This window comes from Brachionichthys hirsutus, chromosome 6, assembly GCF_040956055.1.
Source record: "Brachionichthys hirsutus isolate HB-005 chromosome 6, CSIRO-AGI_Bhir_v1, whole genome shotgun sequence".
NCBI lineage: Eukaryota > Metazoa > Chordata > Actinopteri > Lophiiformes > Brachionichthyidae > Brachionichthys > Brachionichthys hirsutus.
Window position 1 is genome coordinate 15,985,937 of NC_090902.1, and position 107,500 is coordinate 16,093,436.

Sequence of the window (107,500 nt, forward strand, 5' to 3'; positions counted from 1 at the left end):
TCTACTCACTACTCTCAAGTCACTACTCACTCCTCTCTACTCACTACTCACTACTCTCTACTCACTACTCACTACTCTCTACTCTCTACTCACTACTCTCTACTCTCTACTCACTACTCACTACTCACTACTCTCTACTCACTACTCTCTACCCACTACCCACTACTCACTACTCTCTACTCTCTACTCTCTACTCTACTCACTACTCTCAAGTCACTACTCACTACTCTCTACTCACTACTCTCTACTCTCTACTCACTACTCTCTACTCTCTACTCTCTACTCACTACTCACTACTCTCTACTCACTACTCACTACTCTCTAGTCTCTACTCTACTCACTACTCTCAAGTCACTACTCACTACTCTCTACTCACTACTCACTACTCTCTACTCACTACTCACTACTCTCTACTCTCTACTCTCTACTCACTACTCTCTACTCTCTACTCACTACCCACTACTCACTACTCACTACTCTCTACTCACTACCCACTACTCACTACTCTCTACTCTCTACTCACTACTCTCTACTCACTACTCACTACTCTCTACTCACCTGCAGAAATGTGGATTTCTAAGAGCTCTGTGCGTACGTGTATGTGTGTGTGTGTGTGTGTGTGAGCGTTTGCGTGTGTGTGTGTGTGTGTGTGTGTGTGTGTGAGCGTGTGTGTGTGTGTGTGTGTGTGAGAGAGAGCGTGTGTGTGCGTGTGTGTGTGTGAGCGTGTGTGTGTGTGTGTGTGTGTGTGTGTGCGTGTAAAAGGCAGAGCACTCTTTCTTCTTTATATGGACTTGTTGAGCCCAGCGGAGGAAGAGGACGGTGATGAAGTCTCCCTTTCTCTCTCCTGCCTTTTAAGTGATTCTCTTCCAAGTGTGTCCAGAAAAGGCAATGCCTGTAGTCAGCTGGAGGGAGGGGGATGGGGGGGGGGGGTCGGGGGGGGGGGGGTGTTTATCTACAGCAGCTTTTTCCATGATCCCTAAACTATAAGGCCGGCTCACTCCTTATAAGGGCAGACTGGGGGTCTGGGAGCATTCCTGTGCTTCTCTTTGATGTGTGTCTGTTGATTTCCTCTCCTTAACAGATCAGGTAAACCACGTTAGTGTCCATGTCAGAGGACATTCAGGGACCGGACAGACAGTTTATTCTGGCAGTGAGTTCTGTTTAATGTCCTCTTTCATCAGGTGGTGCTGCTGAGACGGAGACGAGTCTGAAGACCGGCTCCAAACGGCTCCCCCAACAATCCCGGTCTCAGTGGAGTGGAAACGCTTTAATGTCCCTGCTCTGTCTCTGTCCCTGTCCCTCCTCTGTCCCTGTACCCAATCACATTCGAATCTTTAAGTCCAATTCAGCAGCTTAGTTGCACGTTGCAGTTTGAAATAATTTGTTTCCTGAAGCTGATACTTAAAAGTTGACATTTTGGACAGGGGACCCTTCGTGTCACACACAAGCAACATTTTCCAAACTTTAAGTTTTATTTTATTTTTGTAATTATGTAACACCTTTTTTTGCAGGAAGCAGGTGATGGAGGATGTTGAAAGGAAGTGAAGAATCGTGTGCTGGATCGGGTGGAGGAAGGTTCAGCGAGGATGGAGGGAAAGTTCTGGGGAGGTGCACCAAGAGGACTCGGTTCCTTTGGGAGCAGAACCAAGAGGACTCGGTTCCTTTGGGAGCAGATTCCTGCATTTATAATTAGCTGAAAGGTCTGCGTTCACACTGTGATTTCTTCACGGAATGAACTTTCTGAGCAGCGTCGCGTGGCTGAAAGGGCGCTCGTCGATTGGACACAGTAGAAGGGGAAGTCCCGCCCTCTCCCATGTTTTGTTTTTTAGTGCGCCGTTACGGCTGCTGCTCATTCAAGGAGGGAATCTCATTTAGTTCTGGCCTAAATCATAAATGTTACACAATGCTAGTCGTTTTTAACAAACACAAAGTCGCTGTGGATCCGTAACGTCTCCGAATCAGAACAACGGAATGAGAAGCTATCGCTGCTGAACAGCTGATTCTCCGCTTAAAGCGCCGTGGAGCTGCTGGACAAAAGATTAAAGTATTACAACGCACATCTTCATGACACGTACAATACAATACAGTACAATATACTGAAGCCCAGAGTGCCAACACTTACTTCTTTACTGCAGTCATTTGTAAATGACTTTTACAGTTTTGTGCAGTATTTAAACACGTTCACTGATCGTAATGGAGCACATCTATAAATCAGCGCTGTGTAGGACACGCTAAACTCAGGAACGCCTCCTTCATGACTTCCTTCATGTTTCTACGCAGTGAGAACCGTTAGAACTCCCCTCCGCTGCCTGGTTCGTAACGGTACAAAACGTCTGCTCAGATTAGCGTTTAGTTGTTTTTCGTGTTTTGTCTCTAAACGCCGCCGCACGCTCGTGTCTTACATCCACACGTTCACAGCAAATGGCGCATATGGCTCGGCCTCCTCCTGAAATAAATCCATGCCCAGCTATGTCGAAAAGAGCGACTGGATTACTCGCCATGCTAACACCGCTCCGCTGCTAAGCTAAACTCCCAGGAGCCTCGCTGCCGCGCTGAATCGGGGGCGTGCACGATCACATCCGCTCACTCACAGTGTAGGGAATTTCCATATTTAGATGGGATTCCACAACGTAATTACACGCCGACACCACTAGGGACGCACTACAGTTAGTTTGTTGTTGTAATGACTGATTTCAATTGATCGCATCACAACAGTGACATCACACAACACAGATAAACATGGGCGTAGATTGGCTGGGGCGGAACCCCCACCTTGAGGGGGCCGGACTCATGGACATAGAAAGACACGGACGCAGAGGGCGGCCCTTTGTTCGGACCTGAGACTCACACACGGAGCAGGATCGAACCTCAGCGCTGATATCTGAACCAACTTGTATTGATCTGCATTTATATAAATATCTTAATCATGACCCAAATCCTCTTTATTGACCACGCACCCACACGGAGAAGAAGAACCGGGGAGGGTTAAGGAAAACCCTAACAACAGCATGATACTTATGCTACGTATTAAATAGTTACTTCTACTACTACTGTACTTTCGGGACAAGCCAAAAGTACATCGCTAAAGAACATTGCTAAATTCCCGTGACTTGAAGCTGCGATTGGTGAGTATGCATTTTCTCTTTTAAACTTTGATGTCTTTAGAACAGGCTCTAATGAGAAGCTTGGAGCGCGTGTCCCCCGGCCCCCGGTACATCCCTACGGCCCATGGTGCAGTGCTGCATGCTGGCTTGGAGCGCGTGCCCCCGGCCCCCGGTACATCCCTACGGCCCATGGTGCAGTGCTGCATGCTGGCTTGGAGCGCGTGCCCCCGGCCCCCGGTCCATCCCTACGGCCCATGGTGCAGTGCTGCATGCTGGCTTGGAGCGCGTGCCCCCGGCCCCCGGTACATCCCTACGGCCCATGGTGCAGTGCTGCATGCTGGCTTGGAGCGCGTGCCCCCAGGCCCCCGGTCCATCTCTACGGCCCATGGTGCAGTGCTGCATGCTGGCTTGGAGCGCGTGTCCCCCGGCCCCCGGTACATCCCTACGGCCCATGGTGCAGTGCTGCATGCTGGCTTGGAGCGCGTGTCCCCCGGCCCCCGGTACATCCCTACGGCCCATGGTGCAGTGCTGCATGCTGGCTTGGAGCGCGTGTCCCCCGGCCCCCGGTACATCCCTACGGCCCATGGTGCAGTGCTGCATGCTGGCTTGGAGCGCGTGTCCCCCGGCCCCCGGTACATCCCTACGGCCCATGGTGCAGTGCTGCATCTCTGGTCAGTTGCTAGTCTGAGATGAAGCACTGTAGCTCGGGACAGAGGACACAAACTTCTGCTGTGCAACAGCATCGATTATATAAAACGTAAGATCCTGGAAGAGGAAAACCTGAACTTCCAGATCCCAAGTGTTTCCTCTGGAAGTCAACCCAAGTGTCTGTTCACAGGAAATAGCATTCTGGTAGCATCGCTTTCATGTTTAGTGTTGTCGCTCTGCAGACAGATAATATTTAATTCAGGAAATTACTTGTATGAATAATATTAACATAATTTCCCCATATATAATCACTCATATGATCTTCACATTCCAATTACCATGACTTTAGTGTTTTTAAAACATGGCAGAGCAGGTCCGTGGAACGGCCAGTCTGATCCAGAATGCATCGCCGTGTGAGAGAGAGAAAGAAAATGGGCGAATGAATGAATGAATGGCAGGATCCCACAAAAAGACGAATAACTCCACGATTCTTTTCTCCTCTCTCCTGGGGTCCAGTTTTCCCAGGAATCCCTTGACCTATCAGAAAAGGGGATTCCTGGAAATACTGTTCTCGGGGGTGGGGCTTATCAACTCATCCATTCATCACTCCATCCATGCGTTGCACTATAATGATGCACTCACTGCTAAAGATTCATTTTGAATGGATTGGCTGTTTATACATTGAAGTAATTCTTGTAATTGTTTGGCTCAAATGAAATGTGACGCTAATATGGACATCAGCGGTGAGGGACACAAGTCCAGGTTCTGCAGCACCACGGACAGAAGGACCTGCAGACAGAGACAGAAAGAGGGACAAACAGAGAGATTACTCACATATATTTATAACATGTATAATCAGATAAAGAGGGAGGAGCTCAGTGTGTCATGATGTTAAGCCACCAGTGCTGGTATGACAGCATATTGATTATTGTATCGATTAACTATAAGATTTGTTGTAAAGGAAAGTATTTAGTCTAGAGATGGTGTCTGTCTCATGAACCGAAACAGTTTGTATAACAAATAACACTTTGGGATATTACAGTCTTTCCTCTTCTGTCTTCTTACACATTGACATTAGACAGGCTTAGGTTTTTGCTCAGGTATACTGGAATGAAAGTTTTAGACAGATATGTAGTAATTGCAGGTAAGAAATCAAAAAGTCCAAAACTACAATGTAAAAACTACAATTAAAGCCGCACATTTACATTCCTAACAGGACATGAGTTATATTAGCATCATACGGGACATGAGTTATATTAGCATCATACGGGACATGAGTTATATTAGCATCATACGGGACATGAGTTATATTACCATCATACGGGACATGAGTTATATTACCATCATACAGGACAGGAGTTATATTAGCATCATACGGGACATGAGTTATATTAGCATCATACGGGACATGAGATATTACCATCATACAGGACAGGAGTACTGTTAGCATCATAGAGGACATGAGTTATATTAGCATCATACGGGACATGAGTTATATTAGCATCATACAGGACAGGAGTTATATTAGCATCATACAGGACAGGAGTTATATTAGCATCATACGGGACATGAGTTATATTAGCATCATACGGGACATGAGATATTACCATCATACAGGACAGGAGTACTGTTAGCATCATAGAGGACATGAGTTATATTAGCATCATACGGGACATGAGTTCTATTAGCATCATACGGGACATGAGTTCTATTAGCATCATACGGGACATGAGTTATATTAGCATCATACAGGACAGGAGTCATGTTAGCATCATATGGGACATGAGTTCTATTAGCATCATACGGGACATGAGTTCTATTAGCATCATACGGGACATGAGTTACGGTATATTAGCATCATACAGGACATGAGTTCTATTAGCATCATATGGGACATGAGTTATATTAGCATCATACAGGACAGGAGTTATATTAGCATCATACGGGACATGAGTTATATTACCATCATACGGGACATGAGTTATATTACCATCATACGGGACAGGAGTACTGTTAGCATCATACGGGACATGAGTTATATTACCATCATACAGGACAGGAGTTATATTAGCATCATAGAGGACAGGAGTACTGTTAGCATCATATGGGACATGAGTTATATTAGCATCATATGGGACATGAGATATTACCATCATACGGGACATGAGTTCTATTAGCATCATACGGGACATGAGTTATATTACCATCATACAGGACAGGAGTACTGTTAGCATCATAGAGGACATGAGTTATATTAGCATCATACGGGACATGAGTTCTATTAGCATCATACGGGACATGAGTTCTATTAGAATCATACGGGACATGAGTTATATTAGCATCATACAGGACAGGAGTCATGTTAGCATCATACGGGACATGAGTTACGGTATATTAGCATCATACAGGACATGAGTTACGGTATATTAGCATCATACGGGACATGAGTTCTATTAGCATTATATGGGACAGGAGTACTGTTAGCATCATATGGGACATGAGTTCTATTAGCATCATACGGGACATGAGTTATATTAGCATCATACGGGACATGAGTTCTATTAGCATCATACGGGACATGAGTTATATTAGCATCATACGGGACATGAGTTATATTAGCATCATACAGGACAGGAGTCATGTTAGCATCATATGGGACATGAGTTATATTACCATCATACGGGACATGAGTTCTATTAGCATCATACGGGACATGAGTTATATTAGCATCATACGGGACATGAGTTCTATTAGCATCATACGGGACATGAGTTATATTAGCATCATACGGGACATGAGTTATATTACCATCATAGAGGACATGAGTTATATTAGCATCATACAGGACAGGAGTCATGTTAGCATCATACGGGACATGAGTTACGGTATATTAGCATCATACAGGACATGAGTTATATTAGCATTATATGGGACAGGAGTTATATTAGCATCATACGGGACATGAGTTCTATTAGCATCATACGGGACATGAGTTCTATTAGCATCATACGGGACAGGAGTCATGTTAGCATCATATGGGACATGAGTTCTATTAGCATCATACGGGACATGAGTTATATTAGCATCATACGGGACATGAGTTCTATTAGCATCATACGGGACATGAGTTCTATTAGCATCATACGGGACAGGAGTCATGTTAGCATCATATGGGACATGAGTTCTATTAGCATCATACGGGACATGAGTTATATTAGCATCATACGGGACATGAGTTCTATTAGCAGCATACAGGACAGGAGTCATGTTAGCATCATACGGGACATGAGTTATATTAGCAGCATACAGGACAGGAGTCATGTTAGCATCATATGGGACATGAGTTCTATTAGCATCATACGGGACATGAGTTATATTAGCATCATACGGGACATGAGTTATATTAGCATCATACAGGACAGGAGTCATGTTAGCATCATATGGGACATGAGTTCTATTAGCATCATACGGGACATGAGTTATATTAGCATCACACAGGACAGGAGTCATGTTAGCATCATACGGGACATGAGTTACGGTATATTAGCATGATACAGGACATGAGTTACGGTATATTAGCATCATACGGGACATGAGTTCTATTAGCATCATACGGGACATGAGTTATATTAGCATCATACAGGACAGGAGTCATGTTAGCATCATATGGGACATGAGTTATATTAGCATCATACGGGACATGAGTTATATTAGCATCATACGGGACATGAGTTATATTACCATCATACGGGACAGGAGTACTGTTAGCATCATATGGGACATGAGTTCTATTAGCATCATACGGGACATGAGTTATATTAGCATCATACGGGACATGAGTTCTATTAGCATCATACGGGACATGAGTTATATTAGCATCATACGGGACATGAGTTATATTAGCATCATACGGGACATGAGTTCTATTAGCATCATACGGGACAGGAGTTCTATTAGCATCATACGGGACATGAGTTCTATTAGCATCATACGGGACATGAGTTATATTAGCATCATACAGGACAGGAGTCATGTTAGCATCATATGGGACATGAGTTATATTAGCATCATACGGGACATGAGTTATATTAGCATCATACGGGACATGAGTTATATTACCATCATACGGGACAGGAGTCATGTTAGCATCATATGGGACATGAGTTCTATTAGCATCATACGGGACATGAGTTATATTAGCATCATACGGGACATGAGTTCTATTAGCATCATACGGGACATGAGTTATATTAGCATCATACAGGACATGAGTTATATTAGCATCATACGGGACATGAGTTCTATTAGCATCATACGGGACATGAGTTCTATTAGCATCATACGGGACAGGAGTCATGTTAGCATCATATGGGACATGAGTTATATTAGCATCATACGGGACATGAGTTATATTAGCATCATACGGGACATGAGTTCTATTAGCATCATACGGGACATGAGTTACGGTATATTAGCATCATACGGGACATGAGTTCTATTAGCATCATACGGGACAGGAGTTCTATTAGCATCATACGGGACATGAGTTCTATTAGCATCATACGGGACAGGAGTCATGTTAGCATCATATGGGACATGAGTTCTATTAGCATCATAGAGGACTGGGGCTGTTCTTTTCAATAACAGTTCAGGGAATGGAAATATATAAATTATTCTAACAATAATAGATCAATGATGTGCATACTCAGTAGAAATTGCAGATGGTACCCCAACAATTAGCTAATGGTAAACAAATATATCAGTTTAGGCATGGGTGTGGCTACAGAGTTGCTCTTCCAATAGCCATGCTTTAAACTGTTTGGTAAAAGAGGTCAGAGTTCACGTATCGTGGTTGGGATAGAATTCTAAGTGTGAGAAGCACGAACAGAAAAAGTGGCTTGACCAAAGGCACTTTTTCTGAATGGAACTACAGTGATGATGATGATGATGAATATATTTATTAGATAGAATGTTAGCGTGAGGGCGGAGCTCAGTCACCTCTAGAGCCTGTTCCTGTTGATCTGTTTGAGTTTATTTTCACAGATTCTTGTCATGGAGGAGGTGCTCTGCAATGGAAGATTTTATAAATCAAGATCGCATCGATGTGTTTTACAGCGTTGTCCCAGCTTAATCATGTTTCTTTAATATCTGACACTGATGATACATATTTGGCTTTTTATCCAACACTTTTAGAGCTTGTTAATAAACAGCTTCAATCGGTTTTAGTGTCGTTTTACAGGCCGACGCCCAACTTGTTACACAGTAAGACGTGTGTGACATGATCAGTGACTCAAGGGTTAGATCGTTTCTGATAAACCTAAAGTTAAACTTTATATTCACTGTGTTTTTTATTTGTTGTTTAAAATGAAGTTGTGAGTCGAGAGTGATTCCTAAGTATTTAAATTCCTGTACCACCTCAATGTTTTTACCTTGCACAAAAAACGTGGGATCACTGTCAGTATTTGCTCTTTTTGAAAAGTACAGACACACAGTCTTTGATATGTTCGGGTAAAGTTGGGATTTCTCGAGCCAGTTATACACATTTGTCGTAGCATCTGTCGGTTGTTGTGCAGCGTGTTTTTGGGGGGAGGGGGCCGGGTTTTTCTTAGTGAAGCGGTCTACCTGACAGAATCAGGGCGTGTCCAGAGGCTCAATTTTTGCCAAACATTGTACTGACATGTTTTTTTTTTTCACACAGTATGTGGACTTTCCAGGGAACATGGTGTATCTGTAAATCTGACTTGTCAGCAAACTTTGCATTATGAACAAATGTTCTCACCTATTTAAATACAGGTAAGGTGGGCCAGTATGGGCTAGCTGACTCCTCCCCCTGGTGATCGACAGCCATCCCGAGCTCTCCGTTCTCTCCCCGTCCAGCCAGACTCCTGCTGGAGGACTCTTTGAAGGACTCTTTGAGTCACCTCAGCGGATTTCCTCTGGATGGAAACTCGTTCTATCGCATTTCTTTTGTTGCTGTTTAGTTACATCCCGAGATGTTAGAGACGCGTGTGGGAAAGCAGAACACGCTCGCCTGAACGCGAAAGATCAACGCAGAGCACAGCAGCTGGTGTTCTTCAGGCTGCGTGGAGAAATGTCTTGGGTCAAAGGTCAGGTAATAGGAAGAATAGCAGAGGTTTAAAGGGCTCTGATACGTTTTATGAAGGTTACTAAACGGTCGTGTTCATCGCAGCGCACCTGTAAGAGCCAATGTGCGCGCGCTGGGTGTGTGTGCGCGCGCTGGGTGTGTGCGCACGCTGGGTGTGTGCGCGCGCTGGGTGTGTGTGTGCACGCTGGGTGTGTGCGCGCGCTGGGGGTGTGCGCACGCTGGGTGTGTGCGCATCCACGCCACGGTGATTGGGGCGTGGCACAGCTGGAGTGGAGGCTTTATTTGTGTGCGCTCACCTGTGCGGTGTCAGAGTGTGTGTCTTGTTATGCTGGTGGGGTGAGCGTGAGGAGAAACTCTTTGTTGACCGCATGAACATGAACGCAGGATAGATGCGACGGAAACAACGGCAGATTGCACTGGCAATGAGGTATTTACTGTCAACCATTACAACAACCAAAGTAAGTCCTCAAACTGTTCTCTCTGCGAGCTGGAGCAGAATAAATCTGTCAAGGCCTGTGCAACGTACTGCGTGCGCGTCTTCAATGCTTTAACCCCTTCGACTTAGCCCACCGTGGCGTTTGGATTCATTTTATACACGCCACAACATTTTGTCAACAAAAACGTTTTGAAGCTGTTGATGGTGAAGCGCTGCGTGATCAAGAGGGCGGGGTTTAATGGTCCCGTGGATAAAAGGAATATAATTCAGAAAAATAAGGCGCTGTGCTTTTTGTGTGCACTGCAGATTTTGTAATTTATTGGTTATTTTGTGAATTAAATATGGATCCAGAACAGGACACCAGATCGGATGTAGATGAAGCTGATGAAAGGAGCAGCACCATAAGCAGCAGGTCTGCTGTGTCCAGCATCGCGTCGATCAGATTAATAGCAGAGGCTGAGACCGCCGCTCTGATGGCTCGCCAGAAGCTACTGAAAGAGAAGCATGCTATGCAGGAACAACAGGAGCAGTTAAAGAGGAGAATGGAGGCAATGGATTTGAACATGGAACTGGTTGCTGCTATAGCTAAAGTGAACGTGTTAAGGGCCTCAGAAGGTTCTCATGTTTCTGTTCAATCAGATGGGATGAACTCTTATCTGAATAAGAACACAGACATCAAGTTAAGTACGGATGCTGCAGCGTTGTGCCTGCATTCCCCACCCAGCCATCGGGGATGGAGGACACTGTGTCTTTAGGTTGTGCTGCTGTGAAACCTAAAACAAGTCACCAAACTGAGCCTCGTTCTGTTGTGTCTGGGGCCGGCCTGCAAGCGTTACCATCAGATGAGTTTCACCCTGTTGCTTCCATTCGGTGTGATCTAACCGCACCTACAACAGAGAACACTTTTGATCAGCGTTTGATTAGTGCTGGAGAAGCAGAATGAAATCACATCCTTAATGGTTCAGCAACAGTCACTTTTCCTTTTGCCTAACCTTGATCTACACGTTTTCGATGGAGATCCACTGCAGTATCAAACCTTCATAAGAGCCTTCGAGCACAACATTGAAGGCAGAACTCCGAGTCACAAGGACCGTTTGTACTACCTTGAGCAGTATACCAGAGGTCAGCCCCGGGATTTGGTCCGAAGCTGCCAGCACCTGCCACCTGCTTATGGATACAATAACGCGAAGGCTCTGTTACGAGAACGTTTTGGAGATCCATTTAAAGTAGCCTCAGCTTACATGGACAAGGTGCTCTCAAGGCCTCTTATAAAGGGTGAAGATCTCAAGGCATTACAAGCCTACAGTCTATTGCTGCGAGAGTGTTGTAACACTATGGGAGAATCTGTGGGTGACCTAAATGTGCCCACCAACATGCAAATTATTATGAAAAAGCTTCCCCATAAATTGCGAGACCAATGGAGAAGTGAGGCCTGTGACCTGCAGGGAAGGCTCCATCGTAGAGCAACCTTTCATGACATTGTGGAGTTTATTGAGAGGCAAGTTAAGATCGCAAGTGACCCTGTCTTTGGGGATATTCAAGATTCGCCTGTAACATCCCGGTCTGATACAAACCCTCGAGGTAGTAGTTTTGCCATCACTGTAGCACCTGTTGAAAGGAAAGTGGAGTCTGTAAACAGAAGAGAAAAGAACTTACCGGTACCTGAAAGGGCGTGCTTGTATTGTGGTGCTGGACATAGTTTGGATGTTTGCCTTCTGTTGGATAAAAGGACGCAAGAGGAAAAGATGTCTTTTTTGAAGGAAAGCAGGATGTGTTTTGGCTGTCTGTGCATTGGGCACATGAGCAGAGACTGCAGAAAACGTTTGATGTGTGGAATATGCAATCTGAAACACCCCACATTGTTGCATGTCCAGTCCAAATCAATGCAAACAAGTTCTACGCAGACTAATGGTGGCTACGAAGGGGCCAGAGCAGGTGCTGGGGTGTCTGTTCAGTCCAGTGGCTTAACTGGGGCCGGCAAACAGGACTGCGCGCTGTCTATCCTGCCTGTGCAGGTGAAGAGCAAGAGAGGACATGAGACTCTGGTCACTTATGCGTTCTTGGATCCGGGAAGCACTGCTTCGTTTTGCACTGAACGTCTCATGAACCGGCTTAACCTCACCGGAAGGAAGACAGAGACTCTCCTCAAAACAATGGGGCAAGAGGAAGTTGTGGACAGCGACATGTTGGTGGATTTGGAAGTAGCCGACCTGGAATCCAACCACTTTTGTGATTTGCCTGAGATCTTCACACAGAAGAGCGTGCCTGTCCACCGAGGAAATATTCCACAAGCAAAAGACCTCGAACGCTGGCCGCATCTGAAGCACATACAGATACCTGCAGAGGTCAATGCGGATGTGGATCTACTCATTGGCACCAACGTACCTCAGGCGCTTGAGCCCTGGGAGGTGGTCCGTGGAGTGAATGGAGGCCCTTATGCTACCAAGACTATCCTGGGATGGACGGTGAATGGGGCCCTCAGAGGGGATTATAAGAGCGACACAAATGGCACCGTGCTCAAAGGGACTTCGTTCCCGAGGACGGCATGATACTTGTGGATAAAATGGCACCCTCGTACCCATGGATTACAGGAAGAGTTCTGGATGCCGTATGGACATTTCTGTTGACTGGACTCTGACAGCCTTATTATGTGTCACTTTGTGCCCTTGGTATATGTTTTTTCTTTATCCTATAAGTTAATGGTGATGGGTAATTATTATCACTTAATAATTAGGGGCCGGAATGTAAGAGCCAATGTGTGCGCGTGCTGGGTGTGTGCGCGTGCTGGGTGTGTGCGCGTGCTGGGTGTGTGCGCGTGCTGGGTGTGTGTGCGCGCGCTGGGGCGTGCGCGTGCTGGGTGTGTGCGCGTGCTGGGTGTGTGCGCGTGCTGGGTGTGTGCGCGTGCTGGGTGTGTGCGTGCGCTGGGGTGTGCGCGTGCGCTGGGTGCGTGCGCGTGCTGGGTGTGTGCGCGTGCTGGGTGCGTGCGCGTGCTGGGTGTGTGCGCATCCACGCCACGATGATTGGGGCGTGGCACAGCTGGAGTGGAGGCTTTATTTGTGTGCGCTCACCTGCGCTGTGTCAGTGTGTGTGTCTTGTTATGCTGGTGGGGTGAGCGTGAGGAGAAACTTTTTGTTGACCGCATGATCATAAACGCAGGATAGATGCGACGGAAACAACGGCAGATTGCACTGGCAATGAGGTATTTACTGTCAACCACTACAACAGCCAAAGTAAGTCCTCAAACCGTTCTCTCTGCGAGCTGGAGCGGAACAAATCTGTCAAGGCCTGTGCAAAGTACTGCGTGCGCGTCTTCAATGCTTTAACCCCTTCGACTTAGCCCACCGTGGCGTTTGGATTCATTTTATATACGCCACAATAGCACCAGCAGCTCGATGCTAGTCTTGTCTGTCGATATTTACCAAAGTCGATTCGATATTTAGGATTCCTGTCCTCTTATTGTGGAGTAAGTTTTTATACATCGTACATTCTGAGGACAAACTGAGATGATCTACCACACAGATATTTCTAACATCGATTTATCGTTGCTCCTTTGGTCTTGTCTGACGCATGGCGTGCTGCAGCCGTCCTGCTCTGAGATCAGCGCTTCCTGCTCTGAGATCAGCGCTTCCTGCTCTGAGATCAGCGCTTCCTGCTCTGAGATCAGCGCTTCCTGCTCTGAGATCAGCGCTTCCTGCTCTGAGATCAGCGCTTCCTGCTCTGAGATCAGCGCTTCCTGCTATGAGATCAGCGCTTCCTGCTCTGAGATCAGCGCTTCCTGCTCTGAGATCAGCGCGTCCTGCTCTGAGATCAGCGCTTCCTGTGAGACAATGAACGTGGTGGATCTTTGTTTTCCGTTTTCAGCAAGCGCCCAGCAGAAACGTGTCCGATCGAATGATGAATGTAGAATCCTTCAAACAATAATCAGAGCTGTGCTGTGTGTGTGTTGCCTTTATCTCTGGGGGGGGGGGGTCAGTTTGTATGCCCGTTAGTTTCCCTCCTGCTCTCTCATTCCATCCTCAGCGGCCTCAGATTCCCCTGACCCCCCCCCCCCCCCCCCCACACACACACACACGTCCATTCCTTTTGGGGTTGTGTGTCAGTCGCCGAGCCGTGACCGGCGGTTACACGGTCACATCGTGGTTTTACATTCAGCATTTGGATCAATACTATTACTGGGAAGGAGGGGGGGCGTTTGGTCTGGGCCGGACTCTGCATGAACTCTCTCTATCTACGGGGGCAGCAGGGTAGGCCCAGGTACCCCCGCTCCCCCCCGAACCCGGTTCCTAACCCTACCGACTGGAGTGGGCGTGTCTCCGACCAGGTGACGTCGTATAGGCGGGGACCTGAGGCATGCTTTGCTTTATGTGGAGTGGGCGTGTCTCCGACCAGGAGCACACTGGACTCCCTGCCGGAGGGTTGGGGGTTCCAAACCAAGGTGTGCCGCATACAGACTTCGTACCTGAACTTGAGGTTTGTTCTTTGGTCCTCAGCAGCTGTATCGATCAGCTGATTGATTGGGCGACTCTGGATTTGGGCGTGTCGTTTATGGTGAGATGAAGCCTCATGAGGCATTGAACCACTCGAGCCAGGTTCATTTCTCGAGGCTTCATGTGATGACACCCCCTGCTGGACAAGTGTATAATGACAGGCAGCTGTATCTGAACCACATCATGAGGGATGCCTTGAATTGTTGTCTCTTGAGAATGACTGAATTACAAAAAGTGTTTGACAAAAGAATTCTGTACATAAATGATCACGTGTGTGTATGTGAAGGCCTCGTGAAGCGCGTCGACTTAACCACATAGGCCGAGTTTGGGGGGGGGGCATTGCCCCCCCCTAGCGTCTGAAAAATGGAACTGCATTCAGTTTTATAAAAGAAAAAAAGAAAAAAAAGAAAAGTGGTTCAGTCTGTAAAAAATGCCGACATATTCAATTAATGCTGCCAGAATATGAGTTTAAATAAATAAACATGTAACCTGTCATTATTTACTTAAATCTGATCATGGATCTGTTTCCCCTCACTTCATGACGTAAGGTAGAGAACCCGTTCCACCTGTTCTTATAGAGAATGCCCACATCACTGAAATTCCAGTCCACGTTTTCCCTGTGACCGCTAATTGTCGGTACCTGCAGCTCCATTTGAAGCACAGAGCATAATAGAAGAGGGCCGGTAGTAACATTTAAGCCCTGTGCCACGCCCACAGTCTCCCTGAATCAGGTGCAGAGACCTGCAGATCCTGGAGGCACCTGCAGAACCTGGAGGAACCTGCAGAACCTGGAGGAACCTGCAGGTTCACGCACTGAATAGAACTCAGACACAGTGAAAAGAGAGTTACTTTTCCTTGTGTGGGTAGGATGATAGCTTGAGTTCAGATTCTGCAGTAGATGCAGAGCTACTAAAAGGCATCCAGCATGCAGGCCTGAATGTGAGAACCTCTTGAGTGGATCACAATTGAATGAACTTCAACACTCCAGCCTGAAAACAGAGGAGGTTCTGGTGACCAGAAAACAGAGTCTGGATGTTCTCCCAAAGATATATTGTCTGTTCACAACCTCCTTGATTCAGACATGCTTCCCTCTCTGAAGGTTCTACCCAAGGTGCCCTAACAGTGCCTGTAAGCAGCTGCTCATAACTTGTAATTGTAGCCATTTTGTTTCTAGTTGTAACGCTGTAAACATCCTGTTACAACAACAAACAAAATCAAACAAACAAGCAAAATGGAGCGGGTCACAGTGTGGCGCAGTCACAGCTGATTTTGGTTTGGTCTCGTCCACTCCTCCAGCCCTTCTGGAGAAGTGTGGAACGTTTAATTTGTGAGATTTTAGGAATATTATTTAAATATTCCTTTGTCTTTCTGTACCTCGGGAAACTCCCAGACGGTCTCAGAAAGACAGATGAGTGTCTCCTGAAGATTCTCATGGCTGCAAGCAAGAAGGCAATAATAAAAATCTGGCTCCAGAAGAATCCTCCGACCGTCAAACTACTTCAAAATATTATCAACTCTGTACGTAGTACGGAGAAAATGACTTTTTCTCTCCGCCTGCAGAAGGAGAAGGGGGAGAAACTCTGGGACAACGGGACCGTCCTTAAAGACCTTTGTTGACTTTATTCTGAACTGTACCTGATGTTTCTCATCATTTCTACAAATTGTACCATAATACCGTAATGACCTTGCCCTCACTAGTTCTGTGTTTTTTGTTGTATTTATGTAATATAAAATAAGCAGCCAAACGCTCTGAAAGCCACAAGTCTGCTGTTGAACAGAACAGATCCTAGGTCAAGGTCAAGGTCATGGACATGATGAGGCGACTGTCTAAACTCGGATCGCCATTTCGTGGACGCAGGGAGGGACGGTCAGAATCACGAGGAAATGTTCTTGAGGTTTGTGACTTCTTCTCCAAGTACGACTCTGGTTTTAAAAACATGTAATCAAACTACTTTAATGCAACATAGTATGCCGAACACGTGATGGATTAGGAGGTGAACTCACGTCAGTCAAATTTCTTTTTGCCCCCCCCAGGACAAATGTCAAACTCCGCCCATGCGTAACCACCTAGCATAGGCTACAGTAATATCATTTCAGGAGTTTGTTTCATATTTTAATTAAAGTTTCAATATCCTTTAAATCTTGATACAGTCAATAAATGAGAACTTGTTATAATCAATGACTGAAGTCTTCACACGTTGGGCCCGACGCTCCACGTGAAGATCACAAGGAACGCGTTGTGACTGAGGTAGAGCTGCACACACAGGAAGCTAGAGCTGCACACACAGGAAGCTAGAGCTGCACACAGAGGAAGCTAGAGCTGCACACACAGGAAGCTAGAGCTGCACACAGGAAGCTAGAGCTGCACACACAGGAAGCTAGAGCTGCACACACAGGAAGCTAGAGCTGCACACAGGAAGCTAGAGCTGCACACAGAGGAAGCTAGAGCTGCACACACAGGAAGCTAGAGCTGCACACAGGAAGCTAGAGCTGCACACACAGGAAGCTAGAGCTGCACACAGAGGAAGCTAGAGCTGCACACACAGGAAGCTAGAGCTGCACACAGGAAGCTAGAGCTGCACACAGAGGAAGCTAGAGCTGCACACAGGAAGCTAGAGCTACACACAGGAAGCTAGAGCTGCACACAGGAAGCTAGAGCTGCACACAGGAAGCTAGAGCTACACACACAGGAAGCTAGAGCTGCACACACAGGAAGCTAGAGCTGCACACAGGAAGCTAGAGCTGCACACACAGGAAGCTAGAGCTGCACACAGGAAGCTAGAGCTGCACACACAGGAAGCTAGAGCTGCACACAGGAAGCTAGAGCTACACACACAGGAAGCTAGAGCTGCACACAGGAAGCTAGAGCTGCACACAGGAAGCTAGAGCTGCACACACAGGAAGCTAGAGCTGCACACACAGGAAGCTAGAGCTGCACACAGGAAGCTAGAGCTACACACACAGGAAGCTAGAGCTACACACACAGGAAGCTAGAGCTGCACACAGGAAGCTAGAACTGCACACACAGGAAGCTAGAGATGCACACAGGAAGCTAGAGCTGCACACACAGGAAGCTAGAGCTGCACACAGGAAGCTAGAGCTGCACACAGGAAGCTAGAGCTGCACACAGGAAGCTAGAGCTACACACACAGGAAGCTAGAGCTGCACACAGGAAGCTAGAGCTACACACACAGGAAGCTAGAGCTGCACACAGGAAGCTAGAGCTACACACACAGGAAGCTAGAGCTGCACACAGGAAGCTAGAGCTGCACACACAGGAAGCTAGAGCTGCACACAGGAAGCTAGAGCTGCACACAGGAAGCTAGAGCTGCACACAGGAAGCTAGAGCTGCACACAGGAAGCTAGAGCTGCACACAGAGCAGTCGCTTCTATTCAAAGTCCCATTCGATAATAATGATGAGAAATTAGGAGACGGTTTCCAGGCTGCAGCTTTTAAGAGCCGTTTAAGGGCCTATTTCTTTGTTGAGGTGTGAGGAGGTATCCAGAGGGTGCAGGAGACCAGCACCATGTCACTGACCATCTCCTCCTGCCTTGCTCAGAGGCACTCCAGCCCTCAGACGCTTCCAGTGCGCTGGGCATGGACGTTCGTGTGTCCGACTCTTATCCGCGCAGAATGAGAAATACTCGTTTGTTAGCGAACCCTGCTGTTCTCAAGGGGATCTTTACCAACTCAGCCAGAGTCCGGTGTTCAGGAAGGGGCGTGGCTCCTTTGGTCAAGGTGAAACAAGGTGTTCCATCGTGGCAAAATAAAATGGCATCGCTGCTGCATGAAACGATGATTCCGGCGTCCTCGTCCTCTCTGTCCATTCGGCGTCTCTGCCAGTGCCTCCGTGATGCGGTGCAGACCGAGGGGGACGGCGCCCCCTGCAGGCCATTTGGTGCTCCTTCTTTACTTTGCCTTCACAGCAACCGCTTCATAATTCACCAAATCTCAATCTGGGGTTAAAATGCAAAGTGATTCATTTGAAGAATCTTCTAAGGCAACATCAAAGCATTAAAGTGCAGCCAAAAGCCTCAGCCCGGACCCACAACGAGCTGCTCAGCACCAGGCTCTGGGTCAGATGAGCCGTCTATTGATCAATAGCAATACAGCTGATTATTGATACTGGACCATTTCCTCTGTTGAATGAATAACTTCCACATTACACTTCATCTGTGACAATAAGTATTACATGAAATTAAAATGTACCAATCCTCGGTACGTTCTTCTCGGTTGCTAAGTGACGTATTTATAGACAATTTGAGTCATATTATGGGATGGATTTGATTGCTTTTCTCCTCGTGTGTTTCCAGAGGCCATGCTCCATCAGTTGGGCCTATTTTAGGGGGCGTCGGTGTAAAGAGTCAGTCTGCTGCGTGATGCGACGCTGACCGGGCCTGTCCTCCATGCATGACGGCTCCCAACATGCTCATTTTGTCTTGCACTCATCTCTCTCTTGCATGGATGACCTCTGACCTTTAACGTTGTTCTTTTTACTCAACACAGTTAATGCAGTACTTGATGCCTTTACAGCTTGTGCTTCAGAAAGTCCCAAGCACTCACCAGCATGTCCAGAAATCTAGACATTGAGAATGATTTCTGAAATGACCATTCTCCCCATTTCATCGTGTGATTTTACTTTTACTTAAATTCCTTGAACATTTTAGACAAAACTGGAAAAGCACTCGGAGAGAGCGCAGACCTCCGCCAAGCAGCTCATTCCCCTCCTAATTGGGTTTACACCGTCCACATGGTGATCTGGATCATCAAAATGTTCTAAATGGTTCTTGGTATCTTGATACACCAACCATGAAAAGTAAAAGTGAATCAGAGTTTATGTGTACTTTTAACTGATATTTAAATTCAATCTTAGAATGTAATTGATTCTGGATTAGATTGAGAAGACATTTTGCATATCGGCCCTTTTTGATTTCTGGTGAGTGAATTGAATGCATCATTTACAAGATGTGATTTTTATAAGTACTGGTAAATGGGAAAATCCAGATTATTTGGTTTTTTAAATTACTTTTTTTGTATTCAGATATCCGGATCGGTTTCAAAATTTAATGGGATCTAAACGATACCATGACTCATGCTCAGATATATATATATATTTTTTATTCAATTCGAATGCAACAACAGTTTTTTAATACATACATATACATACAACATCCATAAAATAAAGAATAAAAATCCATCTTCAATATAATACACATTTGACTTAGTCGAAAAAGAATAGGAATTAAAGCTGCTCTAGCTTGAGGTTCCTCGAACCTCTAGCTAGAGCAGGTTTGGCCCCTCTGATCCGGAAGCCCTGTTTACTGTCTCACAAGATCCAATAGTCTTTTGGAGGCGGGGTCTGCAATCTCTGATTGTCGTTTTCTAGTTTATAATTTTTTTTCTTCAGTCTGTAAAAAATGCCGACATATTCAATTAATGCTGCCAGAATATGAGTTTAAATAAATAAACATGTAACCTGTCATTATTTACTTAAATCTGATCATGGATCTGTTTCCCCTCACTTCATGAGAACCCGTTCCACCTGTTCCTATAGAGAATGCCCACATCACTGAAACTCCAGTCCACGTTTTCCCTGTGACCGCTAATTGTCGGTTCCTGCAGCGTGTTTGAAGCACACAGAGCAGAATAGAAGAGCTTTAGGAGAAGAACGTGAACGGATGGATGAAGAATGGATAAAAGAAAGTTTATAAAGAAAGTAAGTTTATCACTGCTGGTAGTAACATTTAGTTATTGTGTGACACACTTAAGAGAAACGCACAGATGCATTAGCCATGGAGCTGCATGAGAACCACAGCCCTGTGCCACGCCCACAGTCTCCCTGAATCAGGTGCAGAACCTAGAGGAACCTGCAGAACCTGGAGGAACCTGCAGGTTTACGCACCGAATGGAACTCAGACTGCGTTGGTTGCACAGCGTCGGTTGCACAGCGTCGGTTGCACTGCGTCAGTTGAAGACGAGCTAAAAACAGACGTCGTTCTTTGATGCTTCCATCCATAAAGTAGCTTGTAATTTTAGCCATTGTGTTTCTTGTTAACGCTGTAAACATCCTGTTACTGTTTAAACCTGTTTGTTGTTGTCCTGTAGGGGTGACGGTGGCCCAGGTGGTTGGCGGTTCGAGTCCCGGCTCGGGCACATGTGTACGCTGTCGTTGTGTCCTTGGGCAAGGCACTTCACCCACATTGCCTGTGTGAATGTAGTGAGCGAGTGAATGTTGGTGGAGGTCAGGAGGACTGATGGCTCAGATTGGCACCTCACCAAGTATGGAGTGAATGAATAATACAATACAATGTAAAGCGTCTTTGAGTATCTAGAAAAGCGCGATATAAAATCATTGCAGTTTTACTATTGTTATTGTTATTTTTATTACTATTGTTATTGTTATTACTATTGTTATTTTTATTATTATTGTTATTACTATTGTTATTTTTATTTTTATTACTATTGTTATTTTTATTATTATTGTAACGAACTATTGTTATTTGTTCATGAAGAGGTCTCATGATTTCGAGACGAACAACACAAGCTGTGCTGCAGTGGGAATCAAAAAAAGAAGCGACGAGTCGGTGTGGTAGGAGGTTCTGGACAGGAGGGGGCGGTAAGGCCCTTTAAGCCGCCGATAAATCCCACGAAGAAGAAGAAGTAGAGGAAGAAGTAGAAGAAGAAGGAGAAGAAGGAGAAGAAGGAGAAGAAGAAGTAGTAGAAGAAGAAGGAGAAGAAGGAGAAGAAGAGGAGATTAAAACGCAACATCACAGCGGGTTCGACTCCAAGAACAACGAGCTGGTGAGCCGGAATAAACGCCTCGTTGAGGGTTAGTCGGTGTTTCGTGCTGCGTTGTCTCGTGTGCAGACTGCTATGCTAACTGTTAGCTAGACTGCTATGCTAACTGTTAGCTGGACTCCTATGCTAACTGTTAGCTAGACTGCTATGCTAACTGTTAGCTAGCTACAGTACGGCGCTTTAGTGCGGCAGCGGGCGAGTCATCAGCGTGAGTTAATGTGGCGTCACTTCTGAGAATGCGTGTAACGCTGACGTAACGCGGACGTAACGCTGACGTAACGCTGAGCCGACCTGTAAGATCCTGCAGGTTAGTGCTGGACGTGTCCCAGCCACAGTGGCGTGTCCTCACACTGACTCCGTTGGACGTGTCCTCACTCTGACTCCGTTGGACGTGTCCTGACTCTGACTCCGTTGGACGTGTCCTCACGCTGACTCCGTTGGACGTGTCCTGACTCTGACTCCGTCGGACGTGTCCTGACTCTGACTCCGTCGGACGTGTCCTGACTCTGACTCCGTCGGACGTGTCCTGACTCTGACTCCGTCGGACGTGACTCCGTCGGACGTGTCCTCACTCTGACTCCGTCGGACGTGTCCTCACTCTGACTCCGTCGGACGTGTCCTCACGCTGACTCCGTCGGACGTGTCCTCACGCTGACTCCGTCGGACGTGTCCTCACGCTGACTCCGTCGGGCGTGTCCTCACGCTGACTCCGTCGGACGTGTCCTCACGCTGACTCCGTCGAACGTGTCCTCACGCTGACTCCGTCGGACGTGTCCTCACGCTGACTCCGTTGGACGTGTCCTCACTCTGACTCCGTTGGACGTGTCCTCACTCTGACTCCGTTGGACGTGTCCTCACTCTGACTCCGTTGGACGTGTCCTCACTCTGACTCCGTTGGACGTGTCCTCACTCTGACTCCGGTGGACGTGTCCTCACTCTGACTCCGGTGGACGTGTCCTGACTCTGACTCCGGTGGACGTGTCCTGACTCTGACTCCGGTGGACGTGTCCTGACTCTGACTCCGGTGGACGTGTCCTGACTCTGACTCCGGTGGACGTGTCCTCACGCTGACTCCGTTGGACGTGTCCTCACGCTGACTCCGTTGGACGTGTCCTCACGCTGACTCCGTTGGACGTGTCCTCACTCTGACTCCGTTGGACGTGTCCTCACTCTGACTCCGTTGGACGTGTCCTCACTCTGACTCCGTTGGACGTGTCCTCACTCTGACTCCGGTGGACGTGTCCTCACTCTGACTCCGGTGGACGTGTCCTCACTCTGACTCCGGTGGACGTGTCCTCACTCTGACTCCGGTGGACGTGTCCTCACTCTGACTCCGGTGGACGTGTCCTCACTCTGACTCCGGTGGACGTGTCCTCACTCTGACTCCGGTGGACGTGTCCTCACTCTGACTCCGGTGGACGTGTCCTCACGCTGACTCCGGTGGACGTGTCCTCACGCTGACTCCGTTGGACGTGTCCTCACTCTGACTCCGTTGGACGTGTCCTCACTCTGACTCCGGTGGACGTGTCCTCACGCTGACTCCGTTGGACGTGTCCTCACGCTGACTCCGTTGGACGTGTCCTCACTCTGACTCCGTTGGACGTGTCCTCACTCTGACTCCGTTGGACGTGTCCTCACGCTGACTCCGTTGGACGTGTCCTCACGCTGACTCCGTTGGACGTGTCCTCACGCTGACTCCGTTGGACGTGTCCTGACTCTGACTCCGTTGGACGTGTCCTCACGCTGACTCCGTTGGACGTGTCCTCACTCTGACTCCGTTGGACGTGTCCTGACTCTGACTCCGTTGGACGTGTCCTCACGCTGACTCCGTTGGACGTGTCCTCACTCTGACTCCGTTGGACGTGTCCTCACGCTGACTCCGTTGGACGTGTCCTCACTCTGACTCCGTTGGACGTGTCCTCACTCTGACTCCGTTGGACGTGTCCTCACGCTGACTCCGTTGGACGTGTCCTCACGCTGACTCCGTTGGACGTGTCCTCACGCTGACTCCGTTGGACGTGTCCTGACTCTGACTCCGTTGGACGTGTCCTCACACTGACTCCGTCGGACGTGTCCTCACTCTGACTCCGTCGGACGTGTCCTCACTCTGACTCCGTCGGACGTGTCCTCACTCTGACTCCGTCGGACGTGTCCTCACTCTGACTCCGTCGGACGTGTCCTCACTCTGACTCCGTCGGACGTGTCCTCACTCTGACTCCGTCGGACGTGTCCTGACTCTGACTCCGTCGGACGTGTCCTGACTCTGACTCCGTCGGACGTGTCCTCACTCTGACTCCGTCGGACGTGTCCTCACTCTGACTCCGTCGGACGTGTCCTGACTCTGACTCCGTCGGACGTGTCCTCACTCTGACTCCGTTGGACGTGTCCTCACTCTGACTCCGTTGCTTCGCGATGCTTCTTGATATAATTACATTTTGTGGTTCGGGTAAAATCAAATCAAAGGTTTCCTTTGACTTGGTGATGAAAACAAGCCCCATCAAGTGAAAGCTTGCTCCAAATGTTGCCTTCATATTATTATTATTATTATTATTATTGTTTTCGGTTTGTTTCTTTTTCTATTTGACTTTGTTAATAGCATATTCGAAATAAAGCATTCATTCATATTTAAAATAAAACATCTTGCTCCTTTTTTCTCCAAAGCAAATTCCTTTTCCTTTAATCCTACTTCCACTTCTCTGAACCTTTCCTCCATTGTGATGTGCAATACAGAACTGAGGCTCCAGGAAGCAGGAAGCAGGAAGCAGGAAGCAGGAAGGAAGGTGATGGGTCCGAGGAGGAAGGCCTCTAAACCGCACCCTGCTGGGGGCAGCGGTGGCGGGGAGCCCATCTTGAGATGCAACGAACTCAAAGACTACATCAATGAGCTGTCCCATGAAGTACTTTGTCACATATTCAGGTACACAGAGAGCTAATGCAACATACTTTATCTGCGTTTACTAAAGGATTACAATACAACCCACAATAGGTGAGGTACACGGCACAAAGTTAGGGGTGCAGGCAGGTCGACTTCCACCCTGCGCCGACGGACCGGGACGCTAGCCAGGCGTGCCGGTTTCCTCCCCAGCATCCCGCGGCGTCACCCACGGTGTCCACCGAGAGGAAATGGTCTCTACCGAGTCCACAGCATACGGTAATTTAAAGTGGGCTGAACCCTCCGAACCAAACGTGGCCATAAGTCAACGACGACCTGTGTAGAAAACGTAAAGCGTTCACGCTACACTGATATAGTATCATGAAAGTAGAGCCCGGGGATTTCCTCATCTCGATTTATTGATAGAAAAGCCAACAAAAATGTCATGTAGCCTCGAGCATCAATTACAGTTTGGCAATGACGTCTCACGCGGTGGACAAGTGGACGTATCGTCCCCCGACACATTATCCCGCTCTTGTTGAACGGCAGCCGTCGGTTGTCGAGGTTAGAAGCTACAGTGTTACAGTTTTGAGGGAAAAAATGGCAGTTAATAACTACCGTATTTTCTGGACTATGCGTCGCTCCGGAGTCGGATTAGTAATGTTTCATGAAGAAGAAGAAAAGCGTAAATAAGTCGCACTTCTTAGGGAAATTTAGAAGAAAAACGAAACGCATTAAACAGTTACCAGTATTCAGCTACGCGTAGCATGCACAACAAGCAAAGGAAGCATGGTAGCACCCAATTGGCTTGTTTTGGATGCTATGTGTAGAATGCACACGTAGCTTGTGTGTGCTTGATGTCTATGCTACACGTAGCTCGTTGCGTGTGCTTGATGTCTATGCTACACGTAGCTTGTTGTGTGTGCTTGTTGTCTATGCTACACGTAGCTCGTTGCGTGTGCTTGATGTCTATGCTACACGTAGCTTGTTGCGTGTGCTTGATGTCTATGCTACACGTAGCTTGTTGCGTGTGCTTGTTGTGTGTGCTTGATGTCTATGCTACACGTAGCTTGTTGCGTGTGCTTGATGTCTATGCTACACGTAGCTTGTTGCGTGTGCTTGATGTCTATGTTACACGTAGCTTGTTGCGTGTGCTTGATGTCTATGCTACACGTAGCTTGTTGCGTGTGCTTGATGTCTATGCTACACGTAGCTTGTTGCGTGTGCTTGATATCTATGCCACACGTAGCTTGTTGCGTGTGCTTGATGTCTATGCCACACGTAGCTTGTTGCGTGTGCTTGATGTCTATGCTACACGTGGCTTGTTGCGTGTGCTTGATGTCTATGCTACACGTAGCTTAATGTCTATGCTAAACGTAGCTTGTTGCGTGTGCTTGATGTCTATGCTACACGTAGCTTGTTGTGTGTGCTTGATGGCTATGTTACACGTAGCTTGTTGCGTGTGCTTGATGTCTATGCTACACGTAGCTTGTTGCGTGTGCTTGATGTCTATGCTACACGTAGCTTGTTGCGTGTGCTTGATATCTATGCCACACGTAGCTTGTTGCGTGTGCTTGATGTCTATGCCACACGTAGCTTGTTGCGTGTGCTTGATGTCTATGCTACACGTGGCTTGTTGCGTGTGCTTGATGTCTATGCTACACGTAGCTTAATGTCTATGCTAAACGTAGCTTGTTGCGTGTGCTTGATGTCTATGCTACACGTAGCTTGTTGTGTGTGCTTGATGGCTATGCTACACGTAGCTTGTTGTGTGTGCTTGGATGTCTATGCTACACGTAGCTTGCTGTGTGTGCTTGATGTCTATGCTACACGTAGCTTGTTGTGTGTGTTTGATGTCTATGCTACACGTAGCTTGTTGTGTGTGCTTGATGGCTATGCTACACGTAGCTTGTTGTGTGTGCTTGGATGTCTATGCTACACGTAGCTTGCTGTGTGTGCTTGATGTCTATGCTACACGTAGCTTGTTGTGTGTGTTTGATGTCTATGCTACATGTAGCTTGTTGTGTGTGCTTGATGTCTATGCTACACGTAGCTTGTTGTGTGTGCTTGATGTCTATGCTACACGTAGCTTTTTGCGTGTGCTTGATGTCTATGCTACACGTAGCTTGTTGCGTGTGCTTGATGTCTATGCTACACGTAGCTTGTTGTCTATGCTACACGTAGCTTGTTGTCTATGCTACACGTAGCTCGTTGTCTCTGCTACACGTAGCTCGTTGTCTATGCTACACGTAGCTTGTTGTCTATGCTACACGTAGTTCGTTGCGTGTGCTTGATGTCTATGCTACACGTAGCTTGTTGCGTGTGCTTGATGTCTATGCTACACGTAGCTTGTTGCGTGTGCTTGATGTCTATGCTACACGTAGCTTGTTGCGTGTGCTTGATGTCTATGCTACACGTAGCTTGTTGCGTGTGCTTGATGTCGATGCTACACGTAGCTTGTTGTGTGTGCTTGATGTCTATGCTACACGTAGCTTGATGTCTGTGCTACACATAGCTTGTTGTGTGTGCTTGATGTCTATGCCCACACGTAGCTTGTTGTGTGTGCTTGATGTCTATGCTACACGTAGCTTGTTGCGTGTGCTTGATGTCTATGCCACACGTAGCTTGTTGCGTGTGCTTGATGTCTATGCCACACGTAGCTTGTTGCGTGTGCTTGATGTCTATGCCACACGTAGCTTGTTGCGTGTGCTTGATGTCTATGCTACACGTAGCTTGTTGCGTGTGCTTGATGTCTATGCTACACGTAGCTTGTTGCGTGTGCTTGATGTCTATGCCACACGTAGCTTGTTGCGTGTGCTTGATGTCTATGCCACACGTAGCTTGTTGTGTGTGCTTGATGTCTATGCTACACGTAGCTTGATGTCTATGCCTCACGTAGCTTGTTGCGTGTGCTTGATGTCTATGCTACACGTAGCTTGATGTCTATGCCACACGTAGCTTGTTGCGTGTGCTTGATGTCTATGCTACACGTAGCTTGTTGCGTGTGCTTGATGTCTATGCTACACGTAGCTTGCTGCGTGTGCTTGATGTCTATGCTACACGTAGCTTGCTGCGTGTGCTTGATGTCTGTGCTACACGTAGCTTGCTGCGTGTGCTTGATGTCTGTGCTACACGTAGCTTGCTGCGTGTGCTTGATGTCTGTGCTACACGTAGCTTGCTGCGTGTGCTTGATGTCTATGCTACACGTAGCTTGTTGTCTATGCTACACGTAGCTTGTTGCGTGTGCTTGATGTCTATGCTACACGTAGCTTGTTGCGTGTGCTTGATGTCTATGCTACACGTAGCTTGTTGCGTGTGCTTGATGTCTATGCTACACGTAGCTTGTTGTCTATGCTACACGTAGCTTGTTGCGTGTGCTTGATGTCTATGCTACACGTAGCTTGTTGTCTATGCTACACGTAGCATGCAGCACAAGCTGGATAGGTATACGGCCCGCATTAACAGTTATTCAGTGACACAACAGGATAAAGAGCATAACTTTGAGGCTGAATGGGCAGAATCAGCATAACAGCGGTGGCGTTAGCGTGGCTAGTAAACAAAGCTCCAGTCTTCTTTTCCACATGGATTTATTTCTGGAGGAGACCGGGCGAAGTGTGGAGTGTAGGACAACGAGTGTGCTCAACTGGATAAAACGGAGCGCTAGCAAAGAATGCTAATCACAGTTTCCTGTTAAAAACATTACTCCCGAAATAACCCAGTTTTTAAATTGATATTGGATTAAAAAAAGGCAGATAACGATATGTCAAAATTCCAGATATCAACGGCTGGGCTGGGATAATCGATCGACTTTTAGTGCCTACCATATCCCCTCGGTACAGGGTACAGGGTGCAGGGTACAGGGTGAAGAGTTGGCCCGGTTCTTCAGCTACGGAGGGAGTCCAGTTTGCGATGGAAGAAGCCCCCAACGCGTCGCTCCCACTCTGACAGGCTGCACCTGGGTCTGTTTCGCAGGTACCTCCCTATGAAGGACATCATGTGTCTGGAGTGCCTGTCGAGGAAGCTGAGGGAAGCGGTGAATCTGTACCTGAGAGTGCTCAAGGTGGTGGACCTGTGTGCTGGTCACTGGTGGGAGTACATGCCTGCAGGTAAGGTCTCAGTGAATGTATATAGAGATACGTGCTTAAATACTCTTTAAATAATTCTACAAACTTGTTTCCAAAAAAGTTGATGTTGTGTGAAATGTTAATAAAAACAATTCAATGTTTTAAAATCATTAATATCCCATGTGCGATGTTAAATAGCATAAATACTGGGATGAGTCGAGCTGCTTTTGCTGGTCTGAGGGTGCAGATAATATTTTCTATACTCAGGTCCTCTTGGTGCTAAATGAGTGTATATAAATACCTTACTGGATATTGTTGCGAATCATGTCAGTCAGCTTTTTTGTCATTTAATTTTCATGTGAAAGAGAGAATTTAAACGTTGGGGGTCCAGTAGGGGCGTCCCCAGCAGGTCTTTTTTGCCCCCGAGTCCGAGTCATTTGATTTTGAACCGATAGAGTCCCGATCTGATACTTTGTTAATAAAAAAAATAAAATAAAGACGAGTCAAAAACTTATTTTATCAACAATCTTATTTCAACATTTAACTGTTAAACAGAGTACTTCTGTGGCGTAGCTTGAACATTCAAGTAATAAATAAAATACTTTGTTCACTTTGAACTTGGACTAGTGCAACAGGAAATATTAAATACTCATATTTAGAATAAAATAAACATCACCTCAATCGCCAGGTTGTTCAGAATACAGCAGTCCCTCGATATGAACCTCGCTGCTTCGGAGTTTTTTAGTGTCATTTTGCATGTTTTTTTTTCTGCACTTGAACGTGCATTGAACGTGTTCTGCGTCCTGATTGGCTAAGGGACCGTACTGTGCCACTGTCAATCAATCTCCTTGTGTCTCCTGCACAGTACAGAATGCTCAACTAGCCAAATTGACATTTGCAGTGTGACTCTGAAGTAGAGTACTGTTCTGTATACTGTGTACAGTGTACAGTATTTGCGAGACCCACAATGCCGACGAAATGTTCTGCGCCGACAAAGGCTCCTGTGGTCGCATCCAAAAGGCATCGCACAAAAAGTTGTTCTTCTGGAGATGCTAAAGGAAGCTAAACGTTACGGCTGCAGGGCGCCATTACGGAATCAACGAGTCTTCGGTTCGTTACATAAAAAAGGAGGAAGATAACATCAGGACGACAGCAGCAATATGTTTAAACAAGGAAGCAGAAAGGGTTGTAACTTCCTGCAACGAGAACACCGTAAGGACGGAGTCTGTTTAGCTTTGTGGATCAGTGACTGCAGGAAAAAGAACGTTACGCTGGACCAACATCATCCGCACAAAAGCTCTAAAGCGGCACAGCGGAGCGGCACAGCGGAGCGGCACAGCGGAGCGGCACAGCGGAGCGGCGCAGGGACGGAGAGGAGGAACTGTGAAATACGAGTCGCTATTAATGACCTCGTAGGTTGATCATTAAAATTAAATTCCTTATTTCTAAAAGCTATCATATTTATTAACAGGAAAACGTTTACTGTACGTACTATATATGTTTATTCCTCAAACAAATGTTTTGATCTTTGGTTTGTTTCAGTATTATAGAGTGGATCTGTTCAGATGAATGCCGGACTGTTAAACGTGTATAACGTGTGTGGTGAGGGTTTTACGGCCTGAAGGTGTCCCCGAGACCTTGTCCACACGTAGTGGGGCATCTCAAAAAGCAAATATATTTGTCCTCGATTGGACCCATCATCCACACACTACGAGATTTCTGTTATTTGTTTTGGGGGAGACTTGGGGAAACTCCGGACGTCAGTAAACTGAGTTTTAGGCAGGCTGGTGGTAACAATTGTCCTGATTCCAAACTACTTTTAGGAGCAATCCTGGGGGGGGGGGTATTCTATGTGTGTACATGGCCGGAGTCTGCTGGTCTTGGAATAGAGACATCACAGCCTCCCCCCTTATGACAGAAGAATGAGCAGGTGCTGTCATTGTCCTGGGGGGGGCAGGGGGAGAGACACAGGCTAGGTTTTGGTGTAACTAACAACTTTGTCATCAGCTCGTCACTTTGCTGTGTGTGACTTTAACGTTGTCCTTGGTCAGGAAGGCCAATGCTCCGCTGGAACCACAGGGCAAACGTTTCGTCTTTCATGTTTGGGGGGGGGGGGGGGCGCTTGTTCTGTTCTTTTGGAATCTTAGGGCAGGGGTCGGCAACCCAAAATGTTGAAAGAGCCATATTGTACCAAAAAAACAAAAAACAAATATGTCTGGAGCCGCAAAAAAATAAAAGCCTTACCGTAATTCTCGATGTATAAGCCTCTACTTTTTTCTAAAATTTTGAACCTTGCGGTTTATGCAACGACGCCGCAAATTTACGTATATTTTCCCACTTTCGCGAGCTTCCTGTAATATTCTGAACACCGGACTTCCTGCCGCCAAAAAACAGAGCAAGTCGCAACATCCGGCGTGATTTGATCTTCCCATCATTCTTATTCCGGCAGTCGTTTTGTCACCTGCATCATGGGAAAGACACGGAGAAATGCGTACGATGCGGCCTTCAAATTGAAGGCGATCGATCTGGCGGTTGTTAAAGGAAATCGAGCGGCTGCACGGGAACTTGGCCTTAACGAGTCGTTGGTGAGACGTTGGAGACAGCAGCGTGAGGAACTGGCTCGGTGCAAAAAGACAACGAAAGCTTTCAGAGGGAAAAAAAGCACGTGGCCCGAACTTGAAAACGAGCTCGAAGACTGGGTCAACACACACAGAGCAGACGGCCGAGGTGTGTCGACGGTGCAGATCCGACTGAAAGCCAAGACAATTGCTGCCGCAATGAAGTTTGAGGATTTTGGAGGTGGACCATCGTGGTGTCTCAGATTTATGAGACGTAAAGGCCTGTCCATCAGGGCACGGACGAGTCTGTGTCAGCAGCTCCCTTCCGACTACGAGGAAAAGGTGTCGAATTTCCTCAAATTCACTGATGCGAAGATAGCGGAGCATTCCATCGGCCCGCAAAATATTATAAATATGGATGAGGTTCCGCTGACATTTGACCTGCCCCTCACTCGGACCGTCAGCAGGAAAGGTGAATCGTCGGTCACGCTCAAAACGACTGGGCATGAAAAGACGCACTTCACCTGCGTTCTGAGCTGCACGGCATCGGGAGAAAAGCTTCCACCGGTGTTGATTTTCAAACGCATCACGATGCCGAAAGAGGAATTCCCGAGAGGAATTGTTGTAAAAGTCAACAAGAAAGGATGGATGACGAGAATGAAGCCGATCCCCCCCGTCTTAGGGGAATAATTACTATTCTAAATTCTGATCAGCCCATCAGATAAATTTTGGCTATTAAAAGCCCACAAGTTTTAGTCAACACCCATCTCATTCTGTGTTTATATTATAACAATATATATATTGTTGCTTTAAGAGAGATTGTGTGTTTTGTTATGTTCCGATGTGTGCCTGAAGCCGTGGGCTTTCACACGATTGTATTATGTTTACATAATGATAATAAAGTATCTTGAATCTTTATGGTATCAATACGAATACAGGTGATTTGTTGGTGGAACAGATGCAGATAAAGGTCATTAATCGGCTTATTTCATGGCCGTTTTTTCTTCTTTAGCTTATTTTGCTGAAAGAAAAGCCATTTCTCTCCTATTTGAATGGGAAAGTGTTGCACTGAGGAGCTTCAGCTGGTTTAATGGCAAACCGTGGTTTTTGTTTGTCTAGGTTTTACAGACGGCAGCTTTCTGCTTCTTTTGAAGAAGATTCCGGATCTGGAGCAGCTCTACGGCCTCCACCCTCGGTATCTGGAGAGGAGACGGGTTCGCGGCTACGAGGCTTTCAGCATACCTGGTGTCCTCGAGGCGCTACAAGCGTGTCCCAATCTGCTGGTCAGTACGCAACGTGGGAATGACAATCTTTTACAGCGAGTAGCGTTTGTGCGGCACGTTCGGATATCCGCACTTAACACTTTCCCAAATCTGGAACATTCAGCTAGCGCACAGAGTTGAAGCTGTGTTGAACAGCAGCTCTCTATTCCTGGATTGTTCTTGTGTTCTGCATGATAGACGATCAATCTCATGATTAGAAACGTCTCTGGAGAATGCGACGCTGACAGTGAAGTACACGCATATCTGACTCTCTCTGGTGGGGATTATTTATAAAAGGTGGACGATGAGGTTGTATTTTCATTGCTAGCATTACAAAAATAAAATTGACGGAATATTCCACATCTGTGGAGTCGTAATGGGAAAGGCCTGAACCCCTTACGTTGGGAGGTGGACTAAGGAACGCTTCCTGCCTCGCGAGCAGACTGTAATTAGACTTATATAACATGTTCTGTATGTAACTGGGTATTTCAAGGATGGTAACTAAATGATAATGTCTAATGTTAAAAGTCTAGCAGCCAAGATGTGAACATGCTTCTAGACAGGATGTGGGCTTTGCAGGTACTCACGAGCCACACAAGAATGAATCATTGGTGACACTTTCTAGCATCTTTGAGATGGAACATGTCTTAATTGTATTTTTAAGTTGAAGGTTTTTATTCAAAACAGAAATTCGGGGTAGAACACCTAAAATTTAGAAAAGCACTCAGAGCACAGACCTTGGCTGAGCAGCTCATTCCCCTCCTAATTGGATCTATACCGTCCACATGGTGATCTGGATCAGCACCAAATGATGGGAGTACGATGTAACGCCGGACTCGCGTAGAAGTCAACAATTTAACAATAGCATTACCTAGCACAATAAGTTTTATATAAAAAAAAACCCCAGTCCTGTTGAGCTCCATATTTGGCTGTCCTTTTGTCCTTTTAGTCAAGTCAATAGTTCCTTTTAAGAAGATTTAATGTACCAGTCCTTCAAAGCACTTCCTCACATTAGACTTGAAGGTAAGAGCCACAGCTCTGGACTCATTTCGGCTGCTGATAGATGGCCTCCCAGGTACAGGCACCATGGAGGCAGATTTAAAGCATGTGGGGGACAGTGCATGGGAGGGGTTGAACATGTTCCTAAAACCTGAGCCAGCTAGTCAGCACCGTCTCTGAGTAATCGCCCAGGAATGCGTTGGGGCGTGGAGCACTCTTCTGGCATCTTCTGCGCTCGCAGTAAGTGAGGTAGTTCAGCTCCTTAGCGAGGGATTCGTTACTTTTGTTGGTGGTTGGATCCCTGCTGCCCCTGGAATCAGCAAGCTTTCTGGAGGTTTCATCCTGGTCCCCGGACATGAAGGCTGGATCGTGGTCTCTCACCGTCATCCATGGTTTACTGTTCTAATGACACCATCTGTTTGTCAACAGTGACATTATAAATGCAGTTCTTGATGTAAACGGGACAGTGGCTGTGCAGTCTGTTACATCCTGCTCTGCAAATAGTTACCAGTAACCCAAAACAGTCCTGCAGTTGAGTGCCTGCATCCTCTAGCTAAATCTTCATGTTTCTCACACTGGCTGTAGTTTTCCTGATGAGAGATCTTTATGCAGTGGTAAGAAAGAGGGATAGATGGCCGAGGAGACCGTAGCTCTCGATTCATCCATCCATCTTCGACCGCCTGTCTGGGGGCGGGTCTCAGCAGAGACAGATGAGGTGAGACAGGAAGCTCCTTGGAATATGATGTTTGCAGATGACATTGTGATCTGCAGTGGGAGCAGGAAGAGAAGAATTTGTGTGTGTGTGTGGGGGGGGGGGGCTGGGTGGTCGAAGGGGCAGTAATGCATGTTCAACTAAAAATAAAAAAAATCTGCGAATTTACCCAATTGAAAATGGAGAATAAACAAATGGCAGGTAAGTTGAATGAACATTTCGTCAGCAAAGATTTGGCTGATTCCATTCAACCTCCCACAAACATGCATAATGTAAACATCAATATTAATATAAACCAACACGCAATACTTATTAGAAAAACTGATGAAGAAGAAATAATTATGTATTGTTGCTCACAAATCCAAAAGTCCAAATAGTCAACAGGTTTGACATGTCTGTCGCCCGCTCTTTAGTCCCCTTTGTCGGTGTGTAGTCAGTGAAGAGAATGTTGGTAATGTTTAAACATTTATATAAACAACAATTCAGTTACAAGTTGGTGAGGAAAAATCTGAATTCCATCTAATATGGAAATTCCCTACATGTCTGATTAAAAAGGTACTTGACTGCATTGTGAAACCATTATACCGAATTTCGTGGCTGTCCGACAAAGTTGGCGTCGGACCCCTCCCCATCGCCATGGCAACAGCCTAAAAAATGCAGCCTGGGTGTCATTGCGTTTTCAACCGGCATGTGTGTGAGAATGTATGTGGCAAATTTGGGACGTTTCCATGCTAATATGTCTATAATAGCCGGCCCAATGCTGGGCTATTGTGGTGTTGCCGGTAGTTCTCGGTTAGACGCGCTCAGCGGCTACGTCGTGTTTCGTCTTTCCGTGTCCAAAAAGGGAGAGTCAAGAAGCGGTTTATGAAGGTAAAAATGGTCCTCATTTATTACAATATACAACAAAATTACTACCAATAAAACACGCGCACCTGGGCAAAACAATCCCGCCAAAGCGGTCAAACCCTGTATGCCCTTCCGGGTCAACACCTGTGCACCGCCTGATTGGCCCTGCCTTATATACAGCTTTCTGGCCGCAGCGCCACACAGTGCACAACACAGGAAACGCATTCCATCACGCATTTGGCTTCTACACACCGGCCCCTAATTGGCATGGTACCACACATGGCAATTCTCAAACATTTCATAAAATACCACAAACATCGTATCATCACAACAATAACGAGACCTCATACACCAGACACAGTTTGGAAATTGGTCTCTCCTCTGGCTGACATTGCTCCAGTGTCCAGCTCCTCATTCTCATCCCTAACAGGAAGCACTGGCAGCATGGTGCGACCTCTGCCGGCCCCTGCATGTCCATAAGTCGTATGAAAGACTGAGGTGGGTTCTGGTGATTCCAGTCCATCTTCTAAAGCAGTGGTCTGTCGATCTATGTGCAACAGTCGGATGATATTGATTACGGATCTCACATTGCAATCTTGCTTCACAGTTACGGCTGACATGGCCTCGATGAAGGCATCCAAAACACACCCCCCCTTTCCTCAATACGAACACTTTGTCTGCGTGTCTCTTCTCCTTAAACTGCTGACAGTTTTCCAGTGCGTGTTCCATAGAGCAGCAAACACAGCGTTCGTTCTCCTTGATTGGGCGTGACGGCTTAACTTCGTTGTGAGAGCCCATAGCGGTCACTGTGCTGGCGACCACATGCCCCTTCTCTCTGTGGCTGGGTTGTGACTTCGGCTGGTCTAATGATGTGTTAGCACTGTATTCTTGCAGATCTCCAAAAAAGGGATCTGAACGGATCCTCACATGACGCTCCATGAATCCCACCAGATCATTAAATCTAGCTCTGTGGCCAGTAGACTCCATGATGTCATGAGCCCTGCTCTGCCAGCGTTCTTTCATCCTACACGGGAGCTTTGCAAGGATTGCCCTCATATTCACAGGCATGTCCAGTTCCTGCACATATTCCAGCTCCTCCATGATGTTACAGCAGCCACGCAGAAATAGTGCGTAGCTCTGAAGCGCCCTGGTGTCGTCTGCTCTTATAGTCTGCCATGACAAAGCCTTGCTGATGTATGCAGTAGCTGTTTTGTAAGGATTTCCAAAGTGATCTTGCAGTAGAGCCTTGGCCACCACGTAGCCACGATCTGGGTCCATATGTTGACAGCTCCGCACCAGTTCGCGAGGCGGGCCTCTGGTGAATTGCTCCAAATAGTACAAACAGTCTGCTGCGGTTGCTTTACTTTCCACTCCTTGCTCAAATGTTTTTATAAAGGTCCTGTAATGCAAGGGATCGCCGTCAAAGATTGGAATGTCTCTTGGTGGGAGCGTCATTGATCGCTGCTGGTTCATTAAAGCTGCTATAATCTCAGTTTGTCTGCTCATGATCGTTAGAAGGTCTCCAGGTGTCTGCATAGCGGTGAGTGACTGACGCGTTTCATTTCGTGTAAATCGATCATTTGTTTCCATCCTGTTTCTATTGCATTGCAATCGGTGGTGCTGTTGCCTTGTGTTTGATGCGTTCCGTTGCTTTGGTCTCACATCTACTGGTTTGATTTCCAGTTTGTCATCACTTTGAGGTATGAACTCTTGAGCAGAGGGGTGTAACATCTGTTCATAGTTTGTTCCACCTCTGTTGCATATACCCTTCGTATTTGAGTACGCTTGTGACTGACACTTTTCTTCGGCATCATAAATTTCCAACCTTGCTTCAGATGCCGCCAGTTCAGCCTCCAAATCAAGCATCTCCTTTCTTCTTCTCAATTTTGCTTCCTCTTCTTCAATAGCATGTCGCTCCTTCAATATTTTAACTCGAGCTAGAACTGCAGCTCTATCTGCTGCTGCCTGTAATCTAGCAGATGAAGCACTAGACGTGTGGCTCCTTTGACTGCTTCTGCTAATTATATTTGACATGCTGTCTTCGGGAGAGTATGATAATATGTATTTTTAAATATAATGGGATAATATTGTGTCGTTTGTCATAGACTAACATGGGGAACTTTGGCCATTACCATAGTAACACCGTAAAAACAACAACATGGTTACTATTGTGTTTTTTGATCGGGACCACGAGTAAATCTTCTGGTAAGTTTCAATAATTTCTGGCAAACTATCTTTTAAATTCCCATTCAATTTTTGTTATCGTTCTCTAGGGGGCGCTGTAAGGCCGATTGTCAAAGTTTCACTTTTAAAGTGTCCAGGGCGGAAGGGTCAATAAGTGTTTAAAATCTGGTTTGGATTGAAGTGTGTGTGTGCGAACGGGAGCAATGTTTGGTGTATAAAAACACTCAAAATTCTACCTCAAGTTTGGAGCTTTGCCGCACGGAAACCGTGAAATGTATAAAAATAATTTGGATAACTTTTGATGCCCCAAGTCTCTAGATGGTGTACACTGAATTTCAGCTCATTTGGTGAAACCCCCGAGGAGACGTTCGTTCAAATGCACTGTCCGCGATAACGCTGACTCGGCAGTTTTTAAGTTTCAATCCAATATGGCCGCCTGCCTGGGGGCGTGGCCATAATCTTTTTTTTTTCCTGCCCTGACATGACGCATGTCTGTACCGAATTTCGTGGCTGTCCGATAAAGTTGGCATCAGACCCCTTCCCATAGGCGTAATGCATTTTGATTTTTGTAGGTGGCGCTGGCGCGCCACTTTTTCATGCCCTGTTGGCTCTTCTGCAGCAGCTTGCTGGTTATTCGCGTCTTCCATTTCTGGTGAAGACAGCTTCCAGTACTTTGCTTCGTCGTCTCAGCGCATGCGGCACAGGAGACACGTAAATTACTTTACTTCGGTACACCGTCTCTGTGCTCCGCTCATCCAGCACTAACCTGCGCAGGGAGGCTCCGCCTTTATTTATACAACACGGAACACAGCGTAACCTTCCGCCCGTCTCAGCCGTGGCAAGTAGTGCCAACCTAAACACACATTAATAGTGGCAAACATCGCTCTCAACATGCCCAATTTTGAAACGCATAAAATAATTACTTTTTCTGCGGTTCTGAGCTTGGTTCAAAATTTGGTGAGTTTCAAAAAAAGAAGAAAGAATTTTTGCAAAAACAATAGCTTTTTTTCTGAGTATGCGATTATTTCACAAAATACATTTTTGGAATGGTCTCGACGAGGGCTACGCGTCTGTGGGGGCTCGTCAACTCGTGTCTGTGTGTGTGTGTGTGTGTGCTGTTGAGTGTCGTGTGTGTGTGGGCGTGAGTGTGTTGGTCGTCGTCAACAGCATGGCAAAGTAGGCTAAAGGCTAACACTAGCTCTGGGGTGGGCAAACTTTTTGACTCGCGGGCCACAGTGGGTTCTAAAATGTGACGGAGGGGCGGGGCCAGGAACAGATGGAGGGAGTGTTTGTGTGAGCTAATATAAATGACACATGAAAGTTATTACATGAAAGGATTTGACCTTTTACAGGTAGCATTACAGGGAAAAGGTCAAATGAATGAGGTTTATAATACATTTTATTTAATGATATTATTTTGACAAGTTCGGCGGGCCGTATTGTAAAGCCTAACGGGCCGTATATGGCCCCCGGGCCTTAGTTTGCCCATGTCTGCACTAGCTCGAGGCTAGCATTAGCCTCCCACATCACTGAAAGCATTTGTTTAAAACCTTTAGTTTTAAACATAGATTTGTCACCCACAAATAACGCCACTTTTAACGTCAACTCAAACCTCTGTGGTGATAACTCTGTCGATTAAAACGTTGCTTTTAATCGACTAATTAGCTAATGATTAGCACCTGACTTCAAGCTTATCAGTGGGCTGTTTGTATTACACTGCATTGTTATTGATTGTTAGACCATAGTGTAAACGATAGCTATATTTAGTAAGTTCTATTGGTATTTTATTGTAATCAGAAAGAAAACTAAACTAGAAATGTAGTCGTAGTCATGAAATGATGCTGCTGCACGTTTGACCTGGAACAAAGTGACTAATTCAGCCATAACGCCACCACAACTACGCCACTAGTCTACGCCACTAGTCTACGCCACTAGTCTACGCCACTAGTCTACGCCACTAGTCTACGCCACTAGTCTACGCCACTAGTCTATGATCAAATGCATCCTCTGCCTGCTTGACGAGAACAGTGTCCATATATTTCAGTTGTGCTAATGATCAGTCGAGGTGAGTGAGGCGATACGGTTTTCTTCTGACTCCTGTAGCAGCATGCATGAGTGACCTGGGGGGGGGGGGGGCTGATACGGAAAGGTCAATTGGAGTCTTGGATATGTCAAAGATTAGCAACAAAACTGATTTGATTGCATCCGTAATGCTTTTATGTCGTGCCAGATAATCCCTCTGGATCTGTTTGGCCGAACACGCCTCGCTGACTCGCTGAATATGACATTGTTTAATGTCATATTTGAATAGTTTCCAAATGAAACACAGACTTTGATTCCACTGATAAGAACCACAAGACGACATGTACTTTAATTACTGTAATGTACTTGACCTTGTTACAGGGTGTTGAGACGTCCCATCTGGAGTTGGTGGAGGCCATATGGAGCTACATGCCTCAGGTTCACATACTCGGAAAGTTCCGCAACCGAAATGGGTCTTTTCCCATTCCTGCTGAGAACAAACTGACCATCCCGATAACTGCGAAGATCCAGACGCTGCACCTCGTGGGTAAGAAGGATAACTGCAACAAACCCAGTTTCCTGCTGTTGGATTACAGACGAGTCAGGGTTGGTGTGATGTCAAAATCAAACCTACCGTAATTCTCGATGTATAAGCCGCTACTTTTTTCTAAAATTTTGAACCTTGCGGTGGGAAAATATACGTAAATTTGCGCATTTAAGGTTGCGCTCCGCGTTCAGTGGGAGGCGTGGATGACAAGTGGGGAGAAATCCTTCACTAAAACGGGGCGCATGAGAAAAGCAACCGATGGCCAGGTCTGCCAGTGGGTCCTGAAGGCATGGAGCGGGATAACGAAATCCACAATCATTAACGGTTTTTGAAAGGCTGGACTGCTGCGCGATGGAGAGGGCAGCTCAGCGGGGAATTTGCCTCCAGATGAGAGTGAGGAGAGCGAGAATGAAGCCGATCCAAAGTCGGAGGAAGCAATTCTGGGGCTATTCAACTCCGACACCGAAGGAGAGGACTTCAATGGTTTCAGTGCGCAGGAGGAGGAAGATGGTGACCAATGACTTTTTTTGTAGGCTACTGTATACTGCTATTGTTTTTGATTTCGTTACCCTTGTTTCGTTGAAGCCTATTTATTTTCGTTACGAGCCGTGTTCCGTTAAATATCATTTGTCTCAATGCACTTGCGGCTTACGAATATGTGCGGCTTATTTTAGTACAAAATATATTATTTTTTTAATTCAGTGGGTGCGGCTTTTTCACAGGTGCGCATTATAGTTCAGCAATTACGGTATGCTTTAAATGTGATAAAACCACATGTTGTATTTTTATTTAATAGTTTACATTTCTTTTGGCGTCATAGTATCTTATGACATTTCTACCATTTTTTAACCACTTAAAGAATCACTCATTAAATTGTCAAATTGTGTAACGACACAAACATGACAAGTATTAAATAATTCACACTCGAAGAAGTTAAGAAATCTAACTGATGAAAATAATTGTTTGGTTATGAAATATATCTAAATATATTTAAAATATTGTATTTCTGAATTTGAATAACAAGTAGGGTGGTTACACATACAAGAAGTTTTATTTGGCAGACATGATTCCCCACGTTAATGATAATATTCAGAACTGCCCTGTTTCTGTTATTATTTGGTATTGAAAAATACTTGTTTAAGATAACGCCAATATTCTTGGTGGTCAGTTTTTATGGTTACGCCATTGAGACAATTTTACCCTTATTCTCTCAATATTATTAGAAAATCTTAAAAATGAGGCATTTCAAGATGAGATAAATTTACCATCAGACACCAAAGAAAAAGATACTTCAGAGTAAATTACCGTATTTTCACAACCATGAGACGCACCTAAAAGTCTTAAATTATCTATTGTACCGGTGTTGTACTTCACCATAGTATTATAGTCAGGAGCCTCGCGGAGTGATACGTACCGGTGCTGTCCTTCAACATAGTATTATAGTCAGGAGCCTCGCGGAGTGATACGTACCGGTGCTGTCCTTCAACATAGTATTATAGTCAGGAGCCTCGCAGAGTGATACGTACCGATGCTGTCCTTCAACATAGTATTATAGCCAGGAGCCTCGCAGAGTGATACGTACCGGTGCTGTCCTTCAACATAGTATTATAGTCAGGAGCCTCGCGGAGTGATACGTACCGGTGCTGTCCTTCAACATAGTATTATAGTCAGGAGCCTCGCGGAGTGATACGTACCGGTGCTGTCCTTCAACATAGTATTATAGTCAGGAGCCTCGCGGAGTGATACGTACCGGTGCTGTCCTTCACCATAGTATTATAGTCAGGAGCCTTGCGGAGTGATACGTACCGGTGCTGTCCTTCACCATAGTATTATAGTCAGGAGCCTCGCGGAGTGATACGTACCGGTGCTGTCCTTCAACATAGTATTATAGTCAGGAGTCTCGCGGAGTGATACGTACCGATGCTGTCCTTCAACATAGTATTATAGCCAGGAGCCTCGCAGAGTGATACGTACCGGTGCTGTCCTTCAACATAGTATTATAGTCAGGAGCCTCGCGGAGTGATACGTACCGGTGCTGTCCTTCAACATAGTATTATAGTCAGGAGCCTCGCGGAGTGATACGTACCGGTGCTGTCCTTCAACATAGTATTATAGTCAGGAGCCTCGCGGAGTGATACGTACCGGTGCTGTCCTTCACCATAGTATTATAGTCAGGAGCCTCGCGGAGTGATACGTACCGGTGCTGTCCTTCACCATAGTATTATAGTCAGGAGCCTCGCGGAGTGATACGTACCGGTGCTGTCCTTCAACATAGTATTATAGTCAGGAGCCTCGCAGAGTGATACGTACCGGTGCTGTCCTTCAACATAGTATTATAGTCAGGAGCCTCGCAGAGTGATACGTACCGGTGCTGTCCTTCAACATAGTATTATAGTCAGGAGCCTCGCAGAGTGATACGTACCGGTGCTGTCCTTCAACATAGTATTATAGTCAGGCGCCTCGCGGAGTGATACGTACCGATGCTGTCCTTCAACATATTATTATAGTCAGGAGCCTCGCGGAGTGATACGTACCGGTGCTGTCCTTCAACATAGTATTATAGTCAGGCGCCTCGCGGAGTGATGCGTACTGGTGCTGTCCTTCACCATAGTATTATAGTCAGGAGACCTGAAGAAGACCTGTGATCTGCGACTCCGTGCACGCCGATCTCACCGATACGGTCTAAACCGAAGTGAAGCTAGCTAACTAGCAAGCTGACTAGCTTATCATCGTCATCCCCGGTGGATTAACCAAAGAACTGCAACCGTTCAACGTTAAACTGCGAGCTGCGTGGGAGCGCTGGAGAACAGACGGAGAACACAGTTTCACTCAGAGTGGAAGGCAGCGCAGCGCCACCGTTAGTGAATGGAGGGTAGATGCTAGGGCTAACTGTCTGCTAGCATTGTTGTTCGAGCCTTCGCAGAAGCCGGCATCATTTCTGAGGCGCCGCACGGCACGGAAAGTGACTGACGATGAAGAAAGGGAAGCCGGCAAAAAAAGCTGTGTATCAAACTCAGTTTTGCTCCTGCTCTATTTTGCGCAGCTATCATGCCGGTGCCTTTTGAGCCAGCACGCCCTTTGTATGTTTAAAATACCGAAAAAGCAGCCGTTAATGAGACAGCGCCGAATCAGCAGGTGCGTCATAAAGTAGTGAGAATACGGTATACATTTTTGATTAAATGTTCTGATTTTTAAAGTTATTCAAACCTCGAGCGGCACATCTCTCGCCTTGCTTCCTCAACATTTGTAAAATTCAAACGATTAAGCTAATTAGAAACGTGAAAATGTATTTCTATGTTTAACATGTGTGTGGATGCTCGGGATGATCCGATCACGTGATCAGAAAACGGGCCCGATCACGTGCTTGCAGACTCGATCGGAATCGGACATTACCTCCCGATCAGGACTCTGATATATATTGGTAGTTCTTATCAGATCTGGAGTTCCACTTTGGAACAGAGTGAGCCCTCTCGACGCGCGCAGCTTCCTGTGACACGATTGGTTGAATGCCGCCAACGACACACTCTTCGTACTCAACTCTGTGTTTGTGCTTGAGATGGAACAACGTCGTTGTCGTGTTCCCACCTTTTGCCGTCGACGCTGCTTTGCAAACTTTGCATATTATGGTCTGTTGCGCTACATCTGCTCTATCGAAACCAAACCAAAGAGTACCACATACTGCTGCTCACAAATACTTACTTCTGTCCTTAGTCTAGCCTCAAACACCTTTTCCCATCACTTCATTATATCACTCATTAGCTTAAATACCCTGTGACTTTTTGTTTATTTTTTTTACTGCTTTACTTACCGTATATAGGATATTCTAAGTGATATTACTATTTGTATATATAAAAAAAGATAAGTCAAATATCAAAGAATGTGTCAAAGTTTTATTTGAAAAATAAACATTTGAAAGCACTCGTCTGGTGTTGACAACATTAACCTAATAAAATTGACTTGGTGTGTCACGTAAATAATTAATGAGTAGCAGTTACATGAACGAAACCATTAAAATCTGAAGGAAACTAAAAATCTGAACATATACACACATGCTGAATTTTGAATGACGTTTGGAGGAGTATGCCAAATAGTTGAGTACCACAGAATGTATTATAATGTATTATTTTATTTAAATGCCATACCTGTGTTTATGTATCTTTTTTTTAATTACAGGTGTGAATGTCCCGGAGATCCCCTGTGTGTCCACGTTGCGCCACCTTTACCTAAAGTGGGTGCATCTGACGAAACCACAGCCGTTTAAAGACTTTCTGTGTGTCAGCCTGAGAACCTTTGTCATGAGGAACTGTGCAGGACCAACCAACTCCCTCAAATATGTTCCCTTGGTTACTGGTTTAGCATCAGCCCGAAATCTCGAGCAGCTGGAGTTGGTGAGAGTCCCTTTTTTGGGAGGGTTGATTCAGCATGTTGTGGAGGACAGCTGGAGATCAGGTAAGGAGATCATGTTGCAGTTCAAATCTGACCTCATCCTAAACATGATGGTCAGCAGAACTAACTCACTGCATGTGTCACGTTTATTTTCCTGCCTAAAAAAAAAGTGAAATGTTTTTACCATAGGATTCACTAATGAACACTGTGGTTTGCAAATACAAAGTAATGTCTAAAAACACTTAAATCAACGCTAATAACAATGGAATTTAAAAAATTGCAATAGATACACACACAATGATATAATGAATGATTGTAAATGCGGTTTTTGAGTTTTACCTTTGACACGGACGATAGCGCTAACAGCGGTGTGCAGAGGGGAGGGGGGGGGTAGACGGTTTGTAGACACTATACCATAATTGTACCTTACACTTACGTAAGCCACGTACACTTACGTAAGCCACGTACACTTACGTAAACCACGTACACTTACGTAAGCCACGTACACTTACGTAAACCACGTACACTTACGTAAGCCACGTACACTTACGTAAGCCACGTACACTTGCGTAAACCACGTACACTTGCGTAAACCACGTACACTTACGTAAGCCACGTACACTTACGTAAGCCACGTACACTTACGTAAACCACGTACACTTACGTAAACCACGTACACTTGCGTAAACCACGTACACTTGCGTAAACCACGTACACTTACGTAAACCACGTACACTTGCGTAAACCACGTACACTTGCGTAAACCACGTACACTTGCGTAAACAGACATAATAGTTATGCCTTCGGAAGGCATTGTGCTATTGATAGCATCCTTCTGATTGAGGATTGCACCACGGTCACATTGATCGATAAGTTGAATCTCCGTCGTCATCGTCTTTTCTTCACTGCCATCCTCACCACCCATCACTTATAAGGAAAAGTCACAGATGCAGCCAGAATCACGCAAGTAATGGAAACGCAACACGGGAGACGTGCAGGAGACGAGAACGGAAGGTGTGTGTGTGTGTGTGTGTGTGTGTGTGTGTGTGTGTGTGTGTGTGCCACCTTGTCGGGGTGGGGGAGTTTGAGTGCTTGAATGATCCCGTGGACTATGTTGTCGGGGCCTTCATGCTCATGGTAGGATCTCCCATGGCAGAGTCCTGGGTCAGACTAAGAGCAGTTCAGAATCCCTTGTGAGAGAATCACAAACGAGGATGGGACATCGCCCAGTATGGCCTCACCAGGGCCCCACCAGGGCCCCACCAGGGCCCCACCCTGGAGCCAGGCTTTGGGTCAGGACACGTATGCAAGCACCTGATGGCTGGGCCTCTGCCCACGGTGCTTAGCAGGTCACAGCCCACAAGTTCTGGTCTGACCATCCGCCGAGGGAACCACATGGAGCGGGTGCAATGTGGGTTGGGTTGCAGTTGGCATCAAGGGGCTCAACGACCCAAGCCCTGGACACGGAGACGAGCTCTAGGGACATGGAATGCCACTTCACTGGTGGGGATGGAGCCCATAGCTTGTGAGGGAGGTTGGGAGTTAGTCTCCACCCACATCCTGGACTCTGGAACCCAACCCCTCGAGGGGCTGGACTCTGCATTCCTCTGGCGTTGCCCCCGTGAGAGGCGGCGGGCCGGTGGGGGCTTGCTTCTAGCCGGCATGTGCCGGCGTTTACTCCGGTGAAGGAGAGGGTTGCGTTCCTGTGCCTTTGGGTCAGGGACAGGTGCTTCACTTTGGTTTCGGCCTACTGGCTGCAAGGCAGTGCAGAACACCCTCCCTTCTTGGAGTCTTTGGGCGGGGTACTGGAGTGGGGACTCCATCGTTCTTCTGGCGGATTTCAACACTCACATGAGCATTGATGGTGAGACTTGGAGGGGTTTGGGATGAACGCCCCCCCCCCCCCCCCCCCCCCCCGATCCGACAGCAGGTCGACTCAAACCAAACCTCCTCGTGTCGCCTCGGCTCCACTCGTGTATTCGAACTCTTTGTACTTCTGATCTACAACCGAGGTCACACTGTAATGCATTTTATTTAAAGCCCTTTTCAATAAACGCAAGGACATTTTAAAGAGGCTTAAAATCAACTAAATCAAAATCAATTAAAATCAACACAATTAAATACTATACAATTTGAAAATAAAATCAATACAATAACACTGACAAGAATAAAACAATGAACATGATTGAAATGTACCGTATTTTCACGACCTTATGACGCACCTGCTGATTCGGCGCAGTCTCATTAACAGCTGCTTTTTCGGTATTTTAAACATACAAAGGGCGCGCGGATCAAAAGGCGCCGGCATGATAGCTGCGCAAAATAGAGCAGGAGCAAAACTGAGTTTGATACTCACATCTTTAATCGTCATCAATCAAACCCATCAAAGTCCTCATCCTCTGTTTCTGTATTGAACAGCTGCGTTGATCTCCGTCAAACATGCCGGGCTCCCGTTCTCCAGAAGTCACTTTCCGTGCCGTGCGGCGCCTCGGAAATGATGCCGGCTTTTGCGAACGCTCGAACAGCAATGCTAGCAGACAGTTAGCCCTAGCATCTACCCTCCATTCACTAACGGTGGCGCAACGAGCCCGGCGCTGCGCTGCCTTCCACTCCTGGTGAAACTGTGTCTCAGTCCGTCGTCCGTCGCTCCCACGCCGCTCGCAGCCTTACTTTGAACGGCCTGTTCACGCCGATGTCCAGCGATGTTCATCTCCTTCACTTGTTTTTCACATCAGCTGTGAGATGGACACGCATCGAGTCGTAGATCAAAAGCGATGGTGATGCGTGGAAAAAACCGCCCGGCCTCTTCACATACACCCCCCCCCCCCCCAGCCACTCTTTCATCATCTCCTCGTCCATCCAGCCTTTTTCATTTGCCCTGATGATGACTCCAGCGGGAAACTTCTCTTTAGGCAAAGTCTTCCTCTTGAAGATCACCATCGGCGTGGCAGCCGAGCACAACGGTAAACGAAGACTCGTGCCCCGTTGTGCGTATCGCTACCGTGCTGGTGCCCTTCTCATCGACAGTGTGACCCACCGGGGTGTCGAACGTTAGCGGCACCTCGTCCATGTTGGTGATGAGGCTGGGCTGGACGCGTTTGCTGCAGTAGGAGCCGAAGATCTCCAGCCTTTCATTATGATCCGCTGGAAGCTGCTGGGCAGCCGTCGTCCTTGTCCGGATGGAAAAATGGCACCGTTTAATGAAACGCAAGCACCAAGACGGACCGCCTTGGAAATGTTCAAAGTCCATCTCTTCTGTGAGCGTGACCGCTTTGAGTCGATGGTGACCGTGGAAACGCTTCTCGCGCTCGCTCTTTGCTCGTTGATCCACCGCTCGAGTCTTTCCTCCAACTCGGGTCATCTCGCCTTCTGCCCGCGGAAACTCAGCTGCGTCTCCTTCACCTGGCGGAGCTCGTCTCCTTCACCTGGCGGAGCGCGTCTCCTTCACCTGGCGGAGCTCGTCTCCTTCACCTGGCGGAGCTCGTTTTCCTGCTTCCTCCACTTGCGAACCATCGACTCGTTGATCTTGAATTCTCTCGTGGCTGCTCGATTCCCGCGTTCCTCCGCGTAGCTGGTGGCCTTCAGTTTAAACTGCGCTTCATAAGCGCGTCTCTTTGCCATTTTCAGGGTTGTTAAAACAACGATGTTCTGCATAATGCACATACCTGTTCTTTTTTATACCTGTTCATCCACGCCCACACTTCCCCCTTTAACGATCTCATGGTGTCCTCTCCTACGTCCGCCTTACAGCAACAAATAGGGCGCGCGGCACATTTTGAAAAGAATCTAAGACTTTTAGGCGTGTCCTATGGATGTGAAGATACGGTAATTGTAATTTGGAGATGGGGCAGGGAGTTTATTGAAATCATTGGGAAGCAGGTTTTTTGAGATGGGATGAGAAGTGAGGAACAACAGCTGTGGAAAGTGAGGGGTGAGTGAAGTCTAGCGCTCTAAAGTTATCTGGAGAAGCAGAGGGAAGGCAGGAGTTGGCGAGGGTTGAGGGGGGGTCGAACTGGGATGAGGAGGGCTTGGACTTCTGTGTGATGTAAAACGGGTGAGAATGCTGCAAACCACACTGTTTCTTGGTGTTTTGTTTAAAGAAATCATCTTTTGTCATAAATGATGTTTAAAAGTTCTGTCCCAAGATTGCTGCTCATGGCTGATGACTTGGCTTCTTTCTATCAGCAGAGGATTATTATCGGTTTCTGGCTGAAGTACCAAGTCAACCCCCCCGCTGAGTAAATGTTTGTTAGACTGTTCTCTAACCTGCTGTGTCACTCTAGGGGGGTTCCGGAATCTGCACACCATTGTGTTTGGAGCCTGTAAGAACGCTCTGGAAGTGGATTTGGGCTACCTCATCATCACTGCTGCTCGCAGGTGCTCAGCCAGTATTGCTATATCAATAGCAATACTTAAATACTCATTTAAGTTTTGCCTTCACACAATAGGCCTCCACAGTCTCAGTCACACTTGCTGAGAACTACCTCAGACATGACATTTCTTCAGATGTCATCTGAAATCAGACGTGAATAGATTCATTAAGAAAAGCCTTTCCTTTGAACAAACTCGAGATATTGTCTCTTGTATATTCTAAGAATCTTACGTGTGTCTGATGGACGTGAATCACGTAAAGCGTGTTTTTTCACTCTTCATAGCACAAACATTAGTGAACGGTCAAAAGTTTTGAATAATGACATTAAATATCTGTTGTTAAATAACATTTTAGTCCCTGGCCCATCTTTTTTGGTTCAAGATCCTTGTCCAAAGTATTTCCTCCTCACTTTCGCCATGGTTGACGATGGGAATGGAAGCCAAAAGAAGTGACCCTTAAACGGTGCTTCTTGTTCCCAAACATTCCAGATAGTGAGGAGCCGTTCATTTCATGCACAGGGAAGTGAATTAAACTCCAACCAGTCTGAAATGATGAATGTACAGCATGAATAATCCATCAGAACTCAATCCTGTGTTGCTCTATTTTATCACTATGCAACAAAAATAATCACACTCTTGCCATTAAGGGACTTTTAAAATGGCACAGAAATGTCAGACGTTAATATTTTGTTCCATAAATCTCTTGAAGTTCAGTCTCAATCATAACTAGAAAGACAATCAGAGACTGCAGACCCCGCCTCCAAAAGACTATTGGATCTAGTGAGTCAGTAAACAGGGCTTCCGGATCAGAGGGGCCAAACCTGCTCTAGCTTGCTGCTCCGGAACGTACTACAAGACTCCTTCTGGACTCTTCTTCCCATCATGCCATTTGTGTCCCTCCCTCTTAAAGTGGCAGTTTACAGCACAGGCACAATTCTAGGTGTAAAAATAATTCTAGAATCTGGATCCAGATCCGGATCAACGCCATTCTCGGGGAGGACCGAGCCACGGACAGAACCTTGCTTGTGTAAAAATGTCAAGTCGATTGGGTTACTAGTTTTTGAGTTATGCGCTCGGACAGACAAACAGACAAGCAAACAGACAAACGGACCCAATTGCAATACCCTCGCCTCCCCTTCGGCGAGGATAATTATCAAATATTCAATTAATGTAATAATTTTAACCAGTCGGGGGGGGGGGGGGGGGGCTTTGAAGATATACTTTCTGCACTCCAGCAGTTCTGTGGCCTCCCTCTGCTGGATGCCCCTCGGTCACTGTTCTGGAGGGTTCAGGGCCCTCACTGCTGCTGGCCCTGAACCCTCCAGAACAGTTCTGAGTGTGGTCCCCCTCTGCTGGAGGGTTCAGGGCCCTCACTGCTAGGCCCTGAACCCTCCAGAACAGTTCTGAGTGCGGTCCCTCTGCTGGAGGGTTCAGGGCCCTCACTGCTAGGCCCTGCCCTCCTCTTGCTTTGGACCTGGTGCCTCTGCCACTCCGGCAGCAGAGCTGGGTACACGATGGAGCCACTTCATTCTATTAAAAAAAAAATTGTAAACACATTTGGGGGGGGTGGGGGTTATAAATGAAAATTGTGATTTACGGTAATTAAAAACACTGGCATTTAAAGGGGTAAAATTGTGAAATTAATTGAATTATTTCGTGATTTATTAAAATAAAACATGGCATTTTTAAAGAGGACACCTTTGTCCCTTAATGTGTGATTATTTTTATTGCATATTGATAAAATAGAGCAATACAGGATTTAGTTCTGAAGTTCCCCTTTGCCAAGTATCATGGCAAAGGGCACAATTACATAATTTGGAAAGGAAAGTTTTGTAAGTTAATAGTTTTAAAGACCATATTTTAGAATCTCTAGATTTATTTTACGTTTATATAAGAGAAGTTATTCCTTCATTAGTCCACAATGGGGGAAATTCCAAGTTACAGCAGGACCAGGTAACCAAATACTGTGTACATCATCTGTATAGATTATCCACATCAATATAAAAATATAAAACTCGTAAATAAATGGAAATAACTATTGATATTTCCATATTTTGATATTCACGTGTATTATCTGTACACACGAATATCAACATGTAAAAGTATTTATTGCACTGATGACTTTGAGCAGTTTTCGTTGCTGCATTCAGCCTCCTCTTATTGTTACTGACCACAGAATTAATATCAGTTACCCCATGAATATTATCAAAGGGTAACTCATTCAGTCATTGGACGCACCCAAATTAAATGACCTTGAATACAGATATTGGGGTTGAAATCTGGATCCCTGCCCTAAGGTTGGTATTTGGGTTAATGATGGCCTCCATAATAAGATGTATCTAAAACATGACGTGCTTCTGACAGGCTTCATGAGCTGCGTATTCAGCCTTCACTGACTAAAGATGGAGTCTTCTCAGCGCTCAAAATGGCTGAACTCGAGTTTCCTCAGTTTGAGACGCTTCATCTGGGATACGTGGATGAGTTCCTTCTGCAATGTAAGTTCCTCCTTTCCATATTATCAAATCCAGAAAGGTTTGAGTTAAAAGCATCAGTAAAATCTATTTGTCGGATTCACAAATTATTATTCTTTTTAATAACATTTACATTTTACAACATTTAGTTGAGGCAGTAGATGTAGAATGTGATTATTTTTACTGTATTTAAGTTTAGATCACAGTACAAATACATAATGGAAATAATGATGGGAGATATCCTCCTGAGACCCAGCCAGTTAGCATGTCCTCTGTAGTGGACATTTGTCCATTACAGAGGACATGCTAACTGGCAGGCTGGGTCCTCTCGTCCTTCCCGGCAATAATAGAAACTCCACTACTTTTCCACTGGAGTCCTCTTGCTCTACCTCGTTTGCCAATCTCGTCCGGGCCTTGGGTTGAGTCTTTGCTCAATTTTTGCCAAACATTGTACTGACATGTTTTTTTTTTCACAGAGTATGTGGACTTTCCAAGAAACATGGTGTATCTGTAAATCTGACTTGTCAGCAAACTTTGCATTATGAACAAATGTTTTCACCTAAATGTGTATTTAAATACAGGTAAGATGGGCCATTCGGAGCTGGTGAAGTATGGGCTAGCTGACGTTATTGAAAACCCAGGTATCATCACTGATATTGGCATAAAGGTGGTGAATGAGGTCTTCACGAATATTAAATACCTCATCGTCTACAACTGTCCTCATCTGCATAACCCTCACCACTGGATCACAGGTAAGAGACACCCTGTCCTTTCCCACCCAGAGTCTGCTCTGATTCATTACTGGCACCCAAGAAATGTAGAGTCCTATAGTACGCTGTGTAGCCATGATGGTTTGCCCGTTTCTGTCCTCAGATCAATCCAGATGGAGCCGTCTCGTTGATCTTACTCTTGTTCGCTGTCATGCTATCAAACTGGAGCCCTTCTCCCAGTTCATAGAGTTACTGCCCAGTCTGGAATTCATCTGTTTGGACCAGATGTTTAGAGAACCACCTAAGGTAGGTATATTGTACAAGACACTACAAAAACCTGGGTGACGTGCCGAGCGGTTCATGGCTGGTGGGGCACTGACTTCATCACAATCACATTTACAAACTTATGAACCCTAGAGAGTAGCTTATTCACCATTTGATTGGCAGCAGTTAAAAAGTTATATTAAAAATCTCAGCATTGTTTACTCATACAAAACTGCACACAAAAAAGAACATTTCAGTTGTTCCCCAAAAAACCCCACGACGTTAGCGACATCAGCTGACCTATGGTTATTTCCTTCATATATCTATAGTTAGTAGCAATATACAGAGAAACAGTTAGAAGAGTGATTGTGCAGTCCATGGTGAGGCACACGACCTCATCTGCCTCGCCTGAGTGCATGTCACCGGCATTAATTAAACAGTATGACCTTTGCTATTGCCTTATTTATACATACGTTTAATGTTTTCTGTTGGGAATTTGGTTAAAAGAATGCATTGAGCTCAATAACTTACAAATGTATTTATTGCTCAGTAATGTGTTCCTTTTCAGCTAAGTGTGTGTGTGTGCGTGCGTGCGCGATGGCAGTGGTGATGGGGGCTTGGTGAGGTCTGCCGTCAGTACCAAGTTCCACAAAACACCGGAATTGATCGATGTTGTTCCTTCTCACGAGACCTGATTGCCGACCGGAATCTAGCGAGAAGGAATGATGAAAAATTGCTGCAGATTCTTGAGTTGAAACTGCGGAACTGGGGCTTTACCGTACATATTTTAATACACATAAGTCGCACCGGAGTAGAAGTCGCAGGACCAGCCAAACTATTACTGGTGTTTTACAGTGTAACTAAGCACCAAACGCAGCAGCACTCCTAATCTCGTTGTATATCCACTATGCAAAGACAATAAAGGCTTTCTATTCTATTCTATAAAAAAGTGTGATTTATAGTCCTGACAATAAGCTACAAGGAATAGATCTAAAGAAGGGAGAGGACTTCAGGTACCTCGGGTCAACAGAGCAGAGTGATGGAGAGAATGTGGAAAGGAGGTGAAGAATCGTGTGCAGGCAGGCTGGAACGGGGGGAGGAAAGTATCAGGTGTGCTCTGTGATAGGACGAAGGGACAGGTCTACAAGACAGTGGTGAGGACAGCCATGATGGACGGCTTAGAGACAGTGGTGAGGACAGCCATGATGGACGGCTTAGAGACAGTGTCTCTGAGGACAAGACAGGAGGCGGAGCTAGAAGTGGAGGAGATGAAGATGCTGAGGTTCTCCTTGGGAGTGACCAGGTTGGACAGGATTGGAAATGAGACAATAAAAGGGACAGTGAAGGGTAGACGTTTTGGAGACGAGGTCAGAGAGACCAGACTTTGATGGTTTGGACATGTCCAGAGGAGAGACAGGGACTATATCGGTAGAAGGATGCTGAGGATGGAACTGCCAGGGAACAGGACTAGAGGACGATCCAGGAGAAGAGACATGGACGTAGTGAGGGAGGACATGAGAGTGGCTGGTGTTGGGGAGGACGATGCAAAGGACAGGGTGAGGTGGAGAAGGTTGGGTTGCTGTGGCGATCCCTCGGGGGACAAGCTGAAAGTACAGTAGTAATAGTAGTAGTACAGTAGTAGTTGTACGACTAGTCCTAAAGTATCGGCCACCTCGACTGAATTTGTGTCATTGAAAACAGAAAGAAAAACATTTCCCAATTTAAAGAATACGCAACCAAGTATTGATCTGCATGGCGTGAATATGTGGCTGAAGTGCTGAGTTGCGTTATGATGTGTATCATCATTGTATGTGTGTCTCAGGGCTGTGCTCGGGTTGGCCTGAGTGCAGGAACTGGTATTGGTGTGTCCTCTGCACTGGTCAGCAACCAGAACTCCAGCAATGACAACAACAACAACCGTCACCAGAACAACGACGTTGACTTGCCTCCTGCTCCTCCGCCTGTCAACAACAACAACAACAACAACCAAAGGCAGCAGCAAAATGGTAACGCTGTGTCCGTCTGCATTCTTATTTCCTTAAAAAATGTCACGATTTATTTGTAAACTAACATTCAGATTTAATCCAAGTTTACCCAACAATCCTAATAATTGTTACATCTTAAATGTCTTAAAAAAGCTGCACATAAAAGCTTTTTGGGTTTATTCGCATTTACAAAGATAAATTGAACAACATAGAACATGTTGGAGAATATTTTGGTTGGGGACATGGGGACTTGCGTCTTTTGGGGTCAGCCTTTCCTGAAGGACAAAGACGACATGCCTGTCTCTCTGTTTGTTTCTCATATGTGACTCCCTCAGCATGAGGTGACCAGTTTCTGACACTAACACGATGTAGAGAAGGCATGTGCAAACTACGGCCCGGGGGCCATATACGGCCCTTTGGGCTCTGTAATCCGGCCCACCGAACTTGTCCGCATAATATCATTAAATTTCATTTTATTGTAATTAAGCCTACCTCATTCATTTGACCTTTTCCCTGTAATGCATCCTGTAAAAGGCCCAATCCTGTCATTAATGTCATTAATATTGGCTCACACAGATACTCCATCTCTTCCTGGCCCCGCCCCTCTGTCAAAGTTTTCCCACCCCTGTGTGTGTGTGAGACAGAAATACATCAGATATTAGAAACGCACATCAGAAGTGGTTTGATAGATTGCTTTCATATATTTCTGTGAAGGGAAGCAGCTGAAATGTTGTTTCTACAGCACTGATGCAGGATGAAGACGATGAGGAGGATGAGCAGTTGATATTGCACGAGGACAGTGTGGAGGCTGAGCCTCAGGTAGAGCTGAAGGAACCGGTGGAAGGAGCCCACATACCTGCTGGGACCAGCCGTCCTGCTGATGAGGAGCGAGCAGGTCTCAAGAGTTTCCATATTGACTGTGATTGTCCCCCTTTGACCTTCGGCCCACCTGTGTAATCACAGGTGTCTGTCTGTCCATCCGTCTGTTCGCAAGACAACTCAGAAAGGTCCGGACGGATCTTGATGAAATTTCCAATAAATGATCCAGAAGAGATCCGAGTTTATGGATTAGTTTGAAATAATCTGTAATATTGCAGTCAATGGCTATACTACATTAAATAAATAAAAAAGAGGAATATAATCTTACCAATAAACTTTATATTATGCACTTGTAATAGCTATTAAACAAGTATTACATCAATATATACTCACCATTATTTGTGGTCTCAATAATCGTCCTTCATGTTAACGTTGTTTTGTTTCATAAATTCCACATTCTTGTCTTTTACTTCGGGGTTCTTGTCTTGTAATCCAGGGTTCTTGTTTTTTAATCCCTGGTTCTTGTCTTTTACTTCAGGGTTCTTGTCTTGTAATCCAGGGTTCTTGTTTTTTAATCCCTGGTTCTTGTCTTGTAATCCAGGGTTCTTGTTTTTTAATCCCTGGTTCTTGTCTTGTAATCCAGGGTTCTTGTTTTTTAATCCCTGGTTCTTGTCTTGTAATCCAGGGTTCTTGTTTTTTAATCCCTGGTTCTTGTCTTGTAATCCCTGGTTCTTGTTTTTTACTTCGGGGTTCTTGTCTTGTAATCCAGGTTTCTTGTTTTTTAATCCCTGGTTCTTGTCTTTTACTCCAGGGTTCTTGTTTTTTAATCCCTGGTTTTTTTCTTTTACTTCGGGGTTCTTGTCTTGTAATCCAGGGTTCTTGTTTTTTAATCCCTGGTTCTTGTCTTGTAATCCAGGGTTCTTGTTTTTTAATCCCTGGTTCTTGTCTTTTACTTTGGGGTTCTTGTCTTGTAATCCAGGGTTCTTGTTTTTTAATCCCTGGTTCTTGTCTTGTAATCCAGGGTTCTTGTTTTTTAATCCCTGGTTCTTGTCTTTTACTCCAGGGTTCTTGTTTTTTAATCCCTGGTTCTTTTCTTTTAATTCGGGGTTCTTGTCTTGTAATCCAGGGTTCTTGTTTTTTAATCCCTGGTTCTTGTCTTTTACTTTGGGGTTCTTGTCTTGTAATCCAGGGTTCTTGTTTTTTAATCCCTGGTTCTTGTCTTGTAATCCAGGGTTCTTGTTTTTTAATCCCTGGTTCTTGTCTTTTACTTCGGGGTTCTTGTCTTGTAATCCAGGGTTCTTGTTTTTTAATCCAGGGTTCTTGTCTTTTACTTTGGGGTTCTTGTCTTGTAATCCAGGGTTCTTGTTTTTTAATCCCTGGTTCTTGTCTTTTACTTTGGGGTTCTTGCCTTGTAATCCAGGGTTCTTGTTTTTTAATCCCTGGTTCTTGTCTTGTAATCCAGGGTTCTTGTTTTTTAATCCCTGGTTCTTGTCTTGTAATCCAGGGTTCTTGTTTTTTAATCCCTGGTTCTTGTCTTGTAATCCAGGGTTCTTGTTTTTTAATCCCTGGTTTATTTATTTATTTATTTATTTCTGGTTTATTTGAATATGGACAAATACAAATCATAGACACATGTAGCACAAGTATCTGATGTTTGCATTATAGCGCTTATAGCTGAAGCTAATTTGCAGCACCTGTCCATAGATGGGCTTTTAACACAGATATTCATAAAAACATGGAAAGGAAGGAAAATTGTTTTAAAAAGTCATCTATGCATGTTTTTATCACAGAACTAAAACAATTAAGAATAAAACAAGACAGTAATAAAAAAGAAATGTTAGAGATAAAACTATGTACACATTTAAACATGGGTACAGTGCTGCTGCTTGCACATCCAAGATTTCATTTCTTTTTTGAAGGAGACCAATTGTGTCATAGATTTTAGGTGGACAGGGAGCAGATTCCACAGACTAGCACCTTTCACAGAGAGAGCGGATTGTGCGAAAGATGTTTTTCGGGGGGGCACCTTACAGTCCCCACCTGAGGCTGCCCGGGTGGACCTGCCAGAGCTCTGCAGTCTGATGACAAACCTGCTCAGTGGTTCTGGTGCAAAGCCATTCACACATTTAAAAAACTGTTTAAGAACACTTAAATTAATAACATTTAAGAAGGATAAAAACTTGTGTTTTGATAAAATATGGCAATGGTGAAATCTAATGGGCTTTTGGTCAAACACCTTCAGGGCCCCGTGGTAAAGGCTCTCTATTGGCCTGAGCGTGGTCTGACTCGTTTGTGACCAAACAGTGGCTCCATAAGACAGACGAGAGAGGATTATAGAGTTTAAAAACACCATTGCACAGCCGGGAGTCAAGCATTGTCTAATTAATTTAAAACAATTGGTGTTGGATCGGATGGATTTACATAACCTTTTAATGTGGCTTTTGAAATTTAAGTGCGAGTCTAAAATTATTCCTAGATATTCCACCTCTGATACCTGTTCAATTAACTCGTCGTTTATTTTGATCTGCAAGGGGGTGACTGGGGCTTTTTTAATGGAGAAATGGATGCATTTGGTTTTCTTTGTATTTAGAGTTAAGCAGGATTCTTTTAGCCATGTGGAGATCTTATTTAAACTATGTGTCAACTTTTCATTTATTGCAGTACAGTCTTTACCAGAAATGTGGACAACCGTGTCATCAGCATACATCTGTATGTTCTTGTCTTTTACTTCGGGGTTCTTGTCTTGTAATCCAGGGTTCTTGTTTTTTAATCCCTGGTTCTTGTCTTTTACTTCAGGGTTCTTGGTCTCTCTCTGTGCCGAAGCCGCTTTTAACCCATTGTGGCCTCGTTGTCGAAGCTAATCAGCTGTTGTAGCTAAACCCTTGTTTGAAGTCTGACTCCTGGTTTGTCTGTTAAAAGTTTTCTTTTCTTCTTCCTCCTGTTTGACTTTTCTCCTTAGCAAAGAAGCTCTCAAAATAAGTTTTTGTTTGTTTGTTTTTTATTAATCTTCACTAGTTCACGTCTGTTTTTAGTAACGTATCACGTAAAGCATGAAAATTCACAGGCGAATGTTACGTTGGAGAAAATCCAGTCGTTTTTCAAAATAAAACACCTTTTAGACGCTAATAATCGATGCAACGGAAATTGCATAAATTAGTTATTCTTTCTGTACCGGTGGTTGGGCACCCCTGCTCCAGAACCTTTTGATGATGGTCCACATCACCATGTGGGTGTGTAAATCTAATGAGAGGAGTGAGCTGCTTGGTGGGGGTCTGCGCTCTCTGAGTGCTATCAGACTTACTTTCATCTCATCTCATGTTGTTTCATGTCTGCTCCCTTCCCAACTCTAGGTCCCAGTGGTTTAGTTCAGCAGTACCGACAAGCTGGCGTCAATGTTCCCAAGCCTCCACCGGCTACCTCTGACTCGGACAGTGAGGAAGAAGAAGGCCTCGTTTCAAGATTAATCCCAACAACCACATTACAGCAGCAAGCCTCCTGCACGAAAGGTACCAGCAGAACATTAACGCAACCAGACAAAAGGGTAGTGTGTTTGTGGAGCTCGCCATTTCAATTCAATTCAGTTCAGTTTTATTTCTGTAGCACCAGATCACAACAGGAAGTCGTCTCAAGGCTTTACAGGATTAGCAGGGAAACACAGAACCCAACTTGACCCACAAGAGCAAGAACTTTGGAGACGGAGGCAAGAAAAACTTCCCTTTAACAGGCAGAAACCTTGGACAGAACCTAGGCTCATGGTGGGTGCCTGTCTGTCTACCGGCTGGCTTGACAAAGAGAGAGAGAGAGCGAGACAGAGAGACAAGGACAGGTCGGAGGAGAGGCAAAAACAGAGATCTTATTCTTGCCATTCTGCCTCGCCCTCTGGAGGCATTTGGCTGACCTCCGACCTGTGGGAACCCCAGGTATTTGTAGTTGTTCATCTCTTAAACTTCTCGAAGAGAGAGTGATAGACGGAGCAGGGGCACACAAAAACATCATGTATTTCCACTATATCCAGTGATTCACAGCATATAACCTGAATATAGAGCTGCTATATAAAACTATAAATACTAATACTAGCAGTAAGTACATCCGGTTTGACAGCCACAGGTCCAGGTTCTGTCCATGTTTCTAAAATATGAATAACCAGATGAAGAGGGAGGAGCTCAGTGTGTCATTGGAGGTTTTGCAAGCAGTCTTGGCCGATGACAGCATATTGATATGGATTATCTATAAACTTCGTTAAAAAGTTAAGTCTGTAGTCTACTCTTCAAAGAATCTTTATTTGTCATATTCTTACGCATTTGCACATGCAAAAGTACGAAACTGGACCCTGGTCCCGTTTTCAACCATAAAAAGTACATAAAACAACTTCATAATATACACTATAAAACATAATATACACTATTAAATATCCTAAGTGTGCAAAGGGTTCTTCAGTTAGTTCAAAGAGCATTTGAGCATTTGGGAGGGGGTATGCATGTGTGTATATGTGTGTGTGGGGGACAGGGTGGAAATGGTCCTATGGAGTACTCCCAGAGTTCAATAATCTGGCGGCTTCGGGAAAGAAGTTTCTCAGTCTGGTGGTCCTGGACTTGATGCTGCACCACCTTCTGCCTGACGGGACAGGGGTAAATAAAAGGTCTGTGCAGGGTGGTGGAGGTCCTTCAGGGTGCTGGTGGGTAGTCTGCCATGCCACACGGTGATGCCAGTGCAGAGGCTGCTCTCCATCGCCCCTCGGTAGAAGGTCCTCTGGACCGGGCTCCCCAGGTCGGCACGCCGAAGCTTCCTGAGGAAGTAGAGGTGCTGGTGGGCAGCCTTGATCAGCAGGGAGGTGTTGTAGCTCCAGGTGAGGTCCTCAGACACGAGACAACATCCACTTCTGCACCTCTGATGTGCAGGGGACGGGGGCACTGTCTGGCTCTCCGGAGGTCCACCACCATGGGTCCAAGTGGCGTCGATGGAGCCTTTGATGTGGGCCTCTCAAAGCGCTTCATGACTACCGGCCGATAGTCATTCAGGCTTGCCACTCTGGAGGACTTGGGAACCGGGATGATGGTTGTGGCGTTCAGGCAAGCCGGGATGGAAGCTTCCTGAAGTGAGGCGTTCAAAAACATTTAAAACTGAAGGAAGACAGGGAAAGCTTTTGTGAACAAGTTATTGGTGCTTTTCTTCAGAAAGAGTAATGCATACACTTTATTTATATGTAAAGGACCATAATGACTTGATTTTTTGTTTAAATATATTTTTGGGTGCTACATGCTGGTATTTTTAAACCTGTTACCTGCTGCAAATGAAATAGTGAATAAGCTACTCGGTTGGGTTTGTAAATTTGATTGTAAGGATCTCAGAGCCTCACCAGCCACGAACCTCGCCGCACATTACTGCTATATATGTATACTCCTCATTTTCCACGGGGGTTACGTTCCAAAAACAACCCGCAATAAGTGAAATCCACAATGTAGTAATCTTTATTTATTTCAATTATTATACATGTACATAAATGTTTTAAGGCTGTAAAACCCCTCACCACACACTTTATACATGTTTAACAGTCAGGCATTAATCTAAATAGATTGTTTCAGTATTATAGAATGAAACCAAAGATCAAAACCTTTTCAGAACTAAACATTTGTTTGAGAAATATAAATATATAGTACGTACAGTAAACGTTTTCCTGTTAATAATGTTAAGGCGTGCAGGTCGAGGAAAGAGCCGCTTGGAGTGCAGAAGAACAAATATTCTACTCGTGCTGTCTTTAGCCTCTCATGCTGCTTTATTGGATAGCTTAGCACAGCGGAACGGCAGCGGCTACATGTAGCAACAGGAAGAAACAAAACCCAAAAGGGACGTGACGTTTATGCTCCTACAAAATAAAAGCCTCTTTTTACACAGAGAATAAGAGCGCTATTAAACAAACGCTTAACAAATAAACATGGTAGCTTTTAGAAATAACGAATTTAATTTTAATGATCAACCTACGAGGTTGAACACATGAGAAATGATTAATTTGAATGAATTGCATTAAAACTCCGAAGCAGCGAAGTCGCGGAAGATGAACCGCATTATATCGAGGGACAACTGTATTTGTATTTGGTGGTGTATTTTTCTGTAATGTCTTCAGCAACAACGGTCTGAGTTTTATTAAAGCTATAATCTCTACGGTAGATTCAAGATTCAAGATACTTTATTATCATTATGTAAACATAATAAAATTGTGTGAAAGCCCACGGCTTAAGGCACTTGTCGGAACATAACGAAAAACAAAATCTCTCTTAAAGCAACAATATATATACACGAGAGAATGAGAATCGGCAAACAATAGTGCAAATCAGCAACAGCAGCACAGTGGGACAGGCACAGAGCGTCCCCAGTGGGACAGGCACAGAGCGTCCCCAGCGGGACAGGCACAGAGCGTCCCCAGCGGGACAGGCACAGAGCGTCCCCAGTGGGACAGGCACAGAGCGTCCACAGCGGGACAGGCACAGAGCGTCCCCAGCGGGACAGGCACAGAGCATCCACAGCAGGACAGGCACAGAACGTCCCCAGCGGGACAGGCACAGAGCGTCCCCAGCGGGACAGGCACAGAGCGTCCCCAGCGGGACAGGCACAGAGCGTCCCCAGCGGGACAGGCACAGAACGTCCCCAGCGGGACAGGCACAGAGCGTCCCCAGCGGGACAGGCACAGAGCGTCCATTCCGAGTCCCAGATCGCTACGAGGGAACGGCTGCTTTCACAGCTCGGGGGAAGAAGCTGTTCCTGAGCCTCGCTGTGCTGCTTCTTATTGTCCTGAACTGCTTCCCTGATGGGGGCGGGACAAACGGTTTGTGGCCCGGGTGGGTGGGGTCTGAGGCGATGCGTCTGGCCCTCCTCTGGACTCTGGAGGTGTAAACAGAGTCCAGATCAGGCAGACGGTGCCCCACAATCCCCTGAGTAGACGGAGTAAACAATTGAACATCAACACACAGCTGGGTTACAAATTTCACTTTATACACATAAATGAGACTGGGAGTAGGACTAGGCTGCGTCGTCTCTCAAGGTATCACATCCTAATAGTTTTTTTTTTTAAACCTGTTTTTAGCATTTCACAATATATTTTGGTATATATTGAAATCGTTGTCTCCTCTACCAGAGGCCTGGGAGCGACAGGGTTCTGCGTAGGATCTTAGCTGTCCTTAGGACTGCGTGCTTCTGCATGGAGATGTTTGTCCACCACCAGCACTCTGTCAGGCTGGTTGGATGTCACCAGTTTATCTGTCTGGATCAGGAAGACGTCCCACATCTTGACTCTGGGGTCTCCAGTCCGTACTCGGTACAGATGTTCCTGTACACTAGGCCCTCTACCTCTACCATGCCTTGCCTGCCAGCATCTTGCACCCTGCTGTGATGTGATGTGCTGCACCGTCTCGGGGGCTTCTTTGCACAACCTGCACCGGGGGTCCTGTCTGGTGTGGTCGACCCCACCCTCTATTGATCTTGTAATTTATTGTCATTCATTGTCATTTTGCATCGGTGTAAAATCATTTTAAATTTGTTAGTTTGCATCGGTGGTGTAAAATCATTTTATCTTTCTAATGTTACTTTGCATCAATTGAGTAATTTAATATTAGTTTTATTTGTATTTGTATTGTTAAATGTTGATGATTTATGTACGAAGGACTTTCAACGGAAACAAGACCGCAAGGGCTTTTTAGAAATGCTCCTCTTAGACAGGATGTGTGACTGTACTTGTACTGTAATACATGCTACTGTGTGACTGTACTTGTACTGTAATACACGCTACTGTTTGACTGTACTTGTACTGTAATACATGCTACTGTGTGACTGTACTTGTACTGTAATACATGCTACTGTGTGACTGTACTTGTACTGTAATACATGCTACTGTGTGACTGTACTTGTACTGTAATACATGCTACTGTGTGACTGTACTTGTACTGTAGTACATGCTACTGTTTGACTGTACTTGTACTGTAATACATGCTACTGTGTGACTGTACTTGTACTCTAATACATGCTACTGTGTGACTGTACTTGTACTGTAATACATGCTACTGTGTGACTGTACTTGTACTGTAATACATGCTACTGTGTGACTGTACTTGTACTGAAATACACGCTACTGTTTGACTGTACTTGTACTGTAATACACGCTACTGTTTGACTGTACTTGTACTCTAACACTCTATCTAATAAATATATTCATCATATTCATCTTTAGTTCCTGTTCTTGTGCTACCATAATTATTACCTCCATGTCTTTCAGTCATGCCTCTTCCAGCCACTGGTATGTTGTTCCTATGTCGACTACCGCTTCAGTTTGTCGGTAATACATGCCATGCAGGGGCGTGTCCTTCCATGATAGCTCATCTGGCTCCTCCTCCTTACTGGGCTTCTGTTGCCTGAGGCATTCACTTAGCAGTTCATCACTGGGGGCCATTTTCTTGATCTCCTCTTGTAGGGATGTAGTTTCCTCCTGGATAGTGGCCTTGATGCTCACTAGTCTTTAGCCCCTTTCCTTCCCCTTTGTCTACAGCCTCAGGATGCAGGACTTACGGTGAAACTCTCCATGCAATTTAAGGAGCTTTCTTGTCTTATCAGTAGCTTGTATCTCTTCCAGTGGTGAAGATATTACGCCAGCGGGGTATCTGATTACTGGTAGGGCACAGCTGGTAATGGCCTGGATCTTATTCTTGCCTTTCACCCGACTCTGGGGGACCTGCCTCGCCCTCTGTAGGCATTTGGTTGACCTCCTAGCTGCCTCCTCATAGTGTGGGATCCCCAGGTATTTGTAGTTGTTCATCTCTTAAACTCATCGAACCTGCCTCTAAAGGAAGACTTTGAGTGAACAGTGAAGTAGGACATTAATTATAGACAGGCGGTCACATTAAAGTGAATGTCTCTCTCTGATGCACACTAACTGCACCAAAACAAATCCCAGTGACTCATATGGCAATACAGTACTGAACTGAATTGAAATGGCTCCTCTAGTTATAGGTAGTCAAAAATGATGCCCATTGAATAGTGGCCATAACATGAAATAAGACACTTCAGAACACTTCTGGCACAACCGAAACAAATATGTACAACTTTGTGAACATATTTTGTTACTATGGACTATTGTGAATTTTATCAATAACTTTTAACATCTCTTTCTCTCTCACACACACACACACACTTTGACTGACAAAAATAGTCACAAATGCGCAGAAACAGTTACTGCATTGCATAACAGATCTGTCTTTGCATTTGCAGGTAAAGGAAAGACTCCTCTGCGGCGGAGCAACAATTTTACGGCATCAGTTGTGGTCCGTGCAGATGGAAAAAAAGAGATGTCAGAAAGTAGCTGTGATAAGAGCTGTCAGGTGAGCAGTGAACAGATCAAAGCAGACATGAAGGCTGCTGCTGAGAACAGCAAGAGGAGTAACAGTAAAATAGTCGATCTTGGGGCTGAGCCCACTACAAGGCACGGACCTGACGGTGGGAGTGTAGGGGCAGCTTCAAGGAGTGAAGTGAAACTGTCAAGAGAATCTATTGGCAGGGTTGGACCTGCCCTACCCATATCCAGGCAGGGATATGGGAGCATGGTGGTAGGGACCGCCTACACAACCAAAACCACCTCTACCGCTACGAGAACCGACAAAACTAGTGACTGCAAAGACAGACCCTTTGACACCCCTGATGGTGTGGGCAGTGTGGATGTCACAGGTACTTCCATCGATGGATCTAGGAGACCAGCACTGGCAGTTAAGAGACAAACCCCCCCTGCTGGATCTGTCTCTGGTGTTGGTTCAGGTTCCCAGCAGGATCACACAAGCGAGAAAGACTTTGTTCCTAGACGACCTTTGACCAGATCTTGTACTCGTATGTCTTCCGTGTCCCTGATGCCTGAGACAGGTAAGGTTATAGTTACAAACACACAACTAATGCTCAACTTATGTTTAGAAGCTCAGAATTAGACTTCACAACTGGCATGCCTCTCAGTTAATAATTTGGCAATGTATATATTATGGTACAGAAAATTGTGTTATAAAATGACACTACAGTAACACCATGATCTTGAATGATGCTTCATTGACTGAATTTTTTACTTGTGTTAAGCATACAATCAAAAACCCTCCTGGTTTCATGACCTAAACCAAATAGTGAGTCGGCCATCTTGGACAGTGCCTCCAAGATGAAGACAAGTTATCAAAGTCTTCTGCATCACTGTAAAGTATCCCCCCCACTGTGCACTGGATTTTAACAAACTTCTCTACTCTGGGTTTAAGTCTACAGGCTTAATATTTGGTAGATAAAATGTAAATATAGCAGCTATGAAAAGTTGTCAAATAATTGTTGGATACCTAAAAAGGATTGGCATGGGTGTCTTGGCAAATTTCTTTCATTCACCATCAGCAGAAGTTGTTATATTTCCACTGTTTGTTTCAATGTTCACTATGGTTAGCTGGAATTGAGTCAAAATAGCTTTAAGACCTTGATGATAACCCGTGTGTTACCCTTACAAAAAGTTGCCATGTTTATTTTCTAGAAAGAGTCCAAGTCCAACGAAAAGTCATGGTGGTGGGGGCATCTTTCATGGTAAATTGACAGCTGATATTTTATTCTTTGAAACTCACAACAGTTTCTTGGCATATCAGATGGCCATTGATGATATTCTTTCTGTATTTTCTTTGTTCTGCTCATTTTTACGGAAGGGCTCAAAGGGCAATACGCCTCATGCCAACGAAGGTCAATGTGTCTGGAGTGCACCGCCTTTTGTGGAATTGCAGGGAAAAGGCAGTATGAATGAGGTTTAATAATGATGTAATAAATTATCATTTGGACAAGTTTGGCGGGCTGGATTAAAAAAGCCTAATGGGCTGGTTATGGCCCGTAGGCCAGGCATGGGCAAACCCAGGCCCGGGGGCCATATGCGGCCCGTTGGTCTTTTTAATGCGGCCCGCCAAATTTATCCAAATTATATCATTAAATAAAATTGTATTATAATTAAACCTCATTCATTTGACCTTTTCTCTGTAATGCTGCCTGTGAAATGCCAAATCCTTTAATGCAATAGCTTTCATGTGTCATTTATATTAGCTCACAGAAACGCTCCATCCATCTGTTCTTGGTCCGGCCCCTCTGTCAAATTTTTAGAACCTATTGTGGCCCGCGAATCAAAAGGTTTGCCCACCCCTGCTGTAGGACCTAGTTTGGCCATTCCTAGACTGGCGTGTAAAAACGTTTCCCCCTTGGTGCTTAATATAGTATAATATAATCTGAAAAAACTGCATACATTCATTTAAATTAAAATCTATACCAAAATGTATTTAAATTGGCTGTATTAATCAGCAATTAATATACCTCAATCAACAAACTGTTGATCCAAGTACCAACTCAAAATTGCTGTTTAGGGACATAAGCGTGTGAATGAACGTGTGAGTGAATTGAAGACGAAGGCTACGTTCACACCGCAGTGCTTAATGCCCAATTTGGATTATTTTGTCAAATCCTAATTATATTTTTTTTGTAAGTTCTTAACATTTACAATTAAATGTGACTTGTGTGCGAGTTCCTGTGTGAACTTCATACGACCAAAAAGTGTCACGCATGTGCAGAAGAGGACATAACGACGTCGCACGCTCGGTGTCTGCGGACGCAAATATGGATGGTAACAGTTCAACCTGCTGTCCAACCAGAGCCAGCACATTTATAACTTAACTCTTTGAGTGCCATTGACGTCTAAGGACGTTTTTTGAAACCCAAACATTTACTGCCAACCCTGACATTGAAATCTGCCTCTCTCCAATGGACAATAACTTCAGAACGCAAAATGGTAGGAACACACTTATTTTTTTCTGGTGAAAGAAGAGACTTTAATCTTTCATTGGCTGTGGGTGTGTGCATAGTGTAGCGAGATAACTCTTGAAATGAAATGTTGGTGATGATCCAGAAGAGATCCTGAATTCTGGATCAGTTTGACATTTTCATTAACATTGCAGTCAATGGAACTTCAAAATTTATTCCTCAATATCTTGGTTGGTTATTGACCGATATTTGTGTAATTTGACAGTCATGGAGGCTGGGGACCTTTATCTCACCACCGAATTTTGTCTGGATCGGATCCAGAATGATGCTCAGAAAAAAATATTTAATTTTAACATTGAAAACCACATTTACGGATTCAAAAATCAGTTAAATACACATTGACGCCGATTCACTTTTGCTTTTCATGGTTGATGTATAAAGACACCAAGAACAATTTATAACCCATCGGCTGAATGCCAGGCTTGTCTCCCAAAGTGTGGTCCAGCTCTTTGTGAAATGGAAATGTAACGCTTCGCTAGTCTTTAGCCTCCTTATATTTGGCTCGGAGACTCTCTTTTTCTTTGGCATTGGAGCCAGGACCGTTTATAAACACACACGGTCATTCCTTTGGAAATGTTTTCAAACCCAGCCCGGTTCCGATCAGACCACTTGAGTTTGGCCTGAATAGTACTGGCTGCATTATCCTCCACCATGTTTATCGTTTCACACCTACTCCCGCTTACTTGAACGCACAATAGTGACGTGTATCAATGACGTGTATGTCGGATAAATGCAACCTGGCCGTTCTGATAGGAGTCGCATGGCAAAGTCCGGATACAGGTTACGTAGGGGAGAAAATTTAATTTGGGTCACTTTAGCCTGCTGTCTGAACGAGGAAGAGGAAGGGGGAGATCACTCTGCCCTTTGTTCTGATGCAATTCCTTGAATTGCCGGATCTGACGAGGTGTTTCTTTCTGTTGTGGGTTATGTTTAAACTGCACCTGATCCTCAGTGAAATGGTTTTGTGATTGATGGAGACACCAATAGTTTGCTTCTGTAGAACCGCACCAGAGTCAGAAAAGGACACCCTGGAGTTTTCAGTGGGTCTCCTCCAATGGAAGGTGAGGGTCTGACCCATGTGTGACTGTAGCATCGTCACCTTGGATAATGGGTCTTGTATGTACTTCCATTGTTTGGAAGATTCTGGCCTAAATTGTCTTTTACATTTACATGAGGTTCTGCTAAAGGAACCTTGGCTTTTTGTTTTGTGTAATACTTGGATCATGCAGCCCAACATTCCCATTTTAGTCTGAAGTTTGGGCAATCGGCGAGTTTTCAAAGCAATGTTTAAGGGCTAAACACTTCTGTCTATTGCATTAAGTGTGTCCTGAATCTTGCATGATCCTTGTTTTCCTTACAAGGTTTGAGGCATTTCACAGTGTTACTCTGCTTAACACAGTGTTATCTTCTTAACACATACCTGAACGTTAAATAAACCCAACGATATGAAATTCCACATGACAAAATGTGACTGAGGTCGGAAAGGAAGAAAATTCAAAGGCTTACCCCTGGAAAGGTTTGGGGTTAGCCTGTGGAATGGGTGAAATATGGTTGAACAAAATTAACTACAAAAATATCCTTCTTGAGCGTTCACGCTCGCACTCGTAGAAACACTCTGCCCAAAGATTCTCCAGCGGCCACGATAAACTCAGTGGTAGTCAGTCCACATTGAGGTTTTTCCAGAAAGTCCCCTTGCTCATATATAACTAATAAACAACAATTTAGAATAGAATAGAATAGAAAGCCTTTATTGTCCTTGCATAGTGGCTACACAATGATATTAGGAGCGCTGCTCCGTCTGGTGCTTAATGACAACATGAAATTTAGTAATAACAGAAAATTCAGGTAATAGGACAATAAACAATTGGATTCACGACATGATAAGGCTGCAATCAGTCTTACACAGAGATTTATGGTGAAATTTGTCAATCCATCCGCTCTCTGTGTTTTACTTTTCAGGGACTCCATCTTCATAAACTCCTCCATTATCTCAAAACTGTCATTAATCCCTGGTAAAAATCAGGAGCTGAGCAGTGCCTTTCATGTTGTTACTTTAATCCAGTGCTCGTGAATATAACTTCAAGGATTCTGCCTTTTTGTTTAACTCACTGGCTTCATTCTATAATGTGTTATGAACTGAATTTCTTTTTCTACTTTTGCATTTGCTCTCCAGACACACGAGACCTTACGTACTTACGACTTTCTTTTATGCATGTATTGTATATATGCCCCAAAACTTGATAGAAAGCCGGCCCTCGGGAGCGTGAAAGCCTGATGCTTCCACTTCTTTTCTTGGCTTCATAGTTCTAGTCTAGGATTTCCTAAAGATTCCTGCCGCAAGATGATCGTCCATTGTAGCAGACAAATAAGACTGATTCTGGACTTGATGATGCCAATTGATGTTTGTCACTCTTGTTTTTGCATCGAGGTTCTGAAGGTGGGCTAATTATGCTCAAATCCATTATTCATACCCCTGACAATTGTCCTTTTTTGATAGCGCCCATTGTTGTCACTTCATGTAAATGTGCTAATCTTTGTCCTATAGTTATTTCAACAGCCAATAGAATAAGTACAACAATTTGTTGACAGTGTTATAAGCACTGATACAAATATAATATTTCCAGAAAAGTATAAATTGAGGCCAATGAGAAGAAGGAGCACCGTGTGGAACGATGTCGACAGCGTGTGCACGCCCACAGTGAAGGAAAGGGTTATACGGCCATTTCAAAGCAGTATTACGTCTCTGTGGCTTTGTCAAGCCTAAAACCTGTTAAAATACCTCAGTGGGTGTGGTAGGAAACATGAGGTGTCCCCAAAACACGTCAGGAATATCTGCTGAGAGAACAACGTCCCCCCGGACCACAATCAAGGCCTTAATTTAAACGCTTGACAGGGCAATGACGAAGGTGTCAGGTGTTTCTAGCACCATTAAGCATGGTGGTAGAAACATAACGCCGCGGGGAAGCATTTCTTCCATTGGCACAGGGAAGTCCGTCAAGGTCCGAGGAATCAAGAGGAACTCCAGCTTGGCCACAACTGGAGGTATCAATGGGACCATGATCTGAAGCATACCACCATGGTATGAAGACCTCGTTCAAGAAAAATGGGTCTCATTCATTAATAAATGTGTGGAAAATGTTCTTAGTCTGTTCAGTGAATATGCAAAATCACTGTTGGATTCATGACGTACGCACCAGCTAATATTCCTTCTCACCCTTTTACGGATGTTACTGAATCAGAATCATTCTAAATTGACAGGCTCGTACCCACAATCTGAAATCTGCATGAACCACACCCACATTTCTCTATAAAGGGCCATCCGTTTGATACATCGAAACAAGATCGGCAAAGAGGTGTGACATTGTGCCCCAAAAATCAAAAGAAGAAATTTCACAATAACAGAAATTGAAGTCGTCATTTCAGAGGTGGAGGCAACGAAGCCCGTACTTTTTCAAAGCGTTTGCACTGGAGTCAACAAAAAAGACACCTGGGCTTCCATCATAAAGTGTGTCAGTGAAGTGGCTCTTGAGGATGTCATGCCATCAATGGCTTTGTTCCTATTGCCATCGCCAGCGACACATCCCACTCCTCAGGCTTCCTTTCAGGACGTAAAGTTTTAGCACAGAAGTGGCATACACAGTGTAACTCGGAATGGGGAAGCAGCTAGCTCTAACAAAGGAGCGGCTGAACTATATAAGGCAGAACGTTTTCTCCCCGAACACATTTTAATTGTAACGAAACGTGGTTATTTTGGAAACTGATGCCCAGCAAGACGTACATCACCAAGGAAGAAAAAGCATTACCTGGGAACAAGCCGAGCTTTTTCCCGCCCATCGGATGCTCATCGTTTCTGACGCATGATGATTGGATGATCTGTCTGAGCCGGAATTCCTTTTTGATAGACAGTGAAATAAGTGAATCAGCGATTTTGACGCATTGTCCAAGCGTTTCATTCCGTTGTTCTGAACTGATCCGGAGACTTTACGGATCCCCAGCAACTTTGTGTTTGTTAAAAACGACTAGCGTTGTGTAACATTTATGATGTAGGCCAGAACTAAATGAGCAGCAGGCGTCTGGCACGCTACAACACAACACAACACAAACCTGCATCATGGACTGATTGGCCCCCTCCCATCATGAAGGACTCCACCCACCCTGCATATGGACTGTTTCCCCTCCTCCCATCTGGAAGAAGGTTGCACAGCATCAGGGCCAGAACCACCAGGTTCAGGAACAGCTTCTTCCCTGATGCTGTGAGAGTTATGAACAGTGGATAACTCTGAGGTGGACTATCCAGGTTATAAATGGGACTCAACTTATACCATTGGATGCTGCTACTCGTGGATCTGTGCAATTAACGTGTATATATTTTAAGAAATATTTTGCGTTGAATGAATGTGTTTCTGTTTTAATGACTGTTTGTTATACGCCTTGAGCTGGGACCTGAGTGCAATTTTTGTTCCTTTCATGCGAGTGTTGGAGTGACAATAAGATTCTTGATTCTTGACTTCCCGTTCTACTTTGTCCAATTGACAAATGCCCCTTTCAACCACGTGATGTTGCTCAGAAAGTTCGTTTTGCATTAGAAATCGCAGTGTGAAAGCAGACCTTTCAACAAATTATAAATGCAACAATGTTGCGACTTTCAGCTCCTCGTCAACATTTTGACCCCTGTTGACCGGGGTCAACAGGGGTTCTGATGGCCTCCGTGGTCTGTGCTCACAGAACCATATTGGTTTGTTGAGTCATGAGCTAAACTGTAATCTAAGATTCAGTTATACTCAGTGGCAACTCCAAAGTCCAACCCCTCTCAAGAAGAGAGGTTCCGGAGAGTCCTTGCTGTGTGTCGAGGTGAGGCCAACTATATCCAGTTGGAACTTCTCAACCTCACACACCAGCTCAGGCGCCTTCCCCGCCAGAGAGGTGATGTTCAGACTGATGGCCGGTAAGAGCGGTCACACTGCAGGTGAGCTCCTGGCGAGCTCCTGCATTCCACCTCGATCACTGCTCTACAAGAGAAAACCATCCTAAAAATATTTAACTATTTTGTGCTGATCTATGCTGCAAGTTTACAGGGATTAATTTTCATTGAGTCCCAGGAAGTACATTTACCGAGGATATCAGGAAAAAATGGACCTATTCCGTGCGCCGCTACTTCAGCGAGTTTTAAAACTCTGGGCGAGTTGAAGCGGTTTCACTCCAGGAGCAGAAACACGCACCATCTGGACGGCAGGACAGTAAGGAAAATCATTTGTTTGAGTTTACTTCTGTCTGGAAATATACACCCAAACCCGGGACCTGGAGACGCGAATTCTACTTTTGCGGAGATTCTGGTCAACTCGGCCTTCGTCGCCACTCACAACATCTGGAGCAGCAGCACGTGGAGCACACGCACAGAGGACATCACGCCCAACCTCCCGCAGACAACCCAGCCAAACACCGCATCGCCCACCGCCATACCCCCCCCAGCAGCAAGCCGGAGAACGAGCAGCGCAGGCGTTCTCCCTGTTTTCACTTCCGGCATATCGCTCCGAGGAGGAACACAGCCGAGGCGCGACGGCACATCACGGAATTCCCCCGGTGCAGATACGGTTGACAGTGGGGGCTTCCCTCCGCAGCCTGGTAACGCAGGCGAGGTCACGTCGAGCAGAGGCCTCGGAAACGTGGATTATTACTCAGGAGCTTTTCATCACGACGCAACGCCTGAGAGCGACCGGAGGCACCTCTGATGGTACGTCTCAAGTGCCTTTAAGTGCCTGCTGTACGTAGTCCAGGCTTCTGATCCATACAGGAGGGTGGGAAGTACCACGGCTTTGTAGACCAAGATCTGGTCTTTGCTTGGAGGTCGCGGTTCTCAAAGACTCTCTTTCTTAGCTTTGAGAAAGCTCCACTGGCACAACTGAGGCGATGGTGTACCCCGTCATCAATGACAGCCTTTGAAGATAAAAGGCTGCCAAGGTATGGGAAGTGGTCCACATGTTCCAGTCTGATGTTGTCAATGGAGATGTTTGGGGGTAGGACAGGCATACTGCCGTCTGGTTGTGGTTGGTGGAGAATTTGTGTCTTTTTTATGTTGATGGCTAGACCAAGCTGTTTGTATGCCTTCGCAAAGGCAGAGAGCATGCACTGTAGGTCCTCTTCTGAGAGGGCTACGAGGGCGTTGTCGTCCGCATATTGCAGCTCCATGATGAACGTGGTGGTGGTTCGACCTTTAGCCCTGAATCGGTTGATGTTGAGGAGTTGACCGTCGGTTCTATACATAATTTCGACTCCCCGAGGCAGATGCTTGCTTATGTTATGGAGTATAGCAGCAACAAAGATGGAGAATAATGTTGGAGCGATGACACAGCCCTGTTTGACTCCAGTGTCAACCCGGAAGGGTTCCGACTCGTCTCCACCGCCACTGAGTACCGTGGCTGACATATTGTCGTGCAGCAGTCTCAGTACCCGGATGTATTTGTCAGGGCAGCCAATCTTTGCCAGAACCAGCCAAAGGGCCTGACGGTTTACCGAGTCAAAGGCTTTGGTGAGGTCTATGAAGGCCATGTATAGTGGTTGATTTTGTTCCCGGCATTTTTCTCGCAGTCGTCGAGCGATGAAAATCATGTCTGTGGTTCCTCTGCTTGGGCGAAATCCACTTTGAGACTCAGGAAGGATGCTTTCTGACAGGGGGGTGAGTCTGTCGGCCAAGACCCGAGCAAGGGCTTTCCCTATGGTGGACAGGAGAGAAATGCCACGGTAATTCCCGCAGTCTGCCTTGTCTCCCTTCTTGAATATGGAGACAATTAAGGCATCCCTAAGCTGGGCAGGGATTTTCTCCTCTTGCCATATGTTGAGAAGCAGGGCATGGACGTTTTTAAGAAGATCGGGCCCGCCTTTCTTCAGGACTTCTGCTGGGATGCCCTCTGGCCCAGCAGCCTTGTTGTTCCTCATCTTCCTGATAGCATTCTGCTATGGGCTGTTGAGGGAGTTTGTTAAGGGCCTCCATCTCAGGAATCGTGTCCCTGTTTAAGAGATCCCCATAATGCTCTTTCCACCTCTTAGAAATTGCCTCCTTGTCCTTCAGCAGCATAAGCCCATCTTTGGAGCGAAGGGGGGTCAGGCAGCGGTAGCTGGGGCCATATACCGCTCGCGTGGCATCGAAGAAACCTCTCGAATCTCCAGAGCCTTCGTTGTCCACCACTGGTTCTTCAGTTTCCTGACTAGCTTTTGGGCAGATGCCTTCGCTTTAGCATGGGCTGCTCTTTTAACCTTGCAGTGGATGTTATTCTGCCAGGTTATGAACATTTGCCGCTTGATGTCGGATACTGTTTGGGCAAGGCAGCGCCAAGAGCATCCTGCAGCCGTTGTCGGTAGGCGGTGTCATCCAGCCGCTCGAGGTTAAGCTTCGGCCGGCTCTGCCTTTTCTGCACCCTCCTTTTCCGCATTAAGCGGATAGACATGATGGAGCGAATAAGGCGGTGGTCAGTCCAGCAGTCGTCTGCACCGGTCATTGCTCTGGTGTTGATGACATCACGGCGGTCTTTGGAGCGGACAATGAGAGAGTCGATCAGATGCCACAGTTTGGAGCGAGGATGCATCCATGATGTTTTGAACTTGAAAGTGTGTTGGTGATGACCAGGTTGTGCTCTGAGCACTTGGTTAGCAGTAGTAAGCCGTTGGAGTTGGTGTTTCCAACCCCTTTTCTCCCCAGCGTACCCCTCCATAGATGGTGGTTTCGACCCACTCTGGCGTTAAAATCTCCAAGCAGGATTAACTTGTCCTCCTTGGGCACTTCTGATAGGATTTTGTCCAGGTCAGCGCAGAAGGCCTCCTTTACTTCGTCCTGTGCATCAAGCGTTGGGGCGTAGGCACTAATAACAGTGGTCATCTGACTGCTTGCAAGCATCAGACGTCCGGTCATCAGGCGCTCGCTGATGCCCACAGGGAGTTCATGGAGGTGGTTGATGAGGCAGTTCTTGATAGCAAAACCCGCCCCATGGATTCGTGGCTCATTAGCAGGCTTTCCTCTCCAAAAGAAAGTGCATCCGCCAGTCGGGTCTCGGAAAGTGCTGAAATGTCGATCTGGAACTTCCTTAGCTCTCTGGAGATGATGGCAGTTTGCCTTTCAGGTCGATCACTGGCTTGGTTATTGTCCATAAGCGTCTACACATTCCAGGTTGGCTATTCCCTTTGTTTACGAATGATACTGCCACCCCAGCACCCCCCTCCTCCCCACCCACCACTCCCTACCCCATTCACCGGCCCCATTAATCGGAGAACCTGTGGACAATAACCCCCCCTCCTCCCCCCAGCGTCCCCCCAGAGACAGTGAATAACAAAGGGTTCTACTCCATGGAAGATATGAATAACATTTTTTCGGGGAGAGGTCTTCACATTATTCATCTCGACGTGAACAGCTTGACATGCAAGTCCAAGATGTCCGAGTCGATGTTTGGCAAGGGTAAGCACCACCCCTAGAACCATCATAGAGCTAATCCTGACATCGGTCAAATCTAGAATCAAAAACAGTGGTGCCATCGAGTGCAGTCTAAGTGATCACAAAATGATCTTCTGCACTCGAAAAATTCATAGACCTGCAGCTCATTGATCCACAATCAACTGCAGAACCATGAAGCATTACTCCCCAGTTCTGGAGGAAACTGATTGGTCGGATGCGTTAAACTCCGCCTCTGTCGAGGGGACCTGGTCTTCCTTTAAATCTGCATTTCTGTCTGTAATTGATAAGATAGCACCCATAACAGCTGTTCGGGTCAGAACCCGTACAGAACCTTGGATGAAGGGGGAAATATTGAACTGTTACTGTTCCTCCTATACATTAACGACATGAGTGCTGCCTGTAACTGCAAATTGTTCCTGTTTGCTGATGACTCAGCACTCCTGATTTCGGGAGAGGACAAAGTGCAGGTTGAGGAGGCTCTCCGCTCTGAGGTCACCAGAATCCGTAGCTTACGGATAACAAACTGTCACTACATCTTGGTAAAACCGAATCTATTCTTTTTGGGTCTAAACACTCTCTACGTGAGATAAATGTTAATGATTTCAAGGTCACAGTCGATAATACAGTAATCTCCAGCAAAGAAGAGATTACCTATTTGGGCTGTGTTCTTGACAAATACCTGTCTGGTGATAGTATGGCAACTAAGGTGATCAAAAAAGTCAATCAGAGAACAAGATTTTTGGGCAGAATGTCTGCTTTTGTAAACAAAAGTGCTCTCCGGACGCTTGCTGGAGCCTCGTTCAGCCCCTCTTTGACTATGCTAGCACCTCCTGGTATTCAAACATCAAAATGTCCCTGAAAACCAGGCTCCAAACCTCCCAAAACAAACTCATTCGGCTACTCCTCAATCTGGGGCCCATGACCCACCTTCTTCCTGGACATTTTGCTAGCCTAAAATGGCTCAGGGTAGAAGACAGGGTTAAACAACTCAAAATGGGATTGGCATTTAAAATAGTCAATGCAGCTCTGCCCTCAGTCCCCTCAATCCCTGCATACCTGAATAAACACCTCCACAGATTTAGTGACACCCACAGCCACAACACTAGAGGGAGCTCAAACAACAACCTGATTACCCCCTCCTACAGGACTAACATGGGTAAATCATCTTTTTACAATACTGCCCCCTAAGGGTGGAACTGTTTGACTCCTGCCCTCAAAACATGCACCTCTTTGGCCTCCTTCAAAAAGGCCCTAAAAATACACCTTTCAGGGGGACAGAAACGGAGATAGTCATCACGACTCTCTCCGGATCAAACCCCCCCCCCCCCCCCTTTTTGTTTTGTACACCTACGTTGTACATATTACGTGTCTTTGAAATTTATTGTTATTTTTCAACCGTGGTGTAATTTATTGTTATTTTGCATCAAGTTAGTAATTAGTAAAACAAGACCGAAAGGGCTTTTTTTAAATGCTCCTCTTAGACTTGTACTTGTACTGTAATACATGCTACTGTGTGACTGTACTTGTACCCTAACATTCCATCTAATAAATATATTCATCATCACTCCTCAGGCAATCAGACTGTACAATGCCTCACTCAGGGAGGCAAAGGACGGGAAAGAGCAGTAGCCTGTAGATACTTTTATAGTACATACTTGTTTCATATTTGTCAGGGTTGAGCAGACCAGAACTGTTCAGTTCTCAGATACTCAGGCAGTGTGTTTGTTGATTCCAGAAATGGCACAAGACAAAGATTTCAGCAAGTTACAAGGCTTATTGAACAGACAGAAATAAATTATATATAAAATCTGCAGAAGGTTTGTTCAATGGCATCGGATCTTACCAAGAGAAAGTCCAATCATCGAAGACCCAAGAGTAATTTATGCTACAGATGCAGATACAATGCTTAGTTTAGATTTGTTTGAGTTTTTGGCTGATGGTTAAATATGAGCACTGAATATATCCTAGTATGGCTTCGTTCAAATTAATATTTTTACTGATATTGTTTTAAAGACCTTTCAAGAGCCAGGCCTCGTGTAGGAATGAGGAGGAAGCGAATGACTGATAAATCCACCAGCACCTCAGACCCAGTCACTGAGGATGACCACGTACAGGTATGGCTTCATGTTTTCATTCATCAGCATTGACCAAGTAGGAGAGATGCTAATGTCCACCTGTAGTCCCTGCACAGATCCATAGGTGACTGACCACGCCCCATATACTGCAACGCAGATCGACAATTTCACTTCAAACATTCACGCCGCTACAAGAATGATTCTACGGCCATCCCCATTTAAGGCGAGCAGATGTTCAAAGGATGCTCACTTCTCCATCACACAGTTTTTAATAACGGGTTTTTCCCCGTGATTTACTTGTTACTTGCTTTTCTAGTTGGTATTGTTTAGTTGGGTGCAAAGAGATCTTTTGAACCTTTGACATGCTATGATCTCTGTTCCACCGACTTAGAGGTCGGGATGCTGCCTTCTCCTCTAGAGGTATATCGAGGGAATCAATTTATTCTTTCTGTTCATAAAGTAACACATTTCCTCAGAGGAGGTCAGAGATGCCATGATTGATAAAAAAAAAAGATATTGGCATAAAGCATAACATTTTCAAAGTTCAAAATGGTATATTTAGCAAGGATGAACAACGGTCATACTGTCTCGGTTTTCATCATTGATCTTGAGTGCATACACTCCCGCCCCAATTAGCAGATTCCCCACCACCAATAAGCCAAACACCCTCAATGTTCTCTACAGATGGTACCGTGAGACCGACCACACTGCCATGGGGGCCCCGTCCCCTCTGGACAGGTCGTTGGATTAAAAAATGTGATCAATCGCATTAAGAGACCAATTAATCAATTCCATGATTTAGTTGACCAGAGCTCAGCACGCAGTGGGCCCAAGAAAAGGTCAGCAGACGGGTCGAGACAGAGAATGCAGATTGGGGGGGGGGGATTTGTGTTCTTGATGGCATCCTTCTGTTTTATGATTGTACTTATTGTACTCTGCTTGTACTGGCGTGCCAAATCCCTTACGCCAGACACCACGGTCATGTTGATCGATAATTGCATCTTCATCTCCATCGTCATCATCGTCTTTTCTTCACTGCCGTCCTCACCTATCCCTTTCTTTGGACCCATCACTGATCAGGAATACTCACAGGTACAGCCAGAATCAGGTCAATACTGGAAACGGAACACGGGAGACATGCAGGGAGGACGGAAGGTGGAGAACACAAGAACTGAATGAGTGAAGTGCGCTCGGAGCGCTCGAACGTTTAGCGTGAACATCTGGAATTTGCTCACGTGCGTATGCTCGAGTCTCAAAGCAAAATATTGCTCGTGTGACGGTCGTCTCTCTGCCTCTGCGTTGCGTGTTGGGTAACATATGAAGGTCCACACGCGGCTGGTTCTGTCGTCTTTTTACTGGATTTATACAAAAAAACGTACATCAGCACATCTCAGCATCATGGCTGCTCCTCCCAGCGTGTTCAAACGAAGTCCTGGGGGAGGGGAACCAGGGGAACCAGGAAGCAGGGCAAAACCGCAGGACGGAGAGCCAGGAAGGACAAAATACTCCAAATCAACACCCCGAGATGTACATTAAAACAAATGAAATTAAAAACGTGCGTAATTATAAAAAGGAAAACAAGACAAATACATTAATAAAAAATAAATAAATCCCCTTTATGCAGGATTTAACTGCATCCATATCTACTCCGTCACACTCGCAGGTTTGCTCGTGTCTCGGAACACTCGTATGTCGAGGTATTACTGGACTTGGATATTTAAATTGTTTACCTCTATATCTATTTACTTTTAATTGTATGTCACAATTGCTCTGAGATTTGCAAAAGTGTTCTCACTATTTTTCCCACAATGTACCGTTTCATTTTGCTTCCTTAATTAAAACAGAAAGTGTCCTTTGCTTTCCTCATTGATGACGTTACTGTATTTCTTCATTGACAGTCCGGTTTTTATGAATGCTTTCAGTGCGGCATCTCTTTTCATTAAATTACAAAGTTCTCCACTAAACCAGGAAACAGACTCAAAAGCACCAAACCAGTCTATTTAGTGCTTTTGAGTCTGTTTCCTGTTTTTGTGTGTTTTATTATACGTTTTTTGAGGTTGTGGCTAAGTCGCGACATGCTTGCTCACACGATTTATTTTTGATTCCGTCATTCCAATTTCTTTGCGTTACATCACACATCTGTTTGTTTTCACTTTGAAGCTCTAGTTTTAAGACTGCTGTCTGTCGGTGTTGTTCGTGTAATCTATTTGCCTGGGAAATCTTATATATATATATATATATATATATATCCACATGTGTGTTAACCGTCTCTAAATATAAAGTTGTTATAAAGAGTTTCAGATTGATTCAGTTTTGTAGGCGAGGCTCTGATTCTCCCATTTTTGTCATTACGACAGTGGAAAAATACAGCAAATGTCGATAAGTTCTGATTATTCCATTCCAGAGGTGATGGGCAGTACACGGTTACATTTAGTGCATCATTTTTTAATGTCATTGCAAGACACAGATGCTTTTGTTTTTGCAGACGTTGTCTCTGAAGAGCAAGAACCTGGTTGGCATCACATTGACCAACTGTGGAATTACTGACCTGGTCCTCAAAGACTGCCCCAAGATGATGTTCATCCATGGTAAGAGACAAATGAGGACGCCACATATTTTTGCATTACTTAATTAACTCATTCAGTGCCAGCCATTGTCAGATCAGCCATACGCTCACTTCCAGTGGTTTTTGCTCATTTTGCCCTATATTTCAAGATCCACCGAATGTGATGTACTATGACGACTATGCACTGGGAACGTGCAGGAATGTTTTCAATGAAAAGTAGGAACCAGGCAGGTCCGGAGAATTGTCCTTCGGGCAGGAGGGGGGGCGCAGTAGGAAGGTTTCCAGAGCAGATGAGCCAATGAGGTGTGTGTGTGTGTGTGAGAGAGAGAGAGTTCATGTGTGTGGAAAGTCAGAGACATGTCCTTGGATTGTTTTGGTAGACAGATAGGACCTGGCGTCGTACAGAACTCTCTCAGAGGGAGGGGGGGGGGGGGGGACTGGAGACATAATAGATCCAATATTCAGCCGAAATGAAACTAGCTTGATCCAAATACACAACTGTTCCTCAGTTATTCCTCGATTCTTGTTCCAAGGCGAGACTTCAGTCCCTCCAAGCCAGTACTCAGTCCGGAGATCTGTGATACAGTTCTACCTGCTGGGGCAGGATGGGATCCATTTCTGCCAGTCCTCCCCGGATCGATCCCTGAGTTCTTTGCCCAGGTCCTCGATTCGGACCATCACACGGTCCCCCAGAGCACCGAAGAGCACTTTCAGATCCATGGTCAATTTATCCAGAACTTTGAAAGCCACCGTCTTGGAGACTTTCCGATACACCAGGGCAACTCCCGTCCCGATTAGCAGATGCCCCGCCCCCACCAATAAGCCAAACAGCCAAATATCTTCAGTGTCCTCTGCAGAGAGGACCGTGAGACAGACCACTCTCCATTTCTCCAGGGATTTAGGAGACCAGAGCTCAGCACGCAGCGGGTCCTGGAAAGCAGACAGACGGGACGAGACAAAGAATGCAGGGACAGAGAGAGGACAAACGTCTGCTCTCGTCGAAGACCGGAAGAAGAAGCTCATGCTCTAGCGACCTGTGTTTTAAAGGATTCTGTTCCTGTCTATGATAGAATGGAGGTTTTACATTTTTTAACATGCATTTTATATCTTCTGGATCCATGTTTGGCAGTGTGGGAGTTGGTTGTGTGAAACCCTGCGCTGGTAATCTGTTCAATCCATTCAGGAAGTTCATAAAGCCCTTAAAGCTTCAGATCAGGGGCCCCCAAACTATGGCCCGCCTCCCCGTTTGGCCCGGCCCCCTGAACAATACCATAGACAAATATAAATAAATCTCATTTTCCTTTCCATACAACACGAGTCGCCGGTGGGGGGGGGTCAATAATGGTATGGGGTGCATTCAAGAGGGGTCATTAATTCAATCTTTTATTTCCTAAAAATAATATTGATAGTGAAGAATATATTAATATTGTGAAGAAAAGCATTCTTCCTTTTGTTTGGGACAATTTTAATGACGATCACATACGACCAGAAAGTTGATGTTTCATGGTGAACCCGGAAAGGGTTATTTGGTGGCTCTCTGGAAAACAATAAATGTTTAGGCCCCCCTGCCATCGTCACACTTTCCTGTACAGGCCGTTGAGCTGACCCGCCGACGCACGCCGCTTTTGTCCTGAGTGCTTCACAAGTGTTTAGATTTGAGCTGCATTAGTAGCTCACAGTTTAGTCAAATCGTTATTTGGATTATATGGCCATCTGCAGTCAGGAGTTTTTAAGTTTCAATCCAATATGGCCGCCTTCCTGTGTGTCTGGGGGCGTGGCCATAATAATTTTTTTTTTTGCCCTGACATGACGCATGTCTGTACCGAATTTCGTGGCTGTCTGACAAAGTTGGCGTCGGACCCCTCCCCATAGGAGGGGTGTCCATCGCCATGGCAACAGTGTAAAAAATGCAGCCTGGGTGTCATTGCCTTTTCAACCGGCATGTGTGTGAGAATGTATGTGGCAAATTTGGGACGTTTCCATGCTAATATGCCATTTTCATAAGTTTGGTGATTGTTTTGTGTCACACTCATTTGATTAACATGGGGAATGCTGGCCATTGCCACGGCAACACCGTAAAAACAACGACATGGTTACGATTGAGTTTTCCGACCGGCATGCGGGTTAGATTGTATGTGGCAAATTTGGGACGTTTCCATGGTAATATGTCTTTTTAAATATAATGGGATAATATTGTGTCGTTCGTCATTGACTAACATGGGGAACTTTGGCCATTACCATAGTAACACCGTAAAAACAACAACATGGTTACGATTGGGTTTTTGATCGGGACCACATGAGGGAATTTTCTGGAACGTTTCAATAATTGCTGTCAAACTAATTTTTTAATTCCCATTACATTTTTGTTATCGTTCTCTAGGGGGCGCTGTAAGTTTCACTTTTAAAGTGTCCAGGGCAGAAGGGTCAATAAGTATTTAAAATTTTGTTTGGATTGGATTTTCGAGTATGTTCAGGGGGTCAAATCGCTGCGCTCGTCAACTCGTGTTTGTGTGTGTCTGTGTGTGTTTGTTGTTTTGTGTCGGGGGGGTGTGTGTGTGCTGTTGAGTGTCGTGTGTGTGTGTTGTTTTGTGTCGGGGGGTGTGTGTGTGCTGTTGAGTGTCGTGTGTGTGTGTTGTTTTGTGTCGGGGGGTGTGTGTGTGCTGTTGAGTGTCGTGTGTGTGTGTTGTTTAGTGTCGGGGGGGTGTGTGTGTGCTGTTGAGTGTCGTGTGTGTGTGTTGTTTTGTGTCGGGGGGGTGTGTGTGTGCTGTTGAGTGTCGTGTGTGTTTGTTGTTTTGTGTCGGGGGGGTGTGTGTGTGCTGTTGAGTGTCGTGTGTGTGTGTTGTTTTGTGTCGGGGGGGTGTGTGTGTGCTGTTGAGTGTCGTGTGTGTGGGCGTGAGTGTGTTGATTGCCCGAGGTTTCGTCAACTGGTGTTTGTGGGTCGTCTTCTGCGTTGCAAAAGCGTTAGCCCCTTACGCCGAGGACAGGCCTTAAATGGAGTCCGGTCGTTTCGGCCTTGCGTCCGAGTGTTCAGTTCGTTCAGGTGACTTCTTTGATTTAGCTTTGAGGGCTCTCTCCTATACCTTTGAGGTTTTTCTGAAAAGAGTCCCCTGTTTCTCATTACCCTTGCTGAAGGGGAGGTGAGGGTAATGCAATTGTGTCCGTTTGTCTGTCTGTCTGTTTGCTTGCTTGTTTGTCTGTCCGCGCGCATAAGTCAAAAACTAGTATCCTCGAAAATAAATGGTAAATGTTCTGCGCTTGTATAGCGCTTTTCCACCGCTTCGCGGTGCTCAAAGCGCTTTACATGAGGCCTCACATTCACCCATTCACACACATTCACCCTCCAGTGGGCGACCGCTGGCATGCAAGGTGCAGCCAGACCCACTGGGAGCAATTTGGGGTTCAGTGTCTTGCCCAAGGACACTTCGACATGCAGACAGTCAGAGCTGGGATTTGAACCACCGACCTTCTGATCACTGGACGACCCACTCTACCAACTGAGCCACAGCCGCCCCAATAGCCCCAATCAATAGCGTTGATCCGAGATCTGGATCCAGATTCGAGAATTTTTGTAAGGATTCTTTAAGTAGGGCACTTGGAGGCGAGGGTCTCTCTGATTGATCAGCTTGTTGTTTGTGCGTAAGCGTACAGAATACTCCGTCGGGGTGTTCCGTTTGGAGACGCCGTTTGAGCTTGCTTGGCACCGTGGAGTTATTGGACAGCTTCTCACCAGAGACCAAGCCCAGCGGAGTCGGTGAAAGTCAACCCGAATGATCTGCACCTGAGACAGGAATGAGGGACGCTGTCCTGCAGCATCCGAGACAGGAATGAGGGACGCTGTCCTGCAGCATCCGAGACAGAAATGAGGGACGCTGTCCTGCAGCATCTGAGACAGAAATGAGGGACGCTGTCCTGCAGCAGCTGTTTGAGACAGAAATGAGGGACGCTGTCCTGCAGCATCTGTTTGAGACAGAAATGAGGGACGCTGTCCTGCAGCAGCTGTTTGAGACAGAAATGAGGGACGCTGTCCTGCAGCAGCTGTTTGAGACAGAAATGAGGGACGCTGTCCTGCAGCATCTGTTTGAGACAGAAATGAGGGACGCTGTCCTGCAGCATCTGTTTGCTGTTTGGACCAAAGACTGGCACAGATAGTTCATAGAAGTCTCTGAGAACTGCGTTGACTTGTGGAAAAAGGGTCTGACGTGTCTCCTTTAGGTAACTCGGCCGTACGCTGAGTCAGAAAGCATTCATTCACAAACTGCTCTTTTACTTTGTGTCATCAATCTCTAGCCACCAGATGCCGAGTGTTGAAGCAGCTGCGGGTAGAAAGTGCCCCCATTGTCAACAGGTTTGATTATGCGCAGTGTAAGAAACTGGACATGGAGCAGGTCCTGGATCAGATACTGAGAATGCCTCCTGAAAGGAACCGTATTATCTACATGCGCCCTATGCACCAGGTTGGTACTCTGAGCTGTCTCTTCTGTTTCCTTTGTAACTGAAATAAAAATAATACACTTTCTGGAGCGATTCCAGCACCAGACACTTCCGATGACGGTTTGTATCAGAATTCAAACTGGAACGTTCAATTTCATGTGTGGCTGATAAAGACGAGTAAGTCATCCGCTTGTCCTGGTTGTTCCCTGCCTGCCTGACTGAAGTTTAATCCTTTGGCAACGGAAAAAAATCACCATCAACAAATGGGATTATGTAGTTGTTAATCCAACAGTTAATCTATTTCACAGGGGACATATTGTAAAAACTCACTTTCTCCATGCTTCTCCACTATTCTGGTGATTTTGGGTCCTGATCAACCCAAAAACGGCAAAATAAAGCATCCAGTCAATCCTTCTTAGTTTGGGTAGGTCTGTAATCACCTCCCGAAACACGTCTGGAAGAAATTGAGCTGGCTGTGACATCACAGCGGGCAAGTGTGCACAACGTGTGCATGCACATGCGTGTGTGCGTCCCTGTGTCTGCGCTCTCTTCACTGTCATGGTAACGAGGAAGCTGAGCTGAAAAGCAAAACTCTCCATTTAGTGGTCGGTCTCCGTTCCTACCCTCACCTGCCGGTCGATCTCCGTTCCTACCCTCACCTGCCGGTCGATCTCCGTTCCTACCCTCACCTGCCGGTCGATCTCCGTTCCTACCCTCACCTGCCGGTCGATCTCCGTTCCTACCCTCACCTGCCGGTCGATCTCCGTTCCTCCCCTCACCTGCCGGTCGATCTCCGTTCCGACCCTCACCTGCCGGTCGATCTCTGTTCCGACCCTCACCTGCAGGTCGATCTCCGAGATGCTCCGTCGTCCTTGAGAAGCGGCGAGTCGAGCCGCTGCTCGCGGTGAGACCGTGCAGCTAGGAGACGTGACTCCCCGTGCGTCCCCGTGTGTGCGTTCTGCCCGTCCACGCTCTACGGCATTTTCCCTGCATAAAGTACATTTTTAGTGGTAATGTTGCGATGATGCTGCGGCTGTCCTGCAGCATCTGTTTGAGACAGCTAATGCTAGCGATATGGGCAAAAGTGTTGAGGGACACAGGCCCAGGTTCTGCAGCCACCAGTGCTGGCCTATGACAGCGTATTGATTACTGTATCGATTAACTATAAGCTTTGTTAAAAAGGAAATCTAATCTACTCCTGAACATAGAGATGGTGTCTGTCTCACGAACCAATCAGGGAGCCGATTCCACAATAAAGGAGCTTGATAACTAAAAGCTCCGCCCCCCCGTCTGCTCTTGGAAATTTTCGGAACCACGAGCAGGCCAGCATTTTGGGACCGCAGGGTTCTAGTGGGGCAATACGGGATAATCATCTCTGTAAGGTGAGGAGGCGCCTGGCTGTTGAGGGCTTTAAAAGTAAGCAGAAGGATTTTATATTCAATCCGTTCCCTAACAGGAAGCCAATGCAGAGACGCCAGAACAGGGGAAATGTGTTCTCTCAGTCTGGTTCCTGTTAGAACACGAGCTGCTGCATTCTGGATTGGCTGGAGATGTTTAATAGACCTTTTTGGGCAGCCGGACAGTAAGGAGTTGCAGTAGTCCAGTCTGGAAGTCACAAAAGCATGGACTATTTGTTCTGCATCTTTTCGGGTCAGTAGGTGCCTGACCTTTGAAATATTCCGAAGGTGAAAGAACGCAGTCCTTGAAACGTGCTTTATCTGGGACTGAAATAACAGGTCCTGATCAAAGATTACCCCCAGATTCTTGGCAGTGGTGCTGGTGGACACTGAGACGCCATCTAGTTCAACTACAACACTAGAACAAACATTTCTGAGATGCTTTGGCCCAAGAACCAGAACCTCAGTTTTATTTAGATTTAATAACAGGAAGTTCTCGGTCATCCAGGAGTTAATGTCCTTAAGGCACGTCTGAAGTCTAACCAACTGATCGACTTTGTCTGGCTGAACTGACAGGTATAATTGAGTATCGTCCGCATAGCAGTGGAAATTTATGCTGTTAATAATGTTACTGTAGGGTTTTACCAAACCCTCTTCCGGTTCTTGTTCTCCATTGTGGGTGCGTAGTCAATGAGGAGAATGTGGGTTAAGTTTAAGACATTTATATAATAAACGGATCAGGACAGTTAGTTTAGATTATCAGCGCTGGATTCCAACACAGCTCTCGTGCCCGCGCTTTGTTGGAATGAAGACGCTTCCTGCTTCGTCCCCAAGTCAGGCCTTCCCCTGAAGGCTGGACTTTGCCCCAGCCAATCTAAGCCCATGTTTATCTGTGTTGTGTGTGACGTCACCAAATGAGACGTTCAAGTGAGTCAGTCAAACCTATACCAAATTAAATGTTGTGCATTCCCAGTGGTGTCGGCGTGTAATCACGTTGTGGAATCCCATCTAATACGGGAATTCCCTACATTACCTAACGGAAGCATATACAGTAGTCCCTCGATATAATGCGGTTCATCTTCCGCGACTTCGCTGCTTCGCGGAGTTTTAATACAATTTTTCAGATTTTTTTTTTTGCACTTGAACGCGCCTTGAAACGGCGCAAGGACGAAGAGGCGTGGTCGGAGGAACTGCGAAATACGCACGAGTTGCTATTAAACATTTCTCATGTGTTCAACCTCGTAGGTTGACCATTAAAATTAAATTCGTTATTTCTAAAAGCTATCATGTTTATTTGTTAAGCGTGTGTTTTATAGCGCTCTTATTCTCTGTGTAAAAAGAGGCTTTTATTTTGTAGGAGCATACACCTCATGTCCCTTTTGGGTTTTGTTTCTTCCTGTTGCTACATGTAGCCGCTGCCGTTCCGCTGTGCTAAGCTATCCAATAAAGCAGCATGAGAGGCTAAAGACAGCACGAGTAGAATATTTGTTCTTCTGCACTCCAAGCGGCTCTTTCCTCGACCTGCACGCCTTAACATTATTAACAGGAAAACGTTTACTGTACGTACTATATATTTATATTTCTCAAGCAAATGTTTAGTTCTGAAAAGGTTTTGATCTTTGGTTTCATTCTATAATACTGAAACAATCTATTTAGATTAATGCCTGCCTGTTAAATGTGTATAAAGTGTGTGGTGAGGGGTTTTACAGCCTTAAAACATTTATGTACACGTATAATAATTAAAAAAATATAGATTACTACATTGCGGATTTCACTTATTGCAGGTTATTTTTAGAACGTAACCCCCGCGGAAAATGAGGGGCTACTGTACAGCGTGAACAGAATAGGTCCAAGCACTGAACCCTGTGGAACTCCATATTTAACTTCAGTGTACGTAGAAGATTCATCATGAACACGTACAAACTGAAATCTATCAGATAAATATGATCTAAACCAGTTCAATGCAGATCCTCTAACACCAACAGATTGTTCCAGCCTCTGTAACAGAATCTGATGATCTATTGTGTCAAAGGCTGCACTGAGATCTAATAAAATAAGCACGGAGACAAGTCCATTATCAGACGCTATTAAAGGTCATTGGTGACTTTAACTAATGCTGTCTCTGTGCTATGATGAGCTCTGAAACACGACTGGAAAACCTCAAATTACTGATTGTCTTGTAAGAATTCACACAGCTGACTGGAAACTGCTTTCTCTAGAAGCTTTGACAGGAATGGAAGGTTTGAAATTGGCCGATAGTTAGCCAAGACATTAGGATCCAATGTTGGTTTTTTGAGAAGCGGTTTAATGACTGCTGTTTTAAAAGACTTGGGTACATAGCCTGTGAGTAAAGATAGATTAATTATATTTAGCAAAGCAATACTAATTGAGGGGAAGACTTCTTTAAGCAGCTTAGTTGGGACCGGGTCTAAGAGACAAGTGCACGGTTTAGATGAGGCAATAGCTGCACTCATTTGCTGCAGGTTAATGGGGGTGAAGCTATCCAAGTAACTCTCAAGAGTAACAGTCGTATCTCTACTTCCATCGCTCAGGGAGGGGTCAATGCCACACGAAGGCAGACGCTGATGAATGACGTCCCTAATAGATTCGATTTGGGTACTGAAGAAGTTCATGAAATCTTCACTACTGAGACCTGTCGGAACAGAAGGGTCAACAGAGCTGGAGCTTTGTGTTAGCCTAGCTACGGTGTCAGAGAGAAACCTTGGATTAGATTTGTTCTCTTCTATTAGATGAGTAATATGCTGCTCTAGCTTTGTGTTAGCCTAGCTACGGTGTCAGAGAGAAACCTTGGATTAGATTTGTTCTCTTCTATTAGAGATGAGTAATATGCTGCTTTAGCTTTGTGTTAGCCTAGCTACGGTGTCAAAGAGAAACCTTGGATTAGATTTGTTCTCTTCTATTAGAGATGAGTAATATGCTGCTTTAGCTTTGTGTTAGCCTAGCTACGGTGTCAGAGAGAAACCTTGGATTAGATTTGTTCTCTTCTATTAGATGAGTAATATGCTGCTCTAGCTTTGTGTTAGCCTAGCTACGGTGTCAGAGAGAAACCTCGGATTAGATTTGTTCTCTTCTATTAGAGGTGAGTAATATGCTGCTCTAGCTTTGTGTTAGCCTAGCTACGGTGTCAGAGAGAAACCTTGGATTAGATTTGTTCTCTTCTATTAGAGATGAGTAATATGCTGCTCTAGCTTTGTGTTAGCCTAGCTACGGTGTCAGAGAGAAACCTTGGATTAGATTTGTTCTCTTCTATTAGAGACGAGTAATATGCTGCTCTAGCTTTGTGTTAGCCTAGCTACGGTGTCAGAGAGAAACCTTGGATTAGATTTGTTCTCTTCTATTAGAGATGAGTAATATGCTGCTTTAGCTTTGTGTTAGCCTAGCTACGGTGTCAGAGAGAAACCTTGGATTAGATTTGTTCTCTTCTATTAGAGATGAGTAATATGCTGCTCTAGCTTTGTGTTAGCCTAGCTACGGTGTCAGAGAGAAACCTTGGATTAGATTTGTTCTCTTCTATTAGAGATGAGTAATATGCTGCTCTAGCTTTGTGTTAGCCTTGCTACGGTGTCAGAGAGAAACCTTGGATTAGATTTGTTCTCTTCTATTAGATGAGTAATATGCTGCTCTAGCTTTGTGTTAGCCTAGCTACGGTGTCAGAGAGAAACCTTGGATTAGATTTGTTCTCTTCTATTAGAGATGAGTAATATGCTGCTCTAGCTTTGTGTTAGCCTAGCTACGGTGTCAGAGAGAAACCTTGGATTAGATTTGTTCTCTTCTATTAGATGAGTAATATGCTGCTCTAGCTTTGTGTTAGCCTAGCTACGGTGTCAGAGAGAAACCTTGGATTAGATTTGTTCTCTTCTATTAGAGATGAGTAATATGCTGCTCTAGCTTTGTGTTAGCCTAGCTACGGTGTTAGAGAGAAACCTTGGATTAGATTTGTTCTCTTCTATTAGAGATGAGTAATATGCTGCTCTAGCTTTGTGTTAGCCTAGCTACGGTGTCAGAGAGAAACCTTGGATTAGATTTGTTCTCTTCTATTAGATGAGTAATATGCTGCTCTAGCTTTGTGTTAGCCTAGCTACGGTGTCAGAGAGAAACCTTGGATTAGATTTGTTCTCTTCTATTAGATGAGTAATATGCTGCTTTAGCTTTGTGTTAGCCTAGCTACGGTGTCAGAGAGAAACCTTGGATTAGATTTGTTCTCTTCTATTAGAGATGAGTAATATGCTGCTCTAGCTTTGTGTTAGCCTAGCTACGGTGTTAGAGAGAAACCTTGGATTAGATTTGTTCTCTTCTATTAGAGATGAGTAATATGCTGCTCTAGCTTTGTGTTAGCCTAGCTACGGTGTCAGAGAGAAACCTTGGATTAGATTTGTTCTCTTCTATTAGAGATGAGTAATATGCTGCTCTAGCTTTGTGTTAGCCTAGCTACGGTGTTAGAGAGAAACCTTGGATTAGATTTGTTCTCTTCTATTAGAGATGAGTAATATGCTGCTCTAGCTTTGTGTTAGCCTAGCTACGGTGTCAGAGAGAAACCTTGGATTAGATTTGTTCTCTTCTATTAGATGAGTAATATGCTGCTCTAGCTTTGTGTTAGCCTAGCTACGGTGTCAGAGAGAAACCTTGGATTAGATTTGTTCTCTTCTATTAGAGATGAGTAATATGCTGCTCTAGCTTTGTGTTAGCCTAGCTACGGTGTCAGAGAGAAACCTTGGATTAGATTTGTTCTCTTCTATTAGAGATGAGTAATATGCTGCTCTAGCTTTGTGTTAGCCTAGCTACGGTGTCAGAGAGAAACCTTGGATTAGATTTGTTCTCTTCTATTAGAGATGAGTAATATGCTGCTTTAGCTTTGTGTTAGCCTAGCTACGGTGTCAGAGAGAAACCTTGGATTAGATTTGTTCTCTTCTATTAGAGATGAGTAATATGCTGCTCTAGCTTTGTGTTAGCCTAGCTACGGTGTCAGAGAGAAACCTTGGATTAGATTTGTTCTCTTCTATTAGAGATGAGTAATATGCTGCTCTAGCTTTGTGTTAGCCTAGCTACGGTGTCAGAGAGAAACCTTGGATTAGATTTGTTCTCTTCTATTAGATGAGTAATATGCTGCTTTAGCTTTGTGTTAGCCTAGCTACGGTGTCAGAGAGAAACCTTGGATTAGATTTGTTCTCTTCTATTAGATGAGTAATATGCTGCTCTAGCTTTGTGTTAGCCTAGCTACGGTGTCAGAGAGAAACCTTGGATTAGATTTGTTCTCTTCTATTAGAGATGAGTAATATGCTGCTCTAGCTTTGTGTTAGCCTAGCTACGGTGTCAGAGAGAAACCTTGGATTAGATTTGTTCTCTTCTATTAGATGAGTAATATGCTGCTTTAGCTTTGTGTTAGCCTAGCTACGGTGTCAGAGAGAAACCTTGGATTAGATTTGTTCTCTTCTATTAGAGATGAGTAATATGCTGCTTTAGCTTTGTGTTAGCCTAGCTACGGTGTCAGAAAGAAACCTTGGATTAGATTTGTTCTCTTCTATTAGAGATGAGTAATATGCTGCTCTAGCTTTGTGTTAGCCTAGCTACGGTGTCAGAGAGAAACCTTGGATTAGATTTGTTCTCTTCTATTAGAGATGAGTAATATGCTGCTTTAGCTTTGTGTTAGCCTAGCTACGGTGTCAGAGAGAAACCTTGGATTAGATTTGTTCTCTTCTATTAGAGATGAGTAATATGCTGCTCTAGCTTTGTGTTAGCCTAGCTACGGTGTCAGAGAGAAACCTTGGATTAGATTTGTTCTCTTCTATTAGAGATGAGTAATATGCTGCTCTAGCTTTGTATTAGCCTAGCTACGGTATCAGAGAGAAACCTTGGATTAGATTTGTTCTCTTCTATTAGAGATGAGTAATATGCTGCTTTAGCTTTGTGTTAGCCTAGCTACGGTGTCAGAGAGAAACCTTGGATTAGATTTGTTCTCTTCTATTAGAGATGAGTAATATGCTGCTCTAGCTTTGTGTTAGCCTAGCTACGGTGTCAGAGAGAAACCTTGGATTAGATTTGTTCTCTTCTATTAGAGATGAGTAATATGCTGCTCTAGCTTTGTATTAGCCTAGCTACGGTATCAGAGAGAAACCTTGGATTAGATTTGTTCTCTTCTATTAGAGATGAGTAATATGCTGCTCTAGCTTTGTGTTAGCCTAGCTACGGTGTCAGAGAGAAACCTTGGATTAGATTTGTTCTCTTCTATTAGAGATGAGTAATATGCTGCTCTAGCTTTGTGTTAGCCTAGCTACGGTGTCAGAGAGAAACCTTGGATTAGATTTGTTCTCTTCTATTAGAGATGAGTAATATGCTGCTCTAGCTTTGTGTTAGCCTAGCTACGGTGTCAGAGAGAAACCTTGGATTAGATTTGTTCTCTTCTATTAGAGATGAGTAATATGCTGCTCTAGCTTTGTGTTAGCCTAGCTACGGTGTCAGAGAGAAACCTTGGATTAGATTTGTTCTCTTCTATTAGAGATGAGTAATATGCTGCTCTAGCTTTGTGTTAGCCTAGCTACGGTGTTAGAGAGAAACCTTGGATTAGATTTGTTCTCTTCTTTTAGAGATGAGTAATATGCTCCTCTTGCCTTGCGGAGCGTCTTCCTGTACATTTTCAGGCTGTTTTTCCAGATTAAACAAGACTCCTCCAATTTAGTGGAGCTCCACCTTCTCTCCAGTCTTCGGGATGTTTGTTTTAACAATCTAATTTCAGAATTGAACCACGGAGCTTTCCTTTTTGGTTTTAGTTTTTTCATGCTTAAGGGGGCGATGGAGTCAAGCGTCGTGCGCATCAAGTCCCCAGCACCACCTAAAGATGATCTATGTGGGAGGGGCTAAAGTTACCACACGACTCCTCAGTAATGTTAAGGCTCGATAAAGAGTTTAATGCCCACTTCTTTGAATTTAGCAATAGCACCATCAGACAGACATCTAGTCAAGGCAGTTCTGTTTGATGGCACGTAGTCCAATAATACAAACGTAAAAGTGATGAATTTGTGGTCTGATAAAAAAGGGTCCAGTGGAAATACAATTAATTGATCAATATCAATACCATATGTGAGAACCAGATCCAAGGTGTGATTAGAGCTGTGGGCGGGTTCGTTCACTCTCTGGGAGAAGCCAATTGAGTCCAGTAATGAGAGGAAGGCAGTAGCAAGGCAGTCGTCACTGAATCTACATGAATGTTAAAATCTCCCACAACAAGTATCTGTTCTGCTTTCAGAACTAAGCTTGTTAAACATTCAGAACATTCTGACATGAAATCAGAGTCTGGGCCTGGAGGGCGGTAAACTATAACAATCAGGACTGGCTGGCTTGATTTCCATGTTGGGAGTGACAGACTAAGAATAAGACTCTCAAAGGAGGCATAGTTTAATTTAGGTTTAGGGTTAATCTGGAGCTCCGAGTTATAGATGGCTCCAACTCCACCTCCTCGGCCGGCGTCTCCAGAAATGTGAGAGTTAACATAACTGGGAGGCGTGGCTTCATTTAAACTGAAATAATCTCCAGGACCAGCCAGATTTCAGTCAAACAGAAAATATCTACATGCTGATCTGAGATCAGATCATTTATTAAAAATGCCTTTGACGCCAAAGAGCGAATATTCAAAAGTCCACATTTAATGGTTTTACTGTTATTAATTTCTGTGGCGGTATTTTCCAGACTATTGGAGGGTGAATACTAGACACTTTATGCAGTACTTGTACCTTACAGGTACTCGTACATAAACTTAGACATAGTAGTTGTGCCTCTGGAAGGCTTCGTGATTTCTTCTGTCTGAGGATTGTACACATCGTCCATGTACTCCGCTCCTACTGGCGTGTCCCATCACTTATGGACGCCACGGTCATGCTGATGGATCATTTCATGCTTCATCTCCATCATCGTCATCGTCATTGAATTTCTAACCAGAAGTTCTCAAATTAGTCTAGAAACAATCTGAATACATTAAAACTAACAACTAAAATGCTTCTGGGCGGGGCTTCAAAGTTTTAGTGTGTTTACTAGTTTGTAGTATTTGAATGTTCTCTTTGTGTTCTGCTGAGGTTGGTTCTAGTGCCTGTGTCTGGTTCTTACTGGAACTCTCCATCCTGTCCTCAGATCGACTCGGTCGCTCTGGAGCGCCGGCTCTTCCAGGGGCCGTATCCGTACCACATCGCCGTCGTGCACGAGTTCAGCAACCCTCCGAACATACGCAATAAGGTTCGCGTCCGCAGCTGGATGGACACCATCGCCAACATCAGCCAGTGAGTCCGCTCTGATTGGTCGGCATGACGACTGGCCACGTTTTTGTTGCTGCCCCGTTTGACGGCAGATTAGAAATCTCGTTGTGCTCGAATTTATTTCTTGGGCCATTAGCTGAGTTGTCTGAAGATGTCGGCGGGGGGGATCACCGTGATCGGAAAGGGACGGCGCTAATGATCGGCGCGTCTCTGTCTGTCTCTCAGGGAGCTGATCAAGTACGAGTTCTTCCCAGAGGCCACCAGAACGGACGACGATGTGATGAGGTGTCCCAGATACCCCTGGGGCCGGGACATCTACACACTGGAGGGTAATTCATTCTGATAAATAGAGTTATTACTGATTTATAGTGTACCACTGAATACAGGCTCTAAAAATGAAATCAACAGAATCGAATCACGACTTTGGACTTTATTTGATATTAAATTGGGAGAAGGCAGCTTGACAGAGAGACGGCGTTGCGTAAAGACATGGCTGCTGCTGTGGACTCGTCCTCGTCCTGTCTGACATATACCCAGGTGGAAACACACAACGGGTTGGAGCAGGGGCAACAGAAGGACATGTCCCGTTCAGAAGATGGACATAATCGTGGAATAGCAGGACGCAGTGAGCCTCACCCAGACCCACCGCCAACAGCAGCCCCCATCCTAGCCCCTCTTGTTGGTAAAACTGAACCCGGGAGAAACCATGGTCTCGTAGGACGTCACTCTTCACCCGCAGTCCAACCACCGTGAAAAGAAAACTTCAAGACCAAACTCTGTCGGACAGAACCCGCCTGCTGGGTCTGACCGACACCAAGCGGGGGGGTCGCCACCGTCTCCACTTCACCCTGTCCTTTGCATCGTCCTCCCCAACACCAGCCACTCTCGTGTCCTCCCTCACCGCCTCCATGTCTCTTCTCCTGGGTCGTCCTCTAGTCCTGTTCCCTGGCAGGCCGATCCTCAGCATCCTTCTAGGGGTGGGGGGGTCCTCATTTAACAAAGATTTGGAGTTACAAAGGACGTACCAAAATATAACAGGATGCGTTTAGGGACAAGGAATCGCTGCTACGACGAGCGGGGTGCGCTGGCTGGGTGGGCAGGTGTCAGTCAACAGAGCCATGCTCCAGAAGGGAGGGGGGAGGGGGGGTGGGGTGTCGAACATGAACTGTGATGTCAGGGAGGGGGGGTGTGAGGGGTACCAGGACATGAGGAGACATTGTCTAAAATGTGCGAGTAGGTACGGACTAACTAAAAGGAAACAACAGAAATGTGTGAAATAGTGTCCAGTTGTCTGAGGACACTGCAGGGTAAAATGAAGACGGCACACACAGTGATGTCCCATTACATGGTTGTCTCTAGTCTTGTCCCATGTTCAAAGCGAATCCTCTGACGCCGCCTCGTTACCAAACAGAAATATCAGGAAATATCAGGCAATGGCGGTGCCAGCAGTTTGGCTGTTCACCATTATGTCCAAGCGTCTGCGCTGCGCGTAGAGGACACGCCTCGTTGTCTCTCACTCTGCGTCCGAATCAACACTCCAGCAATGTAGGACAGGAACTGGACGGAAGAGTTGGAGCATGAACAAAGCTCATGTTTGGTGCATCCACAGCCGTGATGCAGGTAAATCTACGGATGTCTCTACGGATGTCTCTACGGATGTCTCTACGGATGTCTCTACGGATGTCTCTACGGATGTCTCTACGGATGTCTCTACAGATGTCTCTACGGATGTTGATAACGGACTTCCCTTGTCCCTATTAACACGATGTGTCCTCTAGGACTGGTGGACGGGGCTCCCTACAGCATGATAACGGACTTCCCTTGGCTCAGGACCCTGAGAGCTGCTGATCCCAACGGCTACGCCCGCTACGACTTTGAAGATGATGAAAGCAGTGAGTGAATTCACGGTTATGCTACCTGAATGCAGTCTTTGCTTGTTGCTCTCATGTGTTCTCGCTTTGCCCCGTTAGCCACCATCTAGCTACCTGAATGTTAGCCACCTTCGAGCTACCTGAATGTTAGCCACCATCTAGCTACCTGAATGTTAGCCACCTTCGAGCTACCTGAATGTTAGCCACCATCTAGCTACCTGAATGTTAGCCACCTTCGAGCTACCTGAATGTTAGCCACCTTCTAGCTACCTGAATGTTAGCCACCATCTAGCTACCTGAATGTTAGCCACCTTTGAGCTACCTGAATGTTAGCCACCTTCTAGCTACCTGAATGTTAGCCACCATCTAGCTACCTGAATGTTAGCCACCTTCTAGCTACCTGAATGTTAGCCACCTTTGAGCTACCTGAATGTTAGCCACCTTTGAGCTACCAGAATGTTAGCCACCTTCGAGCTACCTGAATGTTAGCCACCTTCTAGCTACCTGAATGTTAGCCACCATCTAGCTACCTGAATGTTAGCCACCTTCTAGCTACCTGAATGTTAGCCACCTTTGAGCTACCTGAATGTTAGCCACCTTTGAGCTACCTGAATGTTAGCCACCTTTGAGCTACCAGAATGTTAGCCACCTTCGAGCTACCTGAATGTTAGCCACCTTCTAGCTACCTGAATGTTAGCCACCATCTAGCTACCTGAATGTTAGCCACCTTCTAGCTACCTGAATGTTAGCCACCTTTGAGCTACCTGAATGTTAGCCACCTTTGAGCTACCTGAATGTTAGCCACCTTCGAGCTACCTGAATGTTAGCCACCTTCGAGCTACCTGAATGTTAGCCACCTTCGAGCTACCTGAATGTTAGCCACTTTCGAGTTACCTGAATTTTAGCCACCTTTGAGCTACCTGAATGCAGTCTTTGCTTCTTGCTCTCATGTGTTCTCCTTTTGCCCTGTTAGCCACCATCTATGCCCCGCGGCGTAAAGGCCAGCTCTCCGCTGACATCTGCATGGAGACCATTGGCGAGGAGATCTCCGAGCGCCGACAGAGCAAACGAGGCGTGTTTCAGAGGGTGGTGGTCCTCTTCCTCCATCACTGCGACACATCGGGGGAACCTGTGGACGATGACTATATCTAGAGGACATGAAAGCGCTTCCCTTCATCACAGCAGAATGAAACGGCCCTGCTGCAGTGCGGGGGCGAGCTGCAGGTTCGAGCTGTTCTTACGCGCTGGACGGAACGTAGAACCCGTTTTACTGTGGGCAGTCTGCTCACAGAACCTGAGCTGGTCCTTCAGCCTCTCGGTTTCCTTTTTGGTTCGTCCTCGACAGTTTGTTCAGCACCATGAGGTCGTTTGCAACGAAGCGGGTTCTTGTCACCCTGAGAAAGTGTCTCTCTCTTGACCGGCCACAGACAGCAAATAAAAGCAAAGTTTCATCTCGTTTGTTGTTGATTTGATGACCAGAGTACAAACAGGAAGCGTCACGTTGACTACGTCCGACTTTCCCGAAGGAACAAATGGAATTATTTTGATTCAAAAGTTGAGTCCTGTAAGAAAGAAGACTTTGAGTGTTGATCTAAGTTCATTAGTTGCCCCCGCTGGTGCGTCGCACTGCCGGGGCAACAGTTCGTGCTCTTTGCAAGTCCAGCTAAACGCCTTGCTTTGGGTTCTGAGACGAATCTCAGTTAGATACTGAGACAAAATGTCAAATATTTTTTCCTTCAGGCTTCTGAGAAGTGGACGTTACTTTTAGGACGTGTCTCCGCTATGGTCACTTTCTACGAGTGCCGATCGCGTCAGTGATATACTTGAATAGCAGCTGCTTTCTGTTCCCTCTTGGCCCGCCTGAGGCCCACGATCAATACCTTCCTGTGTCCAAAGTGTTCGTGGGTCAGCCTGGAATTAGTTTCGAGGTGTGTGCAGTTTGGGCTTGTGGATTGTATTTTCTTCTAGCTTCTCGAACCAATCGGTGAAGGGCAGCGATTGACTGGACTGTAGTTTTTTCTACCTGAGCGACGACATCAAAGCGACATCAAAGCTCTTCTTCAAGGTTTGCAATGTGGGGTTTCATTAAAAAAGGGAAAGCCTCCGAGTTGAGAGATTGGAACATAAGAACAGAAAAGTGAACGTCTGTCTGCAGGTTGAAGGGCCTGAAAGGGACGCAGGTCCAGCCTTTGTATTTACCACTACAGATGTTGAATGATGAGAAGCTTCCATTGTATTCACAAGGAAAGACTATTTCACTAATTAAAAAAGAGGCAAATAGAAAATGTAGTTTTTATTAAATGTCTGTTTTTCCTGCCATGAAATTGATTATTAGATTATATTTTCGTGAATAGTGTCAAGAAGGCCGGGTTTTTCCTTCCACTAAACTTTCTACGGACAACCAGCTTCTGGACATCTGTCAAGTCAGCAGCCCCCCTCCCCCCAATATTGTGTAGCCTCCTGACCCAAACTGAGATCATTTAAAGGCTCAGGAACCCTTCGTAGGCATTTTCAGTTCGATGATCAGGGTGTGATGCCACAACGATCCAATATTGAACTTTCACAAAATTCAAATTTTCGGGTTTTCATTATTTAACCTTCTGGGACACCCGATGTCCACATGTCCACATGTTTGACATCGGGTGTGAGGTTGTTCAGACCCCAATACCAAATTCTGGCACCAAATCTAGAGTTTTGCAGTTGTGACTATTTGTTCTATCAAAAGTCAAAATGAATGTTCTTAATCACTTTTCTCTGTACCTACGTAATGACTAAATCATACATTAATAATAGTTTTACACTCATCGGGTCCCAATCACCCTAAATAGCCGAGAGAAATAAAGCATGCAAGAGTTCGGGTCAGGAGGTTCAAAGCCAGATGATGATGATGAATATATTTATTAGATAGAGTGTTACGGTACAAGTACAGTCAAGCACTAGCATGTATTACAGTACAAGTACAGTCAGACATCCTGTCTAAGAGGAGTATTTCTAAAAAGCCCTTGCGGTCTTGTTTCCGTTGAAAGTCCTTCGTACATAAATCATCGACAATTAACAATACAAATAAAAGTAAAAATAAATTACTCCACAGATGCAAAATAACAATAAATTAAAAAGACACATAATATGTACAACGTAGGTGGACAAAAAAAAGGGGGGGGGGGGGTTGATCCGGAGAGAGTCGTGATGACTATCTCCGTTTCTGTCCCCCTGAAAGGTGTATTTTTAGGGCCTTTTTGAAGGAGGCCAAAGAGGTGCATGTTTTGAGGGCAGGAGTCAAACAGTTCCACCCTTAGGGGGCAGTATTGAAATCTTAGTGATATTATAATTTTGACATGCATCAATGTCCAGAATATTTATGGATCGATTCTTCGAGAGGAAGATGTTCTGCAGCAGAGACGGACCCTCATTCTCATCATTACTTTTTTGGGTGGATGTGGCTTCGATGGTAGAGAGGGTTGTCCAATAACCTCTGGGTTGGCGGTTCAATTCCTGCTCCATTCATCTTTCCTCCAGTGTCTCATTCTGGTGTACGGGAAGGTGTGAATGTCAGGCTGGTTCTCCTCCCTCCCTGGATCCAGATGTTAACCTGCTGTAAATGGATCAGATGTGTATCCAGATGTTAACCTGCTGTAAATGGAGCAGATGTGTGTCCAGATGTTAACCTGCTCTAAATGGAGCAGATGTGTGTCCAGATGTTAACCTGCTGTAAATGGAGCAGATGTGTGTCCAGATGTTAACCTGCTGTAAATGGAGCAGATGTGTGTCCAGATGTTAACCTGCTGTAAATGGAGCAGATGTGTTTCCAGATGTTAACCTGCTGTAAATGGAGCAGATGTGTTTCCAGATGTTAACCTGCTGTAAATGGAGCAGATGTGTGTCCAGATGTTAACCTGCTGTAAATGGAGCAGATGTGTTTCCAGATGTTAACCTGCTGGAAATGGAGCAGATGCGTTTCCAGATGTTAACCTGCTGGAAATGGAGCAGATGTGTGTCCAGATGTTAACCTGCTGTAAATGGAGCAGATGTGTGTCCAGATGTTAACCTGCTCTAAATGGAGCAGATGTGTGTCCAGATGTTAACCTGCTGTAAATGGAGCAGATGTGTATCCAGATGTTAACCTGCTGGAAATGGAGCAGATGTGTGTCCAGATGTTAACCTGCTGTAAATGGAGCAGATGTGTGTCCAGATGTTAACCTGCTGTAATTGGAGCAGATGTGTGTCCAGATGTTAACCTGCTCTAAATGGAGCAGATGTGTGTCCAGATGTTAACCTGCTGTAAATGGAGCAGATGCGTTTCCAGATGTTAACCTGCTGTAAATGGAGCAGATGTGTTTCCAGATGTTAACCTGCTGTAAATGGAGCAGATGTGTTTCCAGATGTTAACCTGCTGTAAATGGAGCAGATGTGTTTCCAGATGTTAACCTGCTGTAAATGGAGCAGATGTGTTTCCAGATGTTAACCTGCTGTAAATGGAGCAGATGTGTTTCCAGATGTTAACCTGCTGTAAATGGAGCAGATGTGTTTCCAGATGTTAACCTGCTGTAAATGGAGCAGATGTGTGTCCAGATGTTAACCTGCTGGAAATGGAGCAGATGTGTATCCAGATGTTAACCTGCTGGAAATGGAGCAGATGTGTTTCCGGATGTTAACCTGCTGTAAATGGAGCAGATGTGTTTCCAGATGTTAACCTGCTGGAAATGGAGCAGATGTGTGTCCAGATGTTAACCTGCTGTAAATGGAGCAGATGTGTGTCCAGATGTTAACCTGCTGGAAATGGATCAGATGTGTGTCCAGATGTTAACCTGCTGGAAATGGAGCAGATGTGTTTCCAGATGTTAACCTGCTGGAAATGGAGCAGATGTGTGTCCAGATGTTAACCTGCTGGAAATGGAGCAGATGTGTGTCCAGATGTTAACCTGCTGTAATTGGAGCAGATGCGTTTCCAGATGTTAACCTGCTGTAAATGGAGCAGATGTGTTTCCAGATGTTAACCTGCTGTAAATGGAGCAGATGTGTTTCCAGATGTTAACCTGCTGTAAATGGAGCAGATGTGTTTCCAGATGTTAACCTGCTGTAATTGGAGCAGATGCGTTTCCAGATGTTAACCTGCTGTAATTGGAGCAGATGTGTGTCCAGATGTTAACCTGCTGGAAATGGAGCAGATGTGTATCCAGATGTTAACCTGCTGGAAATGGAGCAGATGTGTTTCCAGATGTTAACCTGCTGGAAATGGAGCAGATGCGTTTCCAGATGTTAACCTGCTGTAATTGGAGCAGATGCGTATCCAGATGTTAACCTGCTGGAAATGGAGCAGATGTGTTTCCAGATGTTAACCTGCTGGAAATGGAGCAGATGCGTTTCCAGATGTTAACCTGCTGGAAATGGAGCAGATGTGTTTCCAGATGTTAACCTGCTGGAAATGGAGCAGATGTGTGTCCAGATGTTAACCTGCTGGAAATGGAGCAGATGTGTGTCCAGATGTTAACCTGCTGTAAATGGAGCAGATGCGTTTCCAGATGTTAACCTGCTGTAAATGGAGCAGATGCGTTTCCAGATGTTAACCTGCTGGAAATGGAGCAGATGCGTTTCCAGATGTTAACCTGCTGTAATTGGAGCAGATGCGTTTCCAGATGTTAACCTGCTGTAATTGGAGCAAATGTGTGTCCAGATGTTAACCTGCTGTAAATGGAGCAGATGCGTTTCCAGATGTTAACCTGCTGTAATTGGAGCAGATGCGTTTCCAGATGTTAACCTGCTGTAATTGGAGCAGATGCGTTTCCAGATGTTAACCTGCTGGAAATGGAGCAGATGTGTATCCAGATGTTAACCTGCTGTAAATGGAGCAGATGTGTATCCAGATGTTAACCTGCTGTAAATGGAGCAGATGTGTTTCCAGATGTTAACCTGCTGGAAATGGAGCAGATGTGTGTCCAGATGTTAACCTGCTGGAAATGGATCAGATGTGTTTCCAGATGTTAACCTGCTGGAAATGGAGCAAATGTGTGTCCAGATGTTAACCTGCTGGAAATGGAGCAGATGTGTGTCCAGATGTTAACCTGCTGGCAATGGAGCAGATGTGTTTCCAGATGTTAACCTGCTGGAAATGGAGCAGATGTGTGTCCAGATGTTAACCTGCTGGCAATGGAGCAGATGCGTTTCCAGATGTTAACCTGCTGGAAATGGAGCAGATGCGTTTCCAGATGTTAACCTGCTGGAAATGGAGCAGATGTGTTTCCAGATGTTAACCTGCTGGAAATGGAGCAGATGTGTGTCCAGATGTTAACCTGCTTGAAATGGAGCAGATGTGTGTCCAGATGTTAACCTGCTGGAAATGGAGCAGATGTGTGTCCAGATGTTAACCTGCTGTAATTGGAGCAGATGCGTTTCCAGATGTTAACCTGCTGTAAATGGAGCAGATGTGTTTCCAGATGTTAACCTGCTGGAAATGGAGCAGATGCGTTTCCAGATGTTAACCTGCTGTAAATGGAGCAGATGCGTTTCCAGATGTTAACCTGCTGTAATTGGAGCAGATGCGTTTCCAGATGTTAACCTGCTGTAATTGGAGCAGATGCGTTTCCAGATGTTAACCTGCTGGAAATGGAGCAGATGTGTATCCAGATGTTAACCTGCTGTAAATGGAGCAGATGTGTATCCAGATGTTAACCTGCTGTAAATGGAGCAGATGTGTTTCCAGATGTTAACCTGCTGTAAATGGAGCAGATGTGTGTCCAGATGTTAACCTGCTGGAAATGGAGCAGATGTGTGTCCAGATGTTAACCTGCTGGAAATGGATCAGATGTGTTTCCAGATGTTAACCTGCTGGAAATGGAGCAGATGCGTTTCCAGATGTTAACCTGCTGGAAATGGAGCAGATGCGTTTCCAGATGTTAACCTGCTGTAAATGGAGCAGATGTATATCCAGATGTTAACCTGCTGTAAATGGAGCAGATGTGTATCCAGATGTTAACCTGCTGGAAATGGAGCAGATGTGTGTCCAGATGTTAACCTGCTGTAAATGGAGCAGATGCTTTTCCAGATGTTAACCTGCTGTAAATGGAGCAGATGCTTTTCCAGATGTTAACCTGCTGGAAATGGAGCAGATGTATATCCAGATGTTAACCTGCTGTAAATGGAGCAGATGTATATCCAGATGTTAACCTGCTGTAAATGGAGCAGATGTGTATCCAGATGTTAACCTGCTGGAAATGGAGCAGATGCGTTTCCAGATGTTAACCTGCTGTAATTGGAGCAGATGTGTTTCCAGATGTTAACCTGCTGTAATTGGAGCAGATGTGTTTCCAGATGTTAACCTGCTGTAATTGGAGCAGATGTGTTTCCAGATGTTAACCTGCTGGAAATGGAGCAGATGTGTTTCCAGATGTTAACCTGCTGGAAATGGAGCAGATGTGTTTCCAGATGTTAACCTGCTGTAAATGGAGCAGATGTGTTTCCAGATGTTAACCTGCTGGAAATGGAGCAGATGTGTGTCCAGATGTTAACCTGCTGGAAATGGATCAGATGTGTTTCCAGATGTTAACCTGCTGGAAATGGAGCAGATGTGTGTCCAGATGTTAACCTGCTGGAAATGGATCAGATGTGTTTCCAGATGTTAACCTGCTGGAAATGGAGCAGATGTGTGTCCAGATGTTAACCTGCTGTAAATGGAGCAGATGTGTGTCCAGATGTTAACCTGCTGGAAATGGAGCAGATGTGTTTCCAGATGTTAACCTGCTGTAAATGGAGCAGATGTGTATCCAGATGTTAACCTGCTGGAAATGGAGCAGATGTGTTTCCAGATGTTAACCTGCTGGAAATGGAGCAGATGTGTTTCCAGATGTTAACCTGCTGGAAATGGAGCAGATGTGTGTCCAGATGTTGACCTGCTGTAAATGGAGCAGATGTGTGTCCAGATGTTAACCTGCTGGAAATGGAGCAGATGTGTTTCCAGATGTTAACCTGCTGGAAATGGAGCAGATGCGTTTCCAGGTGTTAACCTGCTGGAAATGGAGCAGATGCGTTTCCAGATGTTAACCTGCTGGAAATGGAGCAGATGCGTTTCCAGATGTTAACCTGCTGGAAATGGAGCAGATGTGTTTCCAGATGTTAACCTGCTGGAAATGGAGCAGATGTGTGTCCAGATGTTAACCTGCTGTAAATGGAGCAGATGTGTGTCCAGATGTTAACCTGCTGGAAATGGAGCAGATGTGTTTCCAGATGTTAACCTGCTGGAAATGGAGCAGATGCGTTTCCAGGTGTTAACCTGCTGTAAATGGAGCAGATGTGTGTCCAGATGTTAACCTGCTGGAAATGGAGCAGATGTGTTTCCAGATGTTAACCTGCTGGAAATGGAGCAGATGTGTTTCCAGATGTTAACCTGCTGGAAATGGAGCAGATGCGTTTCCAGATGTTAACCTGCTGGAAATGGAGCAGATGTGTGTCCAGATGTTAACCTGCTGGAAATGGAGCAGATGTGTTTCCAGATGTTAACCTGCTGGAAATGGAGCAGATGTGTTTCCAGATGTTAACCTGCTGGAAATGGAGCAGATGCGTTTCCAGATGTTAACCTGCTGTAAATGGAGCAGATGTGTATCCAGATGTTAACCTGCTGTAAATGGAGCAGATGTGTATCCAGATGTTAACCTGCTGGAAATGGAGCAGATGTGTGTCCAGATGTTAACCTGCTGTAAATGGAGCAGATGTGTGTCCAGATGTTAACCTGCTGTAAATGGAGCAGATGTGTGTCCAGATGTTAACCTGCTGTAAATGGAGCAGATGCTTTTCCAGATGTTAACCTGCTGGAAATGGAGCAGATGCGTTTCCAGATGTTAACCTGCTGTAATTGGAGCAGATGTGTTTCCAGATGTTAACCTGCTGTAATTGGAGCGGATGTGTTTCCAGATGTTAACCTGCTGTAATTGGAGCAGATGTGTTTCCAGATGTTAACCTGCTGGAAATGGAGCAGATGCGTTTCCAGATGTTAACCTGCTGGAAATGGAGCAGATGCGTTTCCAGATGTTAACCTGCTGGAAATGGAGCAGATGTGTTTCCAGATGTTAAGCTGCTGGAAATGGAGCAGATGCTTTTCCAGATGTTAACCTGCTGGAAATGGAGCAGATGTGTTTCCAGATGTTAACCTGCTGGAAATGGAGCAGATGTGTTTCCAGATGTTAACCTGCTGTAAATGGAGCAGATGTGTTTCCAGATGTTACCCTGCTGTAATTGGAGCAGATGTGTTTCCAGATGTTACCCTGCTGTAATTGGAGCAGATGTGTTTCCAGATGTTACCCTGCTGTAATTGGAGCAGATGTGTTTCCAGATGTTACCCTGCTGTAATTGGAGCAGATGTGTTTCCAGATGTTACCCTGCTGTAATTGGAGTTGGCACTGCAGCCTCATAAACCGTCATTAAAGGGGACAGATTGTGTTATTATAGTAAAAACTCACTTTCTCCATGTTTCTCCACTATTCTGGTGATTTTGGGTCCTGATCAACCCAAAACATCCAGTCAATCCTTCGTAGTTTCGTCGGTCTGTAGTCACCTCCTGAAACACGTCTGGAAGAAATCCCTCCCCTTCTGACATCAGGAGGGGGGAAAGTGCAAAAGATGTGCGTGCACATGCGTCCCTGTGTCTGCGCTCTCTTCACCGTCATGGTAACGAGGAGGCTGAGCCAAAAGGTGAAGCTCTCCATTTACCGGTCGATCTCTGTTCCTACCCTCACCTGAGGTCGCGACCTTTGAGTAGTGACCAAAAGAACAAGGTCGTGGGTACAAGCGGCTCCGGTGTGAGGCGCTCCCTCAGAGCGCGGAGATCCCCACTCTCCTGGATCAGCGGTTTGAAGGTGGTTGGAGGATTCAAAAAAATTTTATTCCGTCCCGACCTCCTCCAGACTCTGCCTCCTGCGGCCCCAGGTAATTAGAGTATAGACCCCTGTGCTAGATCAAACAAGAGACAATCAGAGATTGCAGACCCCGCCTCCAATAGACTATTGGATCTTGTGAGACAGTAAACAGGGCTTCCGGATCAGAGTGGCCAAACCTGCTCTAGCTTGCTGCTCCGGAATGGGAAAAGATACAACTACAACTGTAACATATATGAAACTAGAATGAACTATGAGTGTTCACACCAGATTTGAAGTCTCTAGCTCCAGAATTGAGGTCAGGATGGACTCCTGAAAAATGATGATTTTAGAACGAAAATTAGCTCTCAGATCCTGATTGTGAACCGGATCCGGCCGAAATTAGTCCTGGTCATAGACCTTTAAGGAGTACTGTGATTTATTTCAGATCCATACCGCCATGCGTTTTGAAGAAATTAAGAAAAATGTCAAAAGGTGCCCTATCTCGCAATGATAAAGAATCCTTTAAAACATTCTAGAATCTGGATCCAGATCCGGATTAACACCATTCTCGGGGAGGACCGAGCCACGGACAGTCGATTGGGTCAAGTCGATTGGGTTACTAGTTTTTGAGTTATGCGCTCGGACAGACAAACAGACAAACGGACCCAATTGCAATACCCTCACCTCCGCTTCGGCGAGGGTATTGATCAAACAAGGACAGACCCAAGTAAATCCTGTGCGGGTGACAGGAGGGGAAGTGCAGACCACACCCCTGACAGGCACTGCAGGTGATCTGACCGATTGAATTCAGAACTACCTAACTTTGTATGACGACTCACGAGTCTCACGCAGCTTACCACAGCACAACAGGAAACTACAGGACATCCCGATCACGCTAACTTTAGCACACCACAGTCAGGTAATACGACAGAACTGACCACTCGGTCAGAACATGAGGATGTGCTCATGGAGGCTGAACATTAGACTATCGTCCCCCCTTTCTTCGAAGCTTGTATCAATCCCTCGTATCTTCCATTTAACTTACGGCGTTTTAATTCAGGTTCGGACATCGCGACTTGATCATTGTATCCAAAAAAAGTTTAAAACTTCGTTGTACTTGGCTCCCGCTCTGTTCACACATGATCGGAATGATGCAATGAGAACTACCGAGGCGGCACACGCATGCGCACAGTAGCATCAACCACTCGTTTTGTTTGCGACGAAAAAATGATGCGGAGTGGAGGCTACCGCGGCGAACTCGTTTGATTTGCCGTTTGTTGATATTCGGTGCATACCGGATGGTACCCATCATTTTCACATTTGCGTTTTTCTTCTACGCCGTACACGTCTTAAAATGCATAAAAACCGTACTGGTTGATAGGTATGTGGATCCTCTGGAACTTGCACACAGATCCCGGACTGCGCGCTCCAGCTGGAGGACTTCCGCCTCCAGCGCGCGGATCGTGACCCGCTGCTCTCCGGTAAGGCCAAAGGCGGCGGACTCTGCTTCTAGATCAACAACGACTGGTGCTCCGACGTGACCGCGACCGCCCAACACTTTCCCTGATTCTCTTGTTATTGTTCTTGGTGACTTTAACAAGGGAAATCTGAGCCAGGAACTTCCCAAATACAGACAGTTTATTAAATGCCCCACCAGAGAGGAGAACACAACGGTGGGCGGGGCCTATCGCGCTGTGCCACGTGCCGCCCTCGGACTATCAGACCACGTGGTCATCCACCTCATCCCAGCATACAGACAGAGACTGAAACTTGCTAAACCAGTAGCAAGCACAACCAAGATCTGGACTGGTGAGGCTGTTGAGGAGCTCCGCTCGTGTTTGGAGACGACAGACTGGGACATATTTAGGGCTGCTACGGACAACCTGGACGAGGACACGGACACGGTGACCTCATGGATCAGCTACAATGAGGAGCGCATTGTACCAACGCGCACCAGGGTGAGTTACGCTAACGACAAGCCCTGGTTCACGCCGAAGCTCAGCCAGATCAGACGTGAGAAAGAGGAGCGGAGACAGAGACAGCTACAAGGAGGTGAAGTACAGGTTTAGCAGGGAGCTGAAGAACGCTAAATCAGTATATTCACGCAGACTCCAGCAG

General features: G+C 45.5%; 1 protein-coding gene across 1 annotated transcript; it reads left to right on the top strand.

The window, feature by feature from the left end:
* The first annotated feature begins 21,450 nt into the window (after positions 1–21,450).
* Positions 21,451–96,989, top strand: fbxo38 (F-box protein 38). The gene is made up of 21 exons (XM_068740280.1): positions 21,451–21,583; positions 24,311–24,497; positions 28,425–28,558; positions 32,194–32,357; positions 39,481–39,646; positions 43,820–44,095; positions 48,316–48,409; positions 50,768–50,898; positions 51,456–51,626; positions 51,748–51,890; positions 53,671–53,854; positions 54,576–54,728; positions 58,003–58,158; positions 63,905–64,546; positions 76,953–77,053; positions 79,500–79,602; positions 83,868–84,034; positions 93,548–93,693; positions 93,895–93,998; positions 95,448–95,561; positions 96,514–96,989. Exons 2-21 carry the CDS (start codon positions 24,364–24,366, stop codon positions 96,690–96,692), a joined length of 3,462 nt encoding a protein of 1,153 aa, XP_068596381.1. The 5' UTR covers positions 21,451–21,583; positions 24,311–24,363; the 3' UTR covers positions 96,693–96,989.
* The last annotated feature ends 10,511 nt before the right edge of the window (positions 96,990–107,500 follow it).

Bases quoted from the DNA above. Each gene is read 5' to 3' on its own strand.
- fbxo38 (XM_068740280.1), top strand. From the start codon at position 24,364: ATGGGTCCGAGGAGGAAGGCCTCTAAACCGCACCCTGCTGGGGGCAGC. The intron at 32,358-39,480 runs GTCAGTACGCAA...ACCTTGTTACAG, and splicing joins AAGCGTGTCCCAATCTGCTG to GGTGTTGAGACGTCCCATCT. The intron at 48,410-50,767 runs GTGCTCAGCCAG...TGCTTCTGACAG, and splicing joins ATCATCACTGCTGCTCGCAG to GCTTCATGAGCTGCGTATTC.